The following is a 140,401-nucleotide window of genomic DNA, read 5'->3' as shown; positions in this document are numbered from 1 at the left end:
GCCCATTCGACAAACTTATGAAGGGAGCTAACAGTCACCGAAACCAAGGTGCATAGGGGAATGTTTTTTTTAAGTGTTGTGCTTATCAGTGGGATATTATAGTACTTAGATTAATAAATCGCTTAAAGCAAATTACTTATAAAGCAGCAGAAAAAACAACCATGCCGCCGGTGGGATCCGAACCCACGACCTCGGAGTATCGCCTCCGGTGCTCTTACCAACTGAGCTACGGCGACGGCTGTCCAATCTGCTGCTCTCGTGGGTATTTATGTTCATTGGGTGTAAGCGAATATATATATATATATATATATATATATATATATATATATATATATATATATATATATATATATATATATATATATATATATATATATATATATATATATATATCCACACGACCACATGGCTATGAGGTGGTATCATATGGTCTTATGACAACTCTATCGGATGTCATCCCTTCACTTCACATCACCCCATCGGACGTTAATGTCAAAGGTCAACCCAAAGGCGACTTAAAAGTCAAAGGTTGGAGGTCAACGAAAGGTCATGGGTCAATGTGAGGGGTCAAGGATTTGACACCATAACTGTATTGCATATCTGACGTGGTTGGGCTGAAGGTCGTTCAAGGTCAGTCTCCGGCCTACGGTGCGACTGCTTTGCCTAGCGTAGTGAAGCTTTTCGCTTTATAAGAGGGGCAAAGAGAAACGAGGAGGTGCCAATGGTTTCTGATTCCTCCTAAGCGGATTACCGCACTGACCTCAAACGTTTTTTCATTGCCGTGCACCTCTGCGACGACTATCCAGGTGGAGTCAACGGCACGTGCTCTGACGCACGACACGTACGACTCCGAGGGCTTCGCCGACTTCACGGGCATGCTCCTGACGTACTCGGCGTTCAAGCGCCTACCGGCCGCCGAGCGCAACAGGGTTCCTCCGGACCTCGGCCTCAACGCCGAGATGACTTTCTTCGTGTCGCACTGCCTCAAGTGGTGCGGCACGAGCAAAACAAACCAGCGTCGACGACCCGGCGGACGCTACTGGCACACGCGGTCCCGATGCCTCGTGCCCCTCATGAACATGCCCGAGTTTTCCGCCGCGTTCTCCTGCAAGGCGGGCTCCTTTATGAACCCCGCAAAGAAGTGCACTTTCTGGTGAAGTTTCTCGCGGAACGCCAGGACTCAGGACCGCCCTGTTCGCCCACTTTTGTGCCTAAATTGAATGTCAATACTTTTTCGTACCGAATAACGAATAACTCTACTGCTACGCGTTACATATTGCTATCGCTAATGAACTCTCTCGTTTTGAACTGTAGTGAATATCAACCTTGAGTTTCTGAAGTTGCTCTGTAAAACTTGCGCGTGCTATGATTTTGCTATGGTACTTCGCCTACGGGTGCTTTGTTTTGCTTTTCTGCTGTTGGATAATATTATTTTTATCGGTGTTCAGAATTTGAAATGAACACTGTGGACCTGAAAACTGCAACCTAGAATTTGTTACGTCTCTGCGTAGCTCACGTTATTATTGTGGCACTCAGCTTGCGCTCTGATCCGTGGTGCTGTGCAGGTGTTACGAGCACTTACTGTCCTACAGATCAGGTGCTCTGCTATTTAACAATCCCGCTAAAAATACCTGTCTTCTCTGTCTCGTCTAAGGGAATAAGTTTATTACAGAAAAAAAATGTGGTTTTTATGCATCAGTAGCATCGAGTGCATTTGACGTCGATAATTTTCGCACACATATGGTTGCCGTTTCCAGTAAATAAGCAACGTTATAGGTACATCATAACTTCTTAAAAATAAAGGTGATTACTGTTGTGCCCAATTATTTTGGGAATCTAAAGAAACATATTTTTAATATGCTTAACAGGGAACGACTAACCATGTTAAAAAAATGCTTTTTTTAGCGCGGGGCTGCTGTGAAGCAGACATTCGGATTCCTTTTCACAATGACATCTGCTCTGGGGTGATACAAGGCCTTTTCAAACTTGTACCTAACCTAAGAAGCCTCCATGAAATTGCTTTCCTCCCAAAACACAATCGCAATCTGTTTCGTTCATTTGAGAATGTTTTAACCTTTATAGTCATTTATATAGGCTTCAGGGAACATACTGACATTGTCTTCCACCCAAAACACATTCGTAATCTGTTTGTGTTCCATTCAGGGAGTTCTAACCTTTATATTCATTTATATAGGTTTCGCGAATCATAGTGCAGGCAGGGTCAATATACGTACAACTCTGCGCGCCCCCTAGGGGGATGTACACACTCCCTAGGGGCGATATACACACCCCCTAGGGGAGATGTACACACCGCCTTGGGGGGTGTATGCACCCCTTTTTACCCCCTTGTTTCTCTGAAGGCACCTCCTTAGTTAGTAACGAACTTTTTACACACAACTGAATAAGGGCATGTAATGCACTAAGGTACACACCGTCCATAGCCGGCTTGTGGTAGACGAAATCACGACTTACACCATAGGTTTCAGGGAACATACTGAAATTGTCTTCACCCAGAACACATTGGTAATCTGTGTTCAGTTCAGGGTGTTTTAACCTTTATAGTGATTTATATAGGTTTCGCGAATCATAGTGTGGGCAGGGTCGATATACGTAGTAAATTTCGGGAGGAAATATCAATATAACAATTTGTTTATATTGATATTTTTGAGAGACGGCAGCTTTTGCTCTCAAATGGCTCGTCACGCAGTGTGGGAATTAGCGGTGCGGAAAAGAATATCTTTAATGCAGGGCTGAAAGCATATTATGAGCTTACAAACAAAAGCCAGATTCACTAAAGTTCTTTTTTTTGTTTTCACTTAGCGAATTCACCGGTTAAAAGCAAAGGTAGAAACTTTAGAAGTGTAGTTTTTGTATAAATTAAGTGTCAATTTCTTCCACCAGGGCGGGGCATTCAGGCCTTCATTTGTGCGTGTATGGACGAGGTCTGTGTAGCAGGTTTAAATAAAGATGTATTCGGGTAATTCCTGCTTCCGAGCTTGCATTTGCTGAGTGGATTCCAAGAGAAGGCAAGCGTAGCAGGGGGCGGCAGAAGGTTAGTTGGGCGGACGAAATTAAGAAGTTTGCGGGGTTAATTAGAGAGACATGGGTGAAGCCTTTGCCCTGCAGTGAACGTAGTCAGGCTGATGATGATGATGATGATGATTATGATGATGATGATAAATATCACACCCATCTCGGTATGATGTTCTGGGGCGCGTGGGGGCCCTTCTGAGGCAAGAGGAAGACAAGAAGTAGGCGCAGCGCGAGCCACGCATTGTTCCGCCACGCTTACATCTCAAATCCTCGGCTGCAATTCAGTTTGCAACGGCGCAGTCAGATCAGTCAGAATCTCGCAACGAGGCTTTGAACCATGAAGCAAGGAGGACATGATTCCCAGCAGCGGCCGACGAATCCTGTGGTCGCTACCAGCCAGCGAGAGATGTGTGAGCAACTCCCGCCGCCTTCGACTTCGGCCGGGCTCCAACGACGCGCCAAGGAGCTGCCACAAGTGCGCCGACCACCGACCGGAACGGGAGGCTCACCGCCACTGGTACGCATAGCTGACACAACGAATGTGTCTGGTCTTTCCGGCGGTGGCGGGCGGCGAGGCTTCCCCCGGCATAGGCTCACAACTTCCACGAGAGCCTCTGGGACGCCCGTGCCAAGTACAACTAGTGCCTCGAGGCCCATTTCTGAGCTGGCAGGAGTCTTGGAGTTTCTGCCACGGAATGTGGCTGAATCTCCTTCTACTCGGACAAAGAGACTGCCTCTCGGGCCAAAGGAAGTCACACGAGAGCACCTTTTTGACTTCCGGGAAGAGTTTAGCGGTCAGCTGCTCGAAGCTGAGTCTCAAGAAAAGAAGTCAGATATATCTATGAAGTGCGAAACACGTGGTAGATTCGACCCACTCTCTAAACCGGGACATCTTACACAAGAGCAACCGGCAGCTGTGAACCCGCGTCTAGTGCCGACGCCTCAGAAGGTGGTCTCCTCAGAGGAGCGGCAGCGTGTTCTACCCAGAACAAGTACTACAACCCCCACTACGACGACGCGACGCATTGATGTGCCTCGTCATATCCGGAACTCAGTAGATACGTCACTGCGTAGACTTCCTCCCCACATTGAGTCGCGGGTGCCTGCAACATCAAGGCTGACTTTGCCAAAGCCAGGGATACGAAGAAAGCCCGAACAAGACGCTAGCCAACTAATGGGAGACGTAGCCTGCTACGGGGTGTGGAAAACCGAAATCGAGGTGTGCACCACGGCCAACAGCCAGAGGGCATATAACGATGGAGTTCCTGCGAGAACGGGAAGCTCAACGACCTTATTGGAAGATAGTCGGGAAGACGAGCTTACTGGCAAACGTCGACGCAGTGAACTTGTCAGCAGTAAAACGATGGGAATGTTCCAGAATCCATCCAAAAAGTTGCAGCCGGAAGAATTCACAGGCAGTTCCGAAATGGCGCTGATCGGCGGCTTCGAGGACCTCTCCGGAGGAACCTATGTCTTACCCGACGATCACGCTTTGGAGGTATGTTGAGAGAAGCATTTTGTCACTTAATTCAGTCACTGGAATCGTGCAGCTTAAAATACGAGCTCTAAGAGATAAAACAAGAAAATGGCACCCAGTTTAGGTCACCTTGGTTTTCTTAAAACTGGCGTATCTTACTAAATATGTAGAGCAATGTGTGAGGTGACTTCGATATATTACCAGTACAGAACGAATTTATCTGGTTTTCCAAAGTGAAAAAAAAAAGCATCACTTCAACCATTATGTGGCTTGCAGGAGGTACGGGTTCGATTCCCAGTGCTGCCGGGTACTTAGCGGTAATGCAACGGGCACAAGGCTCCCCTGGCCTGGTGCTCGGCTTTATAAGGGTGAAATGCTTGGGAAATGGGTCACTGCCCCACCTTGAGAAAAACGAAAAAAATCTTGTGGCACGGCGCTCTTTGGCCAAAGCTGCCCTCGCGCCATAAAATTTCACTATGATGATCATTATGCAGCCTTCAAGAAATAGTGTCCTCGGCATTAAAACGTCTCCATTCTATTCAAAGATGGTACACGGTGCAATTGACGTTGTGGCTTGGACGAAAGTATGACGTTCCCTGTAATCAAATCTTGCCTTCCTTTTATTCCAGTTGACAGTGGACATTACCCAGAGACAGCGCGCGTCTGCTGTTGCGCCATCTGAAGGCAGCAGTTCACTCTCTTCATTCAAGAAGCGTGTGTCTGCGGCGGTGACTGTTCACCGCGGAACACGTCCGGTGAACATAAAGCCACAACAAGCAAGACTGGAGCCAATTTTCTCGGAACTGAGCAAGGCGCCAGAAGAATCGCCAGTCCGCGAACGTCAGCCGAAGAGGAAAGAGACCCTCAAGAAACCACAGAAACCAAATGAGCCAGATAATGATGTTGAGTATGGATGGCCAGTAGACTATGAACGCTTTCTTCCTCATTCGAGAGAAGCTCTTAGCTACACTGAGCTCCTCGAGTACCCCAAAAATCCGCGGAAGGCCTCTACTAAACGGGATGTAAGTCTATTCCAGATTGAAGCCCAGGATGAACAAGGAGTGTCCCTGCCAATGGAAGACTTTGTCCTGGATTCAGCGCCAGTGGTGCCCTCAACCCGTCGCGTCAGCGCTTCGAAACCGATTGGCCCATCTAAAGGAAAGACCGCGCCGCAACCCGACAAGAAGCCGACGTCTAAAGCCGCTTCCCGACGTTCGAGAGGATCACTGGACGGCGTCAACCAAGAGCAGGCAACGTCAGCACCACATACCAAGCAGGTCGAGAACAAGGTTGGGAAGAATCAAAGAATCAAGCGCTGCCAGGCGCCTTGCCGAAACGTGCGGGACTCAATTTGCGGTCGTAGTTCGTCGGCACATCGCTCTCTACTAACCCGATGCCACGAACGCCAGCATAGCTTCTGCGCCGAACGAGCGGCAGGAAGCCGCAAGCTTCGTGGTGAACGCGCTTTGGATGTGCTCTGCGTTGTTCCCCTCTCACCGCGTGATTCCTGCGTACCCGCACGGCCCCACTGCGCCCGAACGAGACGAGCGGGAGGCGCTGCCGTCGCGTGCCATCTGTTGGGGCAGGAAAAAACAGGAAAAAATCGCATGGGAAGAGGTCAGGCGAGTATGGCGGATGGGGAAGTACAGTAATGCTGTGCTTGGCGAGAAATTTTGTCACGCTAAGAGCAGTGCGGCCTTGCGTTATCGTGGAGAAGGCTCCATTGTCCAGATGCCCATAAGTCAGGGCGACAGCATCGCATTGCATCACGCATGTGTTGGAGCACGCAGATATAAAACTCCTGATTCACTGTCTGCCCTTGTGGGACGAACTCGTGGTGTATGACACCTCTGGCGTCGAAAAAAAACTATCAGCATCGTCTTTGTTTCAGTCTTCTGTCGCCACACTATTCTCGACGCCGGAGAGCTTGTGGACCGCCATTCGGTGCTCTGTCTCTTTCTTTGAGGATCCTATTGAAGTCACCATCTTTCTTCTTAAGCAATGATGCTGTCGACGAATGCAGCATCCTTCTCTGCCTCGGAGAGCAAATCAGCACTCACTGATGCCCGCGTGTCCTGGTCCTGTATGAGGGAGTGCGGCACAAGTCTGGCATTCAGCTTTCGTTTCCCCAAGTTCTCACGCAAAATTTGGTGGCATGTTGTCTTACTAACGTCGAGAGCATCTGATAGCATGTGGACTGTAATGATGTGGTCTTGATGTACGATTTCAATGACCCGAGCCACGTTGTTTTCATTCCGTGAGGTTGAAGGGCGCCCCTGCCTTGTGTCGTCTTCCACCGCCGTTCTCCCCGAAACGAACCTCTTGTGACACTCGAAAACTCGCGACCGCGATAATTGACGTTTTTAGCATACCGGAGACGTACTACTGGATACGCATACCGATTTACGGCACCCCTCTTGCGCATGCGCAGTGGCTCCCCATCACCCCAACAATGCCACTGCGCATGCGCAAGAGGGGTCCCGTAAACCGGCATGCGTCTCCGGTTTGCTAAAAACGTCTAATGTCTCTTTGCCGTAAGCGTCACGAAGGCGCTCATACGTCCGTGTGGCTGTCTTGCAATGCTTCACGCAGAATTTTGTTTGCAGCTGTTCGAGGTGGACGTCCATCTCTCAACATTCGCTCACAGTAGAATGCGCAGACGGCTAGCGACAACGATGGATGGATGGATGGATGGATGGATGGATGGATGGATGGATGGATGGATGGATGGATGGATGGATGGATGGATGGATGGATGGATGGATGGATGGATGGATGGATGGATGGATGGATGGATGGATGGATGGATGGGTGGGTGGATGGGTGGGTGGATGGATGGATGGATTGATGGGTGGATGGATGGATGGATGGATGGATGGATGGATGGATGGATGGGTGGATGGATGGATGGAGGATGGATGGGTGGATGGATGGATACGGCTGAACCCTTTAAATCGGGCGGTGGATCAAGCCACCTAGCCATGATTTATGAAATTTTACTCTTCTCTTGATTTTAGCCACCAATCAGATATCCTTCGCATGGTTTCTTCTACCCGCTTAAAATCTACTTTCCCTTCACTGTCCTTAAACCCCAATGCTTTGGATAAATCAGCCGCGCTGCTTCCTCTGTAGGGTGAAGCCCTTTACAGAAAAGTATCAAGTGTTCAGCCGTTTCCTCCTCCTCTCCGCACGCAACGCACAACGTGTCTATCTCGTGGTACCTGACTATATATGTTTAGTCCGCAAAACTTCCGTCCTGGCCTCGAACAACAAACAGCTTCCCCTACAGTTATCATAGATATTTTCTTTGGCAATTTCCTGCTTAAAATATCCTGTATGTTCCTAGTGCTGATTTCGTCAGCATCCCTGTTTTGCACAGAGCTCTCTCTGTTTCTTTAACCTTTTTCTTGACCGATAACTGCTGATTTGCCCCCCCCCCCCTACTGCTGCACAGTTATTTGCTTGTCAATTTTCTAGTTCGCTTTCTCCATTTCGTATCAACATTCCTTATATACAGGTGTCTGAAAACATTCCTAGCCCACTGCTTTTCCCCCATTTTTTTCGATGGCTCCTCAAATGTTGCTTATTGTTAGCTGCTCGGCTCTCGGACGACGCCCATCCCATATCACCCTGTACCCCCTGATTTGGTGTATTGCCATGTGCTCCCAAAGCTAGCCTCCCTACGCCATGTTGTTTAATTTCTAGCCTTGCTTGAACATCTGGTCTCATGCACAGGACCGCATTACCGAAAGCCAGGATAGGAACCATCACTCATTTCCAGATCTCTCTTACCACTTCACACCTATTGTAATTCCACAGTGCCCTATTTTTCATGACAGCTGCATTCCTACTAGCTTTATTCATAGCATATTTTTCATGCTCTGTCAGATACTCAGCACCATTATTTATCCACACCCCAAGATACTTGTACTCATCTACCTCTAGCGTGAACTCCTGTATTTTATGCTCGCTGCCCTCATCATTAAATATCATGACTGCAGATTTTTGCTTACTAAACTTGAAACTTAATCTCCCTCTGTACCACTTACGTCGATCAACATCTGCATGTCTTCCTTGTTGTCAGCCATTAGCACTATGCCACCGGCGTATATTAGTCCCGGTAATGACTGTTTCATCAATTCTCCTTGCTTGAAAAAAGAAAGGTTGAAGCCTAGTCTCCTCCTCTCTAGCTTGGTCTCCAACCCTTGCAGGTACAACATGAACAACAAAGGAGACGGATGTCATCCTTGTCTAAGCCCCCGCTGTATCTCTACAGGCTCTGATACATTTTTTTCTATCTTATAAGCACTCTGGTACCTTTATATATATATTTTAAAATATCAATTACTCCCTCTTCCACATCCAATGTGCCGAGCATGTCCCAGATATACTCTTGATTAACAATGTTGTTGCCTCCCCTAATATCCAGAAATGCTAGCCATAGGGGCCTGTGTTCCTTTTCAGCAATCTCTATACACTGCGTATATGAAAATAGATTGTCCTCCAACCTCCTTTGTTTCCGGAACCCATTTTGCAGCTCCCCTAGCATCCCCTCGTTCACCACTCAAGCCTGCAATCGGTCCTTTATAATCTGCATCACCACCCTGTAAACCACAGATGTCACTGTTATGGGACGGTAGTTACGTCAGCTTTGTCCCCCTTTCAATTATATATCATGTTCATTCTACTTAATCGCCATTCATCGAGGACTTTCCCATCCACTATTATTTTATTCACTACCCACTCGCTTTGCTCAAGTGAAGCTATTGCAGTAACGGGTCTAGGCGTTAGGCGTTCATGTCGCCTAATATAATTATCTCATCCTATCCTCCTAGCTCATCAATGTCGCTTGCAATACATTCTAACATTTTCCTGTTTTCCTCATTGGCATTAGCTCCTGTCCATAGGTATACAAAGCAAAGGAGTGTTTGCTCCCCACCGGTTTTCCTTTTTGCCAAAAATGTTCCTTGCATCCCAGTTTAACACTTTGAAACTTCTTACTTTTATGAACGAATGCCCCAATTCCCCCCCCCCCCCTTTCTGCTGCCTTCTGTTCTATTGCAATATTCCCATGCGTAGTCTGGGTTACAGGGTGATTGCTCCATGTCTCTAAGATGCGTTTCCACTCAACAATATATCATTAATTTTTCCTGCCTTAACTGTTCTATTTCCTCCCATTTCAGTCTATTCTTGCCACCTTACGTGTTAATGAAACATATATCTGAATTAACTTGGCCCTGGCGCTTTTGTCTCTTTCTTCTCCTATGGTTCCATCGTCCCTTTGATCTTGGTTCTTCCTTCTCTACACTGGTTCCCTCAAAGCTCTGGGTCCCTCCAAAAAAGCTGTTGCCGGGCGACCTATCCTACTACCCACCCTCTTGCCAGTGGCACCACCGTAGTGAATGCCATCCTGTGCAAAAGGTTGGGGCTTTTTTACATTTTTTGCATGTAAATGTAAAAAATGTCATTTTTACATGTAAATTTTTTACAAACTTTTTTACATGTAGTACCATGTAGCGGCTACAACTGCAATTAACATAAATAGCTCAGGTTAGCCCGAATATATGGCGCTAAACACAGGCATCAACATTTGTTTTGGGTAATCATTTCTAACGAAGAAAATAAATCAGTCTCGAAACTTTACGGACAAATGTTGTAGTCTATGGACAGTGTATAGACTATCTAAAGAATTTTTTTATAAGGTTTGCCAATGCGTTCTTTCGATGCGAGCGTACTTCTCTCTTCCGGCATTACGTGTTATGTCGTCGTGAGACTTCTCGCGTTGTTTAACCAAATCTGAAGTGACTCAGCACTAGCTAATATAGAGTCGGCGTAGCGAGTTCGTTATATAAATGTCAACTGCCGCAAGACCTTCGTTACACGGAATTTACAAATGAACAAGATTCAATTGGGACAGTGTAGAGGAATCAACAAACGTCGGGCTATCGAGGAACTTGCTATAGAGAGATTCGTTGCATTTGCGTTTAACGGCCTTACACCTGGGATGTAATAAGGCGGTTCAGTTTGCGCGTTAAGGGTGCGTACATGCGGGTACCCAAGCATGCGAGATGATTTAGTGGAGTGTATCTGGCTAATCTGAAACTAAGTAGTGATAAATGAAATTTATTAGAGGGAAAGCTTTACTAGACTATGTCGACAAGGTCGTGTCCACAAAACGCGTCCGCAGCATTTGTAAAAGGACCTGTCGCGGTGGCTCAGTGGTTAGGGCGCTCGACTACTGATCCGGAGTTCCCGGGCTCGAACCCGACTGTGGCGGCTGCGTTTTTATGGAGGAAAAACGCTAAGGCGCCCGTGTGCTGTGCGATGTCAGTGCACGTTAAAGATCCCCAGGTGGTCGAAATTATTCCGGAGCCCTCCACTACGGCACCTCTCTCTTCCTTTCTTCTTTCACTCCCTCCTTTATTCGTTCCCTTACGGCGCGGTTCAGGTGTCCAACGATATATGAGACAGATATTGCGCCATTTCCTTTCCCTCCAAAACCAATTATTATTATTATTATTATTATTATTATTTCTAGAAGAGGTGGCGCTAAACGAAAAGTTGTAATCGAAAGAGAATGATGCTAGGTTGATGTCGAAACATTTTTTTTTAAAGGATGATTAGTTAATTTATTAGTGCCAAGAATGTCCTAAATGTGGGTGGAGCCAGGGCAACGTGTGGCGCCAAATTTTATAACGAAGCGTGGAGCCAAGTTTGAAAACTCAAAATTTGATTAAACTTGGTTAAAGAAGACAATTAATTTTTGTAACCGGGAAATTGGATGAATTTACACCAGTTCTTAATCGAGTAAGTGTGACGAGAAGGGACAAATGAAGCAAAGAGAGTCAAAGAGAGGAAAATTTGACAGCGGCTTAACTTAGCTAACAATGGAATTCAACGAAAAGCAAACACGCTTGCTAAGCATCTGAGGCGCGTCCTTGGCATCTCCGCTACACGCTCGCGACAGCCGTTATATATATATATATATATATATATATATATATATATATAATCACCAAAAAGTGAAGAAACATGACAGGATTTAATTCACGACGTTTCGGCTGGAGGACCAGCCTTTTTCGAGAGATATATATATATATATATATATATATATATATATATATATATATATATATATATATATATATATATATATATATATATATATACTTATGAAGGGAGCCAACAGTCACCGAAACCAAGGTGCATAGGGGAAAGTTATTATTATTATTTTTTAACGTGTTTTGCTTATCAGTGGGATAATATTACTTAGATTAATAAATCACTTATAGAAAATTACTTATAAAGCAGCAGAAAAAACAACCATATATATATACCCACACCACCGCATGGCTATGAGGTGGTATCATATGGTCTTATGACAACTGTATCAGATGTCATCCCATGACTTCACATCACACCATAGGATGTTAAGGTCAAAGGTCAACCCAAAGGCGACTTAAAGCCAAAGGATGGAGGTCAACCAAAGGTCATGGGTCAATGTCAGGGGCCAAGGGTTCGACACCATAACTGTATTGCATATGGCCATACACGGCTGACGTGGTTGGGCTGAAGGTCGTTCAAGGTCAGTCTCCGGCCTACGCTGCGACTGCTTTGCCTAGCGTAGTGGAACTTTTCGCTTTATAAGAGGGGCAAAGAGAAACGAGGAGGTGCCAATGGTTTCTGATTCCTCCTAAGCGGATTACCGCACTGACCTCAAACGTTTTTTCATTGCCTTGCACCTCTGCGACGACCATCCAGGTGGAGTCAACGGCACGTGCTCTGACGCACGACACGTACGACTCCGAGGGCTTCGCCGACTTCACGGGCATGCTCCTGACGTACTCGGCGTTCAAGCGCCTACCGGCCGCCGAGCGCAACAGGGTTCCTCCGGACCTCGGCCTCAACGCCGAGATGACTTTTTTTGTGTCGCACTGCCTCAAGTGGTGCGGCACGAGCAAGACCAACCAGCGTCGACGACCCGGCGGACGCTACTGGCACACGCGGTCCCGATGCCTCGTGCCCCTCATGAACATGCCCGAGTTTTCCGCCGCGTTCTCCTGCAAGGCGGGCTCCTTTATGAACCCCGCAAAGAAGTGCACTTTCTGGTGAAGTTTCTCGCGGAACGCCAGGACTCAGGACCGCCCTGTTCACCCACTTTTGTGCCTAAATTGAATGTCAATACCTTTTCGTACCGAATAACGAATAACTCCACTGCTACGCGTTACATATTGCTATCGCTAATGAACTCTCTCGTTTTGAACTGTAGTGAATATCAACCTTGAGTTTCTTAAGTTGCTCTGTAAAACTTGCGCGTGCTATGATTTTGCTATGGTACTTCGCCTACGGGTGCTTTGTTTTGCTTTTCTGCTGTTGGATAATATTATTTTTATCGGTGTTCAGAATTTGAAATGAACACTGTGGACCTGAAAACTGCAACCTAGAATTTGTTACGTCTCTGCGTAGCTCACGTTATTATTGTGGCACTCAGCTTGCGCTCTGATCCGTGGTGCTGTGCAGGTGTTACGAGCACTTACTGTCCTACAGATCAGGTGCTCTGCTATTTAAAAATCCCGCTAAAAATACCTGTCTTCTCTGTCTCGTCTAAGGGAATAAGTTTATTACAGAAAAAAAATGTGGTTTTTATGCATCAGTAGCATCGAGTGCATTTGACGTCGATAATTTTCGCACACATATGGTTGCCGTTTCCAGTAAATAAGCAACGTTGTAGATACATCATAACTTCTTAAAAATAAAGGTGATTACTGTTGTGCCCAATTATTTTGGGAATCTAAAGAAACATATTTTTAATATGCTTAACTGGGAACGACTAACCACGTTAAAAAATGCTTTTTTTAGCGCGGGGCTGCTGTGAAGCAGACATTCGGATCCCTTTTCACAATGACATCTGCTCTGGGGTGATACAAGGCCTTTTCAAACTTGTACCTAACCTAAGAAGCCTCCATGAAATTGCTTTCCTCCCAAAACACAATCGCAATCTGTTTCGTTCATTTGAGTATGTTTTAACCTTTATAGTCATTTATATAGGCTTCAGGGAACATACTGACATTGTCTTCCACCCAAAACACATTCGTAATCTGTTTGTGTTCCATTCAGGGAGTTCTAACCTTTATATTCATTTATATAGGTTTCGCGAATCATAGTGCAGGCAGGGTCAATATACGTACAACAACTTCTCTGCGCACCCCCTAGGTGGATGTACACACTCCCTAGGGGCGATATACACACCCCCTAGGGGAGATGTACACACCGCCTTGGGGGGTGTATGCACCCCTTTTTACCCCCTTGTTTCTCTGAAGGCACCTCCTTAGTTCGTAACGAACTTTTTACACACAACTGAATAAGGGCATGTAATGCACTAAGGTACACACCGTCCATAGCCGGCTTGTGGTAGACGAAATCACGACTTACACCATAGGTTTCAGGGAACATACTGAAATTGTCTTCACCTAAAACACATTGGTAATCTGTGTTCAATTCAGGGTGTTTTAACCTTTATAGTGATTTATATAGGTTTCGCGAATCATAGTGTGGGCAGGGTCGATATACGTAGTAAATTTCGGGAGGAAATATCAATATAACAATTTGTTTATATTGATATTTTTGAGAGACGGCAGCCTTTGCTCTCAAATGGCTCGTCACGCAGTGTGGGAATTAGCGGTGCGGAAAAGAATATCTTTATGCAGGGCTGAAAGAATATTATGAGCTTACAAACAAAAGCCAGATTCACTAAAGTTCTTTTTTTTGTTTTCACTTAGCGAATTCACCGGTTAAAAGCAAAGGTAAAAACTTTAGAAGTGTAGTTTTTGTATAAATTAAGTGTCAATTTCTTCCACCAGGGCGGGGCATTCAGGCCTTCATTTGTGCGTGTATGGACGAGGTCTGTGTAGCAGGTTTAAATAAAGATGTATTCGGGTAATTCCTGCTTCCGAGCTTGCATTTGCTGAGTGGATTCCAAGAGAAGGCAAGCGTAGCAGGGGGCGGCAGAAGGTTAGTTGGGCGGACGAAATTAAGAAGTTTACGGGGTTAATTAGAGAGACATGGGTGAAGCCTTTGCCCTGCAGTGAACGTAGTCAGGCTGATGATGATGATGATGATGATAAATATCACACCCATCTCGGTATGATGTTCTGGGGCGCGTGGGGGCCCTTCTGAGACAAGAGGAAGACAAGAAGTAGGCGCAGCGCGAGCCACGCATTGTTCCGCCACGCTTACATCTCGAATCCTCGGCTGCAATTCAGTTTGCAACGGCGCAGTCAGATCAGTCAGAATCTCGCAACGAGGCTTTGAACCATGAAGCAAGGAGGACACGATTCTCAGCAGCGGCCGACGAATCCTGTGGTCGCTACCAGCCAGCGAGAGATGCGTGAGCAACTCCCGCCGCCGGCGACTTCGGCCGGGCTCCAACGACGCGCCAAGGAACTGCCACAAGTGCGCCGACCACCGACCGGAACGGGAGGCTCACCGCCACTGGTACGCATAGCTGACACACCGAATGTGTCTGGTCTTTCCGGCCGTGGCGGGCGGCGAGGCTTCCCCCGGCACAGGCTCACAACTTCCACGAGAGCCTCTGGGACGCCCGTGCCAAGTACAGCTAGTGCCTCGAGGCCCATTTCTGAGCTGGCTAGAGCCTTGGAGTTTCTACAACGGAATGTGGCTGAATCTCCTCCTACTCGGACAAAGAGACTGCCTCTCGGACCAAAGGAAGTCACACGAGAGCACCTTTTTGACTTTCGGGAAGAGTCTAGTTTTCAGCTGCTCGAACCTGAGTCTCAAGAAAAGAAGTCAGATATATCTATGAAGTGCGAAACACGTGGTAGATTCGACCCACTCTCTAAACCCGAACATCTTACACAAGAGCAACCGGCCGCTGTGAACCCGCGTTTAGTGCCGACGCCTCGGAAGGTGGTCTCCTCAGAGGAGCTGCAGCGTGTTCTACCCAGAACAGGAACTATTACCCCCACTACGACGACGCGACGCATTGATGTGCCTCGTCATATCCGAAACTCAGCAGATACGTCATTGCCTAGACTTCCTCCCCACACTGAGTCACGGGTGCCTGCAGCATCAAGGCTGACTTTTCCAAAGCCAGGGATACGAAGAAAGCCCGAACAAGACGCTGGCCAAGTGATGGGAGACGTAGCCTGCTACGGGGTGTGGAAAACCGAAATCGAGGTGTGCACTACGGCCAACAGCCAGAGGACATACAACGATGGAGTTCCTGCGAGAACGGGAAGCTCAACGACCTTATTGGAATATAGTCGGGAAGACGAGCTCACTGGGAAACGTCGGCGCAGTGAACTTGTCAGCAGTAAAACGACGGGAATGTTCCAGAATCCATCCAAAAAGTTGCAGCCGGAAGAATTCACAGGCAGTTCCGAAATGGCGCTGATCGGCGGCTTCGAGGACCTCTCCGGAGGAACCTATGTCTTACCCGACGATCACGCTTTGGAGGTATGTTGAGAGAAACATTTTGTCACTTAATTCAGTTACTGGAATCGTGCAGCTTAAAATACGAGCTCTAAGAGATAAAACAAGAAAATGGCACCCAGTTTAGGTGACCTTGGTTTTCTTAAAACTGGCGTATCTTACTAAATATGTAGAGCAATGTGTGAGATGACTTCGATATATTACCTGTACAGAACGAATTTATCTGTTTTTCAAAGTGAAAAAAAAAAGCATTACTTCAACCAATATGTAGCTTGCAGGAGGTACGGAATTCGATTCCCAGTGCTGCCGGGTACTCAGCGGTAATGCAATGGGCACAGGGTTCCCCTGGCCTGGTGCTCGGCTAAATAAGGGTGAAATGCTTGGGAAATGGGTCACTGCCCCACCTTGAGCAAAACGAAAAAAACCTTGTGGCACGGCGCACTTTGGCCAAAGCTTCCTTCCCGCCATAAAAATTCACTATGATCATCATTATGCAGCCTTCAAGAAATAGTGTCCTCGGCATTAGAACGTTTCCATTCTATTCAAAGATGGTCCACGGTACAATTGGCGTTGCGACTTAGACGAAAGTATGACGTTCCCTGTAATCAAATCTTGCCTTCCTTTTATTCCAGTTGACAGTGGACATTACCCAGAGACAGCGCGCGTCTGCTGTTGCGCCATCTGAAGGCAGCAGTTCACTCTCTTCATTCACGAAGCGTGTGTCTGCGGCGGTGACTGTTCACCGCGGAACACGTCCGGTGAACATAAAGCCACAACAAGTAAGACTGGAGCCAATTTTCTCGGAACTGAGCAAGGCGCCAGAAGAATCGCCAGTCCGCGAACCTCAGCCGAAGAGGAATGAGACCCTCAAGAAATCACAGAAACCAAAGGAGCCGGAGAATGATGTTGAGTATGGATGGCCAGTAGACTATGAACGCTTTCTTCCTCATTCCAGAGAAGCTCTTAGCTACACTGAGCTCCTCGAGTACCCCAAACAGCCGCGGAAGGCCTCTACTAAACGGGATTTAGGTCTATCCCAGTTTGAAGCCCAGGATGAACAAGGAGTCTCCCCGCCAATGGAGGAGTTTGTCCTGGATTCAGCGCCAGTGGTGCCCTCAACCCGTCGTGTCAGCGCTTCGAAACCGATCGGCCCATCTAAAGGAAAGGCTGCGCCGCAAGCCGACAAGAAGCCGACATCTAAAGCCGCTTCCCGACATTCGAGAGGATCACTGGACGGCTTCAACCAAGAGCAGGCAACGTCAGCAGCACGTGCCAAGCAGGTCGAGAACAAGATTGGGAAGAATCAAAGGCGATCTTTGACGCCTAAAAGCCCGAGTACAGATCGCGGAGAGGACATTTCAGTGCCACTCGCGTCAAAAGGGAGTGATGTGTCTTCAATGAAGGGCTCTGCCACCTCGCATTCACCAAGAAGGCGAAGTATTGCTGCTGAAGAGTCAAAGCCTACAGTATCTTCGTCGCGTCGCATTAGCTCTTTAATACCTACACCGCCAAGCGCAACGAAGAACGTTGACAAGAAAGCGGAGATGACGCAAAAGCAATCTCCGGCACCAGAAAGGCCAAAGCTGGCTCATGATGAGGACATTCCATCGCGTTCTCTTTCACAAGGGCGTGGTGCACCTTCACAAAAGGGCTCTCCTGAACTCGACTCACAAGATAGGCGAAGTACTGCGGACCCGCAGCAAAAACCGTCGACATCTCCGGCACGTCGGGCTAGCCCTTCGAAACCTATTGGTCCGTCAAACCGACAGACCACGCCACCGACCGCAGCGAAGCAGGTCGGCAAGAAGGCAGAGAAAACGGAGCCTCGAGCATCGTCATTACAAAGTACAAAGACAGCTCACAGTGTGGACAGTCTGCCGCGCTCGTCGTCTGAAGAGCAAGTCGAATGCTTTACGCATACTCTGAAGGACATTCGTCGCCCTGATTCACCAGGCAGGCGAAAAATTGCTGTCAGGCCATTCGCGGCCTCCTTTCACAAGGAAGGTGATGCTGCATTGTGTCTGCCGAGATCTTGCATAGCTACTGCGCCAGATTCACGGGCTCCGGAAGAGTCTACGCCTGCTAAGCAGCCAGCCACCATCTGCCGTGAGGTCAGAAGCATTCCAGCGAGGCCCTTCATTTTGGGAGTTAATGATATTCCAAACGACGATCACCCTCCGAGGGAACTGCCTCCCCCGCCGCAAGTCTCCCCGCTTCCACATTTGCAGGAGACAGCCTCTTCCAACAGATATTCGCCAAAGCAGCAACTAGCCAAAGGGACACGCCCATTCAAGGCCTCTGTGCATGACACCACAGCAGGAATCAAGAAAAACTTGAGAGACGCGAAGCCATTAATTACTCTCAAGCAATTTGCCGTGCCTTTCGCCAAAGCATCTGAGAAGACATCAACCACTATGCCTTTTCTTGCTGGCGTTACAACGAGGCTACGCTCGGGCGTGGACGCGCATTCTCGTTCCCAAGGAACACAGCCGAGTCTGAGATACCCTTTTGCCTCCGAGGAAGAGGCCGCAGCAGCCAGTGCAATAAGAGCTTCGGGTCGCACACACCCATTTACGGACGGCGTTCATGCTGCGGGGCAACTCAAGGAGGAGAGAATAGGTAAGGTGACTTCATCAGCCCAAAAAGAGGCGCATGGGCCGCCCAAGGCAGCGACCACAGCGTCACCTGAAGCACCGAAGCAACCCCTCCCCTCAAAGGCTACTGCGCCATCTTGCGATGTGCGCCTTCTCAAAATGTCAACTATAAACAAAGCATTCGATGAGAGGATGCTTTGGGACTACTCTCCGAAGCCGCCGCCAAAAATGCCACAATTGCAAGCTAAACAAACCCCTGTTACCGAAACATCACCGAGACTGCCCATCACCGAGCCTTCGAAAATGGAAAAAGATGGCATACGAAAGCCTGCAACACATGGCAATGAGGTGTTCCAAGAGGCAATTTCCACACCTGCAATGGCAGCAGCACCGCAGCCCGCTCCTCCAACGGCAATGGCGTACAAAGAGACGTCACAGGCGCCTCTGCCGGATAAGGGATTCATGCCCCAACCCACGACGCCTACTGCAAAGGTATCCAAAGAGGCGCTCCTTCCATCTGCCGGTGCATTTGTATCCCAGTCTACTACTGCTCCCGCAAAAACGCCCAAAGAGACAGCCCCAGCGTCTGCGCATGCCAGGGTGGGCCCAACCTGCCTGGCGCCTACTACGGAGGTATTAAAAGAGGCAATTCTTTCATCTACTGTAGAAATCATACCACAGGCCGCTACGCCTTCGAAAAAAGCGTCAAAAGAGGTGGCACCTGAGCCTGCCAAACAAGCCACCACACAACCCACGGCGCCTACTGCCAAAGTGTCCAAGGAGACAGGTATTCCATCTGCCGCAGAGGCCACACCGCAGGTGGCTGTGCCCAACGAAAAGCCAACAGGAGTGCAGCCTCATGAACCACCTCAAACATCTCGAAAACAGAACGCTGAAATACAGAAGATAGATGCCGGAGAAGAAAGGCAAGAAACTTCGGGACAGCTGAACGCGTCAGAGCGTTCCAAAGCATCAGTTGGAAATGAATATGTGCCGTCAGTCTTGCATGAAAAGTCCACTTCTGTCGCGCCAGAGAGAAGGTCTCTGCCTTCACTCGCAACCGACGGGCCGACGAAATATCGCCTTTATTCGATTTCATTTGGACCCCGAGCCCGTCAGCGGGTCGCTCATACGCCACTTGCACTCGTACCCGCAAAGACGGCCGTGGGGCATCCCACAGTGCCGCAGCTCCAGGCTGGAACCAAAAAAGCAGACCCGGAAACCGGTGGTCCAAGGGACTCTTCACACATATTAGATACATCAAAGACACCTAGCGCTGTCAAAGCAGCACAGGCTGCCGATGTATCAAAGGCATTCTTGGCACCGGAGGCTGGCACAGAATCGCAGATTAATAAAGAAGAAGCAGGTTCAGCCGCTCGACTTCTCACTGCTGAGGAAAAGGCGCGGCATGCAACGAACCAGGCGCAAACGGCAGAACGCGAAGAAAGCTTGCTAAAAACGCACACACTATTTTTTCGCTCACCACTCGTGTCCCCGGAATCCCCTCCTGGCACCAGGGGTGCTTTATTAGCGTCTGCTGCGGCGTCAGCAGACCAGCCAGACTCGAAGACGTCGCCAAAATTAGCAGCGCATTCACAACCGTCAAATTCAGTTGGACCTCCAGCTACGGCGGCACAATCTGCGACCACTATTGCCACAAAGGCAGGAACACCAGCAGGAAAAGACACAAAGCAGCCGTCCTCTTTTAGCCACTCAAAGCTTCTTGCCGTGGCAACCGATACTGACGCCAGGGCAGTGGCCGCCACTTCTCCAGCGTCCGTTCAACCTGCTGCCACGGAGCCAGTAGCAACGAGGCTATACATCTTAGGGTATCGATCCCCGTCAAGGTTGTCGTTGGCGTCCATATCAGAACAGGTCGCTACACCTGTGCCCGTTACAAAGGCCTCTGAAGTTACATTAAAGGAAAAGGAAACATCTTTACCGAAGGGGGAGACGGAGGCCTCCTCTCCACCCAGGGATGTTACAGCTGCGATTGCGATTCGCAAGACTAGCAGCGAAGTAATGCATAAGGCTCGCGGGATTCACAAGTGTGACAAACACCGAAATGAAACAGAGGCGGAGTACGAACGAAGGAAGGCCAGAGCTAAGGCGAAAGCAAAAGAGAAAGCAGAAGCCGAGGAAGAGAAGCAAACATCTGATGTGAAAGGCCGTTCAAGAAAATCAAGGAAGGGTGAAGCCAGCATGACAAAACCACTCATCAGAGATAAAAGTGAGTCCCCAGCGATGAAAAAGGGCCAACTCTCGCCAGAAAAATTTCGTCCAGGTGTTGCATCGGACCATTACGTTAAGGGCCAAACGCGTCAATCGCCTCTATGTTGCATCATCGTACTTGTCCTGCTGATAATCTTTCTTATCTTGCTCTTAGTGCTTTGGCTCAAAAAAGAACCCGAAGAAACGACAAGCAGTGTCTCGCCAACCACACACCCCATCCTCAAGATATACTACTGCTCTAGTGATGTTTGCAATGCTGAAGCTGCGTATCTGAAGTCCCTTATTAGCAAAAGCATTAAGCCCTGCGATAATTTTTACGAGTACGTGTGCGAAGGTTGGACGAAATCTCACGCAATACCAGGTGAGGGAGCTGGTGCCGGCTTGTCGATGGACACTCTGCTGCAGGATAGGCTTGCCAGTGATGTCGAGCCGACCTTGCTAGGAATACCTGACGCTGATGTCAAGACAGCCGCAGCATTGCACGAAGACTGCATGAGACGCGATAAGGTCGGCCACGATGGTGACACAGTTGTCAACGTGGCACGAGAACTCTTTCAAGCCTGGGCAATAAAAGAATGGCCGATATTCAAAGGGAAAACCATCACACATTCGACGGCGTGGTTGTTTGCAGGAGAGCTTGTACGGGACCTAAATGTTGCAGCTTTAGCCACAGTCGGTGTCGGCGTTAGCCCCAAAGTCCTCGAAGCCGCAGCTATCGAACTTGACGAACCCCGGCTGGTCTTCTCCTGCAACGACGCTTCTCGGCCAGCCGTGACGAAGCTCTTCAAAGACGCGCTCATGGAGGTGATGAGTAGGTTCGCTGCGGCTTCCGCGACCGTTGGCAGCGGCGACGTGGACGACGTCCTGGGGGTCTTCACCCGGCTCGCCTCGTCTCCAGCGATAGCCGCCAGTCCCGACACCAGCCCTCTCGTTTACACGAATGTCAAGCTGATTGAACTCGACACTGGTTTCAAGAACTTCCTCGAGGGAGTCTTCAACATCATTGTTACTATCGACGGCACGACCGAGGTCGTTCTCAAGTCTCCCGACTACCTGCGCAACCACCTCCCAGCCGCTATGCAAGAACTGTCCCCTCATGCCGTTGTGAACTACTTGGGCTTCATGGCGCTGGTCAAGGCTGCGCCCTTCTTCCCAGAAAGGTTCTCCAACCTTCGGCAGATATTCGGCAAGGACGTCCTGGGTCGGACTCTTCCCGACGTCTCTCAGACAAAGACACTCTGCCTGCTGGCCGTACAGCAGGTCCTTCCCGCATGCTTCGCAAAGGCCGCCGTGAAGCTTCGCGGCATGTCCCGCACTGATCTGCCTCTGACCGAATGGCTCTCTCGCCTAGAGTCCTCATTCGGTCGGCACCAGGAGCGAGTGGCGTGGATCAACGAGCTCTCGGCTCTTATTGTGCGCTACCGGCTCAAGAGGAACCGCAGGGTGGCGTTCTCTTCAAGGCACGAGCCGTGCGCGCCATCTCCGCAAGAGATCCCGCGGCGCAGCGAACACCCGCTGCGGTTCTTCCACCAGGTGTCCATGCTGCAGGAGCAGAAGAGGCTCCAGCTGGTGCTCAAGACCGGGCAGGAAGTGCTGGCGCTGAGAGGAGAGGCGCGCTCGGAGCTCGCCACCATCCCCGAGTATGACGTGATGCGCCAGGCTGTCCACGTACCCATGGCGCTCTTCAACACGTCCGTAGCGAGCAACACCACCATGTTCTCGTTCCACCTGTCCAGGTAGGCGTCCTGTACGGCCAGGGTTCTTAATGAAAAATGAGCTAAGTAGCAAGTGCCGCATGGTCTAGCGATGCCGATGGCACACGATACATACAAGACGTTGCATATAATCCGTTTGGAAGGTGCATTAATAGGCACAATGCGCGAGAGATATGCTGGTGCCATTTTATTGGAAGTCGTCGAGGGTAAACTAGGCGCCCGGTTTTCAGGGCGCATGGATAGCAAGCATATCATGACATTTGCCAGCGGCAGCGTGCAGGTAATTCTCTAACCGGAATGTCAGTCACAAGCACTGGCTTTGATATCTTAGTTTTTTTACTTTATAGTATGCACCAAGTGGCGATAGATGTATCTGTTTCAGAGACGTTCGAGCAGAAGAAAGTCACTCTTACATTGGAAGGCACAGGAACACATGCTGTTGCTGAAAGAGACCGGAACTGAGGTCCGAATTTCCTTATTTTGCTGAATGGTCAATGCACTTTCGCTGGTGTAGTTTCAGTTCATTCAGCGCTGGTTCATGCAAGTTAAGCTAGCCGCGGCGACGAGCTCGCTTTCGCTGACACGCGCTTCGCCACATAGCGTCGCTATGTTCTTGATGGCGAAGGTGCCTCTTGGAAAGATAGTTAGTCCCTGTAGTTATTATGCGTGTACGACTGGTCGAGCTATGTCAAAGAAAAAAATCCACCCGTGAAAGAAAGCGTCCTTTAATGGTCACGCCTGATATATAGGCCCTTGTGTTACGATAAGGCGATGAGGGTGTTACGTCTCGCCTACAACGCGCGGTATAGCCGGCGCGGATGCAACGGACGCCGCGGCTTCGTTCATCGCGGCCGCAACGCCTCCCGCCAAGCGTGTCCAGGCAGGTTTCAGTGCCACGTGTCGTCGTGCGTGCGTGTGTGTGTGTGTGCATGTTTTGCCCACGCTTGTCAAAGCGCGGCAGCCGGGGAGAGGAGCTCCCCAACTGGGAGGCGAGGAGGTCTGACCGGCGCCGGCCTGGCGGACGCGCCCGTCACGTCTGGACATGTCAAAGCGACGCCGTATCGGATGACTCTTCCCAACTCGTTCCCTCTTGCCCTCGACTCCGATGGTATAAAACGCCGCTGCCCCGGACGCCGCGAGAGACTTCGATTCCTTCCTTCGAGTAACGTGGTCGCCCTGACCGGCTGCTCTTTTGCGATGCCAGAATAAACAAGTTGTTCTGTTGCCAGTCGACTCATCCTTTGCCGGGACCTTCGGATGTTTCCAGCTTTGCCCCAGGCCGCCAGGCCAACGCTACCCTTGGGGCTTGCAACCCATTTGCAACAACTGGTTGCCAGCGGTGAGATCCCGACAACGGAGGCCAGCAGCGAAGATATGCGGTCAACTGTATGCTGAGCAGCACAACGACCATTCGGGAGCAGTGCAACGAGCCCTGTGTGATGACTGGTTGCCTGCAGCGGAACGACTGCGCTGAATTCTTGGCTGCGAGGTTTGGTGAGTGCGGGACTTTCTTCTTCTGAGTTTTGCCAGGCTTTTGTTAGTGTCAGAAACAGAGCTGGTAATTGTGTTGTCGTTGCTGCCGGGTTAGTTTGCGGCAAGACAATAGTAGGCAGTAGAGAAAGCAGCATTCGGAGCAGCCATGGATTTGAAGTCGTTGCGCAAACCGAAATTGCTGGAGCTTGCAAGAGAGTTGGGTCTGGATGTCTCAGACAAACTCAGAAAACCAGAACTGCTAAGGGCTATTCTTGAGTTGGAGGCTGAGGATGACGAGCTGTCGGAATGCCTTGAGACCATTGAGGAGAGGGAACAAAAAGAGAAAGAGGAGCGCGAACGTAAAGAGCAAAAAGAGAAAGAAGAGCGCGCTTTGTAAATGAAGCGTCTCGAGGTAGAGATGGAACGCGCTCGTAATGGAAGTCAGGCACACGGTGCAGGAGAACGGGTATCGTTCAAAATGACTGACCTGATGCGGCCGTTTAAGCTTGGAGAGGACATTGGTTTGTTCCTGGTTAACTTTGAGCGAACGTGCGAGAAGCAGGGGTTCTCTCGGGAAACGTGGCCACAGCGCTTGCTCACTTTGTTACCCGGCGAGGCGGCCGACGTAGTCGCTCGCTTGAAGAGAGAGGAGGCAGAGGATTTCGACCAAGTGAAATCGAGTCTGCTAAAAAAGTACAGGCTGTCAGCGGAGGCGTTCCGTCGGAAGTTTCGGGAAAATGAAAAAGGCAGAAATGAGTCATATACAGAGTTTGCCTACAGGCTTATGTCAAACATGCAGGAGTGGCTCAAAGAAGAGAAAGCGTTTGGTGACCACGAGAAAATTCTGCAGTGTTTCGGGCTGGAACAGTTTTATAGTCGGTTACCTGAGAACGTGCGGTACTGGGTCTTGGATAGGCCAGACGTTAGTACAGTGGCTAAAGCCGCCGAGCTAGCCGAGGAGTTTGTGACGCGTCGGGCTCGCGGAGCTAAGGACGGTCAAAAGGGTGAATTTGGCTCCAAGTCTGAGAGGCCGAAGTTCACACCCATGAGAGCAAGGGGGGACACGCGTAGTGCGGATGCGAGTGAAAGCAGTCCGACCGAACGTAAGGAGACGGCGGCAGCCGAAGCCGAACGCAGAAAGCGGTTCGAGGCGAGGCAAGCGCGCGTGTGTTATACGTGCCAGAAGCCGGGTCACTTTTCGGCGCAGTGTCCAGAAACAAAAAGAGAAGTCGTGTGTTTGTCATTATGTAGCACTGACGAGAACATGAAGCTTCTCGAGCCTTACATGCGAGACTTCCTCGTGAACGGGAAAGAGTGCCGAGTGCTTCGTGATTCCGCAGCTACAATGGATGTAGTTCACCCCTCTTACGTAGAACCCGATATGTTCACGGGCGAGTGCGCATGGATCAAGCAAGCTGTGGAAGCTCATAGCGTGTGTCTGCCCGTAGCAAAAGTGCTTATTGAAGGACCTTTCGGAGCACTTGAGACGGAGGCCGTAGTGTCATCTATGCTGCCCCCCCAGTACCCGTACCTATTTTCGAACAGGTCCGATCACCTCCTGCGCGAGAAGGGGCTTTTGTTTGGTGAGGCTAGCGTTCAGGCCTTAACCAGACCGAGAGTTCGGGAGCTCGCTGCAAAGGCGGTAGTTGCGGGGCCGACGTTGTCGAGCAATGAGAAAGGGTCGGAGGCGCAGCAAGCTGATATTCAGAGCACGTCCGAACTGAATAAAATTGAGCCTGTAGCGTTGAAGGCACCAGGTACTGGAGAGAAAATGCCCAACACGGGAAAGTTAAAAGAGCTTCCGGTCGAGCTTCCGGGACTAGGCTCAGTGACGAACAGGGAAGACACTGATCAGGTCATTAGTGACTTAATCATTAAAGCACCGCTGTCAGCTGAGCAGAAAACCGAACTACACCAACTCTTACAAGAGTTTCAAGGTCAGTTCTCTGAGAGGCCTGGTAGGACTTCTGCCCTTACTCATGATATAGAACTCACCTCCCCAGAGCCAGTACGATCCAAGGCGTACCGGGTGTCACCCCGCCAGCGCGATATTATGGAGGCTGAGGTAAAGAAAATGCTACAGCTCGGTGTTATTGAGGCGGGTGAGAGTGATTATACCTCCCCTTTGATTTTAGTTGAGGTACCGGGCAAGGAACCTCGTCCTTGCGTCGACTACCGCAGGCTTAATTCCATCACTAAGGATCAAATTTATCCGATCCCTAACATCGAGGAGCGCCTTGAGAAAGTTAGTAGCGCTCAGTTTATTTCCACCCTAGATCTTGTCAGGGGTTATTGGCAGGTTCCACTTACAGAAGAGGCTAGTAGGTATGCGGCGTTCATTTCACCAATGGGAACATTCCGTCCTAAAGTTTTGAGTTTTGGTTTGAAGAACGCGCCATACTGCTTTTCAAGCCTCATGGACAAAGTGTTGCGAGGACAGGAAGAATTCGCTTTACCGTATTTAGACGACGTAGCGATATTCTCCGCATCCTGGTCTGAGCATATGGCACACTTGCGGGCAGTGCTAACCCGCCTGCGCGAAGCGGGCTTGACAGTCAAAGCTCCCAAGTGCCAATTAGCACAGGCCGAGGTTGTATACCTCGGTCACGTGATTGGACAGGGTCGTCGCCGCCCCTCTGAAATAAAGGTGGCCGCTGTGCGAGACTTCCCGCAACCGCGCACGAAGACCGATATTCGGTCGTTCTTAGGTGTCGCCGGCTACTATCAGAGGTACATCCCCAGGTACTCCGATATCGCGGCTCCCCTGACGGATGCTCTAAGAAAAACAGAGCCCCAAACAGTCGTCTGGAGCGAGACAAAGGAAAGAGCTTTTAGCGCCTTAAAGAGCGCCCTAACAAGCCAGCCTGTGCTACGATCGCCAGACTACACAAAAGGGTTCGTTGTTCAGTGCGATGCTAGTGAGCGAGGCATGGGCGTTGTACTGTGCCAAAGGGACAATGGAGAAGTGGAACACCCCGTCCTGTATGCTAGTCGTAAGCTGACCTGTCGTGAGCAGGCGTACAGCGCCACCGAGAAAGAGTGTGCGTGTCTCGTGTGGGCCGTTCAGAAATTGTCATGCTACCTAGCCGGCTCGAGGTTTATCATTGAGACGGATCACTGCCCTCTCCAATGGCTGCAGACCATCTCTCCCAAAAATGGCCGCCTCCTGCGCTGGAGCCTCGCTTTGCAACAATATTCCTTTGAGGTGCGTTACAAAAAGGGGAGTCTCAACGGTAACGCCGATGGCTTAAGTCGAAGCCCCTAACGTAGGAATCCGCCTCAAAGTTGTTGGTTACTGATGTTTTCTTCCTGAGGCAGGATTTTTAACATATTGCTTTTGTTTAGTGTTTCAAAGTGATTATGTGCTTTCTAGTGCAATTTTCCAATTTGTGGACGCGTTCTGAGTGCTGCTTGACTACTGTAAGGAACTAGGCAGTAGTATAAAAGGGGAAAGAGCCTGGCAGAGCTTAGTGAGGGTTGTCTCGTGCTTGCTGACTGAGCGGTTGCGTTTCGGCGTAGTTCTAACGCTTGCTGGGAACGAGCACAAAAATGGCAACTCTCCCGAAGTGACTTTGCAGTGTCCTATGTGATCCTGAACCCGAGAACGAGGCCTTCTCTGTGCGCTGCGCTCAAGCAACGTCGAGGGACGATCGGTTTCGATTACGAGCATCATCGAGCGACATCCCTCTGGACAGCGGATGCAGTCCCCTGACCATCGGGATCTCCTTCTCCCGGCGGGGCGGTCTGTTACGTCTCGCCTACAACGCGCGGTATAGCCGGCGCGGATGCAACGGACGCCGCGGCTTCGTTCATCGCGGCCGCAACGCCTCCCGCCAAGCGTGTCCAGGCAGGTTTCAGTGCCACGTGTCGTCGTGCGTGCGTGTGTGTGTGTGTGCATGTTTTGCCCACGCTTGTCAAAGCGCGGCAGCCGGGGAGAGGAGCTCCCCAACTGGGAGGCGAGGAGGTCTGACCGGCGCCGGCCTGGCGGACGCGCCCGTCACGTCTGGACATGTCGAAGCGACGCCGTATCGGATGACTCTTCCCAACTCGTTCCCTCTTGCCCTCGACTCCGATGGTATAAAACGCCGCTGCCCCGGACGCCGAGAGAGACTTCGATTCCTTCCTTCGAGTAACGTGGTCGCCCTGACCGGCTGCTCTTTTGCGATGCCAGAATAAACAAGTTGTTCTGTTGCCAGTCGACTCATCCTTTGCCGGGACCTTCGGATGTTTCCAGCTTTGCCCCAGGCCGCCAGGCCAACGCTACCCTTGGGGCTTGCAACCCATTTGCAACAAGGGTCTGAAGAAAAAAATGCTAGTCTTACTGAAATGAACGCTAGAGGAGGAAGATTCTTGAATTAGTTGCCTACGAAAGTCATTACTTCAAGCTTTCGAATAAACACCACAAATCATTAGAGCATGTCTTTTAGCTGAAGTTCACGATTACCTCGAGTAAATGTTCCAGAAAACAGCAACATTCCGTGCCGTAATCGAAAATTCCATTGGTAAGTTTTAAAAAGTGCATTTTTGTCGCATATTATCTCTGTCGTCTAAAACCCCACCATTTCTCCTTTGTTGTTTTATACTATTATTTCCCTCAAGCCTTAATGGTTATGGTATTAGTGAAGGTTGAAGTCCAGTAATTTGCCAAGTAGTAGTACTTGGTGGGCGCGTTTATTTTTTTTCCGCGATTCTTACGTTGGGATGGCCAGGGAGTAAAGCCGGCCTCCATCACCAGCTTAACTTCGCGTTAAAAATAAAAGCTATTAAGAATACTGTCTTATGTTTTATTCGCTTACTTACAATTTAACCGATAAAATTTTTCGTTCTAAATGCGCCTTAAAAATCGTGAACAATCTCTGTCGGCATAACTGTAGACTGAAAAATCTATGGAAAAGAGACAATTTACCATTTGAAACAACACCAAATATGGACATAGAGCTGCTTGCCCTAGGAATACTGCTACAGTTTTATTTGCAGCGCGTGAGGTTTTTTTTTTAAGAATATGTGGCTTTTAGCTGCCATTAACCTGTGGCAATCTCGCCGTGTAGAAGGCAGGCGGATATCCTGGTACCTTTTGGGTTACAGTGCGTATACAGTTGAGATTCTGTTACCTCAATTTTTTAGGGGCAGCGAAGACCCGTCTGAACAGAAAGACGGGCAATAAATGTGCCAGTACGATATACTTTATAGTTTCTACTTCTCAAAAAGGGTATGAGGATTGAATAGAGTACCGGAGGTTGCTATTGGCAGTAATATGAACGCGCATATTGCGCTTTTGAAAATCCCGAATGCGAGAGATTTCGTTGATTTCGCCTTTGGTTTGTTTTTGCCTCTATATGTTTGGTTGCTTGCCGATCTTTGCTTTCAAGTGTGAGCTTACGACGCAATAACATAAATTTCCATTCGTTCGGAGGCGAGCCGAGCGGGTAACGGAAGCCTGTCTTATACGAGCAGGGGGCTGCATGCGCATCTATCGCTCTTTAACTACACCCAGAAGCCTCGCAATTTGCAAATTTTGAGTGCTTCTGCACCAAAGCCTTGCTGAAATCAACCCATTGGATACCACAGTCCCCGAAATCTGCGTAAATAGGCATATAGGGATGCACATTGTCGAACCAGGACCAAAACAAAAAAATCAAAGCTTCTGTTGTATTGCAGGAAGCTGTAGTATGAATGCAAGTCAGTTTATTAATTGATCTACAGACCCAAGTTTCTGAAAACAGGTGCCATTAAGGCGCACCACAGACAGGGGCACTGCAAATGCACACGATCGATGACGTTTTCATGCATTTCATCTTAGACATTTTTTTTATTGCGGCAATGTGCCAGCTGGCATAAAGTATTACATCTTAAGACATGCTCGATGTCAGCCGCCGCGCTGCAGTCACTTGCTGTGCTTTAGATGGCTACCAATTACGGGTCTTCCATCACCTTCTCTTTCCCGCAGGGTGGCCGTCCGACTCTACCGCGCCCTGGTGCAGATCCTCTTTCCCAGGAACATCTACGAGCGGGACGCCCCACTCGCCCTCACCGAAGAGACGCTGCGGCGCCTGGACGAACTGCTCTCGTGCTTCGAGAAAGACCTGCGCGTGCTTCCGGCCGCACTGCGGGGCCCGGTATCCGTCGACTCAGCCAAGTTCCGCGGGGCCCTCCTCCAGCACGCGGCTGCAGTCAAGCTGGGCTTCCGCGCCTTCAGGGACCACCTGACTGTGCGGCGCGTATGGCAGGTGGACTTCCGCTTCAAGGACCTGCCGGAGTTCTCGTCCGACGCCCTGTTCTTCCTGTACTACGCGTTGGACAACTGCGAGTCAGCGGACACCGTCTACGCCGAGCATCGGGGCACCTGGATGCCCGCCCGCTACCGCGTCAACGCCGCTCTGCGTCACGTCAAGGAGTTCGCGGAGCCGTTCGAATGCCGCGACGGAGACCAGATGGCGCTCTCCGCGCAAATGTGCCACGTCCTCAAGAAGGATTAGTCGGGCCGCGACCCTGAAGAAACTGTGGTCGTGGTGTTGCTTTTATTGCCGTAATAGGAACTCGAAATGATTGTAGAATGCAGATGCACGCATTGAAACAGCGTAGTTAAGTGAAGTCCTTAAGAATATTCGAATAGGTGGTTTATGCGGCGGATGAAGCTGATACGGCTGCCTTCGTTGTAAGTCGCAAACTTGTATGAGCTGTAAGTGGGTTATTAGTTCGACATGGCTGGTGCTAGTAACAGAAAGCACTACGTTTACAGTTGTAATTAAAAGTTATTCGGATATATCACACTATACCGTTGCATATCACGCCTCGCGTTTGGGAACTGCTTATGTTTTTCAGAAATCAGCGCACGCTACTCTATGATTACGCTGACTAAGGGGGGAATCCCTTCTGAAGGCAACCATATAGAAGCTACACATGAGGCTTAGGGTACGTCTTCAGTAGACCGCCTGATTTCTCTCTACGGCAGCGCCATATTCGTTTCGAGCTGCGCTTTGCTCTGTGTTAACAGCAGAGTTTAATGCCGGGCTCACTCTAGGCTTGCGAGAAATAACGATGGGCGTTCTTCGACGGGCAAGCTTATCAGTACCTTTCTTCTAAGCCTGCATATCTCGAAAAAAGCACCACTCACATTAGTGCCAACAGCAGCACCCATGCACAGAGAGGAGATTCTTTTCTGTTCGAGCAAATGACTCGAACGTTTTTTTTTACTACCTTTTATAAATTTCCGTGACTTGTATTACAAACAACCAATGAAGTGTTGAATCACTTTGTTTAGAATGTTCCGACCACACTGGCAAGAATAAATGGTTGCCTGTTTCGGATTCATGCAGTCTGCATTCTAGCACGGGCGTCTCTGATCCACCGAGACCATGCAGACTTCCGGCGAGGGGCTTTCTTAGGCATAGCTGCCGATGAGAGAACATCGAGGTGGCAGTACTAAGCAGTGATCTTCCTTGTCTTTCGAGGAGCTCCTTTTCTATGGGTGACGGTCGCTCGTGAGGCGCATCTGGACTAAAACTACGAGTTCCTCAAGATCGGAACATGACAACGGACGGACCGACTGACCGCCCGCTCTGTGGGCTAGCGCCGGCAGGCCGGCCATCAGATGAGTGGATAGGATACACACACGAGGGGAGATGGATGCGATAGGTTACGACTGTAGACGGAAACAATGTGAAACCTGGGTGAAAAAATAAATAATGCATCACATTAAAAGTGTCATTCCAGAGCAAACTAAAACAATTAGAGCCGTTCTGCGAGAGCGTGAATTTGTGTGCGTAGTCTTGAAGAAAGCTGTCTGGAAATTCTAATTATTGTTACATCGCTAAGTTAAATATTTTCCTCCTAACTATGCCATTCACATTTTCGTACATCCATTCCGGAACAGCGAGCGTGCAAAAAAAAGCACATACCATTTTTTCGGCTAAAACAAACCGCTTGCGCAATTTGGCGCGTAATGTCGCCGGAAACTGTGAACACTAAAGGGCCGTTACGGAGTGCATGAGCGATTTGACCGGGTAGGGTAAGCTCGTTGGGGTTTTGTTTGAGCTTTTTTTTTATTTCTAAATGTGTCATGAGGCATAAGTTGAAAACAGGGGAAAGTATGCCGGGTATAGAAAGTTAAAAGGAGGGAAGACCCTTTGCGCTGAGGTAGTCGCCGAGGTTGCCGATGAAATGATTGTTCATTGTCCACTTAAGATAGTCACGTTTGCGGTTCCACTGCAGGCCCACCTCCCAGAGGAGCCGTTTTCTAATAGCAGCCGTCGCTGGGCACGTCCACAACAAGTGCCGCACATCACACATGTCCGGTGCAGCACTACAGTGAGGGCACCTGTCAGTTGCTGGCAGATCTTTTGCACGCCACCGATGACGGACAGATGGTGTCAGAGCCGCCCCTGCCCGAATCCGGCGCACGGATACCTCCTCCTGCCCAGTAAGACTACGGGGGAGAGGGTGCGCACACGGAGGAATTAGAGCGCGTGTTCGCTGGCGCAGAGCTTCGGAATCGGAAACATGGGACAGGAACTGATCTGGGGGAAGAGGAGAAGGTGGCGGATCGTCTAATGTATGAAGATGAGTCATAGCATCCGCTTGAATGTTATGTGGATCCTGGGCATGGCCGCGAATCCAGTGTATGCGCACAGGACATGGATACTTTGCGCAGAGCACATGAATTGATTGTCAAATCTGGAATGTCCGTCGAACGGCCTTAAGCTGTTTAAGGGCGGCGAGCGAGTCGGTGCAAATATGAACTGTATAGAATGCGGGAACGAGCGGAAGGGAAACAATGGCATTGTAAATGGCTTGAAGTTCCAATGCCAGGGAAGTTCACGTATCCGCGGTATACGTCGCATGATAATTGAGATGCGGATAAAAGGGACTGTACCCCCCCCCCCCCCCTCCCAGCAGTAACTCGCCTCTCTGCAGTATGTGAAGCATCCGTGTACAATATGCACCCTTCAGGGAGATTGGCGGCTGATACCAACCGGGAAACAGTGGGGTGATTGCCGCTGAGCTGGCAATATATGACCACGGAGGAAGTGTCTTCAAACGATGAAGTTGGAGCGACTGTTTTCGAGCTCTGTTTGCCATCCGTTGGTCGACGAGTTCAATGAGTGTATTTAGTTGGGCGAACTCCTTTAGCACAGGTATGGGTGTTAATTGAGGCAGATATGTTATGACGCGCATATCCTCACGATTGATAGCTTCAAGGGAGTCCCATTGTATGCGTGTGAGACGTTGAAATTGTGCCTGATATACTATCCTTGGCTGAAGGATAGAACGCAGAAGCTGGTGGCCCGTATGAGCACGTGCGCCATCAGAGCGCATAGCTATGCGATGAGTCCGACCTAGAGTAGCGGGAGCCGATTTACGGGAAACTGTCAGCCACGGGGTGCCAGTCCCCCGTGAAGGAGAAGGCCAAGTGAAGGAGAAGGCCAAGAAAGCGAACAGTTTATACCTGAAGAATGAGAGAATTGTCTGCCGTAAAATTTTAAGCGAGAGCTTTCCGTAAGCCCGCTTTATTTCCAATACGAATGAAACATGATTTATTTGGATAGAGTTTTAGACTCAAGGGGGGGGGGGGGGGGGGGGCGAGATATCAATACATCCACCGCGTGCTGGAGAACCGACTTATGGATAGCCGCATCTGGATGACAGCGCCACAAGGTTATATCATCGCCATACGTAAGCACACGGATAGAAGGGATGGTCTCTAGGGCTCGAACAACAGGAATAAAAGCCACATTAAATATTGTGGGGGCGAGAACGGACCCCTGGGGAAGTCCTCTACAGGAAGCGAAAAAGTGTCTGCACTCACAATGGATTAAGTATATGGGGAAGTTTTAGCACTACAATTTTATTATCCACGTTGGTGAGGATCACTAAGGAACAGACTTTATGCGACCGTTTCCTGTGGGAGCGCCACGCTGGAGACTACGACCTAACCAGCCCGAATAGGCACACACAGATGTCGCCCTCGCTGCCGATGCTGCCGGTTTGGCGCGGCTATGCAGAATCGGCAGTGTCCACGGTACAGATGGCGCTGCTAGCCAGGCACTAACTCAGAAAATGAAACACGATAACACCGCGAGCGCCTTGTGGCCCGTCATAAAGAAGATCACGGCTTAGTACTGCCGCCTCGACGTTCGTTCAACGGCCGCTATGCCTAAGAAAGCACCTCGGCGGAAGCACAGCAATGCGATGAGGAAGCACTCCAGACGCGGTATCTCACCGGCGGTTGAAGCGGTAGCCGACCAGGCCACGTCGCACTTACCTGACGCAGCCGCTTTGAAAGATATACCGGTCGACCGGCAGAAAAATAACAGTCGCTCGAGCGGTCAAGCGGACAACAGAGCTGGTGGAACACGCTTCAGCTCGAGCTCAGCGGGCGACTCTTCGTCCAAGTCCAGCGAGGCACCGGAGCAAGCCGCGGCTGGAACGACTGTTATGGACGCACCATCCTCAGAGGCCTCCAGAATTGCAAACCTCCGCAGCATCGTTCCATGGAGAGTTGCGAGCGTCCCTGAGCATTTGTGTGAGACCCCCGACCACCAAGTGCTGCCCGTTCTTGACATCGGTAGTGCTCCTTCGACGACAGATGCGAGCCACATTCCGGCAAGCTCTGCCGAATCTACGATGCATCCAAACGGTTCCACCACGAGCAGTGTCCTTCCAGCAAAATGTACTCATTTCCTCTTTTAAAACGTCCAAACATGAAAGCAATAGCTTTTTAAGCACTGGCAGCAAACATCAGAGATTAGATTGTGCATTCAGTTGACATTATATACGTGGGGCACGATGGTTGGTTAGTTGGTACGAACTTCATTTGAGTCACTTCAGTGGATCTGGTGTGGATGGTAAAAGGGGGGGGGTGATAAGCAGGATGGCGACAGGCCCTCTACCGGGCACTGTTGAGCCGCGGTGACCTTCAACTACGAATCACGGGTACGGCCGGTCATTACGTACTGACAGAGCTTGGCGTCGTACTGCCGCGGCATCCGGTCCAGGCGTATCACCCTTGCCATACAGCGCCAGTTCGTAGTGCAAACCACCGCACGTTTTTTTTTTCCTGAGACGGAAGTAGCGGCGCACAGGCTAGACAGGCTTGCCAAGCAATGTCGTCGTGCTCCGTCATTGGTGGATGTCGGCTCCATCCGCCGTTGCTGCATGGGTGCGGAGCGCTCTGGAAGCAGCGGTGTATAGGGGGGTTTCTGTCGCACGAACAACGCGATGTTATTTTCCATGACCTACTACACCGGGGGCAGCGACCAATGGCACAAGACCAAATGAGACCAAAATGAAATTAAACGTTGAAAATACGGTCCCTGCAAGCTTTTCACACTGAAAGCTATCGCAGTCGAAAAGCTGCTTCGAATCATGCGCTCAGAGATGATCGCAGGGTAAAAAAGCAACCGTTCTCATGGTTTCTGCGCAACACCGTTACACACCCCACTTCCCGACATACGACACCGCCGTATGTGGTTAGAAGTATGCAACTAAATTATATAATCCCTTAGGGACTATTGTTGCACTGCTATCGCCGTTGAATACTAGTGGGTTTGTTTTACGCTTTATGTGGTTTAACGTCCTAGAGCTACTCAGGCTATGAGGCACGCCTTAGAGGCGGGCTCCGGATAATTTAGACCGCCTGGGGTTCTTTACCGTGCACTGACATCGTCCAGTGCAGGTACGTTTAGCATTTCGCCTCCATCGAAATGCGACCGCCGCGGCCCGGATATCATCCGTGTCTTTCGGGCCAGCAGCCGAGCACCATAACCACTGAGCCACCGCGGCGGTTGGACGCCAGTCGGAGCGACTATACTGTTTGCTGGAAAGTTAGGAAACGTATGCTTTGTAGCACATTCCTCTTCTTTCATGACAGAAGCAGTGCCCGGAGGCCGAGACTCTCCCTTGCCCGAACGAGGCCTCGGTGAACATGACCAGGCCGCCCTGGTAGAACCAGCTGTTGCACCCGAGGCACCACCTACCGTGATCTTTCCACAACTGCAACCCTCGTCACCGGCAGTGGGTGATATGGCGTTCCCTCCTGGAAAAGACGCCAGCGCAGTCTTTCCAGCACCCAGACCTCAAGGATCGGTAAATGGCAAGAATCGGTACTGTTCATTACGGCGCGGTTCAGGTGTCCGCCGATATGTGAGATAGATACTGCGCGATTTCCTCCTTCCCCCCCCCCCCCCCCCCAAAAAAAAAGACTGTGCGCCATACACGCAGTCCAACATATGCTCCGGACCTTACGTGGTGGTCAGAACCCGGGACTCCATCGTGGCACCTGGAGCCAGACTGCTGGGGTAGTGACCACCATCGTATCATCATCGGTCTCCATCCATAAAGAGCCCGCCGATTAGACCGTAGGTGTTCTGTAGTCAATTGGGACACGTTTCGCACCACATTCGAAGATTTCTCTCTGCAATCATCTACACTACTTGTGGACTGCATACAAACTGCGCTGAATAAGGCTACTGCTGTAACATGGACGGACGTGAATCGCTCGGCGCCGGATGTGGGCCTGCTTATCCTCTGGGCTGCTCGCCGACAAGCGGAGATGGCAGCTTCCCGAGATCAGACTTCTGCGGAAGCACGGACAAGGCTGAATTACCTTACTGCCAAGGCTCGCAGATATGAACGCGATCTCTCGCCACAGCGGCCACAGCATGCTTCGCAGCTAACTTAGCGCAGGATAATTTCGCCAGAGAGGCAGCGCGGAAGTTTTTCCCCAAGTATGATGTGTTGCCTCCAAGGGTCATAGGAGCCCCCTTGGCTGCCGTTCTAGCATATGTCGATAAGCTCCCATCTACAACCGACGCCGAGGGAATTGCAAGCCCATTTTCAATGCTCGAGTTGCTTGCAGCAATAGATGAGGCCCGTCGGAAGACTGCACCCGGTCCTGATTCCATTCCGTACGAGGTTTACAACTCATCGCCACCATTAATAAGGTATGGATAGAATGCGTCGTACCAGAAACCTGGAAATCGGCTATTGTGATCCCCATACCAAAGCCAGGGAAGCCGCCGACAGACCTCGGAAATTTCCGGCCTATATCGCTTACGCCAACATTATGAAAGCTTACCGAAAAAATGCTAGCCACACGGCTGTCGTGGTGGCTTGAGCACCATGGTTTCTACGATCCCGCCCAAATTGGCTTTCGTACGTCCATAGGTACAGAAGATGGACAGGCTGTCTTGGCGTCAGCAGTTCTGGCCTCAGCTCGCAGCCACAATGTACGTACTGTACTGGCCATGGACGTTGAAAAGGCGTACGATAACATCAGTCATGCTGCCATCCTGGAATCGCTTGACATGCTGCATTTCCCCGTTAGAGTGCGCAATTTTGTTAACTCCTTCCTTGAAGGCCGACACTTCGCCATACGCCTCAGTGGCGAAGCCGTCGGATCATTTGTGCCTCTTCGCGGCGTTCCCCAGGGTATCGCCAACATTATTTAATATTGCTTTCATCCCCCTTGCTTGGCGCTTACATGATGTCTCTGAGATTAAATTGTTATTGTATGCTGATGATATAACGGTGGGTAGCACTCACAACGACCTGATGACTCAAGCAGCAGGCCTACAATCAGCCATAAATATTACGCCGACTTTTGCTTCTTCAATTCGTCTGTAGCTTTCAGTGAGCAAAACCACGTTCGTGTCAGTCGCCTACCTATGGGGGTGCCGTAAACTGGCTGCAACACGAATTCGTCTCCATCTATACGGAACTCCAATTCAAGAAAGTTCGACCGTAAAAATCTTGGCCTTGACAATACACGAGTCAGGAGCAGGTACTGCTTGGCTTTCTCGGGCAAAAAAGCAAGCAATTTATGCGCTGGGTCTGATTAGACGCATTGCTCCTAAAACAGGCAGAGCCCGCTCTCATGTTGCACGACAGTTGGTGCGGGCGGTTGTGCAACCGCGCCTCGTTTACCAAGCCCAATTCCAGCATTTGACGAGGGCTCAATGGGATCGTCTATAGAAGCTGTTAATCGAGAGGCAATGAGGGTCATCACTTGCCTTCCCCGATCGTGGCGTTCCTAGAACATGCGCAGCTGAAAACACTAGATGAGCTGGTGCAGCAACGACGCGATGCTCGCCGCCTAAAGTCAAGCTTTACACACACAACGTGTGCACTCAGGGCATGTGCTTCATCGCACTCCATTCTACAACCGCCAGCGCCAGTGCTTCTTCCCTGGCGTTTTGTGCAGCTAAGCGACAACAAGCCAACTGATCTACGTCGGCCATCATCTACCCGCGCGGCATCGTCGTTTCGCGACCGAATTATAGAGCAAGACGCCAATCTGCCGCATGGCTCCATCGCATTGTACGTTGACGCAAGCATCCAGGCCTGGGAAACAACAACGGCAGTTTACTGTCCTTGCAAGCCTGCCCTGAACCAAACGTTAAGGTTTCGCCTCTCAGAACCTTCTTCCTCGATCCTTCTGTGCGGAGATGCTTGCGGTTCAAGAGACACTTTGCTTTGTGGCCGTAGTTCCCATGCTACCCACGGCCCGCATTGTCATTCGCACCGACGCCCTTCACGTCACACGCCTACTGCGACGAGTAAGATGCACCCGAGAAACCTGTCAAGACATCTATCGTCTAGCGGCACGCATCCCGCAGCAAATCCGTATTGAGTGGGTCCCGCGTGACTTCCTGAGCGCACAAAGCCGCGAAGATTCTGCGACCCGCCTTTCGACCCCAACCTCGTCTTTGCCTCGAGTCCTCACTCTGGATGACACCACCTTCCTTTTAACAAGAAAGGAACACCTCCGGCGCCGCACACGTGCTCTAATCCCTCCGTGTGTTGTAACCCTCCCCCGTGGTCTTACCCGTGCAGAGGAGGTTGCGCTAAGGAGGATGCGGGTCGGGGTTGCCTTAACTCCAGCTGTGACACGCAAGTGGCCGCATTTCAAAGATTTATATCCCCGCCCCGGGTGTCCAGTCTGCAAGAACAGAGACTGTGAGGCGGATATCCACCACCTGTTGTGGGACTGCCCGGCGCTGAAGCCGACGAGAATTCGGCACCTGGCGGCAGTGGTACTCACCGGACAATCCGGATGGCTATATTGCCTAGACACATGGTCCATATCATCGTCCCCTTCTTGATTTCATCAAATCAAGCCACTTTTTTTCATTTATTTAACAATCTTACTTATCTCTCACTTCATAGTTTTTATGCCCTGAGGCAATAAACATCGCTTCGAAAAAAAAAACATGGTCAGATTTCAACGGCTCGCGTAACGAGCCTCTTTATCTTCCTTCCCGCGGTTGTTGTTGTTGTTGTCCTGTGTTGCAGTGGCACTTACCCATACTGGCAGATTGGCCAGGGAGCCTTGCACGTTTAAACAGTTTCGAAACAGCGATTCTTTTCAGGTAGACGAGGTTGAATTATAGTAGCCGACGCTGAGACTGCTGTGCTCGCGTAAGCTATTCAAATTGTCTACACAAGGACGTGACCGCTAATCTACAGACTGCGACATATTACTAGCGATAAAATACACACAATGGACAGAGAGCAGAAACACACAGGACAGACGCTAAGGACCGCTAAGGAACGGCTGTCCGACTTTCTGCCAAAAGTAAAAAATGCAACGGTGAGTACAGAGCCTAATAGCGCTTGTAGGCAGCGCAGAATATTTTTTAAAACTCGGAATCATCAGCATATAAGGTAAGCAGGCGCGGAAAGTTTTCTAAATCTTCTTCAAACGCGGCTTGAAATTGTGGGCCAGGTGGTTACTAAAGATTTCGAAGCGAAAGCTTCGCTACGCTAGGTGAAGCCGATTACACCGTGCCTTGCCGGTTGACCTTCAAGTGTGCCAGAGGTCAGGTGTGGCTATAGGCCTTATCATATGTGGTCCACCATGGTGTAGCACAACTTGTCCTTTGACCTTTCGATTCGCCGGTAGAGGCTGGTAGAACAGGCCGCAGCATTCATTGGGTGATCAACCTCTCGTGATCAATTCAAATGCCCCCTGCCAGGGCCGGCGCGCTGCCTATCCAGTGTGCGGAACGCACTCAACTTTACAGAAGCCGAGCCGCATCTACTTGCCCGGTACCACCACAGCTTTCGCTCTCTAACCGCAGCTATTTATTTAGAAGACGAAGAAGATAAAAAGCGACGATAGTTACGCGGCTTTTGCGGACTTGGAATAAAAATTAAGCTCGGGATCATAACTGTAGAGTTCGTCGCATTAGATAGATAGATACTTGAGGCCTTGCCCTTTGTAACGCAGTAGCTTAGTGTCGCCATCTGGGCTGAAGGTGAGCTTTGTCCGCGGGGGGGGGAGGCTCACTAAAGCCCTTCTGGAGGGGTACGGATCGGTCATCCTCTCTCTTGCGCGTGGAAAGCTGAAGCCACGGCATATCAAGCCCGCCTTCTGACCATAAGCACACGGACGCTGTTTTCGACGACAGGAACTGTACTGGGGCGCTTTGCTGAACTTGTAGTTTTATTAAACCGAAGATTAATGAAAGTGAGGCTATTTATCAAAGACTATGGACCACGCTTTACGAGTTCTCAAAGCACCTTGAACATGGTTCGCTACAATGAGTCGATCTGCACCATGAGATTGGAAGGTTAGCCGGGAAGTGACTCATGAGGACACTTTATGCACGCTGGGTCTGCAGCTTAACATGGTGGTTGCGAATCCACCGATCATGCAATCTGTTTCGCCGCCGGGCTATTGTTATCTCAGCATTGTTATAGTGCCTTCGGATGTGTCTAAGCGATTCACGAGACTTTGGATGTTAAAAAGTCGATAATTTTATTGCTTTTTCCCACCATGACTGCCACGAAGTGCAATGGCTGTCGGCGCGTGCTCAGCGAAGAAGAAGTAGCTCGCAGCTGTAGGCGTTGAAGTCTGTCATTCTTTCGGCATTCGAACACACATTTGGACACTCGCGACGTAAGTTTGGTGATGCCCTCCTATTAGGCACGACTGTTTGCTCTGCTGAGATCAGCGCTGTAAAAATCGCGAGTTCGTGTGGTCTCCCCTTTCACGCTGCCGCAAGACTGACAGGAAATTTGGCTTTCAATACTGCCTGTCTTTTATCCACCTTCCCCTTTCTGCAACGGCAGATGAGTCGGGCATCTAATTCTCCCTTTTGTGCTTTTAGTTCTCATATCCTTGTAGTTCATTGGTCTAGGCGGTGAAAATGCCTGTAGCTGCTGCTCCATGTAGGCATCGCCTAGCGTCTCAGAAACTCTCTCTGGGAGGCGCATTTGCATCGTCTTCATTCCTTAGGGTCATTATGCGCAAACGCGCATTCAGACCACGGGCGTATGCCTGCCATGAACGAAAGCGGGTCCCTTCGTTGAGTCTCCGTTGGCGTGACGTCCCCGAGTAAAGAACGCGACTTACCGAACCGAGACCACATTCTCGACAAGGATTTGCGATCATAGACCTGGGATCACGGATTCTCCTTGTATAATCCACGTGGTCAGACAAAAATTGGAGGGGAAACTTAAGCTCCGCCTTAAAGGTAAAATGCGATATCTAATGGGTTAGTGCCCATGTATGCAGAATTGGCCATTCTCTATTTAATATTCATAGATTTCTGGGAGTCCTCATACCACTCCCGGCGCATTGCTGCAGCGGCTAAGCGATGCGCCGCTTCCTCGGCAGGTGGCTGTTGCAAACACAGCCGACGATGGGGCTTGTGGGACTCAGGTTGCTGTTCGCTTGCAAACCTTAGCGACCAATCATTAATTTAACTGCCACTTGCCACGGTGGACAGTTTGCTCACCAGCCCGTGAGCAGGTTGTGATGACGTCACAAGGTCACGTCACCTAGGTGGCAGGAGGGCCACATGCCTTTTCGGTCACAACGGCGACACCGGGCTTTTTTGCAGAACGGGAACCTTAACGCTCGCGCGTTAAAAATGTTACTTTTCGCCAAGTATCGCTTAAGAAGACTTCCACAGTCCAAGCGTAGTGCTACATTGTTCTCTCCGCATTTTGACTGCACAGGCACCGCAGAGTTTCTAATTTGTCGCTCAGAATTTCATCGATTATTTTAAAACGGCGAGAAGCGCTCTTACTGCTACTGCTGCTAATACTGCCATTACTATACTACCAGCTAAGGCTGCTACTATCAGAGCCCCACAACTCCAAAAAAACCTTCGTGCTGACGCAGTTGTTGCTTTAAATGGGCGACTACATTCCACAGTAATAGCTGTTGATTGGAAAGCTTCGATGAGTGCTGACACGAGGTCTCGCTCCGCGTAGTTTGACCTAAGGTGGCTGACGGGGGAAGCTGGCGGGGCAGGGGAACCCGCAGAACCACAGCGCTGGACTCCCTTAGCAAGGAGTGGTGTGCGGAAAACACGGTGGAAGCTGGCAAAAGCTGGCGATGGTACGCAGGCATGGTTTTAACAAAATATGCTATCGCAAATGTCACTCGAAGGTGTAAAATGATGTACAGTGCCCTGATGCAGCGCAGTCAGCAAATTGCGTGGCAAAGCTTAGGCGTTGTCAGTTTCTACTATAACGTCACCGCGGTGGCTGAGTGCTTATGGTGCTCCGCTGTTAACCAGAAAGACGCGGGCTCGATCCCGGTCGCGCCCGTAATATTTCAATGGAGCCGAAATACTTGAGTCCCGCGTACTGTGCGATGTCAGTGCGCGTTAATGAACCCACGGTGGTCGAAATTTCCGGAGCCTCTCACTATGGCGTCCCTCGTAGCCTGTGTCGATTTGGGACATTAGCCCTCATGAACCATAAACGATAATTTTTCTATAAGATTACGAAAGCCGGAATGTGTTCGTGTTTGTTTAACACTGCTTCACTATCAACATGCGGCCTACGCTTGGTCCTTTGCTGAGAAGCTGAGTCAGGGAGTGATTATCTCGGCCTCGGTGCTTATTTGATGCTCGCTTTCGGATTTCAGGACACGCATCAGTCTTTGATGACACTATGATCTCCAGCGCGGACTCCCCGCAGTACTGTTCACTTCTCCCAGGTAAGAAGGAAAATTTGTAGCAAAGTTATACAGCAGCGTAACTCAAATAACAACAGGCATGTACGGAATTCTGATCTTTATCGGCAGACATGCCAGGTATGTGTTGCGTACTGGTTCACAGGTTCTGCTTGTAAACTTCACGTGGTGATGTAAACGTGCCCCTCGCGTGAAGACAGGTGTTTCGCACTGCCTTGGTTGTTTGACTTTTCAAGCGTCACCAACAGCGAGTCGTGAAAGATATGTAAAAATTACGCTCGTTTCAAAAGGTTTTTCCTCCCTGAACACTTGCAAGGAGTGCACAGAGGACGCTAAATCTTTCTGCCATCCTTACAGTTTCCTCTTCATACGTCGATGTGTAAAGTGACCTAATGAACTCTCTTTAATAGACATGTACTCCCACGTGACGCGGGGGGGGGGGGGTGGGGGGGGGAGAACCCTTTAGTAGGTTAGGGCTGAGTTCAATGCACGTGCAACTTTATAAGCAGCTACGTGCTGTGTTTATAAGCTCTTGTGCAGTTCAGTAAAATCATTCTTAAGCTCATTACGAGACCTTTATTTCCATTCCCGCTAGTCTTGACTTTCTTTTCACATTTCAGCTGCCAACGAAGAGTAAGTTTTCCCTCAACCTTTTGCATTAGCAGCATTCCAAGTATACGCCTTTTGAGGAACAAAGGGGGCTATGTTTTGCTGCGAGCATTTTGCATACCAAATCATGCCGTGAAATCTGTCGACCTACTGCAGTAGCCTAGCAGCTTAGGCATTCGGCTGCGTAGCCGAAATACTTTTTTTCATAGGGGTTTAACGTCCCAAAGTGACTCAAGCTATGAGGGGCGCCGTAGTGAAGGGTTCCGGAAATTTCGACTAGCCGGGGTTCTTTAACGTGCGCTGACACCGCGCAGTAGACGGGCGCCTGGAATTTCCCGTGAAACTCTATCGAAATGCTGCCGCCGCGGCCGGTACCGAACCCGCGTCTTTCGGGTCAGCAGCCGAGCACCACAAACACTGAGCCACTGCGGTGGCTTAAGCCGAAGTATAAGGTAGCGGGTTCGAATTTCCACCGCTGCAGTCGCATTTCTCTGAAGGAAAAACGAAAAACTGCCCCGTGTTGGGGGATATTAGGACAGTACAAAGAACGCCGCGAGGTTGAAATGCATGCATAGCGCTACGCTGCGGCGTATCGCATAGCCCCAATGCAGTTTTTGTACGTAGCCACAACATATCATGCTACCGTTCCGGACATTTGCTTTCACTAGCTTCAAGCTCATGCGGACACCGCTTGTCAGGTGTTAACTTTTTTAAGGGGCGAGTAAGCATCTCCTGCCTCTTGGGAGCTGCCTTTCTACGCGGGGATTGTAAACTGGTGCAGTCAGTGTAATTCACTTCGCTGAAGTGGGCAACTCTGTCAATAATAATAATAATAATAATAATAATAATAATAATAATAATAATAATAATAATAATAATAATAATAATAATAATAATAATAATAATAATCGGATTTTGGGGAAAGGAAATGGCGCAGTATCTGTCTCATATATCGTTGGACACCTGAACCGCGCCGTAAGGGAAGGGATAAAGGAGGGAGTGAAAGAAGAAAGAGGTGCCGTAGTGGAGGGCTCCGGAATAATTTAGACCACCTGGGGACCTTTAACGTGCACTAACATCGCACAGCACACTGGTGCCTTTGCGTTTCGCCTCCATAAAAACGCAGCCGCCGCGGTAGGGTTCGAACCCGGGAACTCCGCATCAGTAGCCGAACGCGCTAACCAGTGAGCCACCGTGGCGGGTCACCTCTGTCATGCCTCAGAAAATGATTCTTAGACGCAATGGGCACATCAAAGCATTCTTCATTTCTGTAAACGTTAGAGCGCCAGTCCACTCGGGACCATTGCAGTGCGTGCGGCTATCACACGAAAAAATAATAGCTGCGTTGCATGGCCAGTCTTTCTGTATCAGCATACCGTACAGCTCGAATGATGATCCCGTTCATCTGGCACAATGTCGTCTTCAACGCCCGTTCACAAAGTACCTAGCAAATGCGCCCTCTTTCGGTAAAGGAGTGAAACGGCATTGCACCTTGCCTCAGCTCTAAGTCCAATATAGCCTGTTTTCGTATTTGTCGCCGATCGCAGGATTGCGAAGAAAATACTAACAAAGCAGTTTTCTAACCTTGCGAATCGCGAGAGGCTTCTTTGTGCTCCCAGGGGAGGGTCGCGCGCTTGAGCTCCCTGTCCGAAGAAAGTGTGTGCAACCTATCTCCGTTCGGCATTGCAGGCCTGTGCACGCTTCACTGAATGCTTGCAAAGCCTGTCGGTGCCAAAAGATTAGAAAGGCTCTGTTCTTGGTGGAATTAGCAGCTTCGAAATATTTTGCGCAGTTACAAAGGCCAGTTGGAGCCACAAGTGCTGTCAAAGCATTTACGCGTCGATTACAACAGATGATATACGTTCTATCCCATAACACTTATGCGTCAACAATAAAGCAAGACATGGCGTCATCTGTTGCGTTTTGCCGAAATGCTGTTCCCATTTGCCGATTCCGTGTGGGAGGCTTTGCTTTGGCTTTGCTGACTTGGCGCAGCGCTGTGCAGGCGTAGTTGGCTGTAGTTATGCCACACAGCGTAAGAAATCATAAAGTGTGGGCTGTTGTATTCCGCGGGCTGCTTTGCGAATTGTTTAGGTTACACCCAAATCTAGCTCACAGAAAATGCGGACTTTTGTAATACCCTTAGTAGGATTTATCGCTCAGGGCGTTTTGAAGTCTTCCACAGCGGAACGAATCACTGACCCGTGAACGCAACGGTGGACCAAAACCGTTTTTTAAGTATTTCACCCCACAAAACCCTAGCACCATGGGAAGCCTTGCGCCTATTATAAAGCCTGCGGGTACCCGGCAGCTCTCGGGATCGAACCTAGCACCTTTCGAATACGAGGCGGATGCTCTAACACAAGGCCGTCGCTCCGATAGAAGGTCTCTTCAAGCAGTGACTACCGAACTTTAGGCTAGTGTAATGTACTATGGCGATCAGAAGTTTAGAGGACGCGTGTGTTCAGAAAAAATGTTTACTTCGGTGCGCTCACGTAATTTAGCCGCCTGAGATATGCGAGGGTATGAGGGGACGTGCATTCTCTATGTGCCGCTAACAACAATACGCAAATGGGCCGCGTGAAAACGAAACAAAGAACGGTAAAAAAACAAACTTACTAGCGCTACCAAGGTGAAGTTTAATACCAAGTTACCGACGGCGCGCATGTAATAACGGCACCGTAATGAAATAATGAAATGAAATGATGTACTCTATCTTTACATTGCTGTTTACGATGACTGCTCATTCATTTTGCCAATACAATGTGTCCGAAGGTGTGAAACCTCACCCTATCTGGCGGTGATCGTTTCAGGGCTAACATGCTAAGGTAAAGATGCTCTTACAGGGTTTGGTTTGAAAAGAAGGCTACAGGAAACGCATGGGCTAAGCTAGCCGATGGATTTCTTTATTGTGCATTGTCATTATAAATTATTATCAATTAGTTATGTTCCAGCAGGGACGGTAATCGACGGCCCTGAAATTCTGCCAAAGCAAATTATCTACACAAGCAGTAATGTGGTTTATGGGGTTTAACGTCCGAAACCGACTCGGCCTATGACGAACGCCGTAGTGGAGGGCTCCGGATAATTTCGATCCGCCAGGGTTCTTTAACGTGCTCTGACATCCCACAATACGCAGGCCTCTAGCCTTTCGTCCCCATCCAGTCGCGACCGCCGCGGTCGGGATCAACCCCGCGTCTTTCGGCCGGTTAGCAGCCGAGCACCATAATCACTGAGTCTCCGCGGCGGCATTAACAAACAGTAACGTATCTTGCCGGGTTTGTATCGGCATTGGCTTGCCTCTCTTAGAGCGATGCGGTTCGCTGGATGCCAGAGCTTTTGCATGGGGCATTACTGGGGGGTAAAAGATCTCTTGCTGGGACTAGTTGGTGTCACATTGGTGTAGCGCCCCATCCTGTCTGGTCTTTCTTTGTGGTTTGTGTAAAAATTAGCGCTGTTTTTACTTTTGTTACTGGGGGGTCTTTCCAAGTCCGATCTGCTAAGCTGCCTTCGGACATGCGGACGTGAGCTCGTGCAAGTGACTCGGTGCTAACGTTGCAGGGTCTTCGACTTGAAGGCGGCAACCGCCGCTGTCACCTACTGTCTTCTTGCGGCCATACTGATCGGTGGGGTCATCTTCATCTATGTTGAAACGATGGAAACCGGTGAGACTAATTGTAGAGCTGTTCAAACGAACTTGATTATATCGTGCCTGAGTCTACTGAACGACCACAGTTCTGACAAGGTTCCTGACTTACTCAGCCTCACGCTGATACTTAATGATCTTAAATTGCGTGAGTTTGGTGCCTAGATGACTACGGAGCGTGTGGGCATCATGACATTGTGAGGAAAAGTTTGAGGTTAAGGAAACAATGATAGATGCCCTGCTTATAGCTAAGTGCTCACTTTCGATTCCAACTTTGTCACTATTATCTTTATCAGTAGACAGACGTTATCAGCAAGGTCAAGATGAGGTGAGGAATGAGAGAAACCATCTCTCTCCTCCTCCGGTTTCTGGCGGAGCGATAGACAGCTGCGGTTGCCTCTCGCTGCTGCGTCGAGCGTGTTCCGATTTCCTCTCCACTCATCTTTCATGTCCAACATTCGTGGGCAAAAATTTGAATATTGGAAAACTGTAATGTACTGATATTGAGGTACTGAAGATAATGGTTCCTTCTTGTGATACGTAGCAAAATCTTTATTTTGAAGTGTTTCCATGGCTGGCATTTGGAGTTATAAGACTCCCACAGAAAACCAATGGGGAACGCTATTGACGATAGCAAAAACGCTAATAGCAAAAACATTCAAGCCTGCCTACAGGACATCCGCGGATGTAATGATTGTTATAGCGAAATCTTACAATATATGCCAACAATTATGTCAATAAACACTTTTCTGTGCCAAAATGCTTTTTTTCAGAATTGTTCGATATGCGCCCTCCCCACTCGCTACATAATTTGAGGCGGCACAGCTCTGTCAGAAGGCTTTTTGCTCGGACGCCACTACTAAGCCCCTAAAATGCAGGCCATACAGTTAATTCGGTAAAATTATACCTAGTAATTCACCACACCTTTGTCACTGTTGGTCATGCCCTTTATTATTTAAGTGTCTGGGAGCTCATTGATACGTATATATTCCGAGGTCATTCGGGAAGTATTTTTTTTTATCAAAACCTTGGCCGAAATCGAAAAAAATGGAAAAACTTGTTACCTGCAGCAACTGCGCCACTATGGAAGCTATTAACTGATATGCTTTAAAATACAATTTATTTGCGCAATTTCATTTATGGTAGTCTTCCCCGGGGTAAGGTGTGTTACCTTATAATTAAACCTTAATTTCACTTCGTTTCGTTTCATGAATTCAACTCATTAAAAATTCCATTATTTGTCACATATTTCAATTAGACTTTGGATTGTGCTTATCGTCTCCTGAAATTTTTATTGCCAATGTGCATATTTTCTTCAACTTTTTGCTTTTTACCATTTTCCTCCGTTATTCTGGAGCTAGCGCATGTTTAAAAGGATCGCCCAAAGTTGGAGCCGTATTATCATGGACTAGAAGACGACGAACTGTGCAGTGGCGCGGGCAGGAGTGCCCGCGCCAGGCCGTCCGCCATTAAGTCATCCTGTAACCGTCTGTCATCTAGTTTCAGTCATTGGCTTGCCGTCACGTGACAATATGGCTAGAGAGGCAACGTATCCAACTTCCACAGGAACTTGAGAAAAGATAGCATCTTAGTGGGAATCGAACCAGGTACCATTTCCTCTCCGCTGCAGAAGATCTATGAACTTTCTAACAATGATTGCTAGAAGACAGCAGGGCGGTGCAGAATTGATGAATGCCGTTTCAGCTACTGATCCGCAATCACCTAGTACTTCTCATGCCAATAAGGGCACTGCAATCATAGTGCCACCTTTTGTTTTTAGTGATCAGCTTTGCATGATGATGGATCCGTTATTAGCCTTTCATGATCACATTTTGTGAACTGCTCGGCAAACGGCGCATTGTTAATTCTGAATGACGTCATCCTTGCCCTCTATTTATTAACTCATAGTGCGCTGTATTTGATCAAGCTCTTCTAGTACAGACAAATTATCTATTTAGAACTATAGGCTTGGGACCCGGTGATAACTGCGGTGTCATGGTCCTGCAGGCGTTCCAAGTTTGCAACCTTTCTCTATGTTTATGGCGCGAGAAAACTCCCGCAGTTATATATTGTGGCTCTTCTATTTCCTCACCGTGCCGCTATTAATTTAAGAGGGCTCCTAAGATATATCCCATAACAAAAATCTGACCGCCAGGTCTGAATGTGCCTGCAAACCACGCACGCAACGAAGGAAACGGCTCGATTTCGCGGGCGCCGATGACTAAATCGCCGCGCCGGCGCAGCCTGGAGTCGATTTCATGAGAATCGTAGAGGGCCGCAAATAAATGGTCAGCTGCGCTGGCAGCAACACACCCTACACAATTGGTGACACTTCCATTAACTAGAGCAGAGTCAGGCGCATCCCTATGGGTGCGACAAATTAAGAGAGTGCCGTTGTATTGTGATTCTTTCTGACGTGTTTTTTTTTCATTGCTGATGCCAGCTCTCGTGCCTTCTTGATACTCCTCAATTCATCGCATTACATAATAGTGACTTCCTCGTTAGTTGCAGGCCCCTTTGCCAGTGATGAGTGACAAAACCTTGCCGGCAATCGGCGACCTCATATACAGAGTAGTTCGCGCAGACGTGTGGAGCAGAGGAGAAGGCCATTTTAGCAATATCCGAGTGAAAATAATGGCACCTGTCGGTACTAATTACGCCAGGCAGGTGGCGCAAAACGCAGTGAAGCCTACTCTTGAGGACAAAGATATGACGAGTTAGGTGGCCACCCACAATCCGTGAAACGCACACCTTTGACCAGCGCTTGACAGACCATGACTACTTTCTTCTGGCTGCACCATAGGAGAGCAACAAACTGCCAAGCAATAGAGCTTTAAGGTTTTTCTTTTCAGGTGTTGAGAACTTCATCAAGGCGTTTTATATACACGAACCCTCAATGCATGCCAGAATGCATGAAATAAAAGCAAGGAGATGCACATTTCAAGTCGTGATAACTCTAGTACCTGTTTTTCATTGCTCTGTTGTGATCTTAACTTTGTGAAATGGACTAGTCCAGCGGTTGGTTTGAAGCCTTGCTTTAAAGCTGTGGCTTGGTATGGCGCAGATGACACCAGTGAAGAAGCCGCTGACGTCGACGTCATCGGGAGTGTCGGAGTAGGCAGTGGTGCTTCTCCGCCAACCGGAAACAAAGGTAACGGCACTAACGCAATCAACCCCATGGCAGCTCACGGAAATTTGGTAGCTCCAGAACTTTTGGCGAGCCTTTCTGGACTGTAGAGTGGTTAGTAGGAAGAGAACTTTTTATATTGCACAGGCTTTCTCCTCATCGCGGGAAATGCTGCTCTTGGGCAGATACCGAGGACAAAGTATCTGAAGTGGGCGTTTTCTTCGGCACTTCAAAATTTTCATTATAGAAGTTTTTCTTAAATCTCAATTAAACACCAACATTAGTGAAAAATATCAATTGGTGATTAATTCGAAGGAACTCGTAAAACTGCATTAAAATTCATGGGCGATCAGTGCGATAATAAGCAGGAGAATGCTTGAGCAAGTGGGCTAACATCATCAGCATGATTGGTAACGAGACAGAATACATAAAACTGAATTAAAATTCACGGGCGATCAATGCGAAAATGCGGAGGAGAATGCGTTAGCAAGTGGGCTTTGATTTCACGAGTGCACTAACTTGTAGCGCCCTCTTTGTGCAGTCAAACAAACTCGCGCGTGCACCAAGGGATGGTGGCGGCCTCTACGTTGACTTGCGCCAACTAGTGCCACAGCGCAAGAGGCTGGCAGTGCAACACGCGGAACAAAAATATCATACAAGGCTCACTACAAGCAGCGAAAGGCTGCTTGTGTTGTCCAATTCGTGTTTTACAATTGTTTGAAGCCAATTGGGATATTGTCCAATTTGTGAAATGAACCATGAAATTGAATCAAGCGCTACCACACGTAGCTTTCAAACCGAACACATGTTCAAACTTGGGCTGGCACGTGAAGCTGGTCACGTGATCTGGCGTTTGGAATGCATCGCGCACGGACGAAACTTGATGGTGATGATGTCCAAACCACAGATCGAGAGTCTGACAGTGTAGCACGCGGAAGGAAAGGCTGCTCGGATGGCCGAGTTGTCTAAAGCAGGGTCAAGTAAAAGTGATTTTTTCGCTTGGCTGCGGGTTCGAATGCCACTAGAGGCCATAAGTATGGTAAGATTTCTTTCTTATCCACGCTTTGAGCGACAAACGCCGGACGCTGCCCGGTTTTCCTTAACATAACGGTTCTAATGCTAACGCATTACTATAAGCCCTTCTATATGCTGTGCTTTTTGATTATACGAAAAGGACACTGAGGATAAATAGCACTTGGAGCGTATCGATAGTTTTGCGCGTTCAAATTACAATCGGCCGGTCGCTCTTAAAATGGAGCCTCTATAAACTCGAAATGACCAAAAAACAAAATACGGATCCCTCAGCGGCGGCTGCGTTTTTATGGAGGAAAAACGCTAAGGCGCCCGTGTGCTGTGCGATGTCAGTGCACGTTAAAGATCCCCAGGTGGTCGAAATTATTCCGGAGCCCTCCACTACGGCACCTATTCTTCCTTTCTTCTTTCACTCCCTCCTTTATCCCTTCCCTTACGGCGCGGTTCAGGTGTCCAAAGATATATGAGACAGATACTGCGCCATTTCCTTTCCCCAAAAACCAATTGTTATTATTATTATCTCTCAGGGTACTTTACGTCTCTATTCGCTTAAAACGGTGGCAAACCGTCCTTTTCGATACAACGTCGTGAGTTTGAGTCGGTGGGCGGGAAGATTTTTCAAGCCAGTTTTCTCGCCGGTAAATGCGTTATCGCTGCTGCACCAACATCAACATAGCTAGAAGGCAGGTAACCAACTTTTGCTTTGAACAGTACTTGGATGGTATCGTGCTCAGTGTTCCTTTAAAGCTCATTTCTAAATTCGGTGGCCCGCAATGTATGCGTGCATTTAATTCTGAAAGGAAGATGAGATGAAAGTTAACTCTCTTGCCCGTGCCAGTTCATGCACCGTCAGCTCTTATTAAGTTCTGGTGGAAAGACCACCGGATGACGTGTGTTCTCATAATTATCATAATTGGTTTTTGGCGAAAGGAAATGGCGCAGTATCTGTCTCATATATCGTTGGACACCTGAACCACGCCGTAAGGGAATGGATGAAGGAGGGAGTGAAAGAAGAAAGGAAGAAAGAAGTGCCGTAGTGGAGGGCTCCGCCATGACGTGTGTTCTGGGCAGTTAAATGCGGAATACATTTTCCGCCGTACTCTGTTCATGGCGAAGCACCCACTTACAGTCTAAAGAGAAAGGAGTAAAATCGTCGTAAACTTTCCTCTAGAGTACACCCTTTTATAAAAAGAGGACAGCTTGCTCCCTTTTTGCTCCCAGATATGTGCATTTGTGTTTAGAGTGTACTCGAGCCTGGTTTCTCGGGATAATTTTTACAGGCAGGAGGTCCATCCACAGAACTACCGGGGATTTGATTACTACACGAAAAACGCCGCGACCTACGACAGCATCCAGTCCTAACGGCGCTCAAGTTGCCGCAAAGTTGCTGAATGCTTCCCTGAACTGGGAATATGCGCCGTGCAGGGACTTCTACAACTTTGTGTGCAGCAGATTCGACGAGTACAGTAGCAGCGCGTCGAAGGTGGGTGCTTTTCGCTCGATGGTTTCTGCAGTATACAACTGAAGAAAGCAGCAGTTGGCAACAATACCCAAGCTCGTGTATTTGTATGCTAACTAACCACAGCAGGCAACAAAATCGACAATCTATCGGTCAATGTGTTAAAGAGGTGAGACACACCTTATAGAAATGGTCTATAGACAGTCTATAGACTTCTAGACTCTATTGCCTTCCTATAGATAATTATTTGTGTCTACTCGTAGTCTATAGACTCTCTATAGACAAAAGTCTACTAAAAGTGTACGGCCATAAATCTATAGAACGTATATAGACTGCCTTTAGGATTTGTATTGCCTATAGACTTCTCTAGGGTTCATCTATAGAGAGTCTATATACATTATAGAAGTTTTTGGGCAGTGTACAGACTGTCTAAAGAAATTTTTGTAAGAATGTCATAACTTGTGGCCTGTTGTTCCGTTTTGTGATAAACTTATTGTCCAGCTATCTTAGCAAACATTTAAAACACGCTATTTCCTAGTCAAAGGGTAGAAGCTTGTGGTGCTCTCGAATGTCGGCGGGCTTTTCTTCAGTCTTTAGCTATGTTCTGCTGCGGAGAGGAGTTGCTGTCGGCCTTTGCTAGCCATAAAATGCAAAGATCGGAGCCACTTTTAATTAAATTTATGTCAGACTATGTCGACGTATCACGTTAAACCTCGGGAATCATAGTAATGCCAGGAGCAATCCGATTGACAAAGCTTAGTTGCAATTCGAAACACAATTACTTTGGTTTCCTGTATGACGCTTCGAAAAGATTTTAAAGGAATCACAAGTTGTGATTTAAGCGACTGTATAAAAGTGTTCCTTTTTCTTCTTCATGCTAGTGTAATTACCGGTGACGTACCGGAAATGTTTTCATGTTAATTCGACATGCTCCTATAGTATATGAAAGTACTTCTAGGTTGGCATAAACTACATTAAGCCTAACACAAGATGAAATGTACGGCAATCGCTTAACAAGAACAGCAAGCGTGCATCAAATATAATATACTATTTATTAATGTTTTATTTTTCTAAAGGTTATTTACTTCGGCTTTATTGTCTTCCTGGGAACATAGTTGCAGGCCGGCTTCTATGTTGCGGAAATCAGTATCATGTCATTTATGCTTCAGCAGTAGTGAAACTGACAAAAATGAAAACGCAGCAGTTTCTCTCTTATTTTGTACTCTGTAAATACTGATTGAGGACATAGGAATGGATAAGAGGTATGTTTTAACTCCGCCTGCTGGACTTCTGAGTAAAAAAGTTTTCTTTGTGGATCACGGAAGTTCTGCGAACTTACGAAGGACTGACTGTACAGAACAACCACTAAGTCGCGGTGACAACGCTAGGAATAAGCCCCTCGTCAGGGAACCTCTGGCGCGGGTGTGACCGTGCAGTAAAGATTACTGACAAATGCTACCGGTACAGGCGCAGCAATGGAGAGTCTCGCTTGGCCTCCTTTTACTGGTTTTTCGTTTTAATTGGCGCCAGCTCTTCAGGAGTCTTATCGAGCTCATACAGGTGACGACTTTCATCTAGAAGAGGGCAAATACGGGCTCGTTGGTACATTTCCGAAGAATGAAACAGCGCTGTGGAAGACGAGACAAGAGAAGGACAAACATCAGCGCTGGAGTTTGTCCTCCTCTTGTCTCGTCTTCTGTAGCGCTGTTTTATGCAATACTTTCATCGCCGTGGAGTGAGGCGAGTGTAGTGTGAAGTATGGCAAATCGGAACTCGCAGAATAAGAGCGCGATTTTGAAGAGATTGCTTAAAATGAATACTTCGGAACAATACTAAAGTTTCTCGCATCCATGTGTAGCTGCTATACCCCATACAAAAAAGTCCTATGGGCGTCCAAAGAAAAAGCTATCTCCGTCAATGGCCTTTTATGAACGTCTATAAGCACCCATAGAGGTGCTTATTGCCAGCTATTGAAAAATCTATGCCACTAAAGCTATAGCTTTGGAACCATACAATTCTCTTAAGCTCTCTATAGAAAAATGTATCAGCCTGTATAGACAGCTATAGACAGAAATAGCAAAGGTATATAGCTATTTAGGCCAAAATTCTATAGCCGGCCATAGGGCATTTTTGTATGGGACGGAGCCCGGAGATATATTCTAAGGTTAATTAATCGTTGGGAACGTTAACCAACTATGTTTTGACCCTGCCTTACGGCGCTTTTAGTGAGACTTTGCTTAACATACCCTGGCCATACCGCGGCTGCTGTCTTCTTCTATCAGGTTACCTTGGAGACAAAGGCAGCAATCAAAAGGATGCTTGCGACCATCAGCGTCGCGAAGTGTCGCCAGAGAGCCACGGAAAAGGCAGCGGGCTTGTTTAAGGCCTGCAGACGCCTCGCATCTAATGCCAGTAATTCCGAGGTATGTTCTGCATTCACAGGATAATTAAGTTCTGCCTCCAAACGCTGCTTTGCAATCTCTGAGCATGCCGAAGATGATTCGGTCCACGCATGAAATGTCGGTTACGAAGACACTACTTGTGCTTTGTTCCGTGAAATTTCTTTGGTAAGCTTTTACGGCAATAAATCTTGATTTCTATAGAGATAGCTACCCGCCGCGGTGGCTCAGTGGTTAGGGCGCTCGACTACTGATCCGGAGTTCCCGGGTTCGAACCCGACCGCGGCGGCTGCGTTTTTATGGAGGCAAAACGCTAAGGCGACCGTGTGCTGTGCGATGTCAGTGCACGTTAAAGATGACCAGGTGGTCGAAATTATTCCGGAGCCCTCCCCTACGGAACCTCTTTCTTCCTTCTTTCGCTCCCTCTTTTATCCCTTCCCTTACGGCGCGGTTCAGGTGTCCAACGATATGAGACAGATACTGCGCCATTTCCTTTACCCAAAAACCAATTATTATTGTTATTATAGAGATAGCTCATTTTAGAGCGTTAGTTCTACACCTCGCGTTTCGGTTCTTAGCGTTATGCGTGATAAAGCAAATCGTAACCCAGTGGTTGCCATGACAACCGAGATGGTTACATAATTGAATAAAGTAATAAGAGGCGGCGGCGTGATGCCCGAACTCCACAACTCGAAATTAAAGTATGTCGATCCGATATATATATATATATATATATATATATATATATATATATATATATATATATATATATATATATATACATCATCAGTGTTTCGTGCATCATAAACTTACTAATTAACTTAGTCTTGCTCGCGGCAGGAATTCGAACCGGCGACCTGTGTTAGGTGTGTTAACGCTTGATGTTCGATCGCTGCCTCAGCGTCGGCTTATTTTTTTTTCTAACAAAGCTCAGAATCAACAGTTCGCCACCCCCCCTCCCGGCGATGTGAAAAATGTATGTTTAAACCTTATTAAGGCGGCTAACGAGATGCATATAAATTCTACTGAGATAAACACTTTTTCCAGGGAAAGCGGATTGTAAAATAAACTGCAAAGACAAGTATATATGCGTTATTCTTGTCTGATTTTGTTCGCAGTGAATTTTATATGCAGTTCGGAAAAACTTTGTGAAGCCAATGGTTCATTCATGTACCGAAAAAAAAAACACCGCTGCCGTCGGCACGAAAACATTTATTCCATCACAGTATGCATTCGCCCCACATTATGGAGAACGCTGTCAAAAAGACGTACTTCTTGATTTTGTACCTTCGCTGGAGGACGCGGCACAAGTTGTCACAACCAAATATATTTCTTGTATCATTATTTGTCTGCGATGCAACGATGTTAATACCAAAGCACTGAACCCAATATGCGCGAATGTATTTCAGGACGTTACCAATTCATCTTTCATTAAACATTGCTTTGTTATTTCCTGCGCAAGTCACGTGATTTTTAGCACTTCCCAAGGCCTTGTGCCTTATGGCGCCTAGGACGTATTTCTGTCGATGTTAGTCGGATTGATTACAAGCAAACAGTCGTGATTTCCTTTTCCTGGCTCATGGAATGGCTCATGTATTCAACGAAGAAGTTCATATTTTTGTGAAGTAACACAGGGAGGTATGTGTTCGGTAGTGTGAGTACGCATATACTTTGCGTTTCCTGAAATCACACTGACTCTCTGGTAAGTGGATCCGTTACGCTGTTGTAAAAGAGACGTACTCTCCGACTGTTTCTCATGCAGGTGAAATCTCTCAGGCGCTTCGCCTCTAAGCTGGGTCTCGACATGTCCAACATGCCCTTCGACCCCAACTTTGACGTCCTGGACCGGATAATGCGGCTGTCCTTGGAATACGGCTTCCACACCTTCGTCAAATTCAGCGCGATAAAGTCCCACCTTTACAGACCGATTCTAAGTGTAAGCATCCATCTTCCCTGAGTCGCGAATAAAGCCACAGGCTCGGATTAGAACCCAAGAAACGAGTTGCGTTCAGGTGCCCGCTTGAAAACCGGAGAGTCCGGACAGTTGATTGTCCAGCTGCGTGTTGATAAAAGCGCGGACTGAACTCAACGTGCCACGCTGAACTCTGTCGATCAGGCTCCCAGCGCCTCCTGGACTTGTGGGCAGGAAACACAAGGCACTGATAGACGCAGCCGTCAATATACAGTGTGGTAACTGATTACAAGAGCACACGTACAGTCGCTCAAGTTTGTGTGTTCTCATTACCTGCCGTCCTGTATTTGTGCTAAATCGCCAATCAATGCACAAACCCGCCGCGGTGGCTCAGTGGTTAGGGCGCTCGACTACTGATCCGGAGTTCCCGGGTTCGAACCCGACCGCGGCGGCTGCGTTTTTATGGAGGAAAAACGCTAAGGCCCCCGTGTGCTGTGCGATGTCAGTGCACGTTAAAGATCCCCAGGTGGTCGAAATTATTCCGGAGCCCTCCACTACGGTACCTCCTCTTCCTTTCTTCTTTCACTCCCTCCTTTATCCCTTCCCTTACGGCGCGGTTCGGGTGTCCAACGATATGTGAGACAGATACTGCGCCATTTCTTTTCCCCCAAAACCAATTACTATTATTAATCAATGCACAACGAACTCGGCCAACCTGCCACGCAGCGCTCGTGTGTTGTCTTTTCATTGCGCCCTGTACCAGTGTAAGCACTAAACTTTCAATCCTTTCTAAACTACTAAGTACTAAATAATCATAAGTACTAAAGTGTCAGTAAAGTCGCTGCGCCCGCTTGGGTGTTCTTAGCTGTTAGCAGTGTTAGGCGTGCACACACGCCTTTAGATTTCGCCGATGCAGGGGTTCAGGTAGCTGGCCACAAACTGTGCGGAAGCTCTAAATGGACAGTGCGGACAGCTTGAAAGGATGCTTCTGCTTAGAAGAAAGAAAGTCGGAGCTTTAGAGAAATGTAGTCCACGTTAGCTTCCGTGCGGAAAAATTAAAGCGACGGGTGTAGGGGGGGGGGGGGGGGCACACCTCTCTCCGCAGTACGTCCCGCTGGCCTCACGCCGTAGTTGCAACCCCCCCCCCCCCCCAAGGATAAAAAGAGACTTCCGTACACACATCACCCCTCCCTTCAGTACAAACGCAAGGTTGGAGTGCTAACAGTCATGAACACTAATATCCAACTCGGTGCACCAACACCGACTACAGATGACCCCTTGGGAGAGCTGGATCACACCATCTACAAACGAGCCTCGTGCAGGTCCTGCATCAGCTCCGTATTTGATGATGATGATGGATTTTTGTGGCGCAAGGGCATCTATGGCCACAGAGTGCCATGGCACAAGATAGTTTCGACTTCTCGAGGTGTGGTCAAAGACCCATTTCTCAAGCATTTCAGCCCAAATAAGCCGAGCACCAGACCAGGGGAAAGCTTGTACCCATTGTATCACCGGTGGATACCCGGCGGCACTGGGGATCTAACCCCGCACCTCACGCATGCGAGGCTGATGCTCAACTACTTAGCCACCGCTACGGTTCAGCTCCGTATTTAGCCCGCCCCATGACGTGCTATTAGCGAATTGCTATAACCATGACTAGGCCGGCGGAAGGGGCGAAGCAGTGAATCTATTTCTTTCCCCCTTCTGGACAATGTCGAACACACCGGAGTATTCTGGTGCAAGACGCTATGTGATTCGGTCGTTAATGAAAACGGCAAACTATACCACGACGCCATCTGCCAGGAAAAAGTCTCTCAGAGTGCTATCGATGTCGCTCTTAAGTCCTTATACGAACTGTTGATTTCACTAGTGACCTTCAAGTGAAACCACTGATGAGGGAATTATGGTCCCTTTTTATTTTCCTAACTACAAGGCTTGCTCGGAACTGTTTGCACTTATCGAGTAGCGCATCAAATTTGCGTCGGCGAATACATCGCACAGCACACAGGCGCCTTAGCGTTTTTATGGAGGAAAAACGCTAAGGCGCCCGTGTGCGGTGCGATGTCAGTGCACGTTAAAGATTCCCAGGTGGTCGAAATTATTCCGGAGCCTTCCACTACGGTACCTCTTTCTTCCTTTCTTCTTTCACTCCCTCCTTTATCCCTTCCCTTACGGCGCGGTTCAGGTGTCCAACGATATATGAGACAGATACTGCGCCATTTCCTTTCCCCAAAAAACCAATAATTATTATTATAATTTATTGAGGCAGCCTTAATCAAAATACACTTATGACATTAAACTTATGTTTCTTTCTTTGCGGGCAAGCGCAGGTAGCACTGCTATTTTTTCACATAAGTTCTGTTCACTGATCGTTAATCTAGGAACGATGGTGGCCTTGAATGGTCACTGTGAGCACTGTAACGCTGCTGGGGCAAAAATTCTGTTATATGGAAGCCATTCCGGAGAAACTGTTTTGGCTAGACCCCCTTATTTCACCATTATTACTAAAGTACGGAACCTGTCGACCAATGGAGGATCGCCTTGCTTCCGCAGATCTGGGCACACAAAGCGGACGCTGATTGGATGAAGAGCAAGTACTCACAATACACCCGCTGGCAGTTGGTGCGAGTCTACAGAGCTATCTTGCGCCGTTACAATCAGCGCCTGGACACTACAGCGTTCGCCGCCCGCATCATCGGAGCCGAGGTTATTGGTGCGTACACACGCTGTGCTGTGCTGGGAGAGATGGGCTCTTATGAAAACTACGTATAGCCGGTTCGTCTTTTAGCTAAATCATAAGAATCCTGGAAATGAAAAAAATGCTAGCACTTTGCCCTCCTTGTTTCCTAAGCTGTGAAAGCTTCAGCTCTACAGCCTCTACATCGCCCCCAAGAAAAAAAAAATGGCTAAGCATTGCTAAGCCTGAGCACAAACTTGCGCGAAAGCGTATTTTTTTGTTTGCACGCGGACAGCACCACCACGTACCTGAAAGCGCGACTGAGGTACCCACTGGTCCAGGGAGCCAGTTATGCGCGACTTGATAGTCATTTTTAATGCCAATTTACGCGATGTTCCCCGGCAGCCTGTGCTCTAGCGCCGTGTTTCCGCCGCAACGTTGTCTACGCCAACTCATGCAGTGCACACAGGCGTGTCGCTACCGCCACTTAGCTCAAAGCAGCGTGAATATTAGTTCGACAGTATAGTATTAGTCGATCTAGAAGAAGATTTGCAATGCACAGTCCAAGATTGTGTTGTATAGTTTAACACGAGGCGTGTTGGGCTGCGGCGAGGGCACATTGCTGTCGCGCATTGGCCAGCGAAGCTGATCTGTTCTCGCCGCCGCGGTTTCGAATCCCAGTCGAGGATGTTTACCTGATTTTTATTTGTTTATTTCACTTGTCACAGACCCACAAACATCGAAAGATCTTGCTCAGCGTTTGCCAATGGAAATAGTGCTTTGAGCGCCTTCAACGGTGAAGAATTAAAATGCTAATAATAATAATAGTTGGTTTTTTTGGAAAAGGAAATGGCGCAGTATCTGTCTCATATATCGGCGGACACCTGAACCGCGCCTTAAGGGAAGGGATAAAGGAGGGAGTGAAAGAAGAAAGGAAGAGGTACCATAGTGGAGGGCTCCGGAATAATTTCGATCACCTGGGGATCTTTAACATGCTCTGACATCGCACAGCACACAAGCTAAGAGGTACCGTAGTGGAGGGCTCCGGAATAATTTCGACCACCTGGGGATCTTTAACGTGCACTGACATCGCACAGCATACGCTGCACGTTAAAGATCTCCAGGTGGTCGAAATTATTCCGGAGCCCTCCACTACGGTGCCTCTTAGCTTGTCACTCGCTTGCGACGCAAAAGATCGCATGTGACGAAAAACTGCCCCTGGGAAAGAACTCACAAACGTTTACGCTATGTTCCTTAGTGCGATAACTCTCAGATAGCTACTGCGGTGTGACCTCGTATGCACCTGCTCCTCTCGCACCATGCCCCATCGCAGCTCGTAACCCTTTGCTGTGCAGTGCTTCCCTTTCCCTGTCGCCACACTAAGCTGTGGCGCCCCAAACGCTTTTGTGTCGCACCTTCGGTATAATTCCTCTGTCCCCAAGCAGCGCAGGTAATCGGCCTCATATTGGGGATGGATGGTTTCACTCATGGCCTTCGTAGGACCGGCCTTTGCCAATGCATTCCAATATTTAGCCTATTGTGCTGCTTTATGGTTTATGGTTTATTGGGGTTTAATGTCCCAAAGCAACTCAGGCTATGAGAGACGCTGTAGTGAAGGGCTCCGGGAATTTCGATCACCTGGGGTTCTTTAACGTGCGCTGACATCGCGCAGTACACGGGCCTCTAGAATTTCGCCGCCATCTAAATTCGACCGCCGCGGCAGGGGTCGAACCCGAGTCTTTCGGGCCAGCAGCCGAAGGCCATAACCACTCATCCACCGGGCCTGATACCTGTGCTGCTTTGGGCACCTTTTCTTCTTTACCTCACTTATCTGACGTTCTCGCGATTTAGCGCTCGTTGACAAGCAGACAGCCACTTGAGCAGCACACGTAATTGTCCCAATCTTCGAAATGTATTGGCAAGGGCTGTTCCCACGAATGACCAGTGTATGCCCAATATTGGGCCAATTACCTGTGCTGCTTGTGTGAGCCCTATGACGAGACATAAGGGGAACAAAGAGATGCAGCTTTATATAGAACTTCTGCAAACGTACCGAGCGCACTGGTAAAAAAAGACGTAACGGACATTTAATTCAGCTAGCAAAGCTGCTGGACTTCACGGCTGCCTCCTCACGGCTTCCTATAAGTCGCACTTCGCTACTTCACTCGACAATGCTTAATCCGAAATCCGAATCGTAGTTCTAGACAGGAGCTTTGTTAGCCATGCTCACATGTGTTCATCGCGCGTGTGCAAACACTAGCTTTCTGCCTCCTCACCCTCCCCCCTCCTCTACAGCGTTGCTGGCCCAAGGGTAGATGGGAAGTAAGTCATCATTGAGCCCGAAGAAACGCTAGGAGTTGGCGGAAACCTTCTAGAAGCGAACTAAGACGCTTATTGAAAAGAGAACCCGCCCCAGCGCGGGAAAACTGCCTTCAGCCACTGCTCATATTGTGTCGAATGATGCTCTTATTTCTATGTTATCATAACCAGTTTCAAATTTTTCACTAACGTGTGCGTTTGTGTCTGCTGTATTTGTTTTTTTCTGTGATTTTTGATGTTATATTAGTTCTGGGCGCTGACACTGTGTCATCTCGTGCCTTTTTTGTATATCCTACCCCATCCCCCGGTAACGCCTGAGGGCGCTGTGGATAAATAAATAAATAAATAAATAAATAAATAAATAAATAAATAAATAAATAAATAAATAAATAAATAAATAAATCTGCGGCTGTCACCGAGTGTTTCAGGACGCACACGAACATTCGATGGCTGCGGGTCGGCTGCAGGAGACGGACTGCAGATGCCTAATATTGCTATCTACTTCGACATGGCTTAATTTTGCCTTAGTTTGGGCTCTCTTTTTCTCTGCCCCCTTTGCAAACGAAAGGGGGGATAATGAAGCCAATGGTTGCATGGCCCTCACCCAATCACTGTGCCGATGTTTGCCAACGGCGAAAGCGCTGTATTAACGGGTATCGCTCTAAAGTAAAGCGTGTCTACTTTTTTTCGCCCACATTCGCACTACAGTGGAGAGTTTCTTCGCGAACATAAGCCGAAATCCACCTCTGGAGGTGGTGACTACTGTGCGGGACCTTTGGAAGTACACGACGGGCTACGTATCGAAAGGTTCGTTTCCCTATGTTTATGTAATTACCAGCTACCAAGCGTTATAGGGCACAGGCCGAGACCTTTCGGCCTTATTGATGCGAAAGCGTTGGGTGGTTATGTCGCGTCAGCAAAACCTTCTGCGCACGATTGTGTCGCCCCATGAAGATAAATGTGAAAAAGTTTGAATGTGTTACTGCGTGATGAGATCTCGCTGTGGGCAAACTTTGGTTGATGAATTGTAATTACGTAATTAATAAAACGCGAAATTTGACTGCGACGTTCAATAGCTACGTTAACACGTTTTGGCGGGCTAGTTGGTTAAGCATCTTGAATAAAAAGCGCGAACAAAGACGAGCACAAAAGACACGAAAGCGAACGACACGGCGCTGTGTCGTTCGCTTTCGTGTCTTTTGTGCTCGTCTTTGTTCGCGCTGTTTATTCAAGAAACAATAGCTACGGACGTCGACATGGCACCTAGACGTAAAAATCTAAAATAAAATAATAAATAAAATAAAAACTAAAAAGTAAAAATAAAATAAATACAACCTTTACTGGCGGCGTGGAAAAAACCCGCTTTCCAGAAAGTTCCATGCTTTCGCGTTCCTCCGCGTAAGCACACTTAAGTGCCCTGAGAATTTTCAAAGCTAGCCTTTTTTATATCCTATCTTCTTTATACTTTCATTCAGCAACTTTGAGTCACTGGGTGCTTATTTTGAGAATGTCTTACGAGCTTGAGTATTTGAAAGCGAAACTTTCAAAAAATGCCTTGAAGTTGAGTACCATGTTTCTTAGGAAAATCTGTATTCGCGTATATTCGTATACTGAAACACTTGTCCAGTCAGAACGAATTGATGATGGCCTGTGAATTACTTCGAGGGCATGAAAACATGTGCGGCCTTTTCTACGTGTACTGTCTTGGACCTCGCCATCTTGACGCGTTCAGAATCCCATGGGAAAGCCTCTCGGTCGCTATCTCGCAGTGAACATCATGAATGTCACGAAATGCGGAGCTGTCGTTTACTCATGGAGCGTTCCCTGGCCGAATAGGCGCAAATGATAACAAGGTTAGACCTTGGGAGTGTTGGTTTGTCATTATCATGACAGCGCAAAAGACGAGGACGAGAGGAGTATTCACGGAGACTGCATATTTTTCCATATATGTTTATTTCACTTCACAGTTGAGAATCAACCTTTTATTGGCGGAAATAATTGTTTGTTTTCAAAAGAGCCGTCCTAACATGTAGGATACTAAGCAAATTCGCTGCCTGTTATCTGTGGCAGAGCTACAAACATTTGACATCGACTTAAAAACCATATTTCTCATGACCCGGAATGATTTCCTTATGACAATGCTCAAAAAATATTTTTCTTGCAGAATTGCAACGTAGTCAGTGAGGTCGAATTTCAAAAATGTCGTCCAGAGAAGACTGGCGGATCTTTCTGAACGCACACAATGCTCAAAATGGAACGCACACAAGAAAACCCTTGCACAGAATAAGTTGAACCTTCGCTAGCGGGCGGATGCTTTTGCACTATACACATTTAGAGTTAATGCTCAAAAAAGCGATGTCCTACATATAGGACACTAGGAATATATGGGCTAATATTCTGACATCATGCTACTTGTTCCTATTAGAAGTCAGCGTTGCGTCTTTCGATAGCTACGGTCTTAACTCCATGAATTGTAGCACCGCCGCTAGCGCATCAGTGTTTCGCATGAATATTAATGCGAATAATCGTACGAATATTCGAATCCGATTCGAATCACTTTTTAGCTACACTATTTGTATTCGATTGTGTACCGAAGGAAAAAGTTCTCTCATTCAGTTCGGTTTCCATAAAGCGCTACTCTGCACACCCCTACAGAGAAGCCGTATATGTGACGTAAACTACAATCAGTCGAGATATCTAAACTGCACTTCACGTACCGGGGGCGTCTTTTTATAGCAACTCTCTCTTCATACTTCCTATTACTCGGAAGGTCTGGCTGCGACAAAACGTAATGCCAGGGTCAAGCCTTACACATCAACGGCGTGCTGTGAGCCCTCTCTCGGCGAGTAACAAGATTTTAGAAACGCATTTGACTTCGAATATCGACTATTACCAGAAAAAATTGGCAGTGGGCTGGCTTGGCTACCCCTCGAACTCAACGAAAAGCAATGACGCTTGTTAAGGGTCTGAGGCTCGTTCATGGCAGCTCCGCTACACGCTCGCGACAGCCGTTCTATATATATACCCACACGACCACGTGGCTATGACGTGACATCACATGGTCTTACGACACCCCCATCGGATGTCGTCACGTGGCTTCACATCACCCCCATCGGATGTCTTTAGGGTTAAAGTCAACAGAAAGGTCACCCAATGTCAAAAGGTCAAAAGTCAAGGTCAAAGTTCAACTAAAGGTCATGGGCCAATGTCAGAGGTCAAGCGTTCGACGCCATAACTGTGCCACATATGGTCATACATGGCTAACATGGTGGGGCTGAAGGTCGTTCAAGGTCATTCTCCGGCCTACGCGACGACCGCTTTGCCTACCGTAGTGTGAAGCCTTTCGCTTCAAAACGGAAGTGCTGCACTTTCGCAGCGCGCGCCTGTTCCACACGGTAAGCCAACAGTGTTCTCAACACGTGCCCCTTCTAGGTGACTGGGTGTCTCACATCAGGAACTATACGAATCACACGTTCACCGCCGACAACACCGTGTCTGTTGTCCAAAACGCGACGGCACTCGTGGTGCTGCTCCTGGACGGCGCCCGACTGCACCGCGACGACTCGAGGCTACTGTTGGCCTGGAGCCTGCTCCGCCAGCTCCTCCCTTTTGCCAGCAGCCAGGACATGGTGGAGGCAATGAAGGCGCGTGGTTACGGGACCAACGCGTATGCCATCTACCATTTCTGCTACACAATTGTCGAAAAAGTCATGCCACTCGCCGCCTCCCTGCGATACTTCAGCAATGGTGCGCGCAACTTTCTTTTCGTTGTGTGATATCTGAACTGACAGATTACGACTGGTGATACCGAAAAATTCTAGGCAGGGGCATTTTTCCACGGTAACGAGTTTATGAACACAGTTTCTTTATTGCAAGATTTCCCTGTAACAATCCATATATCCGCAGATGTTTTAATCTCCTAATTTTATTCCCTATTTTATTTCCTTTTTTTCCTGTACTTTCGTTGGGCTGCTTTGTATTTATGTTAATTAACGTGTATAATTTGGCTACCTGCCAGGCACGGCCGCTCAGGCTATCAATGACTTTGGCAGGCGTGAATATATATATATATAATTTTTTTGTGGCGATAAATTATCGTTAATATTATCTACCTCAAGCAGGCTTGCATTTTTTTTTGCTATGAATGTTCTTGTTATCGTCAAAAACGTTCCCCATTAGTTTTCTATGGCAGCCTTAACTGCTTGATGTGAACGATGGGAAAACTTAAAAATAAAGATTTAGCTACGTGTTATTGCCTTCACTGTTTCCATAAGAGTAGTTTACAATATTGTAATATTCAGAAAGTTTTGCCCTTGGATGCTGGACATGGTTGCGAATCCGCGTTTCCAGCATTCTTTTTGTATTTCGTGCCGGATTGTTCTGTTTACTGAATTTCACACTCTTTCTGTATGCGCGTTCATTTTCAAACCTTGTTGGGTGCCAGGTAAGGAAACAGTTAAATCTAGCTGACGCCAAAGCAAGCTGCGTATCAACCGGTTAAGATTCCAGCAATCCTACAGTGTATTTGCCAAAGTTGATTCACAAAACCTTCACAGGCTTTCAAAGGTATTATTAATGAGCGTATCTACGAATCTCCGCCGGCGGAAGTTATTTGAGAGCTCTTTTTACAAGCGGAGTTATCAGCTCAAAAAACTTGACCCTGTCGCCTTTCGTGCCATTTCCGTAAATCGTAACATAAAGGTGAGGTGTTTCACTGAAAACGTTTTTCTTCTCCTGCCTTTTGTATATTTCCCAAAATTTAGGCGCCGGAACCACCATGAGAATAGTCAACGTTGATTAAATTATGTCGGGACTCGTTTTGAAGGGGGGCGCCTGACCACTTGTAGCCCGCCTACGCTTTATTTACGTGTTAAAAGATTGTCCGATGGGGACCGCAGGCAGGGAAGAAAACATCACTCCACAAATACTGACAATGATTCAAGATGATGGCACCATGCTGACTGCCTGATGACTGCGTCATGCCAACACAACAGCCGTGAACCCTCTGAGCGAGAATAGTTCGTTGTCCACTGCGGAAATGAAGTATACAGCCTTGGTTTAAGTTATTCAGTCCATAAGGTCTGCTTCGCAGCCGAATAGTTGGGCACTTTATGCACGTCAGAAGTAGGGAATTTCGAGAGGAAGATGAAGTAACTAGTAGGACATCAAACCAAGCAGTCCCACCGTGGGTATGTGCCATCGTATTTGATACAACAACAACAACAACAACAACAACAACAACAACAACAACAACAACAACAACAACAACAACAACAACAACAACAACAACAACAACAACAACAACAACAACAACAACAACAACAACAACAACAACAACAACAACAACAACAACAACAACAACAACAACAACAACAACAACAACAACAACAACAACAACAACAACAACAACAACAACAACAACAACAACAACAACAACAACAACAACAACAACAAAAGTAGTCTAGAACGTGACGAAGGCTGTACGTTGCGACTTATGTATTCCAACCTGCGAAATAGTGAGCGATACTGTGGTATTGGCAAGAGTGTTGATGAACCTGTTGTTTGCCCCTTTTGCACGATGATGTGTGGCCACCCTGGGTGACGCGGTCTTCTTGGAACGGACGCGCTGTTCCTTAGTGCTCCCGGCGAGTGCACTGGCGTCTAGCAAACAAGTCGCCATGAATGTGAGGGCAGCCCAGGAAAACAAGATCAATGAGACGTATTGGCTCGGGGACGAACTGCGAAGGATAATGCTGGCCAAGTCCAAGAGCCTCTTTATGATCGTGGGCTACCCGGAGGGTCTGGGCAACGAGTCCCTGGTGGAAGCCTTCTACGGTGAGCAATACGTTTTTTTGCCCTATTGAACAGCTTCAGCGCGGACATAAGAGATGTGATATGATTACCGTTTCACCTTGTATCCGTTCAGTTCTAAGTATTTTGTAGATCGATCAATTGAAGGATTGTTTCAGTTCAGTTTCAGTTTATTTATTTCTTGCTACAGAGAGCAGTGGGCCCCGGAAAAAGAAGCCGTAGCTTGACAAGCTCCCGAGGCCCACAACATTCAGCAACAGTGGTGACATTGGTCACATGCAAACAAGAACGGCATACATAAACATAAGGCATAATTCACAATCTATGAATGAACAGCGGAAACACAAACTAAGCTCGCGATATAACATAAATGACAAGCATTATACAAAATTCAAAGCATACGCTGAAAGCATTATTTAAACATTCTGTGTACAGAGATTATAGCACTTAATTTCACTGCAGTGAACACATTGGCAACGCATAAAGAACAACTTTCAATGTATATGAATGAAGACAACATGATATTGGCGTGCTGACGGGTTACGCTAAGCATTCAACGAGCCTGCATATTTCGACCGTATAGAAATACATAACAAACACAAACCATAAAAAAGAGAATTATTTTGTGAAAGAACTCCCGGAGGTCAGCATTGCTGCGTTCATTAATGTGAATGCCTGCATCAAAGAGACGGTTGAGTAGTGCGGGAAGGTAATATCTAAGCATCTGTAGCCCGCAGTTAGTTAGTGGCGTGTTAGGAGTGTAGTGCCGTAGAAGGCTGTCAAACGGTTTACATTTTTATTTGAAAAGATGAGCGACTCTTTGAAATTAATGATAGCTTGCACAATTAACGAGTTTCCGGAGGGTGGTCACATGTGCAATGCGACAATGTGTGGTTTTCTATACGCTCATTTATGGTTTGAGATATTGTTGTATTGAATAAGTCTTTCTGCATATCCTCGCGCGTATACCGTGAACTCTGCCAGCGTTATGCTTCGGTGCGGGAAAAAGAGCACCCATTGTCGTGCCTTTTAAACATGGAAGCCCTTGAATGTGCTAAAGGAGTTTGCTGACAACACCAGTACTACATAAACAGGGTAGTTACTATGAATTCTAGAGAAAAATCACTTGCAATGTCTAAGCGAATGGCGACATCATATCCCTGTATTACGCGCCGCCTTTGCACGCTAAATTATCCCAGACATTTAGCAACTTCTGAAAACTTATCAAAAATGCACTGCTGTGAGTAATGTTACAAAACTGTATGCTTATCTACATTCATGCGGCAGTGGTCTACTGCCTTTAAAAACAACGCTTTTTTTTTCTTTTTATGCCACGTTCATCAGACGGAGGAGTTTTATATGCATTCCAGTGTTACGCCTTCTATGAAAAAGCTTTAAGCAGAAAAGGAGTCAGTAAAAAAGTATTTACTGATTCGGCCATTCCAGAAAACAATGGCTCAGTACTCTTGAGTGCATGGGCTAACTTCGTAGAAAAAAAAAACATTACAGCCGTTTATTTTCAAGGTACAATGAGCGTGCGCCGGCGTGCAAAATTATAAATACTAATATTATTAATAATTAATATTAATACTAATTAATAATAATTAATTAGGTTACGCATGATTGCCCCTGCCGCTGCATTGGAACTAATCAAACACAAACAGCCGCAGGAGAATATGAATTACTGGGCGGATTTATAGATCCTGGGACGTAAACTCTGCATAAAGGTCCGGTTTAGGCCATCTGGTTTGGATTCACTTGCCCTGTTCCTGTTCGTCGCATATTGAAGACAAGGGTAGCGTAAGCCATGCTCCCGAGCCGGCAGCTGTCTATTTTAACGCTATATCGCTAAAGACACCGTTACCCGGAAAATCCGGCGTTGTGAGCAAAAAGTAGGGTTGCCTAGGGTGGGCCAGATGGCCACCCACCCCACCCGCCCGAGAAGCAACCTAAGCGGGCCACCTATGTCACGTGACCTTGCGGTGTCATCACAACCTATACCCACTTGATTGTGAGCAAATTGACTACCGCGGCAGGTTGCTGTTGGTGACTGATCGTGAAAGGTTGCTCGGGAAGATCAATTCGGGTTGCACAAACCCCGTCAGTGGCAGCGTCTGCTATCGCGGGGCAGTGGCCTATCCCTGAACCGCTGCACCACAGCAGAAGGAGTGGTGTGAGGACTCCCAGGGATCTTTGGATGTAAAGTTGGGAATGACCACCGCCGCATATAAGGACATCGAATCATCAACGCCATCTCGTCATATCCTTAAGGCGCAGCATAAGTGCCCCCTGCAATTTTTGCTTTCTTTGAGTAGGCCCACGCCAGTGCATCCCGGGACAGTATGAGGCATGCGAAAGGAACGACAGCACCTATGAGAGTACTAAACCTTGAATAAAGGGTAAATACAACTAAGAGGGAATCATCAACTACAGTTCGCTTTTGGCGAGGAATAAGGATGTTTCCCTAATTGAAAGCAGGGTTTGGTACTAAGATATTCGCGTCATTTATCTTGACGACCGTAAAGTGCAAATACGTTCAGAATTTTATGCACGTCTCACAATCTCGAATACCATGAATCGAATAATATCGTTCTTTAAAATGAATATGCCTTGAAGATATGTCTGCCTATGGCATGCAAGCGCTCGAGCTAACTAGGAGTACAATTTAGTGTGAATTTTATGAAACGCGTCCAAACTGTCTTCAAAGTCCTTATCATCATGAGAATGACTACGCCCACTGCAGGACAAACTCCTCTTCATATCTCTCCAATTAACCCTGTCCTGTGCCAGCTGGGGACACCTTATCCCCGTAAACTGCTTATTATCATTCGCTCAACTAACATTCTGCCGTCCCGGCTACGCTTGCCTTCTGTTCTTATCTTGTCTATAACCTTTAAGGACCACCGGTTATCTTGCATCCGCAAAACATGTCCTTTCCCTTTCTTCTTGATATCCACTGCGATGTCATTAACTCGCGTTTCTTCCCTACCCACCGTGCCGCAGAAAGAACGTATGCGCCGAAGCGGAGTAAACCTCAACGACTATTTTTCTTTCCTCCGACATGGATGCAGCCGGATTTCCGGACGTCGGAAAGAAGTTCTTCAACCCCTTTCTGGAGTCCCACCGTCTCGTGACAACGCTCAATATCAGGGGCACCCTACCCGGAGCCTTCAAGACTGCCGCCAGTAGAGCTGCCTACTCTACACATCAGCATGTCTTGATTTTGTGGCCCGGACTGCTTCAGCCTCCTGTGTTCATCAACAACGCTCCGGCTGCAATGAAATATGGAGGTCTAGGACAGGTACGCTTCTTACATTAATGTTGCGTTGAGACAGGAAGGCGGTACATCTAATGAGGTGTAATTCTACAAGTATACTCTCCAGGTTCCATACGACTTGTGGGCAAATGTAATTCATCCGAATGAGGCGAGGTTACTAGACTTTCGAGTATTTGTTTATACGAATACCTGCAGCGCCACAGGGGCATTATTGCGAGGGTGGGGGGGGGGACAATATGGTAAAACATATGCCTAAAAAGAGCCTGTTACAATATCTAAAGCAAGCAATAAAGTACAGTTGTCAGCGGAAAAAGGGAAATGTGAGTGCGAGAAAAACAGGCACGAAAGGGTTGACGAGTACCTACGTGAAACTGGACGCCAGAAAAGACGAACTCACAAATCGTCTTACATTGGACAATATAAGACGTTTGAATATGCTAATATAGCCTGGTTTCCGTTTACAGATAAACTAATAAAGAAACTAGAGGGAGTTCAAAGCAAATCTGTAAGATTTATCTACAACAAATACAGACAAACTGAATCACCCACAGAACTGATAAACAACGCTTAAATACTTACGTCACAAAACCGCGCCAGGCTTGCACGACAGAAACTACTTTATAAACTTATTCACAACACGATGAACGTAGATTGTGCAAGGTATATTTCAAAATCAGAAACAACAACGAGGCATAAGCACTTACAAACACTGGAAGAATATCGATTCAACACAGACTGTTTTAGACATTCGTTTTTTCCGTCAGCCAATCGAGAATGGAATAACCTACCATCAAGTGTAACCAGCTCATATTTAGAAAAAACATTTAGAGACATATGAAGCGCACCTACTAGCTCTACAATGTGCATTATAAACACCATTTCGTCAGCTCCAGTGGTCTATTTGAAGTAATGAAAATTGTTCTTTCTAGTGTGTAATGCATCATGCTGTTCTTGTTTCTTTTCCCTTGAATTGTTGCTCCCATGTTATTTCTCACCGATCATTATTATTTCTATTAAACCTAACAGCCTCTGTTCACATATAGCTGCAACGCTGTGTTTAATGTACTTGCTTTGTTGAATTCTGCTTTTGCCCTTCCTGCGATGATCCCGATTGGGATTGGCAGTATTTCTAAATAAATAAATAAATAAATAATGCTCTTCGGAAGCCTGTTCCAGTGTGAAGAAGTGTGCGGAAAAAAGAATTACATAACACATCAGCACGAGAGCGGATTTCAAGAACCTTCAGTTCATGATCGCATTGTCGAGAAATGAAGTCGGGAGGTAAAATGTACAGGTTCTTGTTTATTCCCGTGAGATCATAGTGTATTTGGAAGGAAAGTTCTATATATGCGCACTTTCGCGCGGTTTTTATTATTTCCGTTTTTATCAAATTATTTTTATTTGATCAGATGCTATCCACCAAACAGGTCGTTTACCTTTGCCTCCGAAACCATTCCTCTAAATGGGTTTGTATGCTTGCCCAGCGGAATCACACACAAGCCTTTTCATTTCGGTTGATTAAACTGTAAGCTCATCTATAGCTGCTGAGTGCTATCAACAAAGGGCACAACCTTTCAAACGATATCATCAGGAAGTGCGTATAGCTGGGGTCAGAGCCGCGTAATCTTTTACGAAATCTGCTAAATGGAAAACTTGGCATTCGAACGGAACTGGTGGTTGGCCAGGCAGAATATGTGACCGGTCCTCATGCAGAGGAATACAAAACAAGCACATTTGGGGGGGGGGGGGGGGGGTTTCAGCAGCGAATACAGCCGTCCACGCACCTTTTAATACCGAACACCTGCATACGGATGACTCACAAAACTAATACATCATCCAGTTATTGGAAGAACAAATGTTAATGAACAACACAGCCTAAAACAGAACATTATTAATTGATGCATACGCGTCTCAACGCTATCTCACCAGTTCCAAGATATTGTAGGCGCATGAATTGTGAGCAGGTGATCAGTTGTTATTTTTCTGGGCAAAACTGTAAAGGTAAGCGGATTAAATTTCAAGAGGCGCGACCGCATTAATTGTGGAGATGCCTGTGTAATGAGATTTCAGTGGCGATTTAGGAAACCCACATGGCAGAATTCAGTCGAGTTTGCACTGAGGAATGTCTCAAATATCTTTTTTTTTTTGCTCACGCGTTAAGATCCTTGAAACAATAACCTCTTAATGCCGTTGCACCCCATAGGACACTGAAATACGTATTCTTTTCTCAGCCTTACTTGGCTCTTGTAAAAGCGCAAACTGGATCCTGCCAACGACATTTGCAGGTCGCCGGCCATGAAATGATGCATCCCTTCGACGTCAGTAACATCGAATATGATTCCCAACTTCAATACGTACAGTTCAACGACTCGCGGCCACTGCAGATATACGCATCAAAGCTACTCTGTCTTCGTGCTTCGTACCAACGAGTACGTACGCTTCACGTACCTTTTACGCCCTAATCCAGATAGAGGGGTGAAAACGCTTCCAATCTTATCAACTTGATATTTAACTCCCATACCCTGCCACATATGTTATAAAATTGAACCAAACGATGTCTTGGTTGTGCTTATTTTAGCAGAAAAAAAAATTGCTAAGTCCGCCTTGGTGAGCGATATAGGGATCGAACAGTCACGAAATTCTGCACTCCACAATGCTAAAAACTGTGCAGCTCAATATACCTCGCGTCCTAGATTGATTTAAATGTTTAGCATTGCAATTGGTTATTCCTTCTTTCTTAATCAAAGTTTGAGAATTTTTTCGTCTCGGGTAATTATTCGAGACCTATTTTTCGAGTCTGCTACACGTTTGGCAAAACGCCCCGTTGTGGTGTTCTGAAGAGACTGAAGTTAGGATAATGAGCTTACAGATCACTCCAAAGCTGTATACTTGTTTTTGGTTGGTTGGTTTTGGGGGGAAAGGAAATGGCGCAGTATCTGTCTCATATATCGTTGGAAACCTGAACCGCGCCGTATGGGAAGGGATAAGGGAGGGAGTGAAAGAATAAAGGAAGAAATAGGTGCCGTAGTGGAGGGCTCCGGATTGATTTCGACCACCTGGGGATCTTTAACATGCACTGACATCGCACAGCACACGGGCGCCATAGCGTTTTTCCTCCATAAAAACGCAGCCGCCGCGATCGGGTTCGAACCCGGGAACTCCACTTCTTTTCCGCCCTCCAAGATAATCGTAGCACACAAATGTAATTTAAAGCGGACAGCTGGGCTAGTTGATGATGTGCAGATTCGATGTAGATGGTAACTTGCGCTAAAGACAAGGACAAAAGAGAGACTGACACCTCGAACGTCTTCTGTCCTTGCTTTAGCGCTAGTTACCATGTGCATTGAAATACAGAAGTAAAACACTGAGGGCTGACTGTCTTCTCTCTAAAACACCCAGTGTTTTATTTTTGTACATTCACAATTGTGAGCAGCATACATGAAGATACTCTCGAAAGACGCAAGCAGTGCCGGTTGCCTGAATCGTTTCGGTGTTTCCAAAGACAATTCCACCATATAAATCTGAAAAAACGAGAATACGAAAAGCCAGAACTGCATTAAATGGCTTGCCCCGCCGCGGTGGCTCAGTGGATAGGGCGCTCGACTACTGATCCGGAGTTCCCGGGTTCGAACCCGACCGCGGCGGCTGCGTTTTTATGGAGGAAAAACGCTAAGGCACCCGTGTGCTGTGCGATTTCAGTGCACGTTAAAGATCCCCAGGTGGTCGAAATTACTCCGGAGCCCTCCACTACGGCACCTCTTTCTACCTTTCTTTTTTCACTCCCTCCTTTATCCCTTCCCTTACGGCGCGGTTCAGGTGTCCAACGATATATGAGAGAGATACTGCGCCATTTCCTTTCCCCCAAAACCAATTATTATTTTTATTAAAAGGCTTGAAAACCGCAGCGTCGCACTCTGTCCGGCTGGTAACAATAGGTACTTGTCGAAAACACTAACATTTAATAATAACTGGTTTTTGGGGAAAGGAAATGGCGCAGTATCTGTCTCGTATATTGGCGGACTCCTGAACCGCGCCGTAAGGGAAGGGATAAAGGAGGGAGTGAAAGAAAGGAAGAAAGAGGTGCCGTAGTGGAGGGCTCCAGAATAATTTTGACCACCTGGGGATCTTTAACGTGCACTGACATCGCACAGCACACGGGCGCCTTAGTGTTTTGCCTGCATAAAAACGCAGCCGCCCTGGTCGGGTTCGAGTCCGGAAACTCCGGATCAGTAGCCGACTGCCCTAAACACTGAGCCACCGCGGCGGGTACACTAATATCGGAGCAGGCTCAGTTCTGTCTCGCCTATAATCACAAACAAATCCTGGCGTTTACGAGCGTGGAATCGAGCCAAATCGCAGCGCTGAGCGAAAGAGGAACATCTGTGACACACACACAAAAAAACTGAAAAATGTTGGGACGATGCCAAGAAATTCATAAATATTGCGTAGCCAGGCTACCACATTCCACACGGTTCAACCACATGCCACCGTAGGTTCGGATCCCAATGGTGGCATGTGGTTGTTCTTTTTCTCCGGCTTTCTAATCAATTTTTTTTCGGCGATGAAATAGCTACACTATTTCGCATCGAACACCACAAGTTAAAAAAATAAACATTCCTTTGGTGGTTCTAGGGTTCGGTGAGATTTCGCTTCCTTTATGTGTGGTGCACTAGTGAAGACTGAATAGTAGCAAAAACTTAAAAACTACGTTAAAATAAGCATTTTTGTTTTTGTCCGCGCTCGTGGCAACTGAAGGTGTACAGTTTGCTGACACTAACAAATATTGCTTGTTATCCGTTGTTATCCGTGGACAAAGTTGTCCTCAATACCTGATTATTTGGTCACCATAGCGCACATGTTATTTACATCTGTATAATAATAATAATAATAATAATAATAATAATAATAATAATAATAATAATAATAATAATAATTGGTTTTTGGGGAAAGGAAATGGCGCAATATCTGTCTCATATATCGTTGGACACCTGAACCACGCCGTAAGGGAAGGGATAAAGGAGGGAGTGAAAGAAGAAAGGAAGAAGAGGTGCCGTAGTGGAGGGCTCCGGAATAATTTCGACCACCTGGGGATCTTTAACGTGCACTGACATCGCACAGCACACAGGCGCCTTAGCGTTTTTCCTCCATAAAAACGCAGCCGCCGCGGTCGGGTTCGAACCCGGGAACTAAAAGCTGGCTTCCATGCGCGAACTGACAGCCACGTGTGTTCCTCTGTACGCTTTGGAGTGCTGTCCAGCCTTCACTACGCTTTTCTCTCTAAGAATACAAATTAAGACAGTACGATAGTGGATACAAGCCTTACAAGTTTCCAGGCGTGACATGTACCCGCAGACTTATGGCGCGGTTCAGGTGCAGAGATGCGAGACAGATACTGCGCCATTTCCTTTCCCCAACAACCCATTTTCAATTTTACAACCGTACGCAGTTATGAGCGCCAGAACACTTCACACAGATTTCTTGCGGAATAAGTGAGCACATCGATACTACATCTGGGAAGGTCATCCAGTTAACTGGGCGGCCGGTGGTGTAACATTTACAGACCGTAATTAGCACGTAGGCGAGGAACACACAAGTCTCGGGAGCTTGAGTTGTGTAAGGGACTTTGCGTTAAAGGTCCACAGAAAGGGGTGTTTGAGCTTGGCTTTATAATGCTTGCTCTATGTAGAGTACAGGCCGCCGAGCGTCCCTGCCGCGTACGAGACCCCAAAAGCGAGCGGAAAATTTAGAATACATTTTTAAAACTACCTGCTTTCGCACCTCGCGGCGACGCGCGGTGCCGGGTTTTCGCACTAAAACCTGGCAGACGACATCACGTCTTGCTAATGACGTCAGCAGCCGCGGGTTATCATTGGTTCACAGCGCCAAATTCTTTCAGACGTCCCGCGCTACAGCGGCCGAGGCCACTCCGCGCGCGCCCCAGCCGGCGGAGGTAGGTGAGTGGTCGAGTGAGTGGGGCGCGCTGCCGTTTTGGCGTGCTAGAGGAGAGGGAAAGGCGCGAAGACGCGGAAGTTTAAATTTTGTTTGCATATAACTCAGCTTCCACAAAACGGATTGAAATAATTCTTGCTGGGGGATAATTATGAACCGTCGTCTTTTAACATCCCAGACATATCGCACCTTTATTGAGACCCTCTTTCTGGGTCCCTTTAATGGACAGCATGTAATGAGCTGTGGATATCGTAACCTGTGCTTGCAGGCGGAATCGGAATCACGGGCAAGGACAACAGACGACGTAACAGATTCGGAAGGCTTCGTCGATTTCGCGGGTATCCAGCTGGCCTACGCCGCCTACCGGAGCCTTCCGTACGACGAGCGCAGCGCGACCGTTCCTGGTCTGGGTCTGAACGCTGAGCAGACGTTCTTCGTTACGCACTGTCTCAAGCGTTGCACCGCACGCAACGGAACCCGACGTGTTGCGGGCTCGCGGTACTGGCACGGCCGCTCACGATGCATTGTGCCGCTCCGAAACATGCCGGAGTTCGCCAGAGCGTTTTCCTGCAAACCGGGTGACCCGATGAGTCCCAAGCAAACGTGCGACTTCTGGTAGAGTTGGCCAGGCGAACGCAGCTGATGAGACCCAATTTGCTCCAGTTGCAGTGCGAGTATTATCCACCAGAACTTCCCCAAAACAACTCAGCTCAAGGCACCAATAAAGTATAATCCTGTCATGGTTACTGACCCGTATAAAAATGGTCTATGGACAGTCCATAGGTTCCTTAAAGGCTCTGTTGCCTTCCTATATATGTTTTTGTTTATGCATAGTCTATAAAAATGAAAATGAAACTTGGTTTTTAAAGCAAAGAAAATGGAGCAGTATGTGTCTCACATATCGGCGGACACCTGAACCGCGCCGTAGGGGAAGGGATAAAGGAGGGAGTGAAAGAATAAAGGTAGAAAGAGGTGCCGTAGTGGAGGGCCCCGGAATAATTTCGACCACCTGGGGATCTTTCACGTGCACTGACATTGCACAGCACACGGGCACCTTAGTGTTGTTTCTCCTTAAAGACGCAGCCGCCGCGGTCGGGTTCGAACCCCGAAATTCCGGATCAGTAGCCGAGCGCCGTAACCACTGAGCCACCGCGGCGGGGAGTCTATAGACTGCCTATAGGCAAAAGTCTACAGAAAATGTATTGCCATAAATATGTAGATTGTCTATAGCCTGTCATATGACTTGCATTGCCTATAGACATTTCTCTGCGGTTTGTATACAGAGCATGTATGGACTTTATAGACAAAAGTTAATGGACAGTCTATAGACTAATGAAATTATTGTAAGAGAGTAGCTTACGAAACCGTAATCCTTACCAGGAAACACACGTGGTTATCTACTTTTTCCTTGTTTTAATTCTTAGTCTTTAAATTTATATATATATATATATATATATATATATATATATATATATATATATATATATATATATAATATATATATATATAGTATAGAAGGATAAACGTATTTGGTTGCTAGAGGCAAAAATTCAAAGTTGAAAACGCTTCATTTAGCCATAGATTTATTTTGAGTCGACGTTTCGGACAGAGCCTGTCCTTTCTCAAGACTGAAGTTACAGGGGTCTTCTTCCTCTTCTTAAGGAGTTGGCACTGGCACACATGTACGACACATGAACAAAAGAAACAAACGGTGGCAAAGAATACTAGAAAAGATACAGATAGAAAGGGAAAAAAGGGGGAACAAATAAAAAAGAAAAACGTGTTGTACCCCGCCGCCCACCCCGAAGCCGCGGGGAGCAGACCCCGGACGAGGGAAACAAAAAAAAGGAAAACACCGAGCGGGAGAGGATAATGGCTACCCATCAAGGCAACAGAGCGGCGGCGTGTAAGGTGGACAGGAGCAGATGGTGGCGGGATCGCCCTACACACAAAAGTTAAAGACGCGTGCACTCGCGTGCCCCGTACACACAGAGTAAACAAATAAACAGAATAAAATGCAGACATGGCCGGAGCTTCCGTCATCTGGAACCACTTCGGCAGCCAGAGCCAAGGCCGAATCAGCGGCGCCGTGAGCTTAACTAAACACCCGTGCACTGTGCATGAAAACACCCAGACACACAGCAGTAAAACATCCGAGCTCATGCCAGTGTCGTGTGGCGGCTAAATGACAATGGCGGGAGCATTTAGGCGAGTAAGGTGTATATATATATATATATATATATATATATATATATATATATATATATATATATATATATATATATATATATATATATATATATATATATATATATATATATATATATATATTGTAACGGAAAACAGGGAGACAGGTCGCTAACCAGCAGAATACAGCAAGCAGCCAGCCAGCCAGCGCGAGACACTTCAACGTCTTCGAAGACACTTCAGCGCCACCTGAGAACACCAGGTGGCATTACTCCCCCTCCAAAAAAAAAAGAAAAACAAAAGCGGGGTTGCAGTATGGGCAGTGGAAAGAGAAAAAAAAACAGCACAAGCACACAAAAATGTACAAGGGAGGTGGGCGAAGGTGTCCCACGCGAAAACTAGCAGAACACTGAGCGTACTATCCATTACCGCGTGAAGTAGGGTTTCATGCGGACAACGTGCACAACCTCAGAGCGGGGTGGACGACGCTGAGGCTGCACAGTCCCGTCAGGAAGAACTTCGTAGGTCACTTCGGTGACGCGGCGCAAAACTCGGTACGGTCCAAAGTAACGGCACATCAGTTTTTCAGACAAGCCTGGGCGGCGTACCGGGGTCCACACCCAAACTTGGTCTCCCGGATGGTATTCGACGTGCCGATGACGGAGGTTGTAGCGGCGTGCATCCGTGCCCTGCTGCCGCTGAATGTGAAGACGGGCAAGTTGACGTGCTTCCTCGGCGCGCTGAGCGAACTGCTCGGCGTCTGGCGTGAGTGGGTGGTCATCAGTGCTGCATGGAAGCATTGCATCCAGCATCGTCTGAACGTCACGTCCGTAGACCAGACGAAATGGTGTAAATCGGGTCGTCTCCTGGGTGGCCGTGTTGTAAGTGTATGTGACGTACGGGAGAATCTCGTCCCAGGTTTTGTGCTGCGAGTCTATGTACATTGCGATCATGTCGGCGATCGTTCTGTTGAGTCTCTCTGTGAGCCCGTTCGTCTGTGGGTGATAGGCAGTAGTTTTGCGATGGTTCGTGTGACTGAGCTCGAACACGTCGCGCATGAGCTGTGCCGTAAACGCCGTACCTCGATCAGTGATTACGTGGGACGGTGCGCCATGACGCAGCACGATTTGTTGCATAAAAAACTGGGCGATCTCAGATGACGTACCGCGCTGCACCGCTTTAGTTTCCGCATACCTTGTTAAATAGTCGGTCGCGACTATGATCCATTTATGACCGGCCGATGACACAGGGAATGGGCCCAGAAGATCGATGCCGACTTGATCAAAAGGCGTCCGAGGGGGTTCAATAGGTTGGAGCAAGCCCGCTGGCTTGTGAGGAGGCGCCTTACGACGTTGGCAATCGCGGCAGCCTCTGACGTAACGCTGGACGGCGTGAGAAAGTTTGGGCCAATAATACGCCTGGCGCACGCGTGCAAGTGTGCGGGCAAAGCCCAAGTGGCCGGAGGTCGGCTCATCGTGACAAGCAAGAAGGATATCGGCGCGGAGATCTGCCGGAACGACGAGGAGGTGCGCTCGGTCAACAGTGCTGGAGTTTTTCTTAAACAAAATGCCGTTCCGGAGACAGAAGGCCGGCAGGTTTCTAGAAAATTGTCGGGGTACGACAGAAGCTCGGCCCTCCAGATAATCAATGATAGGTCGCAGGTCTGGGTCAGCTCGCTGGCGGGTCATTAGGTCTGAGGCGCTGACAACTGCAATAAAACCACTCTCGTCCTCTATGCTATCATCCGCTAACCCGACGGGCGCGCGAGAGAGTGCGTCAGCGTCTTCGTGCGTCTGGCCAGATTTGTGCACAATGGTGTAATCGAATTCTTGGAGGCGGAGGCTTCATCGGGCTAGGCGCCCCGATGGGTCGCGAAGATTTGCAAGCCAGCACAACGAATGGTGGTCGGTAACTACTTTGAACGGGCGGCCGTAGAGGTACGGACGAAATTTCATGGTTGCCCACATAACCGCAAGGCATTCTTTTTCTGTGGTCGAATAGTTTGTTTCAGCGCGAGAAAGCGTGCGGCTTGCATACGCGATGACCCTTTCCACGCCACCTTGGTGTTGGACGAGTACGGCGCCGAGGCCGACGTTGCTCGCGTCGGTGTGGACTTCGGTATCAGCCTCTTCATCAAAGTGCGCAAGAACAGGGGATGTTAGCAGTCGTCTGCGCAGCTCGGCAAAAGCCTCCTGCTGCTCGGCAGCCCACACGAACTGTGTATCATTGCGCGTGAGGTGGTACAGGGGTGCGGAAATCTTTGAAAAGTCGGCGATGAAGCGGCGGTAATATGCGCACAGACCCAAAAAACGTTGCACACTTTTCTTTGTTGCAGGAACAGGAAAGTTGGCGACGGCAGCAGTTTTCTCGGGGTCGGGCTTAACGCCATCGGCACTCACGAGGTGACCGAGAAACTTCAACTCTTTGTACCCAAAGTGGCACTTCTCGGGCTTTAGCGTTAAGTCGGCCGATCGGAGGGCATCTAATACTGTCCTCAGGCGTTCAAGGTGTTCGGCAAAGGTTTCGGAAAATACGACGACATCATCGAGATAAACCAAACAAGTTTGCCATTTTAGTCCAGCGAGAACGGTATCCATCATCCGCTGGAAAGTTGCCGGCGCTGAACATAGCCCAAAAGGTAGCACTTTAAATTCGTACAGTCCGTCGGGTGTCACGAACGCCGTTTTTTCGCGGTCCCGCTCGTCGACCTCTATCTGCCAGTACCCACTCTTTAAATCAATGGAGGAGAAGTACTGGGCGCGACGAAGTCTGTCGAGCGAGTCGTCGATACGAGGCAGCGGGTAGACGTCTTTTTTGGTGATGTTGTTCAGTTTCCGATAATCCACGCAGAAGCGGAGTGTCCCATCCTTTTTCTTCACCAGCACGACAGGTGAAGACCAGGGGCTGCTGGAAGGTTGAATGATTCCATCTGAAAGCATCTCCTTCACCTGCGTTTGGATCGCCTCACGCTCCTTCGGTGAGATACGGTACGGCTGCTGATGGATGGGGCGGGCATCGTCGGGCGTAATGATGCGGTGCTTGAGAAGAGCCGTTTGCCGGACTTTCGACGAAGAAGCGAAACAGGAGGAGTATTCAAGTAGGAGGGCACGTAGTTCTCGCTGTTGAGTCACCGAAAGGTCCGGGCTGATGTCAAGGGATGGGCGCACAGGTCTAACAGCTTCGAACGCGAAACATTCAGAAACCTCCGCTAAGGGGTCGGCGAATGCGATGGCAGTAGCACAAAAAAGGTGCCGGGGCTCGTTAGAGAAGTTAGTCACCAGGAGCTCAGAGCAGCCGTCGCGGAGATGGATGAGACCTCGCGCTGAGCAGATGCCGTGGGTGAGCAAAAGGGACAGGTTGCCCTCTGCGACCGCTGTCCCTTCACGTAGTCCGTCGCAGTGAACACTCACAAAAACGCTGGCGCGTGGCGGAATCCAAACGCTCTCGGCGGATATTCTAAGGGCGGCGCGGCGTGGACAGTCCTCGGAGTAAACATCAGCTTTCTCGGTAGAAAATGTGACAGTGCGCTTTCGGAGGTCAATAATAGCTCCATACTCTCGGAGAAAATCAACGCCAAGGATACAGTCACGGGAGCAGTTCGGTAGAACTAGGCAGCTGACAACAAATGTGGAGCTGCGAATTTGGACTCTTGCTGTGCATAGGCCAAGCGGAGTTACGACATGTCCGCCAGCCGTGCGAATCTGCGTGCCGGACCATGGTGTCATTACTTTTTTAAGAAGCGCCGCTAGCTTTCCGCTTAAAATCGAGAAATCAGCGCCAGTGTCCACCAAAGCACTAACCTTATAGCCATCGAGAAGCACGGGTATATCCAACGAGAATCGATCTCCGAGTTCAGGTACTGCAGTCGTTGCCTTTAAATCGCGGTCGGTCGCTGTTCGCGTTGTCGGGGGGTCTTGTTCGTATCGATTGCCAGCGGCCTCGCCCCCTGAGGTCGCTCTCTTTAGTTTTCCCGGCGGGGACTTGGCGACCGTCTCTGCGCCATCCAGGAGGAGCTTTGGGGCTGTGGCGAAGGTCGGCGTGGTGATGGAGACCGAGACTGCCGCTGGGGAATTGTCGCCATGCGCTGCTGGGCTACGTAGTCCTCGATCTCCCGGGGTCGTTGACCTCTTGGTGGACGGGGCATGTCGATAGGGAACCCCTGCAGCCCAAGCTGTCGATACGGGCACTGGCGATACAGATGACCGGGTTCCCCGCAGTGAAAGCAGAGACGCCGCCGATCCGGAGCACGCCACAGGTCCGTCTTCCGCTGGGGTGATCGTCGATTGTCGATGTAGTACGTGTCAGGGTGTGCGGAAAACAGCGAGCCTTGATTGGACGGAGGAAACTGCGCCGAAGAGGGCGCAGGACGTTGCAAGGCTTCAGCGTACGTTGGACGACGGCACTCCGTTGGTAAAGGCGGCGGGTCAACGGACGGGAAAGAAGGTCTCAAGGCTTGAACCTCTTCGCGGACCAGGCTAGCGAGAGAGCCGGCCGTCGGCAGGGGAGCACCGAAAAGCGCCTGGAGCTCTTCGCGCACAACGGAGCGGATCAGGTCGCGGAGAAGACCAGGGTTAGCCCCGAAGGCAGGAAGCGGCTCTGTAAGTGAAGCGGCGAGTACCGGCCGGTCGTAGGTGGTAGACCGCCGCAAGAGCATCTTCTCCATCGTGACCGCCTCCGAGAGAAACTCAGCAACAGTCCCAGGTGGACTGCGCACGAGGCCAGCGAAAAGTTGCTCTTTAACGCCGCGCATGAGATGGCGCACCTTTTTATCTTCGGGCATGGCCGGGTCAGCTCGCCGGAAGAGCCGAGTCATATCCTCCACGTACATGCTTACAGTCTCATTCGGCATCTGAATGCGAGACTGCAAAGCCCGTTCAGCCCGTTCTCGACGATCCGTGCTGGTGTAGGTCTCCAGCAGGCGTCGGCGGAACTCGTGCCATGATGTTAGGGCGTCTTCTCGGTTTTCGTCCCAGGTACGTGCACCATCCTCGAGACTAAAGAAGACGTTTCGAAGTTTAGCGGCGTCGTCCCACTGGTTGAATGAGGCCACGCGTTCAAACTCGAGAAGCCAGTCCTCTACGTCTTCGAGCTGACTGCCGTGGAATGGTTTGGGCAGTCGCGGATTCTGCAAGGTGTAGTAGGCAGCAGCTGGCATGACAGGTCGATGGGTGGGTGCTCTGGCAGACTCCAAAAGCCCGTGTTCGGGAGGTAGGCCTTGATTTCTCCGGCTAGCACGGTGCACGGGGGTGTCCACTAGCGAAGGACTGGAGCCCAGGGTATCCGGAGGAGTATGAGACATGTACAGGGATCTTTACCCAGCGCCTCCACCAAAATATGTAACGGAAAACAGGGAGACAGGTCGCTAACCAGCAGAATACAGCAAGCAGCCAGCCAGCCAGCGCGAGACACTTCAACGTCTTCGAAGACACTTCAGCGCCACCTGAGAACACCAGGTGGCAATATATATATATATATATATATATATATATATATATATATATATATATATATATATATATATATATATATATTAGATATGCTTTATGATGATTGCTTTATGATCAGCATGATATACGATTTGTATGCTGTATGTTTTTTTATTTGTTATTTTTTAAACACACACACTCACTCACACACGCACACACACACGCACACGCACGCACACGCACGCACGCACGCACGCACGCACACCATATTACGACTGCTTTAAGATCAGTACGATATACGATTTCTATGCTGTTGGGTATATAGCATTCAATTTTTTTGCTTGGGGTTTTGTGCTTACGACGACGAAACAAAAATTTTATTGGAAGGTAGAGGCATACAGCTCCGCTGTAAAAGGCGCCCGTGTGCTGTGTGATGTCAGTGCACGTTAAAGATCCCCAGTTGGCCGAAATTATTCCCGAGCCCTCCACGACGGCACCTCTGTATTCCTTTCTTCTCTCAATCCATCCTTTATCCCTTCTTTTACGGCGCGGTTCAGGTGTCCAACGATATATGAGAGAGATACTGCGACATTTCCTTTCCCCAAAAACCAATTATTATTATTATCATGCAATCGAACCGAAGTTCGCAAGTGGAAGATTGTATGCACGGTCGTACAGACGCCAAAACGGGCATTTGCCTGTGAAACGCGAAAATGGGCTTGTCACTCCGTGCCTCTCGGCCGCTAATTTTATCTAGCTTTCACTATTATTACTGCAGTAAGCCGATAAGCTTAGGTCTAATAATTGTTCGCCGTGCAGTTCAGTTAAAGGCGGTTTGAAAGATGACGACATGAAGTTAAACGAAGGGCCTCCAGTGTGAAAATATGTTTTAATGAGTTTTCTCATGCTCTAAAGCAGGTGATAGAAATTTACAAGATGTTTAAAAAAATACCGGTGCAGCTTAGAGTGTTCTGCGAAGTATCAAGGGTTACCATCCCCTGGCGCTCCTGGCTGTTTTTGAAGCAGTTCGTCCAATGGTAACCTGAGATAGGTATCAACACTCCACGAAGGATAGCAAATACGACGGTGATCGCGACAATCCACAACAAGATGGAAACATTCAAACGCTTTCAGCGATCGCTAATAAGCTGTTCATACGTTAAGTACGAAATGGAATATACGTAATGTGTGACCTATGCTGTCTGATACTCAGGAGCGTTTGTGACAGCTTACAGACGCCACCTCAAACGCATAGTTACCTCAACTCCAGGAAGTTGTGCGGCGGCCGTGCTATATAGTCTTGGTTAGTCCTGTAGATAGATAGATTGTTGCCAGGAAGAAAGAAAAGGAAAGTGCACAGGCCTGCTCACTAGCTCAAGACGAGCCACAATCGCTACCACGTGCAGATAGCAGGAGAGTTGAAAGATCGGATAGAAAGACAGGATAGTAAAGACGCGCTAAAGACAAGGCCGATCCCGGAGGTAGTGCAATACCGGGCCAACCGGTGGCGGGAGTGAAGCATCCTTCTAACTCTCCGCCACATTTTCAAAAATAAGTCCAATTTGACCCGTAACAGATACTCTACGGGGTCATGTAACCACAGATTTCCGTCCCCTCGATGTATTTTTAGAGCGAAATCTCTACTCCCTAGCTAACACACAACACTCTGGCCCATATTACAGACGCACACACACTCCCTTCACCGCTTACTCTAGCCCACTACCATCCCTCCTTCCCCACTCCTACCTGCATCCTGTTCTTAGAACCCTTCGCCTCTTCCCTCCGTGGGCACCCGAGAGCCACATTCGACCATATTATGTTCGTCTGCCAACAACTGAGACCACCGGCCCAGTGGGCCCTCACGGACTCGGATGGGTGGGTGGGGGGTCGTGGTCTCTAGCTCCGACCCGGTCTCGCAACTGAGGCTGGTGCAGTGGACAGAGAACGTCGCCTTCAGACATGGGCTGCCGGCCACCACCCACGACCAGGAGCCAGCCCAGCTCTGATACTGTGAACTATAAGGGCTCCGCCAGTAATAACGTTGTCGCTAAGGCGCCCGTGTGCTGTGCGATGTCAGTGCACGTTAAAGATCCCCAGGTGGTCGAAATTAATCCGGAGCCCTCCACTACGGCACCTCTTCCTTCCTTTCTGCTTTCACTCCCTCCTTTATCCCTTCCTTTATGGCACGGTTCAGGTGTCCAACGATATATGAGGCAGATACTGCGCCATTTCCTTTCCCCAAAAAGCCAATTATTATTATTATTATTCACCGCCGCCATTGAGGTGTCCGCTGACCCAGAGAGCCAGTTGTGCGCCTTTCCTCCCGTGAAAAGAAACTGCCCCTATGACGTCACCAGCGCCAAGCAATGGACGCTGGCCGCTCACTTGTGTTTTGTTTTTGATGATAATAATAATAATAATAATAATTGGTTTTTGGGGAAAGGAAATGGCGCAGTATCTGTCTCATATATTGTTGGACACCTGAACCGCGCCAAAAGGGGAGGGATAAAGGAAGGAGTGAAAGAAGAAAGGAAGAAAGGGGCCGTAGTGGAAGTCCCCGGTTCAGGTGTCACACAGATGCGCCATTTTTAGCTCACTGCCGAAGACGCCGACGCCGACATGCGAGAAAATTTTGTCGCATGTCGAAAAATGCTCGATTCTATTCCTGGTAATTCATATTTCTTTAATTAATTTGACTGTCCCAATTTTTATATTGATTTAGTCTTCTCACGCCTATTTTCCCCCGCGCAAGTACCTCATTGGGATTACCTACTGAACCTTGGCCAATCCCCCTGCGTGGGTATGTGCCATGCTTACTAAGGAGAAGAAGAAGAAGAAGAAGAAGAAGAAGAAGGAGAAGAAGAAGGAGAAGAAGAAGAAGAAGAAGAAGAAGAAGAAGAAGAAGAAGAAGAAGAAGAAGAAGAAGAAGAAGAAGAAGAAGAAGAAGAAGAAGAATGAGAAGAAGAAGAAGAAGAAGATGAAGAAGAAGAAGAAGAAGAAGGCTCCTGAATAAACTTGTTTATTCAACTACGCCTTGGCCAATCCCCCCGCGTGGGTATGTGCCATATACCTTGGTGAAGAAGAAGAAGAAGAAGAAGAATTTCGACCACCTGGGGATCTTTAACGTGCACTGACATTGAAAAAATTATGTGCACTGACATGTGAAAACTTATGTGTACGCCGACGATATTGCATTTTTTTGCAACGGCAGGTGACATTCACACTCTTTATCGAACCCTGCAAAATTACCCAGTGTTCTTGACAACTGGCTAGGAAGAATTCATCTGTCGCTTAATGTGAAGAAATGCGCATTGTTAGTATTTCCAGTTTATGTTCCTGTAAATACCTGCCTGGTCTACAGAAATAACATAATACCTCAAGTCCAGACGGTGAAGAACCTCGGAGTAATATACGACTCTACTCTTTCCTGGCGGCCACACAATGAGCAACTTTCTGCAAAAGGAGTTCAGGCCATTGGCATCCTGCGTACGCTTTGTAGTGCTAGTTCAGGCATGAGAAGGCATACACTTCTGATGATTTATAAAATGTACGTCCGCCAAATTTTGGAGTTCGGGTGTGTTTTATTCTCAGGAGCTCCTGCCTATAAACTTCGCTCTCTTGTGCTGTTGGAGCGTAAGGCGTTGCGCCTTTGTCTTGGGCTTCCAAAATATGTCGCCAATGCTGTTCTGCACCTTGAGGCGCGAATGCCATCGTTATCAGCTAGGTTTCGCCTTTTAACAGTTCAGACATTTTTAAAATTGTGCGACTCACCTCTTCACGCTTCCAGTATAATATTTCTTAGTCAACCTTCCGCCTTTTTTAGTGCTGCCTGGTCTCGTTTTCATACCTCGCAGATATGTTACGTGCAGTCCCTCCTTGATCCCATAAAAATTCATTTCACAGATGTCCGCCAATTGTATAACAACTCATCATCTGTCCAGATTGAATTCGATGACATTTTTCCATCGAATGCAAAGCTGCAGCCCTTCCTGCTTCTTCAGGGTCTGTTGCAGGACCGCCTAAGGTCCTTTTCCTCTCATGTTCTTATTGCTACCGATGCCTCGCAGGTTCGCGAGAATGCAGGTGTGGGAATTTTTTCGCCTTCACTGGATTGATCTTTTTCTCTCCGTCTTCCTGACTTCATTCCAATTTTTATGGCTGAATTATTAGCAGCAATATTAGCCTTACGAAAATTAGAAACTACCGTCTCCCAGGTTGTGGTTATGACAGACTCTCTGTCCATTTGCTCTTCCTTATCCTCACCCACTGAGTCTCAGGCATTACGCCTCTTTAAGTTCCTGATTCCGCTCCATCTAAATTCGGTAAGGTTGCTTTGGGTACCAGGTCACATGGGTTTTCACTTAACTGAGGCTGCAGATTCCTTAGCAAGAGCCTCTCTCTGCGGCCCAATTGTTGCTGTCCTGCCAACGTGTGCATATACAGCTGCGGTGAGGTTTCGCAGCTACACAATATTTCAGGAATTTGCTGCCTCGGCTCTTACATCATCTCCCGAATATCAGCATCTTCTGCATCCTTGGAGTAGCAAAGACTGGCGCTCGCGCAGACTAGAGGTCTCTTTCACGCGCTTGCGTTGCCGGGTTCCCCTTCTGAATTTCTACTTTCACAGATCTGGCCTGGCGGCTTCCCCACTGTGCCCTTTTTGTGCCGAACCTGAGACAATAGATCACTTCCTGCTGTTCTGCCGCCGCTTCTCTCATTTGAGGAAGCGTCTTTTGCAAATTCCATTTCATCAACTGGGCTTGCCTGTGTCTTCCGCGGTTGTTCTTTCCATTGGCGCTTCTTTCTTTGCTTGGACGAAGCGACAGGAGTGTGCGCTCTGCTGTGCAAATTTTTCTTCAAGAAACGCAGCGCCTCCCATTCTAACTTTTTCTTCCCGCTCTCAGTCAGTACGACATTGAAATATTACAGGCATTGTATACTATTATGCACATTAAGCCATTGTCCCGTCTTCGATCTCCAAGTTAACAGGACCCCTGTCCTTCCGTCTTCCAATCTATCGGGCTACATCCTATTACCATTCCTTTTCCTGTTAAAACTTTCCTGTATCCAGCAGTTAACCGCCTGTGTCTTGGCCACTCCCCCGTAGTGGGTATGTGCCAGCAATGTCTGAGGCCTTCCTTCCTTACATCGCACAGCACACGGGCGTTTTAGCGTTTTTCCTCCATAAAAACGCAGCCGCCGCGGTAAGGTTTGAACCCGGGAACTCCGGATCAGTAGCCGAGCGTCCTAACCACCGAGCCACCACGGCGGGTATGTATATCCTGGCATAACCGAGCTAAGCCATTGCGAATTTTAAAGCGACAGCGTTAAGGAGCTGGTGTCGCAGAAAAGCCGGTGTCGTCGCCGTCTTCGGCCGTGAGCGAAAAATGGCGTATCTCTGTGACACCTGAACCGCGCCATAAGCGCAGGGATGAAGTATTGTTTGACAGCGTTCAGTATTGATTAATTAATTAATTGAATAATTGATTATTAATAATTGATTGATTGATTGATTGATTCTTTGATTGTTTGAGTGAGTGAGTGAGCTAGTGATCGGTCGATCGATGGATCGATTTTTCCTTCCCTTTCGGCGGGATCCGGGTGTCCAGCGAGAAATGTGACAGGCGTCATTCCTTTTCCTTAAAAGCAATTGTTGATTTCATTTTTCTTCCCTTACGGCCCGGTTCGAGTGTCCGCCGAGATATGTGAGACAGGCGTCCTTCCCTTAAGTTGTCCAATGGACCACGCGTCGCGCCGAAGGGGCGATGGCGTTCCTTGTACACCTCGGCAAAGCGGCCACACGCTGTCGAGTCTCACTCTTAAAGACGAAGCTTAGGTGCCCTTTAATTTTTCTCTCTCTCGCGCTCCCTAGTCACTACTCCGCATGCGCCACTAGTAGCACCGAGCCACAGGTGTTCCGCTGCTGTGCAGCGCCGCGCATTTCCTCAAAATCCAACTTTCAATTTTCAGTTTTCTCTTTCCCCTTTTCCTTCCTTCTTTATCCCTTCCTTTACGGCGCGGTTCGGGTGTCCACCGGGATATGTGAGATGGTTACTGTGCCATTTCCTTTCCTCGAAAACCAAACAAAACAAGCAGGCCGACGGCGTTCATAGAGATCATTGGCGTTGACAACTTTGCAAAGACCGTTCATTTTCAAGAAAAGAAAGGCGCACAATCGGCTCCGTGGGTCAGTGGAGACCTCAATTTCACTTTCTCTTTGTATATCCTCGATTATCGGGGCTAATCCACATTAATTTTTTGCTTACGACAACGACGCGAAAACGCAACCGCAATGTTTACCGGGAAACACACGCGGGGAGAATGAACGTGCTTCGCATTGTTTGCAGGCGCAGTTACCACACATTATGCGGTGCGCACTTCACACGGCTTCAAATGCGTAGCACGGTGTTCCAATCGTTCACACGCAGCTTATCATCCATTATTTGTTTTTATGCCCGTTTTGTGTTTCTTAATGAAAACGAGTATTCAGCTGTAGGCTGTATGCCTGATTTCAAAGGTGATGAACCGTTTACGTATTTTATTTTTATATTTTAATTCTTCTTATTTTATTTTTGTTTCCTTTTAAATATGATTTTTATTTTTATTTTGCTTTCTATTACATTTTCGGAGTAGCATTACAGTGGGAGTAGCATTCCATTTTTAGCCTGGCGTTTTTTGCTGACGACGACATGAAAAATTCCTTGGATGGTAGAGGTATACAGCTTCGCAGGTAAAAATTATTAGACCTAAGAATCCAAAGGAATAATAATAATAATAATAATAATAATAATAATAATAATAATAATAATAATAATAATAATAATAATAATAATAATAATAATAATTGGTTTTTGGGGAAAGGAAATGGCGCAGTATCTGTCTCATATATCGTTGGACACCTGAACCACGCCGTAAGGGAAGGGATAAAGAAGGGAGTGAATGAAGAAAGGAAGAGAGAGGTGCCATAGTGGAGGGCTCCGGAATAATTTCGACCACCTGGAGATCTTTAACGTGCACTGACATCGCACAGCACACGGGCGCCTTAGCGTTTTTCCTCCATAAAAACGCAGCCGCCGCGGTCGGGATCGAACCCGGGAACTCCGGATCAGTAAAAGGAAGAAAGAAGAAATTGAGAATTGAAAAGAGATTTTGAGGAAAGGCGCGGAGCAGTGGATGAACACCTGTATAAATATTCATGCTTAAAAACGGCGCAACTGAACATGGACGAAGACGCAGCACTGGACGCAAAGCTGTAACGGAATCTTTGGTGGATCGTTATAACGCGCTAGCATTTTATTTCACTGCTCATTTAGTTTTGCAGCTGATGCCAATATCTGCGGAATGGGTCATTCTTCACTTTACATTCATAGATCGCTGGCAGTGCCCATTCCACCCCTTGCCCAGTAGTGCGGCGGTAAAGCGATGCGTCACTGCCCCGACAGGTAACTGTTTCAAAAGGAATATCTGATACGGGTCCCTTGCCCCGCCGCGGTGGCTCAGTGGTTAGGGCGCTCGACTACTGATAATAATAATAATAATAATTGGTTTTTTGGGGAAAGGAAATGGCGCAGTATCTGTCTCATATATCGTTGGACACCTGAACCGCGCCGTAAGGGAAGGGATAAAGCAGGGAGTGAAAGAAGAAAGGATAATAGGTTCCGTAGTGGAGGGCTCCGGAATAATTTCGACCACCTGGGGATCTTTAACGTGCACTGACATCGCACAGCACACGGGCGCCTTAGCGTTTTTCCTCCATAAAAACGCAGCCGCCGCGGTCGGGTTCGAACCCGGGAACTCCGGATCAGTAGCCGAGCGCCCTAACCACTGAGCCACCGCGGCGGTGCTGTAATTATGGGCAGACACGCGGACGAGAGAAGACTGGCATCGCGGCACGCGCTACGCCGGTCGCCGTTTCTCCTTGCACAGACCGTTATAATGCTAAGGCATCAAGAAACATGCCAAGTGTGGCTATATACACCACGTGCCCCAGCTAAATGTAACCAAGCTTTTAAAAAATACGGATGTCCCAGCGCGCGAGACCACCTGGCGCTTTTTAGAGTCGCGTGACCTAGTCTGCAGTATAGTTTTCGTTCCTCAGTTAATTAGTCGAGCCTAATTAGCTAACTTTTTAATTATTATTTGGCGGAACAAAGTGTGAAAGGAAAAATTGTAGATCACGTTGAAAAACAGTTGACTGCAACGTTTTCACCAAGATAGCGTTTACGTTTTTCGGCCTTAAACTTTAGCTCGCACAATAAAAAAAGCGTGCACGTGACAATAGTGTCATTTAAACGTCCCAAGACGTGTCTCACAGAACAAAATCCATTTTTACGGAAGTGCTCTCCCAGATGAGCCTTTGGGTGCACATTGGGGCAGAGATGTGACCCAGCAGCTGGTCCCGTGATAGCTTTCTTTTAAGGCCAATAAGTAAAACTGCGTGAATCGTACCTTGATGGAAACAGCGCTGCTAGTGGTTTTCTGAGACGATCTACAACTTTTGCTTTCACAATTGGTTCCTCAAATCAATAATTAAAAAGTTAGCTAATTAGACTTAACTACTTAACTTTGATAAACTAAAAAATACTACAGACTAGGCCACGCGACTCTCCTTAGGTGGTTTCAGTGGGCCAGGACACTTCATCTTTTTAAAACGCTTGGTTACATTTAGCTGGGACACCTGGAATACGTACCAATAGCACCAATCGCTATCGGTTTCTGTATTGATGTCCTTTAAACTGTGCTTTGCTTGCAACGAGTCTGCTCTATTGATATGCGGTTTACAAGGTTCTCTGCACATCGTGTTGGCTTGTTGTCCAACATAATTGATAGCTGACGTCCGCTGGTAGAGACGATTACTAATGTTGTTGAATAAGAGTCGTCATTCAATTATATTTGGCACTTTACAAAGACGAGTCTACTTTCTCCGATGAATTCACATAACTCCGACGGTAGAGTTAATGGAGTTGTTAGCGATAGTATAGCAGCCCAATTACTCTGCCTGCACTCCCTCCAGAGCTGCATAGCTATCGTTGAGACATTGCGCCTGGGATTGCCGAACACAAACGTTTTAGAGCGAAAAGGTCAACTCCTACCATGCTGAACTTGAAGGTCATCTGGCTCTTAGATTTGACCTCTAACGGGAGTCGCGCCGCGTGAGCAGAATCGCGCGTGGCAAGTGACTCGACCTTCACCTTCACCTTCGTCGCCACGGCTGCGCGATTGGCGGTCACGTCCGCCGCTGAGTGCTTCTGCTCGGCCGCTCCTCCTCGCCAGCCTTGGCACGTGATGCGTCACGTGATTCAATCTCGCGCTTGGCAGTCACGTCCGCCGCTGAGTACCTCTGCACGGCCACTCCTCCTCGCCAGCCTTGGCACGTGATGCGTCACGTGATTCACTCTCGCGCTTGGCAGTCACGTCCGCCCCTGCGCCGACCGCTGTTCTGGACGCTTGCTCTTGCACTTGTGACACGTGATGCATCACGTGATTTGCTCTCGTTGAAGCAATGTTCTCGATGAAGTCTTGAAACAATAAAGATGAACCAAAACTAAACTACCTCTAACCATGCTTAACAGAGCTTTCGCTCTGCATATCGTGGCTCAGCAGACTAGAGCCACAGGCGCTTTTTTCCGTGTGTGAAGACAGAACACTGCTTTTGATGAAGGTAGCGATGCGACAAAATAACCTTTTTATTTCTGTTCACAGACTCTACCAGAAGCGACATCTTGTTTCGGGTTTCATAAGGTCGCCTGGTTTGCATTGATAGGCGGCTGTAAACTCCGGCATGTTTTGCAAGGGAACGATACAACGAGAACGGGCGGGCCAGTACCGTCCCAGAGGGTGTCGGTGACGTCTCCATGAAGGTGAGACGCACCACTTGGCGCAGTGCGCCACGTAGAATAGGTGTTCGGCGGTAAGACCAATGCCTGGAAGCACCGCTTCTCGCTCTTCGGCAGGCAGCTTCTGGAACGCGGCATGCGCGAGTAACAGGCCGGCGTAGTCGGCGAATCCTTCAGAATCCGTCCTGTCGCTTAAGGATCTTGCGCGCGAACTCGGTTCTGCCTGCAAAGGGAGAGTGCATTAACACTGGTAGTTGGCAGTCTTAAAGGGAGTCTAAAGCAACATTTAACACCCGTGAGTGAAAAGATTCAGTGGTTAGAGTACGATCGCAGGGGCATACCAACGCATTCACATGGACCCACCCTTCAGCAAGCTCTCATAAGGGGCTAAAGATGCATCCTGAAGGGGACTGCGCCTGAGCCGGTTCCCACTCACGAATGGCTCCTGACAGCATAAAAATACTCAAGGGAGAAAATCGTACGATGGATGACGCTAACAGGAGATGCATTGACACGAAAGCCAACTTACAGGCCGGGTAGTCAATACTAATCTTTACAGATATCTTATATTTGGCGCCGTGAGGTGGGGGAGACCTACTCTGCGCAGAGGTTATGCGACCAGGAGGAAGCAAAGCGAGCTGATGACTGTCACAATGAGCAATCTAGCTATCTTAAATCTATTAACTTTTTTCTGACTGCAGCAAGTGGGCATGTTTAAGTGGGATATTAAAAGGCAGGCGTATTCCTACACACTTCCATTTGGTAGAATTCTCATAGCGCAAGATTGCTTCCAGATATTCGCGTCGCAATTATCAACTCGATCTGCGTAATTTCGCATGCAAGTGGTGACGATCCGCGCGAAGTTTTTGCCGGCTTGACGCGATGTTTCGTCTGCAAACGGCGCAGAGTGATCGGTGAAGGTGATACGTTTCCTTTTAACTTACAGCTATCGAAATGAATGGAATGCCCGTGGCAACAACTGCTTCACACTAGTGTGGAGTTACGCCCAGACCACCACCGCCTTGCATGCGAATTACGCGAAATCACTGTAAACAACGGGGACGAATATATAAGAACACGCGTGTTCTAGAAGAATGTTGTACGATATGTAGCCGTCTAGAATTGCCATCGCTTCTATACGTTTCCAGTATAAACACTCGCGTTAGCCGCAGATGATAAAATATTCGTTAATATATTTTAGTTATTTAAGGCGTCCGACGGTGACAACTGTCGTCTCACTTTGTGTCCGCCTGGCTGCATAACTTGTTTTTATTTAATTTTTTAATTGGTTATTGGGGAAGCTAATGGCGCAGTATCTGTCTCATATGTCGTGGGACACCTGAACGACGCCGTAAGGGAAGGGATAAAGGAGGGAGTGAACGAATAATAATAATAATAATAATAATAATAATAATAATAATAATAATAATAATAATAATAATAATAATAATAATAATAATAATAATAATAATAATAATAATAATAATAATAGGTTTTTGGGGAAAGGAAATAGCGCAGTATCTGTCTCATATATCGTTGGACACCTGAACCGCGACGTAAGGGAAGGGATAAGGGAGGGAGTGAAAGAAGAAAGGAAGAATGAGGTGCCGTAGTGGAGGGCTCCGGAATAATTTCGACCACCTGGGGATCTTTAACGTGCACTGACATCGCACAGCACACGGGCGCCTTAGCGTTTTTCCTCCATAAAAACGCAGCCGCCGCGGTCGGGTTCGAACCCGGGAGCTCCGGATCAGTAGTCGAGCGCCCTAACCACTGAGAAGAAAGAGGTTCCGTAGTGGAGGGCTCCGGAACAATTTCGACCACTTGGGCATCTTTAACTTATGTGTAGAAGTACATTTCGCGTTCCACTCAGTGCCTAGTGTCGTTAAATCTGTAAAGCCTAATGCTGGTCGCCTGTAGACAGGCGGGAAGCGTAGGCGGAAAACTCAAGGTTTTCTGCTACTCGACATGTGCGCTGAGCAGAAAGACTATTTTTCCTTCCTTTCGTTATAATAGACATGGCTCCCAATTATGTTCCTCAAAATAATGTTCCCCAAAGCTCAAACCTGGTAACAGGATAAACTACCATGTCACATGGGCCTCAAAAACAAAGGGAATTATGTATTGCCCATAGGGCGCGGTTTAGTCGATCAAAACTCGAATAGGCTATGTGTTGAGCGCGCCATGCGGAGGCAATAATTTGGACGATGTTTAAGCGACTCTTAAGAGTACAATGCGACAGCGCTGACAGGTTAGACATATGTCGCTTCCTGTTGCTCGATGCGCGCTGGCTGTGTTTAATTTGTTGCACTTATTATCTAAGCGTTTCTTTAATGTAATGCTGCCTGATTAGCTACGTGAGGTGGTCGCACAAAGCCTCCAATTATAGCTTTGAACCAACGTTGATCGGTAGTGTTGAGGTAGCGCTACCGGCCCGCGATGCGAAGCCCAGTGGTTCGATTCATCGCCTGACAATTTTTCTTATCAGAAATATTGCTGCAGTGACGTCACGATTACGTCACGATCCTTTCGACCTATGGGCTTTTTATGATGCGGGCAGACAACGCCACCGCCGGCTTTTCTGGAGAATGGGACCTCTTGCGCTATCGCATGAAAATAGCCAACAGTGATGTAGATCTCCACGAATGAGAAAGTCAGATTTACTGTTCCATGTAGATGTTCTATGCTGACACAGTGTGATTCCTGGCCTGATTCATAAGGAGCCAAACAGTGAAAAACAGGGGTGGAAAGTATGCGGCGATTACCTACCCGCATGTATGAATCGCGAAGACAAAGCAGCTTCTTTTCGTACTGCCTCATCGTAAACGTCTGCTTGAAATCGATCGGGCGATTTTTGCGATCGAGTGCGATGCCTTGAACGTCGTAAGCATGCATCATTTCATGCCCGGCGACCTGGAAGAAAAGTTGGTACAGATGAGCTTACGTTGCAGAACTAGTGAAATGCTACGTTCACAAGCAGAGTTTCACAACGTTAGGCAAGTTAACTTGTTAAAGATATAGAAAAAACGCGCTATAGAAATAAAACCTGGTAGCAGCCGCATCGTTACCCCCTCCCCCTCCTCCTTCTACGACACGCAGGCAGTGGGAGTGGAGGCTAGCCCTCCACTAGACAAGCCCGTGTCTTCCCACTTTTCATCTTTCCTTCAACCAGAGAAGGAGGTCTCTCATGGCGGGCCCTTCCCTACTTACTGCTCAATACAAAAGCACAAATAACTTTTAAACATGCATTAGTTGTGAAGAATGGGTGCGCAGAAAAAAAAGCACCTTATCAGATCGATGGGCCTCCAGACACTAAATATTATCATTAGTCGAAAAGTGTGAAATAAACAGTAGGAACGTGTATGTACAGTACATAAACCGGATAGAGAAAATCATAGTATGTTGACATGTGCTTAGGTAGTTCTTAGACAATGAGGAGAGATGAAATGGACTAAATATCGAATTGTCATTGCAGAGATAAATAAAAAAATAATACATCAGGGTTAAGCAATCTCTGATTTCATATTTTCTCTTTGGACAGTCGATGGACTGTAGAAGCGCATCTTTCTCTACTTGTCTGGAAATTCACTGGACTGTGAAAAGCCACAGATAGACTTGTCTAGGGATGTAAACTCCTGAGTGTATTTTGGGCCAGTCATGGTATTATCATAGTGGCATTTATCCTGCCTAGGTTCGCTCACGGTACAGTTGCCCTTCGATTCGATGCTTGTACGAGCAGCAGTGAAGGTCTACCGCTTGTTGTCTAACTTAGTGTGTTTGTGTTTAATGTTTGACGCATCACGTCCGATATAAAAGCTACTCTAAGAGGAGCAGTCAAAGTTCAAGATATCCATAATTGTGTTCAAACATCTCTAATCTGTTTCAGAAGAATGGTGAGTTGGGCGAGTTGGATGTAGTTCATTTTGGCGGTAAAATTCAGCGCGAACGGACGAAGGACACAGAAAGGGGAGAGAACAAGCGCTGTCTCGCAACCAAGTTTTATTAAGAAGGAACGAAAAAATATATACACACGGAAAAAAGACATAGGTGCGATAGGTGCGTAGTACACAGATAGCGAAGAGGGCACTATCACCTCCAAAGTTCAAAAACCCGAATGCACTGCGTCAGAGATCAAAATGGTGATGCATCAAGTGGCATCTAAAAAACCTATCTCACTTTCAAATAACGCGACCGAGTGAGTGCTGACACAGACATCTTTTTTTTTCTTTTCGATAAAATATGCCTCCATAATCTCCCGAGTGCACTGGTCGTGATGCCGGTACAACGCGGTGGTTTCCTTTATAATTGGTTTTGGGGGGAAAGGAAATGGCGCAGTATCTGTCTCATATATCGTTGGACACCTGAACCACGCCGTAAGGGAAGGGATAAATGAGGGAGAGAAGGAAGAAAGGAAGTGAGAGGTGCCGTAGTGGAGGGCTCCGGAATAATTGAAATCAGCTTTGCACACCTCTTTCCAAACACAGCCCAAAAATGGGGAGCGGTGTGTGTTTGCGGCGTTGTCTACGAGATACCGCTCTCTTGCAAACAAGTGTATATTGGACAGACCGGGCGATGCTTGTACGTTCGGCTCATGGAACACGATAACCTTTCTTCATACACCGTTCGTTCAAGCATCGCTCAACACTGTGCAGATTGCACCAAGAAAAATAAAGAGGTGTGCAATGCTGATTTCAAGGAAACCACCGTGTTGTACCGGCATCGCGACCAGCGCACTAGAGAGATTATGGAGGCATATTTTATCGAAAAGAAAAAAAAAAGATGTCTGTGTCGGCGCTCCATCGGTCGCGTTATTTGAAAGTGAGATAGGTTTTTTAGATGCCACTTGATGCATCACCTTTTTGATCTCTGACGCAGTGCATCGGGTTTTTGAACTTTGGAGGTGATAGTGCCCTCTTCGCTATCTGTGTACTACGCACCTATCGCACCTATGTATTTTTTCTGTGTGCATATATTTTTGCGTTCCTTCTTAATAAAACATCGTCGCGAGGCAGCGCTTGTTTTCTCCCCTTTCTGTGTCTTTCGTCCGTTCGCGCTGAATTTTACCGCCAAAATGAACTCTCTCATCTCCAGCAGCAAAAACTTCATTCCCCAAACAATTAACAAATTAAACTACTTTAATTGTTCCTTAGCTATTATATCTCATTAATTATCTCGTGATCATCACTTCGCAGTGAACTGTGAGGCCGAGAGAGAAATGCGCGCTGCGATTGGGATCACGGCTGCCGATGACATCTATGCAGCGTACAAACATTGCAGGACCAACTCTCGACGACGAGGCGAGGCTAATTGAGCTGCGCTCCGGAACGTAGCTGTATAATTAGCGCTCGCCTGTGGCGTATGAAGGGTGGTCGAAGTCGATTCCGGGAACTAGGGCAGAATGCCCTAGTCCCGGAATCGATACCATATAAACTATTTTGTGCTCACAGTGGAGCGGTGCAGGATTCCTTTCACCGGCCACTTGTAGCTGAACTTCGGAATGTTCCGTTAAGTTTGTTCATGCTACATATTGCTCAGCCTTAAGGTATTTTATTTTTGAAGGATAATAATAATTAATAATTGTTTTTTTGGGGGAATGGAAATGGCGCAGTATCTGTCTCATATATCGTTGGACACCTGAACCGCGCCGTAAGGGAAGGGATAAAGGAGGGAGTGAAAGAAGAAAGGAAGGAGAGGTGCCGTAGTGGAGGGCTCCGGAATAATTTTGACCACCTGGGGATCTTTAACGTGCACTGACATCGCACAGCACACGGGCGCCTTTGCGTTTCGCCTCCATCGAAATGCAGCCGCCGCGGTCGGGTTCGAACCCGGGAACTCCGGATCAGTAGCCGAGCGCTCTAACCACTGAGTCACCGCGGCGGGTCTTTTTGAATGGCACAAAGTGCAATTTTAAAACATTGCGTTAATTTCCTTTCAAGTTATAATCGATACTTCGTCAATACTGTTCGCTGTGGAACTAGTGTGAAATTTTAAAATGCAATTCTTTTTCATGTATATTTTGTTACTTCGTTATTATCCATGTTTTTGTCATGCATTGCGTGTAAAGGATTTCTGTTTGTTTCATTAATACTCTGCATGATCGAGGCATCACCTACTGCCTCGATGGTGTGGTTTTGTGGGCCTTTGTCAAGCTGCAAGCAACAACTTTTTTGCCTATAAACCCGCCAGAATTTTCTGGAACATAAATTGAATTGAATTGAATGCGGACAGTCACGGAAGCGTGACGGCAGCACACAGGAGTCAAACATACCTGTCCCAGACCACCGTAGTTGATTGCAGCAGGCGCACCGTAGAAGAAGACGGGCGGTTGCAGAATGCCGGCGTAGACTTTGATGATGTTCTCCTCGAAATTGAATAGGGCGTTGACGTGGGCCGGCTTGAAAACGGCGTTGACGTGCCCTCTGAAGATGCGCATCGTCAACAGGCGGAGCGAGGCCACATACGGAGTGAAGAATTCCGCGCCAACGTCTGGAAATCGTGCTGCGTCCATGCAGAAGAGGAACACAAAAGCGTTGTGCTTTATAGACCTGGAACGGGAACTTCAGCTTGATTCAAAATTTTCGCATCCGTAATCAGCGATGTGACGCTGCTTCACTCATTGTCAAAGTAAAAAAAAAGATGCCCATAATGCAGTCAGTCGAAATGAAATAAGAGTTATGCGAAGAAAAAGACATGTAACATCTAAAAGTAGAGGTGTTAACTCTTATTTCACATGTTATATCAAGGTGGGTACGGATGGCAGCATAAGAGAGAAATATTCATTGGTTTTGGGGGAAAGGAAATGGCGCAGTATGTGCCTCATATATCGGCGGACACCTGAACCGCGCCGTAAGGGAAGGGATAAAGGAGGGAGTGAAAGAAGAAAGCAAGAAAGGTGCCGTAGTGGAGGGCTCCGGAATAATTTCGACCACCTGGGGATCTTTAACGTGCACTGACATCGCACAGCACACGAGCGCCTTAGCGTTTTTCCTCCATAAAAACGCAGCCGCCGCGGTCGGGTTCGAGCCCGGGAACTCCGGATCAGCAACTCCTCAAAATAATAATAATAACTGGTTTTTGGGGAAGGAAATGGTGCAGTATCTGTCTCATATATCGTTGGCCACCTGAACCGCGCCGTAAGGGAAGGGATAAAGGGGGGAGTGAAAGAAGAAAGGAAGAAAGGTGCCGTAGTGGAGGGCTCCGGAATAATTTCGACCACCTGGGGATCTTTAACGTGCACAGACATCGTACAGCACACGGGTGCCTTTGCGTTTTGCCTCCATTGGTTAACAGAAGCCACACCTGTAAAGACAACTCACAACGTCCTTACGCACTATGCGCTCCCCTATAAATACAGAAGATCGAAGTACATGGAATCAGGCTAAATGGAAATCGCCTGTGGACACTAGGCCAAACCAAAACGATAGCTCGGGGAAAGGCCGGAAGATTGGGAAACGGCCCATTCGCAAAGCGAGGAAAAAGGTACAACACTAGCCCTCACACTTAAATTGAGGCCTTGTTAATAGAAGGAATACTGGCTGTTTCAACGTGGCATGGCAAAACGGAATTTTCAAGGCCTATCGGTAAAAGCAGTTTCATGAGCGTAAAATGTGAGAGCAACTACTGGCCGGACACGAACACACACTATGCTAGTACTATGAAAGTACGAACAGACGCATTATTCTCAGGCTTCGGCCCGCATCGGTAATGTGTTGGTCTCATTATATTATTATCGAGCACGAAGTGATTATGCGAAATGATAATTTCTCTAATGCATTCAAGACTGAAAACGGCGCGAAAAACGGGACAAGATAAAGAGAAGCAACACACACAGGACCGATTTCAGTCCTGAATCATGAACCAACTGGCCCAACAATCCTCCCTTTTGCTCTAATGCATATTTCATGCTAGCTTGCCTTCCGTTGTAAACTAGACCTCTTTTTCGGCGTAGTGCTTTAAAAGTCTACGCGGGCGCACACAAATCCTCTACGGAAAATATTTCACACTGTCTTAACTTAGCTAAGCCTGGAATTCAGGGAAAAGCAAGGACGCTTGCTAAGCGTCTGAGGCTCGTCCATGGCAGCTTCGCTGCACGCTCGCGACAGCCGTTCTGTATACACCCACACGACCACGTGGCTATGACGTGGTATCACATGGTCTTACGACACCCCCATCGGATGTCACCACATGGCTTCAAATCACCCCATCGCATGTTCTTAAGGTCAGTGGTCAACCCAAAGGTCACCCAATGTCAAAGGTCAACTCAAGGTCAGATGTGAAAGGTGTCAAGGTCAGGGGTCAAGGGTTGGACACCATAACTATACTGCATATGGTCATACACGGCTAACGTGGTTGGGCTGAAGGTGGTTCAAGGTCATTCTGTGGCCTACGCGACGACTCACCATAACTATACCGCATATGGTCATACACGGCTAACGTGGTTGGGCTGAAGGTGGTTCAAGGTCATTCTGTGGCCTACGCGACGACTGCTTTACCTAGCGTAGTGAAGCTTTTCGCTTCAAAGATCCTGGCGAGGGAGGCATCAGTCGATGCTCGCTTGGTGCAATGTTTCATGTAACGCATCGTTCGGCCGCCAAGCCAGCAGTGAACGAGTGCAGAGCAGTCAGGGAGTGGAGCAGCCAACCAGCCGACCTGCAGTGCTCACCGTAGAAGTCCACCACCGCGGTTTCATTCCGGTACTCGTCCGGGTAGGCCATAAGAAGCGCCATTTCCCGGGCCTTCGTCAAAAGCACGGACCTCACAGGTTCCTTGATCCAGGACGTGCGACTGACCTTGACCTCCAGAGTGTCCATGAGGCTCCTCACCATGCTTTCAGCGGACTCCACCACCTTCGGGGGAACGACTAAAGAACAACGTGTCAATTAAAAAAAGACACCACCTTGGAAGGAAGGAAGGAAAAGGACTTTAATGGAGTAGGAGATATCAGCCTGGTTGTCGGCCTGGCATGCTACTCCAGATGAAGGTGAAAGAAGAGAATGGTAGAGAAGAAGATGGTGAAAATAAAAGGAAAAGTGAAAAAGAAAGGGTGAATGGTGAAATCAAGCACACTCGCGCACTCATAAACACACACGCACACACAAAATTGTCAAATGTCCACCAAACCCGTGTCTCTTAAAAACACTAAAAATGCTTTGGTCCCGCGCACACTCGAAGCCGCGTTCCTCCAGGGTCCAAGGACATGCTCGATGAGCACGGGGCCGTCCTGTGGGAGTCCTAAAGCACTTAAAAGTGTCTCGCGATGATTGTTGAAGCGTTTGCAGCGGGAGATCAAATGTGGCAGATCCTCGGGCACACCACATGTGGGGCACAGAGGGCTACTTATTGCACCAATTTTATGTAAATAAGATTTAGTGTAGGCTACGTCCAGACGAGTTCGGTGGAGGCAATTTCGATCACGTCTAGTTATTTTGCGTGGCACGCGGAAGTCACAAGTTATGACCATCATGTTATGACGTAAAGCTCACTGCGAGAAATTTCTTTTGAGTGTGCGCAAAATATTGGATATACAGCACTTTAGGTGACGTTCACTCACACAAGGACGCAGGGTGTTTTGTATGCACCAAGCAATAAATATACCTCCGAGCTTAACGCACTGCAACCTTTACTTTCACAGAGTACAATTACTAATAAAGCAGCCAATCTGCAACGATACTTAAAGAAAGGAGCACCGCGAAAAACAAAAGAAAAGGTAAAAAAACAAGACTGCCACTATGCTGGAATGTTATTTCTTTCCTGTACTGAGATCTTACTAAGCCTGGAACAGATTGCCAGTGCTTGGAAACAAGAGATAGGATAGGAACTCGGCAAAAACTAATAAACAAAACCAGGGTAGCGAACGTGCATACCCCTGAAAGACTCCTGCGGAACTAGAAAGCGGTCCCTCTCGTCAACGGCACTTTTCCTACCCGCTGCGGTGGCTCAGTGCTTAGAGCGTTCGGCTACTGATCCGGAGTTCCCGGGTTCGAACCCGACCGCGGCGGCTGCATTTCGATGGAGGCAAAACGCTAAGGCGCCCGTGTGCTGTGCGATGTCAGTGCGCGTTAAAGATCCCCAGGTGGTCGAAATTATTCCGGAGCCCTCCACTACGGCACCTCTCTCTTACTTTCTTCTTTCACTCCCTCCTTTACCCCTTCCCTTACGGCGCGGTTCAGGTGTCCGCCGATATATGAGATAGATACTTAGCCATTTCCTTTCCCCCAAAACCAATTATTATTGTTATTATTATTCACTTTTCCAATATGGTGTGGTAGATGGTGTCTCCCTTTCTAATGCGACTTGAGACTCCACGGAGAAGGTGCCAGGGGCCTTTAATTAACCGATTTGCATTAAGTAGGGCGAACATAAAGTGTTGGGTAAAAAATTCGGAGGGTGTACTTACGTCTGCTTACGTGCAGCAATGCGAAAGCGTGGGATTTTCGAGGACGCGGGTCTTTTCCACGACGCCTGTAGCCGTTGCTTTTTTATTCTTTATCAGGTTTTGTTCTTATTTATTTGTTTTTTCTGCTTTCTTCTTCAATTTTTATTTACTGATTTAGTTCATTGAACCTTTTAGTTGTTTTCATTTCTTATATATTCAGTTAAATTTTTATTTTCGTACCTTCTCGCTTTCTATTTCTTAAATTTTTACTTTTACATTTCCATTCTAATTTTGTTAGCTTTTTTATTTATTCATTTCTTTTTGTTTAGTTTTATTTTTATCTCTATTCTTTAAACTTTTATTTCCTTTTTGTTTTCTTTTCTTTCTAATCACGAATAATGACAAATTTGCTAACTACTAATAACCCATTACTTAGTAATCGCTAAGAGAGCAAATGGGTTACAGCAATTATGTCATTGATGGCGTCAGGGTTTGACAGATTTCGCGCACCGACGCACGGACGATGAACCATTAAAGGCTTTCGCCTTAATAAATCCGAGCACGCCGTACATTTAGTGCCGTGTCAAGTTTTGCCTTATTCAAGATATACCCTTTATGGTCATATCTCTATTAAGCAGTGCGTAGTCAAATTATTACGCCACGTTTACGCTATGCTATGGGCAGTACCACTGCTGAACCCACCAAGAGCTGAGCGTTATTTACCAGTGCTTGGTGATCTCGCCTTCCCCCACTGCACCGCGCCACTTTTTTTTTATTCGAGAAGTGTGCCATGAGGGATAAGTTGAAAAAAAGGAAGGGCGGAAGGAAAGGATTGCAGAGGATTGAAAGTTAAAAGAAGTAGTGAAGACCCGTTGCGCTGAGGTAGCCGCAGATGTTGCCAATGAAACGGTTGTCCATAGTCCACTTCACGTAGTCACTTTCGCGGTTCCACCGCAGGCCCACCTCTCTGAGGAGCCGTTTTCTAATAGCAGCCGTCGCTGGGCACGTCCATAGCAAGTGCCGCACATCACAAATGTCCGGTGCAGCGCTACAGTGAGGGCGCCTGTCAGGTAGTGGCAGATCTTTGGCACGCCACCGATGACGGACAGATGGTGTCAGAGCCGCCCCTGCCCGAATCCGGCGCACGGATACCTCCTCCTGCCGAGTAAGACTACGGGGGAGAGGGTGCGAACACGGAGGAATTAGAGCGCGTGTTCGCTGGCGCAGAACTTCGGAATCGGAAACATGGGACAGGAAAGGATCTGGGGGAAGAGGTGAAGGTGGCGGATCGTCTGATGTGTGAAGATGAGTCATAGCATCCGCTTGAATGTTATGTGGATACTGGGCATGGCCGCGAATCCAGTGTATGCGCACAGGACTTGGATACTTGGCGCGGTTCAGGTGTCCAAAGATATATGAGGCAGATACTGCGCCATTTTCTTTCCCCCAAAAAACCAATTATAGTTATTGCGCAGCCACTATCCATGCCTACAATATACGCGAAGCCCGGGCAGCATGGTTGCTGCGGGTTTCCCTCACTCTCCTTGACGCGAACACTGCTGTCAAACACGACCCGCTGCGGAAATGGAGGTGTGTGAACGATGCGGCAACACGCACTGTCCGTCTTCTCGTAGAGATTAAAGCCCCTTGATTTAGCTCCCACAGCTGCTGCTGCTCAGATGATTCAGGGCTACCTGGTGTCAACACTTTTTCTTCTAAATTCACGCATGCGCAGTGGCAGTCGCGGTTGGCGTCTGCTTCGTGACGCTGCACTAGCGCGGCGCCCGAGTCGTCTGCGGGGCTTGTCGTCACAGCATTCCATTTCTTGGCAGTGTACAGGTGGAGCGCCAATGTGCCTAGTTCTGCAAGGAGAATTGGTTGGAAAATTGTTTTTTTTTCTCGAGGGGGGGGGGAGGAAATGGCGCAGTATCTGTCTCACATATCGGCGGGCACCCAAACCGCGCCGTAAGGGAAGGGATAAAGGAGGGAGTGAAAGAAAGGAAGAGAGAGGCGCCGTAGTGGAGGGCTTCGGAATAATTTCGACCACCTGGGAATCTTTAACGTGCACTGACATCGCACAGCACACGGGCGCCTTAGCGTTTTGCCTCCATAAAAACGCAGCCGCCGCGGTCGAGTTCAAACCCGGGTACTCCGGATCAGTAGTCGAGCGCCCTAACCACCGAGCCACCGCGCTGGGTCGTACACAGCGTTTAATTGCTGTCTCCAAAATCTTATAATTAGCATGCTACATTTATTTCCATATTCTGTACTTGTAGATAGTATGTACTACTCCCTACCCCTATCCTCTTTTACTATCACTCCACCCTTTCTTTCCCTCTCCCTGTCATTTTATTCCGCTAGTCGCAGCTCAGGTGCTTCAAGCTTCGATGGCAGATGGCACTGCTAGCAACATCTTTTTCTTCCATCGTTATTTTGTCAATAGCTACCAACAACATAACATTTTAACAGAGGAATACTTACAGTTGCTGAAATACCGGTGATAGACAGCCATCGACATTACGCTGGAGACGGTCCTGTAGCAGACGCTGCTTGTGAACGCTTCGACGCTGGTATATTCTGCCGAATTTTTTAGGAACCACTTGCTGTGGGCGAATGGCAGAAGCCGGTGAACCAGGGTCCAGGCCAGCAGGACCCGGGCGTCATGCCGTGCCAAGCGACCTCTGTCCATCAGCAGTCCGACGACGGACGGTGCACTGTCCAAGACCAACACGGTGTCCGTAGCCGTGAAATTTTTGCTCGTGAAGCGCGAGACCAGCCATACCCATTGCCCTAGAAGCGAAGATCGGTAAAAGGGCTCTCTTTTGTTGTTGAACCGCAGCAAGAGAGGAATAAGTCGGGCTAGTTGGTACAATCTTTGCATGAAAACCACGTAGCAGACGGGACCAAGAAAAGAAGACACAAACACGGGCGCTCACTGTCAGCTAACAGAAATTCATTGCAGCCACGGCAATATAAAAAATATTGCCTAGTTTTAAAGTTTTCATGTTCTTATCATGTTTTATATATTGCCGCTGCTGCAATAAATCTCTTTCTGTTGACAGTCGGCACCCGTGTTTGTGTCTTACTTTCTTGGTCCCATCTTATGTGCTGTTTTTTTTAAGCAAAGAACTGCAACAGCCTTGAGTGGTCGTTTAGTACCAATGGGCAGCTAGCAGTGTTAAAGATCAAGCGAGTCTGGGGCAATATTCGGAGCCAAGTGAAGGATTCTTGCGTTATTTTCTTTTTTGCGGTGATTATCACTCAGAAATGGGAAGTCTAATATATTACTTTACGCCATACCCATTGCCCTAGAAGAGAAGATCGGTAAAAGGGCTCTCTTTTGTTGTTGAACCGCAGCAAGAGAGGAATAAGTCGGGTTTGTTGGTACAATCCTTGCATGAAAACCACGGAGCAGACGGGACCAAGAAAAGAAGACACAAACACGGGCGCTCACTGTCAACTAACAGAAATTCATTGTAGCCACGGCAATATAAAAAAATATTGCCTAGTTTTAAAGTTTTTATGTTTTTATCATGTTTTATATATTGCCGCTGCTGCAATAAATCTCTTTCTGTTGACAGTCGGCGCCCGTGTTTGTGTCTTACTTTCTTGGTCCCATCTTATGTGCTGCTTTTTTATGCAAAGAACTGCAACAGCCTTGAGCGGTCGTTAAGTTCCGAGGGGCAGCTAGCAGTGTTAAAGATCAATCGAGTCTCTGACAATATTCAGAGCCAAGTGAAAGATTCTTGCGTTATTTTTTGCCGTGATTATCACTCAGAAATGGGAAGTGTAATAGATTATTTTACGCTAAAGGACAATTCATCAGAAAGGCCAATCACCTGCCGCGGTGGCTCAGTGGTTAGGGCGCTCGGCTACTGTTCCGGTGTTCCCGGGTTCGAACCCGACCGCGGCGGTTGCGTTTTTATGGAGGCAAAAGGCTAAGGTGCCCGTGTGCTGGGCGATGTCAGTGCGCGTTAAAGATCCCCAGGTGGTCGAAATTATTTCGGAGCAGTCCACGTCGTCGAAAATATCCGGAGCCCTTCACTACGGCGTCCCTCATAGCGGAGCCGCTTTTGGATGTTGGAGTAGTAGTAGTGGTTTATTTAAAAGTAAATATATAAAAAAGGGAAGGAAAAGAATGTTAAACCCCATAAACCATAACGTTATTGTGAGATTTGTGCGCTTGGAGACCAATTCGTATAAGGGCGAGGTGAACTGTAAATAGAGATGTACAGTCGGGGACAGAAGTCTGGGGACCACAAGTTCCTCAAACGAAGTCAATAGCTCTGCTATTAGTTGGCAGCTGGAGACCACATTTGTGGAGGTGAATGTCAAAATTTTGTTATTTCATCTCCACAAGTGCGGTCTCCAGCCGCTGGCTAACAATAGAACTATCTGCTTCGTTTCAGGAACACGTGGTCTCCAGAATTTTGTCCCCGACTGTACATGTTCGTGTCCATACATACTTTTGCAATAGCACGATGCGACTGTACGGGTCCATATTGAGTTGTTGCTTAGCTAGGCAAGGTAAAAATGTCATTCATGAACATCCCCGATTTGACAAGACCTACAAATTTGCAACTCTAAAAAAAAGTTTTTGCTTCAACAAAGACAGGCAATTTAAGAAATATAACGCTGGCATCAAGTCGAAATTTTCGGCATCATTTCAAGGTCTCATGTACAAAGGCCTCTAAACGCGAATGTCAACGGAGGTAGGTAGTTCAGCTTTTACACTGTTCAGTAGTGTCGAGCCCGCTCTATTACGAGCCAAACTCACCGTTTGAAACGTGGCTTTCCGTGAAGCTCCCAAGCTTCTCCACAGTCGTCATTGTCATCCCGCTCTTGTCTTTCCGGAGACTGCTTATGAGATCCCGCACTGCATGGAAGGAAAAGGAGAAAATCCAGGCCTCGATCCTTCTCGCGCCAAGAACCAACATTGGGTGCAATTTTGACCTATTAAGTTGTACAGTGTGTATCACCTAAGACTGTCGCCAATTTTAAAATAGGTTTTCTGAGTTCAAAGAGCGTTCTTTTAGGCCTAACATTGTCAGCTGTGTAGCGCATCACAGAACAGCTAAGATACGCTAACTGGTAGGCTGGTTAATTGATATTTACTAGTTAACTTTTTAATATTGCTAAAATTCTCCTCATATATTGGACGGCTACATATAATAATAATAACTTCTTTATTTCCATCAGTTATAGAGGAGACTGCGGGTAAATGTCACTTTAGAGGCAAGCGACTTGACTAAAGCCCGCAACCTCATTTACAAGGCAAGTAGCGGGAACAGGAAATAGACATACATAGCAAGGTACTTCATTTAAACATGCACAAAAATTAGGACAAAAACGCAAATTACATAAAAATGCTCTGCAATTATTTAAGAAAGAATTAGCGACAAAAAGTTCATATGGCATGACAAAAAGGCATGCGATATTCACATGAGTTCTTAAATTTTCGAGAATGCCATTCCCGTCGCCGCTGCAGTTTAAGCAGATCTGGAGCACCACGCGGGTTAAAGCAAAACGAGTAGCCACGCCTAAGAGTGCGCGCTAGCCGGCAGCGCTTATTTAGCTTATTATTTAGCTTATTTAGCCAGCCTGCTAAATAACTTAGTAACAAACTCCTTGGGCTGTTTACTCCTGACCGGGCTGGTACGTTACATCACTTTATAAACACTGGTATATTTGAGAGTATTTTAAGAACACTTTTTTATTATTTTCTTAACGTACACTGTACACCACCGCACAAGCATTCACTTTATTTTGAGGTTACGAGGATTTAATTGTTTTGTGACTACGAATATAGTGTCACAAAGATGCGAACAATAATGGTTTCGGAGACTGTCGCGTTTTTATGGAGGCAGAACGCTAAGGCGCCTGTGTGCTGTACGATGTCCACGCACGTTAAAGATCCCCAGGTGGTCGAAATTAATCCGGAGCCGTCCACTACGGAACCTCTTTTTTCCTTACTTCTTTCACTCCCTCATGTATCCCTTCCCTTACGGCGCGGTTTAGGTGTCCGTCGATATATGAGACAGATACTGCGCCATTTCCTTTCCCCAAAAATCAATTTAAAAAAATTAAAAATTAAGGTGTGTGATGAATTTGGTCGCCGCCTCTCCAGCTGTATCTGCTTGTTGACGATGCTTGTTTTTTTTCTTTTTACAATGACAGCTGCACAGCATGTTTTCTACAAGTAAATGGCGCCACCGTTGAAATCTTCTACTGCAAGCGAGAACAGCCTGCCGTTTCTGGTCGTACGAAACGCTAATCTTACCTAACCTAGCCCGACGTCGTAAGGTAACTGTTGACCTCTTGGCTTCAAAGACAACTGCTGTATTATGTTTGATGCCTTTGGTCGGATCGATACGAAACACTATCCGGGTTGGAGTGGAATAAGGAGAGCAGTAAATTCAAGCGCACACCTGTACCGAATACACCTTTTAACCCGTGTATAACATACTCGCATTTGTATGGCCATAAACCTAGACCCTTTATTTCGCAATAACTCGACAATCGAAGGCCGTCCGAAAATGCAGAACACATGCTAATCGTGTGTTTCAACTACGAAATCGGAATAGAACTTACGATTTACGCAGAAAACACACACTCAGATTTCTCATAATTGTGTATGGATAAGCAGAGCGGTCGCTATCTCACTTAACAAAAGGGCATCACACAAGCAAACTGCCCTAGAGGCGTTTGCGGTAATTTCCCTCAACTTGTGAAAGTTCAAGACTCGTTTTAGTTTTAAAAATACAGCTGTTAAGCGCGCGTTCTTTGTTCTCGCGTCAGCTTAATAGTAGCAGCGGTGGTAGCAGTATTGATAGTAGAAATAGTACAGTAGGCAGAGTAACTGGTGGCAGGTTGCCTTGGAAACCACCGGGAGGTCGGTTAAAGTTCAAGGAGGATGCCATGAGGAGAGTGTAGAAATGTGTACCCGGCGGTGGTTGCCATCGGAACCTCCCAGGGGTTGCTTGTTGTGGAAGGAACAAGGAGGGTATGGCGAGAAGGTATGAATGCGAAACATGAGGGTGGTTACCACCAAAACCATCTGGAGAATGGGTACCATGGAAAAGGTAGGGCACGACGACAGCGCAGTAATGGAAAAATGGGAGGTGGTTATCACTGGAACCACCTGGAGGGTACTTACCGTAGAAGGAGGAGGGAGAGTAAGACTAATCTCAGCAGCTACCGCTGGATCTCGCGTACGCAATGGTACCTATTCTGTGCGTGTTTTTTTAAAGACCGTTAAAACACCAAGTCGTTTCAGGGAACAACAACAATAAAAGCTCTATTTGAAAGCCAACACGCATGCGCGCGTTGTGCCCACAAGGTGCCCCGATTTCTGGAGTTAATTCTTCCGATTTGTTCCAGGTTTTGGCATTATTCTAGGCCTGATAATCTAATAAGTGACAATCAAGCGGTTTCATTTTTGTACTACAATAACGCTCAAGCTGTAGTTTCCTCTACAAGTTGACCTCCTGCGGCTCAAGCTGTAGTTTCCTCCACAAGCTGACCTCCTGCGGCTCAAGCTGTAGTTCCCTCTAGAAGTTGACCTCCTAGGACTCAAGCTATAGTTTCCTCTACAAGTTGACCTCCTGCGGCTCAAGCTGTAGTTTGCTCTACAAGTTGACCTCCTGCGGCTCAAGCTTTAGTTTCCTCTGCAAGTTGACCTCCTGCGGCTCAAGCTGTAGTTTCCTCTACAAGTTGACCTCCTGCGGCTCAAGCTGTAGTTTCTTCTACTAGTTGACTTCATGTGGCTCATGCAATTTCTAATCGGTCAGCAGCCCTTTCAGGTATTCTAAAGAGAGAGCCGAATTGCTTTTTCCTCCTCCTCCAAATGAACCAACTCGACGAAAGGAAATTTTCAATCGTCCTACAATTGTACTGTACATACTTGCGCGCTCGGAGCTGATGATGCTTTCGGAGATTTTTGTAACGACAATGCTGCTGTCGTAATCGCGAAGGTATTCAGTGTAGTGTGACGTGAGATCTGCAGAGCTGAACTTTTCGTGCTTGGCTTCCAGCCAATCCTGGTCCTCGCTGTTGATCTCGACCTGCGGTAGCCAGAAGAGACGGGTGTAAATTTGTACTGTCCATAAGCAGTGTCCATTCAAGTGAAAATAACTGCTTAGAATTAAACTATTCAGATCTTGTGGTCGCCACTGAAATGTGTACGGTGACGCCCGCGATGCGGGCTAAAGATAAGTATTGCTTTTAACATGACGTACTCAATAGCGGAAATTTAGTACAGGATGTTCTAGTTCTCTTCACTGCCACTGAGTGGCGATGGTTTTGAAGATTCAAAAAGTGTTTGCATAGTTCGTGACGTAACAAAGCGAATGACCGAGTGGCTGCAGAACAAGACGTGACTGGCCGCTAGCCTTCTGCTGCTGTTGATGTCGCTTGTGGAGTATAAAAGGGCTCGGAGCGAGAATAATGCATCAATGTTTTCTCTGATCCTTCTTTTATGATTTATGGAGCACTTTCAAAGGTTCCTTTTTGTGGCTTTCAACATTAAATACCACATAGGTTTAAAAAACGTTAGCACTTAGGTGTAGCCATGGAGCGAGAAAAGAAAGTCGAGTTACAGCCTTCTCAAAATTTCTTACATAATAAAAGGACCTTTATTGTTAGACGTTCCAGAGAAAAGTTCATTACATATATTACAGGGTTGTCTCTGTTGCAGCAATTAGCCACTTACAGGGGCACCTGCCAATTTCGCAGTGCTGCGTTTAAAGCCGCCCCATCCTAGCATACATATAAAAGCCTTAGAAACCACCACGGAGGTGGCCGACTGTCACAAAATTCGGCGCATATTAGAAAAAAAACGGCGCTGCGCTTAAGCAATCGCGCCCGCGCGCTGTAAAATAAAGCAAAAAAAAAACAGCGTGGAAGGAACCCCGGGGGTGCGTAACTTTCCACTCAGCTCGCCGGCGCGGCGCCAAAGTAAACATAGCCACGCGCGGCGTTGATTTCTCTAGAATGTCTGAGTAGTTTCTACTCATAGTCGACGAAGAGGGCATGACTTTGACCACACTAAAGGGATACCCGATCTCCTTCGCTCTTGCGCCCATGAATCGGCGTGGTGAGAATGACCTAGATTTTTCTGGAAGGCGGTGTCCGCGCTCGACCAATGGGGTCGCGCGCCCGGCGCGAGAAGGAGAAGGAGCTTGTACGGTTGATACTGCGTGTGTGTGCGCGCCTGCCTTGGCGCGAAAAACAAACAGACGCGGTCTGCGCCTATAAATGAAGGGCTTCAACCGCTGTTGGTTAGCCCGAGCCGCCGTTCAAGCTTCCGAGAAGCGCGCCCGCTCGACTCCCGGGAGAACACTCGCCCAGCCACGGACCAGCGAGGCAACGTGCGCCAGTCTGCGGTTCGGCCCCGTCGTGCTCCTCAGGTCGTCGGACTGTAGCAGTGCCCGGTGAACAAATTGTGTTTTCATTATTTGTCTCTCTCTGTGTTAGTGCACTTTAGGTGCAAAGATTTTGTTGAATTGTATCTCTCTCTATTGTTACTTTGCGCGAGTTGCATTGTATTTGTAAATCACTTCGTATCTGCTCGTACGAGTGATTGTGAAATACTCTGTATCGTCTCTTTGCTGTATAAACTTTGGTTTGTTTTGTGAACCTTTGGCTCAGACCCATTCTCTGGCTTGCGACCGGCGAAAGCTGGGCACCAAACGACCAACACCCTTGTCACTTGGTAGCTGGTCTCCGGCTGAGCTTGCCACGCTGAGTCAAGGGCATCTCCTTTGTGACCGAGACCGCTACCACCACACGCTCTAAGGGCGTCTGGGAGCGCACGCATAAGTGCGCGAAGTGGTGACACCGACGTAGACCTGTGTTTTGAGGGATAGGCTGCACTGAATGCATGGCAAACAAAACAGCGACCGGTGGGCTCTAACTTTAGACTATTTTTAGCTAAAGCAGTATTAGGACGTATGGTGAAACAGAAGCCGCTGCAGGGTGTAATTGCGGTAGGGCGTGTATACATCAGAAAAGACGAGGTGGTAATACCGTTTATATTAATTTGTCATTGACATCGTGAAAACGTAAGGAGCTTTTATGTCATCGTGCTCATTACTAATGTTTACTTAGGATGTACAAACACCGGGTGCCACAGAATTATTGCGTGTACCTCAGGAGTAGTTTTGTGTAAATTATTAAGACGGCGTAAGTCATACTCTGCTCTCGTGACGGAGTAGAAGTTTACGTACCTTTAAAATATAATCAGGGATATCCGGAGGACTCTTGTGTAGGCTGAACTTTGCGAAGGCTGGCATGCCTAACTCAAAGGAGAGTCTTCCAATCCGGGCCAGGATGTTGAAGTCAGGATCGTAAGTCATGTTCGAAAAGTCGAGGCCCATCCGGCCTAAGAAACACTTCAAATAGTGCACCTGCGCGCATAGAAGCCCAAAACGCAATCTTAATCGTCCGCTTGAGATCTGGATAAGCTCGTAGAGGGAATGCCATGATCGTCATTCTAACAGCCAAAATGTGAACGCGGAATGCGTAGCATCATTTCTTGTGCTTGAAAATAGCGAAGGTTTCTGCGGGAAGCAGCAGTTTTTTTGGTTGACGGGAGACCGTGATGTCCCTTAACAATCCACATCCAGCAGAAGAGCACTGTACCTTTGTCCCAAAACAAATTATTTTTTTTTGGAAGAGAATGCGCACTCATTTCAGGAATGCTGTTGTAGGCACCGTACTTCCGGCACCACTGAAGCAATGTTTGTCAGCAAAAATTTATACTTAGCAGCGCAAAAAACACGAGGACAAGAGCGAACGAGGAGACACAACACAAGCGCAGACTATACACTGAACTTTTATTCACAGAAAGAAAGCTTTATAGGCGTGATAAACACAAAAACAACAAAAGGAAACGCCACAACCGATGTACAAAGAAATCGATGACATTTCATTCCTGCATGATAAGGAACACAACAGCAACAGGAAAACCAAACGCAATCTCATCTGGCCAACTCCCCGTACTGTCTACTTGCCCTCAAGAAACTGCACAGAAAAGGTACTTAAGTTCCTTTTCTGCGCAGTTTCTTGAGAATAGGAACTTAAGTTCCTTTTCTGCGCAGTTTCTTGAGAAAAGGAACTAAAGTTCCTTTTCTGCGCAGTTTCTTGGGGGCAAGTAGACAGTACGGGGAGTTGGCCTGATGAGATTGAATTTGGTTTTCCTGCTGCTGTTGTGTTCCTTATCACTCAGGAATGAAATGTCATTGATTTCTTTGTACATCGGTTGTGGCGTTTCCTTTTTGTTGTTTTTGTGTTTTATCACGCCTATAAAGCTTCCTTTCAGTGAATAAAAGTTCAGTTGATAGTCTGCGCTTGTGTTGTGTCTCCTCGTTCGCTTTTGCCCTCGTTTTTTTTTTTTTTGCGCTGCGAAGTATGAATCCACACCAACTAGCCCAACTTTCTGTTCTTGCAAAAATTTACTTTGCTTATTTAGTTTTTCACTGTGCATGCAACACATGGTGGTGCCTCAATGAAGGAGAACAGGAGGGGATTACTGTTACAAGGACGCCTTTTCCCACTAGGCGGAGCAGAGGCAGTATTCAATGTGCAATACTTTTTCGTAGCCACAGGCTGGACGCGTGTTCAAATCATTGACCGACACGAAACAAGCGTGGGAAGTGGAAGAACGCTCATTACCCAGAACAATACTTATTGATAGGAAAGAAGGAAGAGGGTAAAGTGGAGGTCAGTTGGAGGTCAAACGCCCACTCTAAGCAAGGCCGCGAAATTACAATCCACTTATATAACAACTGCTCGAATCATGGGGGAGGTGCGAGGTTTGATCCCCAGTGCCATAGGGCACACATCAATGATACAATAAGCACAAGCTTTCCCCTGGCCTGGTGGCCGCCTTTTTTAGAGTGAATAGCTTGGGAACTAGGTGTTGATCTCCACTTTAGGCAGACGAAAACACTTTATGCATTGGCGCTATTTGGCCAGAGATGACCTTGTGCAATGAAAATTTGACGTCATCATCAACAACTGCTAAGGGTTATAATAGCGACCAAACATATGTATGACGCATACATATACACTGCGGTAACGTGCAGGGCACTGAACAAAATATACATAAAAATTGTTCATAAATTGCAAAATGAAGGAACAAAATTGCGCATAATAACCTTCACTGGTATCTAATACCGTCATGTGTAGCGAAAACCGTACTTAGGATCTTTTAGTCAGTTGTTTTGAGACAACTTTGAAGTTGGTCACCGTTTTTCCCAGCTTCACTAAATGAATGCGCGTAAGGGCAGTTGCTGCTCGGGAAACACCTGTGCAGCGATTAGGAATTATTATTGGCAGAATTTAAAGTGCTAAGTAAATAAAGACAACAAAAACTTCTGTCGACAGCTCTAGGAATATAAAAAACACAGGGAATTCGGTTCTCGACTGTGAAAGCACGAATACTTATTGAGGACGAAGTTTTCTGTCCTAGAGAATAAACTCAGGTAGGGTTCTCATCGATCGCTAACGATTCCTTGTGACCCCGCCGTCCATAAAGAGAGATTTGCACCTCGGAGTACGGTGTGCTGGATCCCAGACGTGTGCAGGCCCGGAATAATGCCGCAGCCTTTTCCGTGGGCTTCTGTCGTCTAGAAGGAATGTGGATGCTCGAGAGCATTTCCCGGACTGCTTGTTGTGTATAGTCATGCATCTGAGAAAAGAAACGTAAGAACAGAAGGGTCATGTGACATATACGGATGGATGGATGGAAGGTAGGAGCATCCCCTTTGAAACGGGGCAGTGGTTGTTGCCACTATGCTCAGTTTTTTTTCCTTTATTTTTGTTTACTCTGCTGTAAGTTGTTAATACAATTCGCAATTTCCTTTTAAAAAAAAAACGTCTTCCTACACTTTAAAACTTATGTCACCTCTCTGCTTTTGTGCCACCAATCCTCCAATCGCTTTTTGCTAATTTACACCGCAGATTTATTTACATGACTATTGCTATCTCTAAACCCTAAGGCCTCAGGAAGAGTGACTGTGCCTGCATCGACATCGGGATGGATACCACCGCATTTTAGGATGAGGTGTTCTATTGTTTCTTCAGATTTACCACACACAGCACATGTGTCATCTTCGTTAAATTTTTTTCTGTAGCTGCGCGTTCTAAGACACGTACCCTGACCTAGATTCCAAGAGGAGGGCATTGCCTCTTGAGTTATCATAAAACGTTTCCTTCCTGATCTGCCTTTTCAAGCATCGATATAGTTCTACACTATGCTTCTTTTCCATTGAATCTATCCAATTTTTACCTTCGACGTTTTTAACCTGTCGTTTAATGCTATTTCTTTCTCCTTCCTCGTCTCTGGCAAACTTACTGGCCAGCTTCCTAGTTCATTTCCGCCACTGTGTGTCAACGCTCTTTCTGTACAGGTATTTAAATACCTTAGCTGCCCACAGGTTATCATCCAATTTCCATACGTTTATGTTATGTGACGCCACCTCGCTTTTGCTAGGTTTATGGTTTTATGGGGTTTAACGTCCTAAAGTAATTCAGGCTATCAGCGACGCCGTAGTAGAGGGCTGCGGGTAATTTTAACCACCCGCAGTTCTTAACATGCACTGACATCACACAGAAAAGGGACCTCTACCATTTCGCCTCCATCGAATTGTGACCGCCGTGGTCTGAATCGAACGCGCGGCTTTCGGGTCAGCAGCCGAGCACATTTAGTTAGGTGATGCTATCGCGGCTACGATTAATTTTAATGTACAGCACTGTTTGCATTTGAAAAGCAGCTTTTTGCAACAAAAGCAGCTCTCTGCTCTTTTAAAGATGCAGGTATTGCTGAGCAAACTGCACTGACATAGTACCAGGTGGAGAAAGCAGCAGAACAGGACGCGGACACAAGGCACGCGGCCTGTTCTGTTGGTATCTCTGCCTGGTACCATGCACCAACTAGCCCAGCATGCTACGCTTGTACGATTCTGCACTGACATATTTTCTATGCACTCTATTCAAACTGGTAACTTCGACGCCAAAAACCGCTAAATAATCATAGTATTGATGTGAATGGTGTTCTAGCCTGGCCTCTGCGATCTGCGTCCGAAAACATGCGCTCACACACCTCAGTTTAAATGCGAGAACAGGCGTTCTGGCCTATACAAGCTCTTTCCAGGGCAAATAGCGTTAGTCGTTATAGTGCGGGAACCTATCGATACGGAACAACTTCAATTTGTCCTTCATTGGACAACCGCATTAGAAGCGCTATTTTTGTATTAAGATAAATAGATTATTCAAATAGAAAAAGGCTTTGCTGAACTTGAATGCTCTTTGAGGTGCCTTGTGCGGGGCTGAGCGTAATTAGGTTGGAAAGATATTCCAAAAAGGCAGATGTCAGAGAATTAACTCACGTAACCCAGTACGGTTTTGTTTCCTGCGAATCTACTGCACACGAACTTGTAGAAATCATCGCACGGGGCAAAATTCCAATTGAGGGACGCGTTAATGAATTCGGCGGCCAGATGACGGCCGTCCGGCTTGAGGGTGGTCGTAGTCCTGCAACGAGTGATAAACGGTATAAGTGGTGGTCTCCGGGTAGTTGTTCTGCGGGCATGCATTGTTCCTGGTCTTGTGGTCGTATACTGAAAAAAAAAATTGAGTTACCATTTCGGCTGGCCACCGGAGCTCGCCAACGTCGTGGACCCTAAAAGGAAACAAAAAACAGTGTGTGGTAGGTGAGGTTGCCAGATCAAGCTACGTCTGCACTTGTGTAAAGTCTTTTCCAGAAACATTACATTCTTCTGCTCCAAAAAATGGCGGCAAAGTGGAACTTAAGCGCAGTAAGTTTGAAAACTGCCATCCTAAAATCTGAAAGCGCTCCGAAAGACAAAGGCAAGAGGAGTGAACGGGGCACATTTTCATTCGGGGACAGATTTTCATACTTCTGTTACTTCTGGCGGATTGCTGCACTGTTCTATCTTCATTTTAATTGATTAACGCCGGTTGTAAGTTGCACTTTTTGCTCTTTTAAGATCAACGGTTATTCCTGAAACCTGAAAAGCATTTCGGAGGCGCATTTAAAATACGGCGGCGTGCTCACTTCAAAAAAAAAAAAAGAGGTTTGCTGTACAGCGATTTCAAAGTTTTGCAGTTTAAAGCGAGTCCAAACATAGTACTTTATTATGTACGGCTAACCTAGCAGACAAACCTAGATGCGAGACTCAAATCAAGACAAATAAACGCTCAATAAAAGCTATGCTCCACTTAAGGCATTACTGAATGGGAATGCTTGGGTAATAGTGGAGCGATTTAGGCAGTCGACCATGTGACACACTTCACTAAAGTCGGGATATAAGTAATGAATGCATTGTGCAAAACTGAACCCATTTTATTTCGATACCGCTTCAGACACGCATCACGTTCTACTGTCCAGAAAATTCTGAATATATGTGTTTTACTTATAACCCGTATATCACAAAAATAAGATTTGCTCAAACACTTTATAGATTCGCAAACGCAGCGCGCTTCTACGATCACGAAATTGCAGCCTTGTTTTTCAAAGAAACATATTTGTGCCCAGGTTTTCCTTACCACTTGAACCTGTTTCCACAAAGAACAGTCAGCTGTTCTTTACTAAAACACTGCCCCGCTGGAGAGAAGAAAAGTGTGACCGCATCGGACACCACTTCACACGGCCACCGTGCAACTTGACTACGTCTGTGTCGATTTGTTGGTTCGGAAAAGCGGTTCTTACTTCAATGAACGAAACAGGCCTGCCATTATGTCCAACGGAGATTTAAAACATAGTCAGCCTCGCTGACTTCGTGTAAGCAACGCTAGACGCTTCAAAAAGCTTTTGAGAAGTCGCGTCCGCAAACGTGGACGCCGCGCCGCAAGGTCACATACTGGGCGTTGCAGCGATGCGAACCAAGGTAACCATGTGGGCTAGTTGGTGTATTTCAGACATAACTTCACCAGCGAAAGCACGACACACCAGAAGAAGAAGAACACAGGACAACGCTGGACTCTTGACTAGAAACCCGAGGAGGTAAACCAAATTTTGGGCCGTTCTGCAGAAATGCATCGATGTCCTGCGGAACATTGACACCGTCAAGGCACGTTACTGTGTCATTCCGCCAGGAGGCACCCGTTGTTTTCCCTTCTTTTCTTGGTAGCCGCCGTCTCGGGTAATTCCAGTACCAGCCGGTAAGCTGACCCACGAAAAGACGGTGTTCTTGCAGACGTCGCGAACCCAACGAGCTCATCTGTTTATCAAGGCCCAACACGCGTAGCCAGTCACCTGTCCAGCGTTCCTGTGTCTAGCGTTATCCTGTGTTGTTGTTCTTCTGGTTTCTCGTGCTTTCGTTGGTGAAGTTATGTCTGAGATGCGAACCAGTAGATTCTTTTCAACATAAACCTGTTAGGGTGAAAAAACGGCTTTTGACTGCTGGCTAATGCAACTGACCTAGGAAATCAAGAAACAGAAAAAATGTTAAATAGTAGGTTCGCCTATTAAATCAAAATGGATAGCTTTTACCTTTCCCATTTAGGTACCTTGTCGTAGGCGAACATTTGTTGCTAGCCGTTAGTTAAAGCGGTATGAGATTTGAAAAATATCTAAATGATTAAGCCATATATATTATGAATGGCAGTTTACCTATATCCCTCAAGAGAAAAGTATACAACAGCTATATCTTACCGGTACTCACCTACGGGACATCGCACATTTGACGTTAATTGCAGTCCGTGTACTACGGCGTGCATTGTCCGGCCGCACTGTTTTTCACTGATAATGACAAGTCAACGCAAGAAAAAAATGAAAGAATGATTTTCCTAAGTCTGTTAATCACTTAGGTACTTAAAGTTGTTCATTTCTTTTCTGATATCCACCAACATCTTGAGTTACACTGTCACAGAATTAGACATCATTATACAGTTTACAGAAAAATAGGCAAGCTTCCTTGAAACACTTTGATCAGATGCTCAGGGGAATTTGCCATGGTCAATTTGATTTGTGATAAGGGTGTAATTGCTCAACGGCCTCCACCCTAGCGGAGCCATACGGCTGCAATGGAGATCAATATAGCTCCTACAAAAACTTTGTAGTTTTAAAAAAATCCGTCCTGTTACAGGGTCCGAACCCGAGACCAGGACAAATTTTTTTTAACTACGAAGGTTCTGTACACACTGCGTAGCTTTCTTTCCTTTGTAACCATATGACTGCGTTTGGGTGGATGCCAATGAGTAATTACCCCTTTATATGAAACACGTTGAGTTATAGACATCGAGAACCTTCAAAATCAATTGAAATTTCGCTACTTCACAACGCAGTCTGAAGGATAATACTATACATTTCTTACGGCTTGCAAACTCAGCTTGAATAATAGGCCGGCCCTACGTGTTGTGTCTTGGGTACCTTATCTAGGGCCCCTGATATTTCCCGCAGTGGAAGGACAAAGATAGAGTCCCGCATAGTGTAGAGGCAAGAGGACAAAATACCGTATTCACTCACCCTGTGGCCCAGTAGGTCTATAACCATCTCCTTTAGGAAGGACCACCCATCCTCCGGACCCAACGCCGCCACCACGGCCACCTCCGTATCGCCCATCGTCAGCGCCTCCGGCATACTCGAAGTCGTCAGAGTCCTCACTCAAGCTGGCATCTGCACCCACATGCGTCGCGAGCCTGATGAAGGGTGATGAAGGGTGATGAACGTGATGCGATAGCCTTTAATGGCTCATATTCGCGGTGACCGTCCGTCCGTTACATCGCCACCTAGGTCACGTGGCGCCGCGCTCGCGCCAGCTGCTCTTCTCCTGTGTCGCGGAATGAATTTAAGCGCGGCAAATTCAAATCAGGGCAATAAGTCGCAAACGGCTTTCGCCTTCCCGCAATTAATAGATATCTAAGTGCCTCCAACGAATTTTTTTTCATTCCTTCTCTCACAGCTTGGGTCAAGTGCCTACGACTGTCGATAAACTGTAAGCACCTTCGCTTTTTTATAACCTCTTTCTGAGTGTCTCACTTATCAGACATGAGGTCTCACTTTGCTTCAAAAGTAGTCGTAACTGTTGAGCATAACATTGCAAGGAGATGGGGGGGCTCACTAAGGTATGAACGAAAAAGCACTTTTCATGTCTGTAATCATAACATAAAAAACAGCCAGTTTTCGAATCTTTGGTTTACGCCCACCTTCCAACGTATTATAGTCGCTCTAAATAATTGATCTTGAAGACGACCACGTGTTTTTCTGGTCCCCAGCGCAACAACAGCAAGCTTAATTGGCTTACATGACGACTCAAAAATGAAGGCGCGGATGTCTGAACGACAGCGGATAAACGGGCATGAAGGAAATTTTTGATACATGTATGACGGTGCGTTTCCGGTCAAGTAAAATAGAGCTGCCATAGAGCTACAATAGAAATAGCTGTTGGGGGAAAATATTGTGTATAACATGGATTGCTGTGTCACAGTCTGCCCTTGCGCCACCTTTCGGCAATTTTCCAAAGCAGGAGCGCCACGGCTCTACAAGAAAATTTATACGCCTCAAGATTAAAACAGCCACCTCCTCGTCTGTCTTTAACTGCAGAAGATGCATAAAAATGACGCGGGAATGATATCTAAGCGATGCTGGGGTGACTCACGTCACTTCTACTATCGAACGTATATCCTAATGACTCTTGCCAGCACGAGAGAAAAAAAAATAAAACAGTGCCAAAAACCGCTCGGTAACGACCTTCTGAATGGGTGGACTGCACGCCTCTCAGAAACCATTAGCCCTCGGCATTTGATGTGATTCGCTTCGGCACTTTTTGGCTATAGATGAACGGATTGTGCGCTGAAGTAGATAGGACCCATGCGCCGAGCATCAATTGTGTGCATGATTTCCCTAATGAAAGTAACGTCGGTCCAGCGACTCCATTCGCAATCCGCGCATTCCAGCTCGCAGACGTAGTATTTATATTGAGATGCCGTATGCCCTCGAGAGCAAATCAATAACGTTTCGAAAGGTTGTCGCAGTTGCTCATTTCAGCACCGTTCTGATTCCTGAACACGCTATTTGCAAAGGTTAGCTGCAGGTAACGTATAGTCTAATCCAAAGCATGTTACTTGTAGTTTTTTTTTCTTTCTCAGCAGGCCGCAGCGGTGGCACGGCTACTGACCCGAAAGATGAGGGTCCGATCCCGGCCGCGACTGTGGAATTTCAGGAGGCGAAATTCTAGATACCCGTGTGCTGTGCGATATCAGTGCACGTTAAAGAACCCCAGGTGGTCGAAAATTCCGGAGCCTTTCACTACGGCATCCCTCATAGCCCGAGTCGCTTTGGAATGTTAAACCCCTTGAAACGACCTTCTTTCTCAGCAGGCAGCCTTATTTGCAGCACATTCACAGCATCGCTTGTATAATTTTCAAGTTTTCTGTAAGCTATGAGCATCAGGTTTAATTTTGCAGCCTTGCTGACCTTACCTCTTTGCATCAAAAGCTTTCCAGACATCATCAAAATAGAAATTTGGGTCGAACCCGACCGCGGTGGCTGCGTTTTTATGGAGGAAAAACGCTGAGGCGCCCGTGTGCTGTGCGATGTCAGTGCACGTTAAAGATCCCCAGGTGGTCGAAATTATCCCGGAGCCCTCCACTACGGCACCTCTTCTTCCTTTCTTCTTTCACTCCCTCCCTTATCCCTTCCCTTACGGCGCGGTTCAGGTGTCCAACGATATATGAGACAGATACTGCGCCATTTCCTTTCCCCCAAAAACCAATTATTATTATGGGATGACTCGAATAGAATTAGGGTGACTGTGGAAATACGCCCGAAGAGAATAAAGCAGAAGTAATGTAGCGCGGACACTATTCGCTCATTTGACAGGTGACATCAAGTTGTTCAGGTTAACCGGCGTTACCAACACGGACTGCCATGTTGGCTAGCCTGTAGATCACAAAAAAGTGCTTCAGGGAATAAGCGCATTGTCTGCGAATTTGGAGCTGCTACAGTACCTAGTAGACAAGGGTAGACGAGCCAGTCGTGTTTACATTTGCAGGTGGGACTATAATAGTGCACGATGCCCATATCAGCAACCACGTATATATAACCTGACCCCTCCCGCATATGATACCCGTCATTTCTCCTTAGGGTCTGCGGTGGAGGATACGGTTAAGCATATCCTCCACCTCAGACTTCTTCAGATGATGGAGGAGAGGGCTAATAATAATAATTATTGGTTTTTTGGGGAAAGGAAATGGCGCAGTATCTGTCTCATATATCTTTGGACACCTGAACCGCGCCGTAAGGGAAGGAATAAAGGAGGGAGTGAAAGAAGAAAGGAAGAATAGGTGCCGTAGTGGAGGGCTCCGGAATAATTTCGACCACCTGGGGATCTTTAACGTGCACTGACATCGCACAGCACACGGGCGCCTTAGCGTTTTTCCTCCATAAAAAGCCCCGCCGCGGTGGCTCAGTGGTTAGGGCGCTCGACTACTGATCCGGAGTTCCCGGGTTCGAACCCAACCGCGGCGGCTGCGTCTTTATGGAGGAAAAACGCGAAGACGCCCGTGTGCTGTGCGATGTTAGTGCACGATAAAAATCCCCAGGTGGTCGAAATTATTCCGGAGCCCTCCACTACGGCACCTATTCTTGCTTTCTTCTTTCACTCCTTCCTTTATCCCTTCCCTTACGGCGCGGTTCAGGTGTCCAAAGATATATGAGACAGATACTGCGCCATTTCCTTTCCCCAAAAAACCAATTAATATTATTATAACTCCATAAAAACGCAGCCGCCGCGGTCGGGTTCGAACCCGGGAACTCCGGATCAGTAGCCGAGCGCCCTAACCACTGAGCCACCGCGGCGGGGCGGAGAGGGCTTGACAGTAATGCTTTCTGCACTGTTTTTTCTACCGTCCTTGGAGTATCTCTTACCTCTTCCCATCGCTCCCAAGTATATGAACGCGGCCAGAGCGATAACTCCCACGAATAGAAGAGTCAAGACCACGCCTGTGAGAAGAGCCTTGAGGTTGGTTTCCCTGCACAGGTTGTGTGGGGTTTCGTGAGAATGTGGATTGAACGAAACAAGACATTGACGCCGGTGTGGTCGGACAACTGCGTCGACGTATAGGCCACAAATCGCTACTCAAAGCACTGCTCTTTTACAATGCGGTCGTGCACACGTCCCGCAGCCGTGCACTCGGCCTATGTCATTAAGATCTGCGCATATTACAGAGTATGTGTTGCACTTCAGACTTCGCACAATATTCTGATTATAGTTCCTGGATCAGGGTCCTAACCACCGCTTGGACATATATAGCTGTACGCACGTTATCAGAAGTCATATTTCCTGCTGCCTTGTGCTCTGCGATCAGACACTACAAAAACAAAGTCATCATTTGGCAACAAAAGCAGTCATTGGCCAGCAGAAAGCTGCGTTACTCCTCTGACCTGTCACAGCAAAAAAAAAAAAAAACTGGATCAGCCTTTTATTGTTTCACATTAATGAACAAGTTAAGAAGTATAATAATTTTTGGCCCTACAATTTGGGCTTCTGGTTAACATTTTGCTGAGGTTAACAAGAAAACCTTTAACACCAGACAATTTCCTTCATAACTCTAGGTGCAGCTTAAGAGTTGAATCCAAGTGTGTGAGTCTATAGAGCCATCACTGCAGCTAGTGATTTCTCGGTGCCAGAATACTGGAAAAGCAAGGAGCCCGTCAGCCGCAAATATTTTGTAAGTACATTAAGGGCTGTAGCGTTGATAAAATGACTCCAGCTCTTGTTCTATACACAATGCACAAGTGTTTCAGGGCAAAGTTCGGCGTGCTCCTAAGGAAACGACATGTAAAATCCGTAGAACGCATTCACTGCACTAAGTCCTTTTAAAGATTGCGCCCAGAACTTTTAAATATGCACTTCAAGGATTTGCTTCCTGGCTATTTCCATCCAGCTCTTCAGGTTTTCCACAGGCGGTTCCAGACAAGTAGTGCAAAGCTTTCCACGCGCTCTAAAAGGATTCAAGTGCTAGAATATAAGCAGTCGCCTTGCGTTATCATCGTATTTTTTAAGTACTGTTTGCTGATGAAGGAGGGGAAATTTCGTAACTTTTTTACCGATAACTTCAGCGCAATATTTTTGACTTAAAAGTTTGGCAAGATGAGAAATGCCCATTTCTTTTGTTTTCTTCAAAACAACTTTAGTGCCTTTCTCTTTCTTGAAATTAAAATAGAGACATGAGATTTTAATATCGCCCCATCACTAATCGATTCGTCCCCTCAACGTATATCCCTAAAAAGTGCCCCGATAAAGACTCGGTTATGCAAAAGCCGCAGTGAATAAACTGGGCCATCAGTCACAACGATGGTTAGCTACGAAAGCGGGCGTTTAATTTTGTCAGAATCATGATGTCGCAGCATACGTTTGATCTCTTAGGGCTGCAAGGAGTTTCCAGTGCTATGCCATAAAACGGCGGTGGCTTGTAGTGTTCCTGCTACAACATCAAGGCCATGACAATACGGAGTCTTTGCGCTCTCTAGTGGGCTCTCTATTGCGATATGCAGTGCCAAGTGATGAGGCAGGACTTACTCTTTCTTCTCTTCTGAAAAGCGAGAAACTTTGACTGAGACAAGAACATTGCGACACACGGTGAATTTCACGTAAGGAAACATTACAGAGAAGCTTTGCCCCGTATTCCGAAGTAAAAGGCCAACAACATTGTGCATTATAACCCAGCCCAACGAAAGTTATGCTTTCGCGATACAGTTCAAGGCATTTTACAAACAAATGTGAGTTCATCAGATATTTATCGGCGTTTACTGCCACGGCCACGCAAAGTAACAACTGTTCGTATTGTGTGGGCTATAGTGTTAACACAAACGTGCTTTACTCGGTTGTTCGCATTAGGATGGCTCAGCAGTACTTACCGGAGTAATAGTTACCAGTCATAACATATTCATAATCTGGAAACAAGAGACAAAACGAAGGTCAAGGATATGATAGCGCTTATGGGCAGAAGCATAATTTGTTTCGTGGTACAACATTGAATAGAGAAGCCTCTGTACAGGCACACAAAGCACTTGCTTCGTGTTTGATACTTGGTATACACTTTAAGTATATCGTGATGGCATAAGCTGAGTGTAACGCACTCTAGTCGCTTTCTACACTTACCCGACAGCGATTGCATGCGCGGCGAGGTTTCAATAATGACTGCCATGACGCAGACCAAGTGGGACGCTGGACCTGGAAGTAAAAGGAAACACCGAACGATTGTCAAGCTGAGTTCGTTTTTTTTTTTACAGCTCAGCTTTCTCTCCAGAGAATGGGCTATCACTGTGCCACAGCCCTGAGACACTGACATCGGAATTAAAAAGGGCACTCGGCTAATAAAATAGCCAGTCAATCTTTAAATTTAGCCATGCCGAAAAAAAAAACACTGTGGTAAACATCAAGCGACTATCCGCTTTTGTGGCATATGATTCCGCTCATCACAGTTCTGGGAACCATTTACCCGTATAGACAGCCTCCATAGGTCGCGCCACATAGAACTGGTAGGTTATTTAATGCAGTAATTCAGCGAACGCTCCGTTCTCCTCTCCACCCAGTATCGGTGCTTCGTATGCAAATAACGCCGACATTCTGCTTACCTCAGTTGGAGCCAACGCGGGGAGGCTGGGCGGAGTGGTGGGAAACTGTGAAGGCGATCAGGACCTGCAAATCGGAGGACAGCTAATTAGCCTAGTCTGGGGACTGCACGCAAATGCCAGACGAGTGTGAAGCGACGGCCAGCTGGGAAAGAAACGGCTGGACTGGTTGGTTGGCCTCCAACAATGCCAATCAACCAATCGCACGTCTGCGGTAATCAGACACTTCGTCTTCACAGTCCGCGAGCCATCAGGGCATCCGTCACGTAACCGAGATTAAAGGGAAGAAGAAAAAGACCACAAGAACCAAAGACATTTCCGAAGTGGCGTGGATCGCTTTCTGTGGATCTACGGGGTTAAATATGTCAAATTGTCTTGCACTCACATTAAGAAAACTACAATCGTACCGGAGCTAATATCTGTCTCCCTGTTGATTTATAATTAATCCCCGCATTTTTCTGATTTATACAAGATCCTGTAACAAAATTAACAATGCTCGTGCTCCTGGAATCTCTGTGTAGATAAAAACACTATTCACGAAGTTTCTGTATTTTTGTCTGTATTTTTTATCACAAGGTCTTCATAATATAAACAGTCGGAGCGACATCGCATATCATTGTTAGATTGAGTTAAACGAAGAGGAAGCTACGAAACGATACAAACAATACGATATTTCCTTTTGTCTACTCATAGTCTATAGACTGTCTATAGACAAAAGTCTACTAAAAGTGTATGGCCATGAATCTATAGATTGTCTGTAGACTGTCTATAGGATTTGTATTGCTTACAAACTGTCTAGGGCTTGTCTCTAAGCTGTCTATAGACTTTATAGACAGAATTCCATGGGCAGTCTATAGACTGTGAAAGGCTAACAACAACAACAACGATACGTGTTTATTTTGCTCTTTATATTCTGAGGTCAGCTTTTTTTATTCAGCGATGCAATTGTGGCAAAAAGCACCTTCTTATGCACGAGGTATTATCTTTCCAAGATGCTCTAGTCATTAGCAATGAGCCCCAGGACGCATGTAGGAAAGCCTACGCGCTGAAAGCTTTTACGATTTAGCTGCCCTTGCCATCAGAGAGAACTTGAGAAAAGTAGGACCTTTCCTTGTTCGTGCATTTAAGTCAAACTCATTAATACCCTTTTCGCTTCTCCGAATGACGTAAACATTTGTAGTTGGAGTCCTCTCGTCCAGAAAGCAGCCTTTTCTAAGGCTGAAAACAACAGAAAGCAGAACTGTGCGACTACACTGTCAGAAAAGGGGGGGGGGGGCGTGATAACCTTTACAAAAATAGTCTATAGACTTCTTATAGACTCTATTGACTTCCTGTAGATATTTCTTTTCGTCTTTTCATAGTCTATAGACTGTGTATAGACGAAGGTCTACTAAATGTGTATGGCCATAAATCTATAGATTGTCTATAGTCTGTGTGTAGGATTTGTATTGCCTGTAGACTGTTGTCTAGGGTTTGTTTCTAGAGGGTCTATAGAGTTTAGAGACAGAAGTATATGGGCAGTCTTTAGACTAGCTAAAGAAATTTTTGTAGGGGTAAGGTCCTTCCTGTTTCTTCTGCGTTGCGTTCGCTCGCCAGAAAAAAAGAAAGCCATCGCTTTCATTCGCTGACAACATTCTTGACATGCCGTACCACATACAGCCTTCTTCTACTTCCTGATTCGTCGAATTAGGTCCCATGCGTTGAGTACTATTGCTCTTGTTGTGCAAACACCTGATGGCACATATACCCACCCTGTTGGATTGACGAAAAATCGGAAGGTATCGGAAATGCAACCAAATTTCGTTGTCATCGGCCAGGGAATGCATCAAGAATTTTAAACATTTTTCATTTATTTCCTGGAGTAACCATCAGAGCATTTGTTGTGCTGATGGGAGGAGGAAGAGCAATACTGATTACTACATAGCCTGCCAAATAGCAGTCGCTTCAATTCAATTCAAGTTTATTTGCATCTCTAGATGTACAGATGACGGGAGTACAGACAAAAAGCCTAATGAGTTTGGCTTGATGGGGTGTGTACCCCCTTACAGAAATGGCACTATACGCAATAAAGAGAACACAGAGATGCAATAATGGATAAAGGAAAACAAATGCATTGGTGAACATTTTTATAACAAATACGTACTGATAAAAAATCAACGATAGAATGTTGCAAGGAATTAAATTCCGAGCGTATAGCATAAAAGCGTATGGTATAAAATGGTACAAATAAAGCAGCCTTGAAATTCACTTGTATAAATAACTTATTTACAAGCAAATAAAATTGGTTAAGCATTCATGGCGTCAGTGTATACAACAGCAAAACCAAAAAAAGGAATCCACAATAAGCCATTAAAAGGAGAGATAGGTTTCTTTTGACTTTATAATGAGTTTAACAAAGACGGCAGTGTGTGGCGTAACATTTGTTGACCGTAGTTAGTGTGCGCTTTAGGAACGTACCATGTTTCTCTGTGACGAGTGTTGTAAATGTTAGAATTCATTGTCAATAGAGACAAGTGCTCGAAAAACTTGGTGGTGTGTTTTTTCGCAGTAGTGAAACACTTGAGTAAAATACCACGACATATGGAGTGGACCGGCTGTAAGTTAAGGGCGCTGAAATGAGGCTGCGTATGAGCGTCACATGAGCGTCATACGCTTACAAACCGCGTAGCTGTCACCGACGCCTGCGGTTTAACTGACTAACTAGTGTCTCCCTCTGTGAAAAACAGCGTAAACATGCTTCACGAGGGGAAGCCCGGCAAGATTCGACTTCCCTTGTTCAGACACTGCTGAGGTCTTTTGGAAGCGGGCTGATGAACAAAACAGGAATGACGAGCAACACGCCGAGGCGACGCGTGCTATGCGAACAGGTTTTCCGATGGGCATAAGCTTTCCACTGGCCTGGTGTCTCCGAGGCACTCGATCACCTTCTTCGTTTCTTCATTATGACTTTCATCGATTGTTCCACATGATACCTCAATCTTATCCTAGACTTCGCCTCAGGAACGTGCGCTACTACTCGTGTCCATTAATCTGTTTATTAAAATATTCGATCTAACGCGACAGCGTTAAGGAGCTCGTGTTGCAGAAAATCCGGCATCGTCGCCGGCGTCCTTGACCGTGAGCGAAAAATGCACGAAAAATCCCCAGAGAAGCAACCTAGGAGGCAGGCGAGCCACATACGTCGCGTGACCTTGTGGCGTATTAACAACCTACACCTGACTGTGAGCACAAACTGCGCACCGCGGAAGGTGCAAATGAAGTTACAGATTGGTCGCGAGAGGAGGTTGCTGGGAAGAGAAATCTGTATCGCACAGGTACCACGTTGATGAAGAAGATGATGTGCAATACACAGCGCGATATTTTGGTCAGTGGCATCCCCATTCGTCCTGATATAACAGTTTTTGTGTATGCAGATGACATAGCTTTTTTCGCCTCGGCCAGGGATATCCACTCCCTTTACCACATTCTGCAGGGATATTTGGATGCTCTTGGAGTATGGTTGCAGGGCATCAATTTATCCCTGAATGTAGACAAATGCGGAGTTTTGGTATTTCCTCCAGACAGGCCTTTGCACATTTCATTAGTCCATCGCTCTCTCCAGATTCCACAAGTGGAATCCGTAAAATATCTGGGTGTTACTTATCACCCAGCATTAGATTGGAGCCTTCATATAAAGAACAATGCGTTTAAAGGAGGACGCGCTCTAGGCCGGCTGACAAGAATCGCCAATAAAAAGTTTGGGATGCGCCGCGACACGTTATTGTTACTATACAAAGCCTACGTAAGACCTATCCTTGAATTTGGTTGCATTCTGTTCTCTGGTAGCGCAAGCTACAAGATTCAACCCTTAATCCTACTGGAAAGGCGCGCTCTCCGCCTCTGCCTTGGTCTCCCAAAATCAGTTTCAAACGCCCTGCTTTATCTGGAAGCCCGTATCCCTGATCTAACTTCCCGTTTTCAAATACTCACGGTGCGAACTTTCCTCAGGTCGATGGACCCAGTGACTTATGTCAGTACTCCTATTTTTGTGTCTCAGCCGGCCTTATTCTTTTCTCATCATTGGGCACGGTATCAAATGCCACAAATTATGTTAACGCAGAACCTTTTAACACCGATTGGTGTTGATCTCAGTTCTTTGCAGTGGGTTGATGACACGCCGGCAGCAGTGGAATTCCATTTCGACCACATCTTCCCATTTCATGCGAAACACATGCCAGCAAACATTTTAAACGGTATTCTCTCGGATCACATAGAGAAATACCCCCATCATACGGAGCTTGCTACCGATGCCTCCGTCAACTGACAAAAAGCTGCAGTTGGCATCTTTTCGCAGAATTTGGCATGGAGCTATTCCGTCCGCATCCCTGATTATATTCCTATATTCTTTGCGGAATTTTTGGCTCTTGGAATGGCCCTTCACAAACTTCCATGCCATGTGTCGCATGTTATTATTCTCGCTGATTGTTTGTCAGTGTTAGCCTCCCTTGACACTTCACAACAAGATTTTTTGAGCCGTATCCTGCGATATTTTGTCCCATGCACTTTGGAGGTGGTCCGTTTTGTCTGGATCCCTGGCCATGCACGTATTCATTCAAATGAGGTGGCTGATTACTTAGCAAGGTCGGCTCTTGACGGGTCAGTGACACATCCCATCCCGAATTTCAGCCTGCTGGCGATTTCCAGGTTTCAGCGGTTCCTACATATATCAGCCAGGTTACGAGATCCCTTACTAAATACCACTGACTATCAGCACTTAGCATATAATTGGAACATCCGTTCGTGTAAATCCAGGCTGTGTGAGGTAACAATGACGCGGTTGCGGTGCAGGATTCCAGGTTTAAATTTATATCTATGCAGGTGTGGGTTGACTCCGACGAACCTATGTGACGCATGTGGGAAAGTTGAATCTTTAGACCATTTTCTCCTCTCCTGCCCAAATTTCGCACTTCAGAGAAAGATTTACCTGGAGGTCCCTCTCTCCAGGTTAGGGCTCCCTTTATCTTTGCCAGTATTATTATCGTTTGGTGCGAACGCCAAGAGATTTGCATTGGGTTCGATTTGTGGGTTTCTCCACGATTACATAATTGCAACTGGTAGGTTGATGTGCTAATTCTTTTAATGTTCTACGAGCTCTTCTTTTTTCACCAAAATGCTGTCTGTTATTTAACTGTCAATATTGTTCTCTTGTTCTTATTCATTGATTTTTCAAAATTCACGATTGGTGCTACATTTTTGTCATCATCTTCCATGGAAACTTCTTTGTTTATTCAACTACACCTTGGCCAATCCCCCCGCGTGGGTATGTGCCATATACCTGGGGTGACTCATACCTCTTGAATTCATTTTATTTTTTCAATTTTTTTATCTTGATTCAGACTTCTGACGTTTCCTTCCCCGCGCAAATGCTTCATTGGCATTCTACTCTATACCTTGGCCAATCCCCCCCACGTATGTATGTGCCATATTACTTGAGAAGAAGACGACGAAGAAGAAGAAGAAGAAGAAGAAGAATAATAAGAAGAAGACGAAGAAGAAGAAGAAGAAGAAGAAGAAGAAGAAGAAGAAGAAGAAGAAGAAGAAGAAGAAGAAGAAGAAGAAGAAGAAGAAGAAGAAGAAGAAGAAGAAGAAGAAGAAGAAGAAGAAGAAGAAGAAGAAGAAGAAGAAGAAGAAGAAGAAGAAGAAGAAGAAGAAGAAGAAGAAGAAGAAGAAGAAGAAGAAGAAGAAGAAGAAGAAGAAGAAGAAGAAGAAGAAGAAGAAGAAGAAGAAGAAGAAGAAGAAGAAGAAGAAGAAGAAGAAGAAGAAGAAGAAGAAGAAGAAGTGTGTGGCAGTTTAACACGAGGCACCCTGGCCAATCGCTCAGTCTGGGTATGCGCCACTCCAGTAGAGCACAGCAACGGCACGAGACATGATCGGCTGCGCCGACAGCGTTGTGCTCTTGTGCACTACTGAAACGACGACGGTAAACATGCAATGCAAATGGTTTGGTACCAAGTAACGCAAAAAAATCCCTAAAAGCGCTCAAAGCTTAGCACTCACACTTTGAAAATAACTATAGACTCACACTTTGAAAATAACTATAGTAATGTGAATAAATAAACATGCTGGGGGATATAACAAAGGCTTTATTTTGTCACTGAAGCAAACATGATCGCGGAAAAAGCCATCGTCATCATTTATAGCTGGTAAACACGCCTACAAAAATTCAGGGGGGCACATTGTGGACCTATACTACGGTAAGGCAAAAGCCTTTAACGCGGTGCTGCTGCTTGTGTCACTGATGTGTGGCTAAGATGTGTAATACAGAATTGTTTGTGAATCAAATACTAAATACACTGGAGGGGGTTTGGGAGGCATTCGTCTGATTCGACGCCTTTCCGCAAACTCTCCAGCGACCTAGACAAGGATAACTAAATATGCGTTGGCAGGAAGTAGCGTAGTCGTTAGCACGCTCGGCTGCGGAACGGAAGGATGGTGGTTCGAATCTCATCGTGCACACAGGGTTCTTCTTATCGAGCGGAAGAGCGTAACGGACGCACGGACGGTATGACGTCACTTCCGTGGTTGTGACTTCCGGTTGGCGATGTAACGGACGGACAGGATCTCGACCGGGTGTATCAGCCATTACAGGCTTTCGCCTTCAAAACGATGACGGCGCCTTTTCGCTTTACGTTGGGAGCCTATTGCTTGGACAAGTGCCGCAATAGCTACATAGCTCCTCAAGCGAAGTGAGCGGCACACAGCTCCGGCTAACGATGCTGCCAAATGCGCAATAGTTCTTCGCGCGGGATTGCAAACGTCATTAAACATACCAGGACAGCAACTTGGGCGCGTTGATTATTCATTTATAATGGAACAGCGCATAGCGACGAGACAGGGCAGTTATGTGTGCAATTCTGTCCACTCATTCTGGGCAGTTCCATCACAAATTAAACTTTCATCGGAAGATACAGGTCTAAAGGATTTAAGGAGGTTTGGTTTGGTTTAGGGGGTTTAACGTCCCAAAGCGACTCAGGCTATGAGGGACGCCGTAGTGAAGGGCTCCGGAAATGTCGACCACCTGGGGTTCTTTTACGTGCACTGACATCGCACAGCACACGGGCCTCTAGAATTTCGCCTCCATCGAGATTCGACCGCCGCGGCCGGGAGCGGATTTAAGGAGGAACGAGGTAATCTGGTACTGAAATATATGCGGTGTAATTTACTTGTATCCCGATGAATGCACACCCTTATTTCAGTTGAGATGAAATTCTATGGTGTCAGTAGAATTTGAATACAAAATTAACAAATAACGCACGTAAATCAGTACTGTTTTAATTAAATTTTATAGTTCTCACTAATACTCGATTTAAGTGGGTCACATCCAACGAAGCGCTTAGTTTAGATTTACTTCCACCTGTTCAAATACAAGTCGTGAAGTTTGAACAAGGTGTGACCATTTAGTCGTCGGTTTATTTTTTGGTCGCTGCTCTACCAGAAGGAACACCTGTTGACGGGATTCATAGCGTCACCCGGTCTGCAATAGAAAGCCTGAGCAAACTCGGGCATATTTTGCAGGGGCACGACACACCTGGAACGCCTGTGCCAGTACCACGCGCCCGGTATGCGCTTATTACGCTTGTCCGGGGTGCACCACTTGATACAGTGCGCCACAAAGAAAGTCTGCTCGGCGTTGAGGCCGACGCCTGGAAGAACAGCAGCGCGTTCCTCGTCCGGAAGCTTCCGGTAGGCGTCGTGCGCCAACAGCAAGCCAGCGTAGTCGACGAAGCCCTCCGAGTCCGTCTTGTGATCAGTCGTCCTCGCCCGAAATTTAGATTCCTCCTGGAAGCATGTAGCGTAGGTGATGAGAGCAATGGCTTGAAGCTATATAAGCTCAGGGATTTTTTGTATGACGAAGCCAGACTCATGATGGCTGACCACGACAGTGTCGTATGTACATAGCGTTTTGTGTTTTTTGTTGAGTGTTTTTTGTGTAAATGTTATGGGTCAAAGTCAGGCAATAAAGAAAAAAAAATTTTTTTGAAGCGAAAAGCTTCACTAGGCTAGGTAAAGCACTCGTCGCGTAGGCCGGAGAATGACTTTGAAAGACCTTCAGCCCAACCATGTTAGCCATTTATGATCGTAAGTGGTACAGTTATGGTGTCCAACCCTTGACCTCTGACCTTGAACAATGACCTTCAGTTGACCATTGACTTCTGCATTTGACCTTTGACATTGAGTGACCTTTAGGTAGAACTTTGACCTTAATATAATAATAATAATACTAATAATAATAATAATAATAATAAATGGTTTTTTTAGCCGCCGCGGTGGCTGAGTGGTTATGGCGCTCGGCTGCTGGCCCGAAAGACGCGGGTTCGATCCCGGCCGTGGCGGTCGAATTTCGATGGAGGCGAAATTCTAGAGGCCCGTGTACTGTGCGATGTCAGTGCACGTCAAAGAACCCCAGGTGGTCGAAATTCCCGGAGCCCTTCACTACGGCGTCTCTCATAGCCTGAGTCGCTTTGGGACGTTAAACCCCCATAAACCCATAAACCAGCCAATAAATGGTTTTTGGGAGAGGAAATGGCACAGTATCTGTCTCATGTATCGTTGGACACCTGAACCGCGCCGTAAAGAAAGGAAGGAGTGAAAGAAGAAAGGAAGAAAGAGGTGCCGTAGTGAAGGGCTCCGGAATAATTTAGAGCACCTGTGGATCTTTTAACGTGCACTGACACCGAACAGCACACGGGCGCCTTACAGTTTTGCCTCCATCAAAACGCAGCCGCCGCGGTCGGGTTCGAAGCCGGGAACTCCGGATCAGTAGCCGAGCGCCCTAACCACTGAGCCACCGCGGCGGGTAACCTTTGACCTTAAGAACATCCGATGGGGTGATGTGAAGCCACGTGATGACATCCGATGGGGGTGTCGTAAGACCATGTGATACCACGCCATAGTCACGTGGTCGTGTGGGTGTGTATAGAACGGCTGTCGCGAGCGTGTAGCGGAGCTGCCATGGACGAGCGTCAGACGTTTAGCAAGCGTCCTTGCTTTTCGCTGAATTCCAGGGTTAGCGAAATTATGACACTGCCAGTATTGTTTTCGAAACGCTCTCGAGAAAAAAAAACATTGGGAGAATCCTATGCTGTGCTTATGAGTCCAAGCGATAGCGTACGCCGTTTGGTGCGCCATGTGATGCTGATGCGATTATTAAATTTTTTTTCTTACAAGACTCTTTTTATTAGGACGACGAAATACACCGACAGCGCTCGTCTGTGGTATCTTCCATTTTGTGGATTCGTCTGTTTTTGCGTTGTACCACCCACAATTACCTTAGCATCAACAAACATTAACTTTACATTCCGATAAGTTTGTCACCATTGAACGCATTTTCCATTTTTTCGACTCTAAATCAATTGATCAATTACACCCCTTAAATTTCCTTAATTACCATAATCAAACATTGGCTTTTAATTCTGATCACTTCGACACTTTTGAGCCGCCTATTTAAATTTTTTTATTCTCAATTCGTCAATTATTCAATTCATTGCTTTGATTTCTTTAACTCATCATTGCCTGTCACACACCCTAATCAACCATCAATCACTAGAACCACAATATATTATGATGCGATTTTTTTTACGCAGACCCCGATTATTTCCGACTCACGGTGCCGACTACGTCGACGGCTATTCGATCGAACGAGCTCTATACTTAACACGTAGGGAAACGAGGCCAGGGTTACGCACCTTTTCGTACGATGCACGAAGGCACAGAACCTTAGCGTTGTACTCCCGCATCGTTGTCGTATTTTTGAAGTTAACCGGCCGTAGCCCGGCGTCCACTGTGATACCCTTAATATCGAATGCGTGCATTGTTTCGTGGCCGAGGATCTGTAAAAATCACGGACAGGGCCATGTGACGCGGGAACTCGTTAATACGTGTTACACAGTAACGAAAGAGATAACAGTTCTTCGCAGTACACTTCGAAGCAGACAGAAGTGATTACAATCTCTTGTGATGCATGCTGTGCCCTACTTGTGAGACTTGGCGGAGAAAACCACGCTCCAGGCATGTATAGAGCGTTTGTTACTGGATTATGGTTTATGGGGGCTTAAAGTCTCAAAGCGACTCAGGCTATGAGGGCCGCTGTAGTGAAGGGCTCCGCAGATTTCAACCACCTGGGGTTCTTAAACGTGCACTGACATCACATAGTACCACGGGCCTCTAGAATTTCGCCTCCACAGAAATACGACCGCCGCGGACGGGATCGAACCCGTGTCTTTCGGGTCCTTCCTGGTCAGAAGCCGAGTGCCACAACCACTGAGCCACCTCAGCGGCCGTTTGCTACTGAAATCGCGAACACATAATTATTAGTGTTAGCATCCGCATCTGAGGTTAACCGACCTTACATTACCTTTCTGCCTTGTCGGTTTTACGCAACGGGAGCAGTTCTGTAATGTTTTCCTAAGCCGGTGGTAGGTAAGGAAAGAAGTCTGGCTCCAGCTTCAGGAAAACAACTGTCAGTTTCTTTTAGCCCGCATAAAGCCGACACAGTAAAGGACGACTATGTCGTCCTAATGTGCTCTAAAAGCAAATTCAAGAATTTACCAATTAGCCTCACAACGCATATTAATGCAGAATCAATTATCAGCCGCCGCGGTGGCTGAGTGGTTATAGCGCTCGGCGGCTGACCCGAAAGACGCGGGTTCGGTCCCGGCCGCGGCGGTCGAATTTAGATGAAGGCGAAATAGTAGAGGCCCGTGTGCTGCGCGATGTCAGTGCACGTTAAAGAAGCCCCGGTGGTCGAGATTTCCGGAGCCGAGGTTCAGCTTCGGTGCATTAAACGCTACATACCACCAACCTATAGAGCATGAATCGTAGCCCGCAGTGCAGTTCTTCTAATAAACACAAAACGGTGAAAAAATTACAGGATTGCACTTAAGTGTACTGAACAGCGGAAATGCGAAAGCCTTTCGCTTTCCCCTCTTTTTCCTCCATTTTGTAGCGATAGCTACAGTATACGGTGGCATTTCGAGCCTTCAGCGTGGCGGCACCGTGGCTCCGTTGCCACCCTGTGGCTGCGCCGCCACGCTGTCACGTGGTTGGTCACGAGGTGCGGAGCAGCTGCCGGCGGCGCGGCGCTGTGGCTGATCACGTGGTTGGTCAAGTGGTGCAGAGCAGCTGCTGCTGCCGGCGGCGCGGCGCGCAGGCGGAACCGAGCTGCCACAGCTATGCGCATGCGCCGTGTCAAGTGGGAAAAGATGAAGCAACGCTCAGCGAAACGGAGCGGCGAAAGACTGACTTTGAAATTCAACTGAGCAAGTTCCACTCGGCCAGCTGTAGCTATCGCGTCACTCCAGGTTTAACCAGAGCTAAACTACCGCCGACTTTTTTTATCCCTAAATGTAGGATATATATTCTAGTTTTTGTTTTTGTTATTTTTCATTTTTATTTTGTTATTGTGATTATTTTCGTTTTTGTTTTTCTTGTGTTTTATTTTGATTGTTCTCATCTTTAATTTTAATTTTTATATCTATTGTTTTTGTATTTTATATAGTTATTTTCTTAGCCATTTTTTGCTTATTTTTCTAATTTCTGCCTTTTTATTCAACCAAAAGCTGCTTCCCAACTGTTAGCTGACAGTTCGCGCAGACAACTTCTGTCCATGCCACTCATGAGCCAAGGAAGGCTTGCGCCTTAAAACTGTTTTGAATGAAGTTCCCGCCTAAGTGTCACATCTTACGAAACTTTTTTCTAGTGCCCATAGATAGTCGTGGTTTTTTAAGTAGCGCGAACAAGTGGCTCAGCGTGTATACCTGTCCGAGAGCACCGTAGTTCATCGCCGCCGGAGCGTCGTTGATGAAGACAGGCGG

General features: G+C 47.4%; 5 protein-coding genes and 1 pseudogene across 5 annotated transcripts in view; 3 read left to right on the top strand and 3 right to left on the bottom strand.

Annotated features, from left to right (window-relative positions):
• Positions 1-2,979, top strand: part of LOC144133189 (neprilysin-1-like) — a 14,752-nt gene extending 11,773 nt beyond the window's left edge. The window contains exon 4 of the mRNA XM_077666079.1: positions 807-2,979. Within this exon, the coding sequence (XP_077522205.1) occupies positions 807-1,157 (351 nt within the window). The 3' untranslated portion in view covers positions 1,158-2,979. The remainder of the gene's footprint in view (positions 1-806) is intronic.
• Positions 2,980-18,969: 15,990 nt separating this feature from the next.
• LOC144134468 (neprilysin-2-like) lies at positions 18,970-30,701 on the top strand. The gene is made up of 3 exons (XM_077667378.1): positions 18,970-19,047; positions 19,714-22,523; positions 29,923-30,701. Exons 1-3 carry the CDS (start codon positions 18,970-18,972, stop codon positions 30,449-30,451), a joined length of 3,417 nt encoding a protein of 1,138 aa, XP_077523504.1. The 3' UTR covers positions 30,452-30,701.
• A 12,318-nt stretch (positions 30,702-43,019) lies between these two features.
• Positions 43,020-77,748, top strand: LOC144134467 (neprilysin-1-like). The gene is made up of 14 exons (XM_077667377.1): positions 43,020-43,026; positions 43,527-43,539; positions 47,077-47,180; positions 50,226-50,312; positions 52,601-52,803; positions 55,062-55,202; positions 56,941-57,114; positions 59,644-59,803; positions 62,795-62,893; positions 65,519-65,833; positions 67,724-67,921; positions 70,969-71,198; positions 73,460-73,603; positions 77,392-77,748. The coding sequence occupies exons 1-14, from the start codon at positions 43,020-43,022 to the stop codon at positions 77,740-77,742; spliced, it is 2,226 nt and encodes a 741-aa protein (XP_077523503.1). The 3' UTR covers positions 77,743-77,748.
• Positions 77,749-86,195: 8,447 nt separating this feature from the next.
• Positions 86,196-86,343, bottom strand: LOC144135573 (U2 spliceosomal RNA; annotated as a pseudogene).
• An 8,098-nt stretch (positions 86,344-94,441) lies between these two features.
• Positions 94,442-128,122, bottom strand: LOC144134465 (neprilysin-1-like). Its single transcript, XM_077667376.1, has 15 exons — positions 128,077-128,122; positions 127,495-127,507; positions 125,841-125,944; positions 122,439-122,588; positions 119,591-119,630; positions 119,338-119,482; positions 117,498-117,638; positions 115,174-115,353; positions 112,851-113,010; positions 109,725-109,823; positions 107,429-107,737; positions 103,235-103,432; positions 100,841-101,070; positions 97,342-97,485; positions 94,442-94,795 (listed from the first exon to the last, which is right to left on the bottom strand). Exons 1-15 carry the CDS (start codon positions 128,120-128,122, stop codon positions 94,442-94,444), a joined length of 2,313 nt encoding a protein of 770 aa, XP_077523502.1.
• A 7,874-nt stretch (positions 128,123-135,996) lies between these two features.
• LOC144134464 (neprilysin-1-like) overlaps positions 135,997-140,401 on the bottom strand; it is a 22,158-nt gene continuing 17,753 nt past the window's right edge. The window contains exons 11-13 of the mRNA XM_077667375.1: positions 140,345-140,401; positions 138,275-138,418; positions 135,997-136,367 (exon numbers count right to left, since the gene is read on the bottom strand). The exon at positions 140,345-140,401 is cut by the window's right edge and continues 173 nt beyond it. Of these exons, the coding sequence (XP_077523501.1) occupies positions 136,017-136,367; positions 138,275-138,418; positions 140,345-140,401 (552 nt within the window). The 3' untranslated portion in view covers positions 135,997-136,016. The remainder of the gene's footprint in view (positions 136,368-138,274; positions 138,419-140,344) is intronic.

This window comes from Amblyomma americanum, chromosome 5 (assembly GCF_052857255.1).
Source record: "Amblyomma americanum isolate KBUSLIRL-KWMA chromosome 5, ASM5285725v1, whole genome shotgun sequence".
NCBI lineage: Eukaryota > Metazoa > Arthropoda > Arachnida > Ixodida > Ixodidae > Amblyomma > Amblyomma americanum.
Note: the sequence above shows the minus strand (reverse complement) of the source record. Positions and strands in the feature narration are given on the sequence as shown.

What these genes read in the sequence shown, in the direction of transcription:
- LOC144134468 (XM_077667378.1), top strand. Translation starts at nt 18,970, where the DNA reads ATGGCGTACAAAGAGACGTCACAGGCGCCTCTGCCGGATAAGGGATTC. An exon ending in CCACGACGCCTACTGCAAAG is followed by an intron (nt 19,048 to 19,713) that starts GTATCCAAAGAG and finishes GTACCCGCAAAG; the next exon opens with ACGGCCGTGGGGCATCCCAC. An exon ending in TTCTCGTTCCACCTGTCCAG is followed by an intron (nt 22,524 to 29,922) that starts GTAGGCGTCCTG and finishes TCTTTCCCGCAG; the next exon opens with GGTGGCCGTCCGACTCTACC.
- LOC144134467 (XM_077667377.1), top strand. An exon ending in CCTGGTGGAAGCCTTCTACG is followed by an intron (nt 67,922 to 70,968) that starts GTGAGCAATACG and finishes ACATGGATGCAG; the next exon opens with CCGGATTTCCGGACGTCGGA. An exon ending in AATATGGAGGTCTAGGACAG is followed by an intron (nt 71,199 to 73,459) that starts GTACGCTTCTTA and finishes CGACATTTGCAG; the next exon opens with GTCGCCGGCCATGAAATGAT.
- LOC144134465 (XM_077667376.1), bottom strand. Translation starts at nt 128,122, where the DNA reads ATGGCAGTCATTATTGAAACCTCGCCGCGCATGCAATCGCTGTCGG. An exon ending in CTTGGGAGCGATGGGAAGAG is followed by an intron (nt 122,589 to 125,840) that starts GTAAGAGATACT and finishes ATGTGGGTGCAG; the next exon opens with ATGCCAGCTTGAGTGAGGAC. An exon ending in TCACCGGTATTTCAGCAACT is followed by an intron (nt 103,433 to 107,428) that starts GTAAGTATTCCT and finishes GTTGTTCTTTAG; the next exon opens with TCGTTCCCCCGAAGGTGGTG.